This window comes from Pongo pygmaeus, chromosome 3 (genome assembly GCF_028885625.2).
Source record: "Pongo pygmaeus isolate AG05252 chromosome 3, NHGRI_mPonPyg2-v2.0_pri, whole genome shotgun sequence".
Classification (NCBI taxonomy): Eukaryota; Metazoa; Chordata; class Mammalia; order Primates; family Hominidae; genus Pongo; species Pongo pygmaeus.
The window spans coordinates 176171115-176315293 of record NC_072376.2 but is presented as its reverse complement, the minus strand read 5'-3'; the positions used below and the strand labels follow the sequence as shown (position 1 = coordinate 176315293).

Below are 144179 nucleotides of genomic sequence, written 5' to 3'. Positions count from 1 at the left end.
ATATATATTTATATAAATGTATATATATATTTATACAAATGTGTATATATATTTATACAAATGTGTGTATATATGTATATATATGTATATGTGTATATATATGTGTATATATATATATATATACTTGTTGGGAGATCACACAGATGTATCAGACAGGCACTGTCATCTTAAGGGACTTATCTGTAAGTGTTATAAACAGCCTGATCATTTCTAAGTAAAAGTATAAATACACACACATATCTATATACACACATGCATACACATATGTATATAAACATACATATCTATAAAGGTAATTTGTACATATTTACTTGCATATGTATAAAATATTTCTGTAAAGATAGAGAAGAAAATGAAACTCTATTGCTTGCAGAGAAGAGAATTGAGGTCTAAGACACAGAAGTAATATTCTACCTCTTATAGCTATATTTTTCTTGTATTCACTTTTATAGCATTTGAATTTTGAAAAATATATATTATTGACTCAAAACATAAGTAAATATAACTAAATATTTTTGAAATAACAAACAAGAGAGAGATTTAAAGTAAGACCATAACAAGAAAATAATGAGGAAAGAAAATAAATTTCATCTGAGGAATGTGAGCCCTTTCAAATTATTAGGCCCAGAGACTCATTAAAATGAAACAGTTATCACACAATACTCCCCACTTTGAGCTATGCGTTCACCTTCCAAAGGGCTTGCTATTGCTACAAGTACCTGTAAAGTAACCTAATAATGCCACACTGGGATACTATAACCCACACCCTGCAACTTAACAATGGATAGCCAATCACTAATCAATGTTATTCCTATAAATCAATGAGAATTTTTGACAAAGAATTTTGTATCAGCCCACTACTCATCCCCTCCTTTTGTTTGCTTTTAAAAATCTACTTGTAACTGCTACTAACCAGAGTGTATATTAAGGGCAACTTAAATCTATGCTTCCAAGTTGTGATCCTTAGCCTTGGCCCAAATAAACACTATACTATTAATTTTGCCTTGGCTTCTTCCTTTTAGGTAAACAACAACAATTACTTAGAAAAAATATTTGTCATTCATACAAAGAAAGACTTATAGATTGTAAAATGGTCTCACAGGAAAATAAAAACTTTTAACATGTTTACATGGAAAGTATAATAAATACAAGCATTTCTTCCTTTTATGGTTATAGATTTATTTTCTCCTTCTTGTTCTACAGTAGGAACAATCTTCATATTTTAATGTAATAAACATCTTTGGGAATGGTCATATACTTCATTATTACTATACAATTCTTAAATAGTTTATTGTTATATTTAAATGACATTAACATTTTACTAGTGAAAGTTGACACGCTGTCTACACGTAAGGATTTTTTCTTAAACATCTCCATTCTTTCTGTACCATATAATTAAGAATGACATGATTTTAAGGTATTTATGAATAAGAAATAAATTATTATACAGCCCAATGTCAGAGTTCATTCAGAAATCACCACTTTATGTTTTCTTTATTATGTACTGTGCACCTACAAGTGGTTGTTTAAAGATAATTTTCAGGACTATATTACTGAGTAATTTTTAAAGTATAAGTCAGCTTTTGTTTTTATTTTAGTATAAGCTGGAGCCACATAGCATGAATGGCTGGCTTAAGGAATCATGAGTGTATACTTGAGGCTTGTTAGAGAATTGAGAATAAAATTTCTCTATATAGCCTAGATTTTTAAAATTCTAATAAGAAAATGTTCCATTTTTCTTATAGCCAACATTAGTCTTAAAATGGAGTCCTTATATGTTAGGACTGAGAAGTGGTGTCACTTATCAAAAATGAATGGAGAAAACAAGCTCAGTATAATTAATAAAATGTTCTTTAGTTATGAGTTTCTTTGTGAAAGAGGAAACTGTTTTTCATACACATCAAAGACTTTGCACTAATTTATTAAAAATTGAGTGTATTAAATTAATCATTTATATGTAGGAAACACTTTACTTGTACCTGAAAGCAGTTTAATCAATTTGGTGTTGATTTAACTCTAAAAACATGATGGAGTAACAACTGGGTATCTACCCAGAGGAAAAGAAGTCATTATATGAAAAAGATACTTGTACACACATGGTTATAGCAGCACAATTCGCAATTGAAAAAATATGGAACCAGCCCAAGTGCCCATTCAATCAAGAAGTAGATAAAAAAATTACCATGGAATACTACTCAGCCATGAAAAGGAACAAAAATAATGGCATTTGCAGCAACCTGGATGGAACTGGAGATTATTATCCTAAGTGAAATGATTCAGGAATGGAAAACCAAACATCGTATGTTCTCACTCATAAATAGGAGCTAAGTTATGAGGACATAAATGCATAAGAATGATACAATGGACTTTGGGGACTTTGTAGGGGGAGGCGTGGGGGAGAGGGGTAGATAAAAGGCTACAAATCGGGTACAGTGTATACTGCTTGGGTGATGGGTGCACCAAATCTTATAAATCAACACTAAAGAACTTACTTATGTAACCAAACACCACCTGTTCCCCAAAAACCTATGGAAATAAAAAATAAAAATAAAAATAAGAGATTGGAGGAAACATTAAAAATAATAATAAAAGCATTACAAGGTAGAAAAAGATTTCTTAGGCAAGATACAGTATACCCCAAAGGGCAAATATTTTTACATTTGACTGTATCAAATTAAAAACTTTCTGTATTAAAAAGTGTGCTAAAATCAAAAATTAAAATATAAAAGCATGTTGATTCTCATGAAGCCCTCAGAACCATGTCTGACAAATAATAAAGACTCAACATCTATTGATATTATTAGATGTATTTTTGGCAATGGAATCAGAAATATAAACTCATACGAGAGCAAAACTATCTTTTTTCAACAATATTTTATTGAACTATACATGCAGGTAAATACCCAGATCCTAAGTGAAGAGCTTAATGAATTTCCACAAAGTGAGCACACCTGCCTAGATCAACAAATAAAGCATTGTCAGATTTTAGAAGCCTCCTTATGGCCCTACCCAATTTTTACTCTCTTCCTACTTGCCAGCAGTAGTCACTACCTTAACATCTAACAATACAGCTCAATTTTGCCTAGATTCAACTTCTATACAAATGAAATCATACAGTATGTATTATTCTGTGTAGAAATTTACCACAAACTTAGCAGCTTTTTTACTTTACATTTTCCATGGGTCAGAAGTCCTGTGTGGCATGACTGGATTCCCTGCCCAGGGTCTCGAAAGACTGAAATCTGTCTAGAATCATAGGTTCTGATGACGACCTCTGTCAAGATTAAAGAACTTCTCCATAGAGCTTTGCCAGAAATAAGGGCATTCATTTTAGGTCAAATTTATCATAAGGTAGAGCAGTATTTTTTTAGAACAGTATTAGAATAACCTTTTTATAGACCATAAAATGTATATAAATTATATATATAATTTATAGTTATACATATTTTATATGCATATTATACATAATTTATATGTATACTATATACATTAATTATATGTATATATTTATAATTATATATATAGTGTGTGTGTGTGTGTGTGTGTATGTATATATATATATATATAGTTGGAGAAAAAAGTTCCGAAAGACTTTGAAATTGACAAAAAATATTTCTCCCTAGCATAGCCTTTCAGGTTTTCTCATGCTTTCATTGTGTTTTTGATATTTTACAACCCTATACATGTGGGTAACTAATAACAATGCAAAGATTCTTTCCCATAGAAACATAAATTAACTGTGATAGGTAAAATGGAATTGATTATAGCTTGTGAATAGACCCATTGTTCCTCTATTTGTAAATTTGAGCATTTCTTCTTTGCCTATATATGTTTAAAACTGGTTGTAGCATCTTACTAATTTCATCATCAGTTAATGGGTTAAAATATTTGACATGTGTTACATTTGTATGAGAGTCATAATTTTATCTTTTAAAAAATCTGTTTTTTCTTCTTTCTCTCTTTCTGTCTCCTTCCTTCCTTCCTCCCTCCCCCCTCCCTCTCTTTCTTTCTCTCAGAATCTCCTCTGTTACTCAGGTGAGAGTGCAGTGACACGATCTCAGCTCACTGCAACCCCCGCCTCCCAGGTTCAAGTGATTCTCCTGCCTCAGTCTCCCAAGTAGCTGGGTCTACAGGCGTGCACCACCATGCCGGGCTAATCGTATTTTTAGTAGAGATGGAGTTTCACCATGTTGGCCAGGCTAGTCTTGAATTCCTGACCTTAGGTGATCCGCCTGCCTTGGCCTCCGAAACTTCTGGGATTAAAGGTGTGAGCCACAGTGCCTGGCCTAAAAATCTATTCTTTTATGTAATTTGTAATACCTTGATCATTGTGTATCATATACATGCTTATTTTATAGAAACTGGAACAAATTTACTACTAAAACAAATTCAAAGATTTATGGGCATTCCAATTTTAGTTAAAGATACAGTTTTAGTCATTTCTATGAGTCCTTGCTCAGGAATGGAATTAATCTTTATGTTAATACTCTGATGGATCTCCTTTATAAGACCCATCCATACATAACGTGGCAAAAATAATCATTTAATTATATCCCTCGATTCCTTAACTCTTTTTTGTAGTTTCCCACTACTTTTTTTAATAGAACCCGGGTTTTAGCCCCATTTTTCCTCTTCTGAAAGTTTACCACACTTCAGAAATGGTGCTCTTTTTTCAGTTTCACTAACACAACATGTATATTCCTGAACTCAGATATTTTCAGGGGTTATTGGTTCCACCTGGAAAGCCTTTCTTTACTACCTAAAACTCTCTATTTTGGCTGGGCATGGTGGCTCACACCTAGCACTTTGGGAGGCTGAGGCAGGTGGATCATTTGAACTCAAGAGTTCGAGACCAGCCTGGGCAACATGGCAAAACCCTGTCTCTACAAAATGCAAAAAATTAGCCAGGTGTGGTTAAACTGTAAATTTAAAGACAGAGGTTAAAGCTGCTTTTTATCAGCCCTGAGGTGATATTTTTCATGTTGAATTGCAAATTCAAAGGAGCAGCTTCAATCCTGCTGGAGCTTCTTGCCAGTGGCATTTCCCTGTAGTTCCAGATAGTCTGGAGGCTGAGGAAGGAGGATCACCTGAGCCTGAGAGGTTGAGGCTGCAGTGAGCTGTGATCACACCATTGCACTCCAGCCTGGGCAACAGAGTGAGACTCTGGCTCAATACATAAATAAATAAATAAATAAATAAATAAATAAATAAATAAACAAACTCTTCTTTTTATTCCTTACTATCTCCCTTACTTTTTTTTTAAACTAAACTTCCTTTCTCTTCCTTTCCCTTCCCTTTCTTTCCTTTCCATCCTCTCTATCCTCTCCTTTATTCATTCTTATTCAACCTTCAGGTTTCAACTCAAGTTTCTCCCCCTCAGGCAAATTTTCTTAATCTCATCCCGAGAATCAATCAGATCCCTTTGCAAACTCTGTTTCAGCTTCTCTTGCTTCTTAGCATTTAGTTCAGTGTATTAGTCTCTTCTCACACCTGCTATAAAGAACTACCTGAGACTGGGTAATTTACAAAGAAAAGAGGTTTAATTGGCTCACAGTTCCACCAGCTACACAGGAAGCATGGCTGGGGAGGCCTCAGAAAACTTACAGTCATGGTGGAAGGTGAAGGGGAAGCTGGCACATCTTACATGACTGGACCAAGAGAAAGACAGAGAGTGAAGGGGGAAGTGCTACACTTTCAAACAACCAGATCTCATAAGAACTCACTATCATGAGAACAACTAGGGGGAAATCTGACCTCATGATCCAATCACCTCCCATGAGGCCACTCCTCCAACACTGGGAATTATAATTCAGCATGAGATTTGGGTGGGGACACAGAGACAAACCATATCATTCAGTTTGTAATTAGGCATTCAATTTTTTGCTAATTTAGTTGATTTTTTTGGTAAGATCCAAGACTTTTTATTCACTCGTGTATTTGCAACTTCTAGTTTAAAAAAGCCTGATGGTTGGGCGCCATGGCTCACGCCTGTAATCCCAGCACTTCGGGAGGCCAAGGTGGGCGGATTGCCCAAGGGCAGGAAATGGAGACCATCCTGACTAACACAGTAAAACCCCGTCTCTAATAAAAATACAAAAAATTAGCCGGGCGTGGTGGCGGGCGCCTGTAGTCCCAGCTACTCAGGAGGCTGAGGCAGGAGAATGGAGTGAACCCAGGAGGCGGAGCTTGCAGTGAGCCGAGATCGCGCCACTGCACTCCAGCCTGGGCGACAGAGCAAGACTCTGTCTCAAAAAAAAAAAAAAAAAAAAGAACTCTGACATGTGATATGTGCTCAATAAATACTCAACTACATTGGCATCATACTACTTTTCTTTGCTATGAGGTCAAACATGAAATTACCACTATTCAGCCATTTTTATATCATAATAATGACAATTTATAAAGTTTGAATCAAATAAGATCTTTCTAGACATAGTTCTCTGAGGTAGTTTCCAGATGAATCTAAGAAGCTATTTCTCCATGTAAGTTGATGACAAGAAAACCACACTGTGACAAAATATTTTTAAAAAAGAAAGAATTTGACCAAGGGGCAGAAGGCAGAAGGAGAGACCAAGGTACGTTTTCAGGCAGGAGTGAAAGTTTATTCAAAAGTTTTAGAGCAGAAATGAAAGGAAATAAAGCACAATTGGAAGGGGGCCAAGCAGAGGACTGGAGAGGTTCAAGTGTGTGGTTTCACCTTTGACTTTAGGTTTTATATGTTGGCATGCATCTAGGGGGTTACATCTCTTCTGTCCTGATTCTTCCCTTGGGGTTTACTGTCTGCATACACTGTGGCCTGCCAACACTTAAGAGGGGCCACATGGACAGTATGTTTACTGAAGTTGTACACATACTCACTTCCAGTCTCTTTCCCTTACTAGTTGAGTGTTCCCAGAAGAAGGTTATGTACCAGTTAAACTCCACCATTTTGCATCTTACTGTGCATGCTTAAGCCCACTCGCTGTACTTCTCAGATCTTATTGGAAAACTGCTGATCACCAGTTTTGGGTGTTTTCTATCTATTGGGAGACTGCCTTTCCCTGGTGCTGGCTGTGATCAATTATTATTTTAGAGAGAGTTTAACAATTGCCTGACCATCACCTGATGGTCACCTGACATTCCTGGTGGATGCGGGGGAGCCCTCTTCCTGCCCTGCTCATGTCTGATTATTTACTTACTGTGCAATGCCATGCTAGAGTCAGGTCATAAAGTAAGCCACAATATACTGAGTCAAAAAGACCCGTTTAGCAAAAATGTTATGGCTTGTAGGCATGACCTTCCCAGGACCCCTTAAGAAAGAATTTGAGCAAGAAAAATGGTGCATTCTCAGAGTATTATGCCTCACTGAATAAGAATGACCTGGAACCTGGGTTTAAATTTGGTCCCTGTGTGTCCACGTGTGGTATAATCTAGAAAAACAAGTTTTAAAATATCTGTGTATCTTCTCTTTATAATTTATTAAATGGGAACAATATAAGTGCTTTCTTGCAGGGTAGTTACAAGGATTAAATAGATTAATACATTTAAAGTAGTAAATATATTTAAACTGTGCTTAGCTCAGAGTAATGTTAGCTATTAATATTATTTTAAGGTACTTTAGTGGTCTGATTTAATAAGAAATTTACAATATTAAAAAAAGAAGGAAACTCCTGTTTTCTAAAAGACAGTAAATATTCATTATCCTTAAGATTGGCACTGACAGCCTTAAGTGACTAGTCAATGCAAATCTTTTCTTTTGGAGGAAACAAATTTGACAATATTGCAACACACATTCATAACTGGTTATATCAGTAACAGCCCTATTTTACACAATAGGAGGAAAAGGAAAATAAACTAACTTTCTGTTGTAATTTATATATTATGGCTGATAAACCTGTAAGCAAATATGAACCTGCAAGAGCCAATCCTTCAAGAAGGATTTCAAGTGGCTAACTAGATCTAAATTTAAAATAGAGGCTGGACTTGGTGGTGACTCATGCCTGTAATCCTAGAGGATTGAGAAGTCGAGGCAGGAGGATTGCTTGAGGCCAACAGTTTGAGACTAGCATGGGCAGCATAACAAGACTCTGTCTCTACAAAAAATGTAAAATTAGCTGGGGTTGGTGGAGTGTGCCTTTATTCCTAGCTACTCCAGAGGCTGAGGTGGGAAGATACCTTGAGCTCAGGTGTTTAAGGCTGCAGTGAGCTACATTCTCACCATTGCACTGTGGCCTGGATGACAGAACAAGACCTTGTCTCAAAAAATAAATAAAATAAAATAGTAAAGTAAAATTTCCAGAAAATAAAATAGTAAAATAGAGCCGACAGGCCATTTTCTTACGAGGGCTCACACAGTCTGCATTCCCCCAAAACCCACATCTCTTGTTTAACTTTGGGACTTTCAGAGCTCACAGGAACCAACCAATCAGAGCTCATCTGCTCTGGCCAATCAGGGGTCAGTTATATCAACCAGTCAATGCTTAGTTCTTAGCTACAACAATCAATCAGGGATCAACTGTATTGAGTAATCAGAACTCAACTGTGTCAACCAACTAGAAATGGGACCTTTGAATTTTTCATTTTTCAATCTGATTGGAAAGCTGGGTGGGAACTTTCTCTATAAAAGCCGAAACTTCCTTTTGTTTTCTGGATTTCACTATTCTTTATTTTTATTTTTTTTATTTTTATATTTCAATAAGTTTTGGGGGAACAGGTGGTGTTTGGTTACATAAGTTATGTAGTGGTGATTTCTGACATTTTGGTGCATGCATCACCCAAGTAGTGTACACTGTATCCAATGTTAGTCTTTTATCCCTCACTCTGCCCACAATTCCCTCTGAGTCCTCAAAGTCCATTGTATCATTCTTATTCCCTTGAGTCCCCAAAGCTTAGTTCCCACTTATAAGTGAGCACATATGATGTTTGGTTTTCCATTCCTGAATTAGTTCACTAGGAATAATGGTCTCCAACTCTATCCAGGTTGCTGTGAATGCCATTACTTCATTTTTTTATGAATGAATAGTATTCCATGGTATGTATATCACATTTTCTTTATCCACTCATTGATTGATGGGCATTGGGCTGGTTCCATATTTTTGCAATTGCTGCTGCTATAAACATGTATGTGTTAGTGTCTTTTTCATACAATTAGTTATTTTCCTCTGGATAGATACCCAGTAGTGAGTTTGCTGGATCAAATGGTAAATCTACTTTTAGTTCTGTAAGGAATCTCCACACTGCTTTCCATAGTGGTTGTACTAGTTTACATTTTCACCAACAGTGTAAAAGTGTTCCCTTTTCACCACCTCCACAGCAATATCTATTTTTTTTAATTTTTAAATTATGGCCATTCCTGCAGGAGTAAAGTGGTATCACAATGTTGTTTTGATTTGCATTTCTCCGATCATTAGTGATGTCGAGCATTTTTTCACGTTTGTTGGTCATTTGTATATTTTCTTTTGAGAATTGTCTATTCATTTCCTCAGCCCACTTTTTGATAGGACTGTTTGTTTTTTACTTACTGACTTGTTTGAGTTCACTGTAGATTCTGGATATTAGTCCTTTGTCAGATGCATAGTTGGCAAAGATTTTCTCCCACTCTGTGGGTCATCTGTTTATTCTGCTGCTTTTTTCTTTTGCTATGCAGAAGCTTTTTAGTTGAATTAAGTCCCATCTATTTATCTTTGTTTTTGTTACATTTGCTTTTGGGTTCTTAGTCAATCTTTGCCTAAGCCAATGTCTAGACAGATTTTTCTAATGTTATCTTCTAGAATTTTTATAGATTCAGACATTAGATGTAAGTCTAATCTGTCTTCAGTTGATTTTCATATAAGGTTAGAGATGAGGATCCAGTTTCATTCTTCTACATGTGGCTTGCCAATTATCCTAGTACCATTTGCTGAACAGGGCATTCTTTCCCCACTTTCTGTTTTTGTTTGTTTTGTTGAAGATCAGTTGGCTGTAAGTATTTAGGTTTATTTCTGGGTTCTCTATTCTGTTCCATTGATCTATGTGTCTGTTTTTATGCCAGTACCATGCTGTTTTGAGCATACAAGGTGACCATAGCCTGGTAGTATAGTTTGAAGTTGAGTAATGTGATGCCTCCAGATTTGCTCTTTTTGTTTAGTCTTGCTTTGGCTATGTGGGCTCTTTTTTGGTTTCATATGAATTTTAGGATTTTGTTTTCTAGTTCTGTGAAGAATGATGGTGGTATTTTGTTGGGAATTGTATTGAATTTGTAGATGGCTTTTGGCAGTATGGTCATTTTCACAATATCGATTCTACCCATCCATGAGCATGGGATGTATTTCCATTTGTTTGTGTCGTCTATGATTTCTTTCAGCAGTGTTTTGTAGTTTTCCTTTTAGAGGTCTTTCATCTCTTTGTTTAGGTATATTCCTATGTATTTCATTTATTTATTTTTTGCAGTTATTGTAAAAGAGATTGAGTTCTTGATTTAATTCTCAGCTTGGTCATTATTGGTGTATAGCAATGCTACTCATTTGTGTACTTTGTATCTTGAAACTTTACTGAATTCACCTATCAGTTCTAGGAGCTTTTTGGATAAGTAGTTAGGGTTTTCTAGGTATACGATCATATCACTGGCAAACAGAGACAGTTCAACTTCCTCTTTACTGATTTGGATGTCCTGTATTTTCTCTTGTCTGATTGCTCTGGCTTGGACTTCCAGGGACTGCACTATTCTTTTTCACTGATGGCTCCATCTTCCTGGCTTGTAAGCTGTTCACTGGAATAATGTCTCTTTTCTTCAAATTCCATTTCAGAGAATTTTTGTCCACAAACCATAGACACAAGACACCTTCCTGCAGCTTTTTTATCTGGAATCTGAATGGTCTTGGATTGGGTTTGGTTCTTTATGTTTTTGGTTTTTTTTTTTTTTTTTGTAGTTGTTTTTTGTTTGTTTGTTTGTTTGTTTTGAGATGGAGTCTTGCTCTGTCTCCCAGGCTGAAGTGCAGTGGCATGATCTGGGCTCACTGCAACCTCCACCTCCTGGGTTCAGTTGATTCTCCTGCCTCAGCCTCTCTAGTAGCTGGGATTACAGGTGCACACCATTATACCAGGCTAATTTTTGTATTTTTAGTAGAGACGAGGTCTCACCATGCTGGCCAGGCTGGTCTCGAACTCCTGACCTCATGATTCACCCACCTCGGCCTCCCAAAGTGTTGGGATTACAGGTGTGAGCCACTGCACCCAGCCCTTTATGATATCTTCGAGGAACATTTGAATGGTGGAGTCATGAGGAACCTATGAACAAGCTTCATAAACTAACAGTTTCCTTATTCTCCGATCGCTAACAATACTAGTTGTGCCAGAAAAACAAAATATCTATAGTCAAATAACTTTAAAAAGTGTTATATACCCTCTTATCAATTCACACTAAGCATTTTTATATTAAAGGCTCTAAGAAGTTCTCTAGCAAATAAACATATTTTACTTTATTTAACTCAATGACTTCCAAATTTATTCTACTGTAATAATTTTTTTTGAAACATTGTTTGAGAAACCAGTGTTCCATTAAACATTTGGGAAATTCTGGTTTAGCCTTTTAAATAATCCCAACTTATAATCCAATTTGAAAGAAAAATTCACATAATAGTCAAATAAGTGTATTTTATGAAAATAATCATAAAGCTATAATATATTTTTTGCAAGCTACACGTTACCAAAACATCTTGGGTTTGGTCTATGTCCTGCTGCTCACGGCACAGAAAGCTAGTCACTGAGATGATGCATATTGCCGTAGAAGAAGACTATAGTAGGATGCTGCAGCTGAGGAGATAGGAGATAAGTTTCAAATCCATCTCCTTGACCTACCAGAATTAGGAGTTTATAGCAGAAAGGTAACTACATGCAGGAAAATGAGAATTAGGGAGGAGTAAGAAAGAGGAGCTGGTCAACAGGAAGCAGACGGCAATCATGATGGGTGAGGGGTCTGACGTCTCATTGTCCAGTTTGTGGTGATCGAGTAAGTTTCAATTCCTTGATAATATCTGAGAGACCTGATGGTTGGTTTCATGAGAAGGTAACTCAGATAAGACAAATGAAATTTCTCAAGTTTCAAGCCTGGAAAAGTCAATTTCTATGTTTATTCAACTGAAACTATAAATGTCAGTTTTATGGAAAAATTGGGTCAGTTTCACCCAGACACACAAATATACCCCTTTAAATTCAAGTTTATGATAAATACTTTCAAAGTAAAGTTCCAAACTTCAAATTCAAAAAATAGTTGCCCCAATTACATATAATTTTATTTATAGTCAATATTATGGGCTAGGGAATGGCATTTAAGGCAGAAAACTAACTTTAAACTAGGGGAAATAGTATATTCCAAAGCAGGCATATACAATTAAAGAAAAATATATTTAGTATATTTTTTAAAAGCAATATAGATAAGAAAATTTTTCTTACATGATTTTTAGTTATGGTTCTGAATGATGATGCAACCTGGGACTCATTGCTACTCATTTTCATAGTTTGAAAGATTTCTCTAAAAATAAAACTGCAAAGATTATGCATATTTCACAGTTGGCTATGTTGTCATGGCTTACTCTATAATTATAACACAAATTTATTAAGAATTGTTCATACCTATATGCCTTTCTCTCTGTAAACTTTTATACTGAAATGTAGTAAAAAGTTTTTAATACTTTGATAGTGATTGAGGCTGGACAAAATTAGTAATTTTTAAAGTGAGAAAATGAGGAGGCCTTTTGAAAAAAAATTTACCAGCCTTGAAACAGCATTTGTCTTACTGAATGCAAGCACCATGAGCTCTCAGGTGGCTTGCATTATGTTTGAAATGTTTGCTAATGACATGTGGCAAAGACCTCTAAGTCTGCTACATATTCTTGGTCAAGACATTAACTGCTCACTAAATACTCTCCCTCTCCTTCTATCACGAGATGTTGCTAGTAAGTAGCTGCCCACTCAGAGATTTCATTTCTTAACCACTGTTTCATCTAGGTGAGATCATATAATTAGTTCTGACCAATGGAATGTACAATACGGTGGTATGTGTCACTTCCAGGTCAAGTGTCTTTCTTTTTCTGGCACCCCATGTAGCCTCATAGGGCATTTTTTTTTTTACCTTGTAAGCTGTGTATATTTATTTATGACATAGATATCCATGTTGCTTTCTAATGTTTGCTCTCTATAATTATTTGTTGGACCATTATATGTGTCAAAGATAATTTTCCAGAAAAAGGCAAAATTATGACTCTCATACAGATATAAAGTTGAACTATTGGTAAATAGTTTATTACACTTATTCAATGGAGGAACTGTGCAGTCAATGGGGGAACTGTGCAGATGTTATAATCAATTCAAATAAAACATCCAAAAAGCACAAGGTATATGAAGTAAAAGGAAATTGAAAATGACAGTAAAAATGTTTTCTGTGGGAGAGGAGGGAGGCTGTAAAAGTCAATTAAATGTCTAGGACAGATTTTACACATGTTTATCAGTTACTGTAACTTAAGAATTATAAAATAACTGAAAAACAATGAAAGGCTAGAATCAGATAACGTGGAAGGATTTTTCATATGTAGGCAGTATACAGTTTTCCACAAATTGTTTCCTATATGTGGAAAGAGATGAAACAGAAGCCAACCTGCTGTTTAATGCTCTTATCTAAGCCAAGTAAGAAAAACTTACATGAATATATTGAAAAGAAATTTACTTTAACTTGCCTTTTTAAAAAGTATTTTGTTTTATTAGATGTAGTAATAAAGTAGCAAATACATTACATTATGCATTTTTAAATATGCTTATAGTCATATTTCTATATCATTTATTTTTCTATTTTATCTTCTGTGTTTTACTTTATATATTTTCTTAAATTCTGAGAACAAGTTGATAGGATTCTATAGACTACCAAAGTGGTTCATGGGAAAAAAAAAAGTTAAGAACCTCTGCTCTAGGGGAATATAATTGGAAAAGCATGTTGGCAATTTTAGTTGATTATTAATTGTGGTGTTTAGCAGGGTAGTAAAAGAAAGAGATATGCTTAGATGAAAAATGACCATTTTGCAAGCAAAACTAAATGTGAGCAGGAGAAAATTAGGACCTTTCTGGATTGGGGAAACAAACAAACAAACAAACAAAAAACCACCACTGCTGCAGACACCGAACAGTCTTATGATTGATAAATCTTGAGCAATGGAGGTTCATTAATGATATGGATTTGCTATTGAATCATATTTTTTCAGATTGCCTCAAAGTAGTCACTATCAAGTTAGAGAGAAGCAATGGGCAGGAAAAGATTTTAAAAAGCTGACCTGAGAACTACTGTCTTAAAAAGAAATTTGGATGGTGTTATAGTACATGGAAATGGAAACAAATAGATGAGAAGCCCACAAAGTGTTGAGAAATTATATTGCTAAGGAAACTAGTAGCCTATCTTTGAGCCTTCAAAGAGTCACTGTGCTCTCAAACTTGCACAAACAGGAAAAAAGACTGTGAAAGTACACCCCAAGTAGGGGAACATATTCTAAAATCCACTTCAGATGTGGCCATCAATATAATAGACAAGACAGAACATCCCAGAAGATAGTTCTGATCCATGGAGACAGTGGCCAAATAGAACAATGAACAAATGAGTTCCTCCTGGAAGGTAGAATCAGAGACTAATTAAGAAATTCTCCCCTTACCTGATTAAACAATCTCACAGTGCCTACCCTTCAAGTTTTCATCGTTACTGTGGACCAGTGACTGTCATATGTCCCTTGCTTTTCTTTTTAGAATGTGAGCTTTTATTGTACTTCTTTGTCCCCGCTCTACCCCTGTGTGTTGGATGTTGGTGGTGGAGGGTGGAGTAGACAGACAACTTTTCTTTTAGTTCATATATTTTCAGAGCACAGGGAGCCATATTCACTGCTGCTAGAGTGAATCATTCATCACCTAGAGATCCTGACTCTTCACTGGATGCAGCAGCTGTATGACACTTATGGTTGTTTCACTCAAAAAGCAGGAGATTGAATTTTGTGTAGAACAAGAAAGAGTTTGGATGTCTACTGGGTGGCAAGAAAGGCAGTGTGACAGAGATGGCTAGGTGTCCATCAAAGATTCATATTCCCCTTAGTAGAGTATAGCTACTGCTGGTGAGCAGTTTTTCAGCCAGAGACAATATTTCCCAGCTTGCACTGCATCCCTATGGGGCCATATGACTATTTCTCACCAAAGGAAAAATGGAGAACATGTTGTGTATCATTCCAGGCAGAGGAGACAGAGATATGCACATGCTTTATGCACCTTGATTGTCCATCAACTGAATGCAGAATATCCTCAGGCCCTAGATAGTGGAGAAAACATAAGAAAGATGTGTGGGACATACCTCACCACCATGAAGAAGGACACATTTGGAACCCTCCCCCCCCCAAAAAAGTCATTGTTTCTGTAAATGAGAAATGAACTTTTATTATCATATTAAGCCACGGAAATTTGGAAGGTTCATTTGTTAAAGCAGCTAATGTCACCCCAAATAATACATTGCACAAGAGGAGATTCCAGCCAGGCAGTTAGATATGAGCCTAGAGCTCAGAGGACAGGTCAAGTGGAGAGATATAAATGTTGAAGTTAAAATAGAAAATGTTTTTAAAGGCATGCAACTAGACTTTCCTGAAAAAGAATGAGTATTTAGAGATGAGAACTGAAATCAAAGTTTAGCTTTGAGAACTTCAGTATTAGAGGTTAAAGAAGTTGAAATCTGTAAAGAATCTTGAGACCGCCTGTGAAATAAAAAACAGAAAGAAATTAGAAAGACAGTTGTGTTCTAGAAACAGAGAATAAATTATTTCAAGAAGCAGAGAGTGCTCAATGATATCCAATACTGCTGAGAGCCCATTCAAGATGGGACTAATGAATAGCCCATTGAATTTAATAACTGAAAACTGCTGGAGACCTTGACAAAACAATGTCAGTAAATTTTATGGGAACAGAAGCCCAATTTGAGTAGGGTTAATAACAGATTGGAAGGGAAGAAATGAAAAAGATCAAGCAAAAGGGAGCAGACAAACAGGATGGAAGACAAAGAAGGATGTGGAAAGTGTGGCAGAGATGGCTAGTTGAAAAGAAAAGATAACGTTGAGGTAGCATACATGTGCTGAAGAGAATAAGAAGGATCCAGTAGACAGGAAGAAGTTGCTTCAGGAGAAGGAGGGAAAGGAAGACGAGACAGAATCCAGAGCATTATGAAGGGTTACCCTATTTCAGGGAACAGAAACACTTATTTCTTTTGAGGCAGGAAGAAAGACACATACCCTGTGAATATGGATGGATGGGGCTGGGTTGATTTATTTTGTCTGGTTTTAAGTATTCTTATGATAAAAACTGAAGAGAGATTATCACTAAAGGAAGTGAAGAAAGGATTATGAGAAGTTTGAAGAGAGAAGTTATGAAATAGTCATCTCAGAAAGTGAAAGCAGCACTTCTAACCAAACATGAAAGGATTTCTGGGCATGTTTGAATACTAGTTTGAAGGCTTTAGTCGTAGTTTTTGTAACATATTAAATCATCCAATCACAAAATATGTGAGTATATATATTTTTCTTCTGTAATTATGTGATGCAAATGTAGTGAAGATAGCTGGGTTCAACAAAGAATGGACTTTTTTTCTAGTGTATATATAAAAGAGAGAAAGCAAAATATTTAAAAGTGATATGATGGCCATTGGCCATGAGTAAAGAGGAAACTGAAGAAAGGAGGGAGCAGTGATTTTGAAAGGTAGATTGGCTGAGATCAAATAATTGAGGCAGATTGAGTTAAATACAGTGATTGAACTGATGGAAGCTACTAGAACTAAGTTAATAGGTCAGAGTGTAAGATGCTTGAAACAGAAATTTCTGTGATGGTGCAGGTACTGGTTATTATAGGGTGTAGGATAGAGTGGAACCCTAAAAATGGCTGGCAAGATCTGGGAGAAAATTGCAACTAATGAGATAAAAGAACCGAAAGGCCAACACATTCACACTGTAAATGATCTCTGTGAAAGAAAAGAATTTCAAGTCTTCTGTTTAGCTTAAAAGAGAATGACCTAGAAAATGGTTTATGACAGAAATGAAGAAATTTGGTGGATGGTATACTAAAACAGACATGTTTCCGAGAAGCTATGGTTTTAGAAGAAGGAAGGTAGCAGTAAGAAGAAAGTTCACTCACCCCTATATCCTAATCTTAAGGGACATGCACAAAATGTTTTGCATTTTCATTACTGTCCCTCATAAACTTGTGTTTCAAAACTAAACAGGGTGGGATAAAATCTGAATATTGACCAAATAATTCTCCTCTGAAAATTCCTTGTATTGTATCCTGTGCCCCTTCCTGACAGTCTAGGCTGTTAGCAGAGCACATCTTACCTCAAAAAATGGTTGCTATCATAGAAACAGAAAACAGGAATTCTTTAGCATTACAGTATATTGGTAAAACTTAAGTATGTAAATTATCTTCAAAGAAAAAACTTCTTTGATTTGAAAAAACTGAGCATCTCAGACCACCACCACCAAGAAGACTGGAAACTGGTATTGTAATGTGAGGGTTTAATTTCTGTCTTAGACTTGGTAAAGATTTTCATAAGCAGAGACTTTTATTTCTGGCAATAAAGAGTTTAAATGTTCAGAGAAACCTTTTCACTATAGCACATATAAACTGCTGGATATATTTTTGAAACATTCTTTTTAGAAAAAAAAAGAAAAATTCTCATAGAATAAAAACAGTAACAAAGCAAAAATTCATAGAGCACATGAGAGTTAAAGCTGCCAATTGCCTTGGGTATATCTTGCCAATTCCTTCCCTCTCTCTCCTTCCTCCCTCTCTCGTCCCTCCCTCTCTCCTCTCTCCTTCTCTCCTCCCTCCCTTCCTTTCTTCCTTCCTTCCTTCTTTTCCTTCCTTCCTTCCTTTCTCCCATATATTTCTTCTGAAACTTCTGATTTTTGCAGATTGGATTTCTCATTTTTTTTCCTAAGGCTCTCAGTTTCTTTTGTAACTTGTCTTCCACCTAGGTAGTTAATTTGTGCTCTGTCTTTGCTGCCTGTGACTCCTCAGCATCAATGATGCTTTACTATTCTGGGTCAACCAAGCCCTATTAAAATTCCCATTGAATTTGTTTTGTTCCTTCACAATTTTTAAAATAGTTCCATTTCCAGTACTATAATAAATCCCTTTTTGCAGTTATTCTTTAAAATTTTTTTGAAGTGCCTACTTTTGAACTCCTCTTATCTGAAGATATTAGATAATGATGAAATGTTCACCACTGGTAATAGCTGCTCCAATACTCTGCCACTTTAGTCTATACTTTTGTTTTGCTGCATATATTCAGTGGACTCGAGGTTTTTGTTTTATTCATGCTCTTTTGGATGTGCATCTCACTGTATTCATCTTTAATTCAGGAGTTTCTTCTATGCATAGGTTTTATATTTGTATGTTTAGGAAGCAGAAACCATTATGCCTTATTATTTATGTGAGTATATTCTTGAAAATGCCTTCATCTTATTATCTATGATATATTTCACTATCAAAAAATAAAGTGATTAAAAGCAATATGCTTAGATTTATATTCTGATTTTCTACTCTTCTAATACCTATTATATTAATCAATTTCAAAATAGTAAAATTTCAGACTATAATTGCAAACATCCTAAAGCCCAAGAGCAGATTTCTACATTTGATGGAACCTAGCTAAAATTGCCTATCGAAATAGACATTTCCTGCATCTTAAATGCAATAAGAACTATCTGTTGTTGAGAGAGGAGGGAAAAAGTCAACTATCTTATATAAACTTTTTTCAAGTTCTAAAATATATGATAGACTATTGCAAGCTGAGTTTATAAAGAAAGGACCCAGCTGCTTTTCAGATTTCATTTAAAGATTCATTAAGATCAAAATAAGAAGGTACAGAAGCCCAAGGATGACATTTTTGCAGCATGAGCTGAAAGCACAGAAGAGAATTATCGTTGATTTAAAAGCATTTTCTAGTTAGACACTGAGATCAATTAGACTAAATATTTATTCCTTAACCTCCTACCTCCCTGCCCCTTAATGTTAGCATTCTCCAGGTGACTCATTTGGGTCCTTGGAATGTGGGTGAAAGTGACCGTGAATATGTTTTATTCCAGATCTTAAGATCTTAAATGTCATTGTCTATTTCCACTTATTCCTCTGGAAGTTTTGGATATCTTCCAAAGTTGCCACTACTCCTGGTTTCTAAGTTCCAGAATGAACATTCATGGAGTGGAGCCACCTCAGAAGTAGAGCCATAGAAGCTGACCCACATGATCTTAGTGTGAGAATAAATACTTACATTTAATATGGTGATTGTAAAGTTGTTTCATGTGCAGCCAAAACTGACTAATACCAATACCTGGTGACTGTAGGAACTAATGAGAATGCTCAGTGTTCAATCCTCACACCCATGATCCTTGAACACTTCTTCAGCTATAACTTCCCCTCCGATACTAGGATTAAATAGACACTAACTTATTCTTAAGATTTATTTTTCTCCTTAACAGCTGCCCCCCTTTGGTTCCCCAATTCTGGTTTCCTTAGACCCTTAACTGTTCACTTTACATGCTCCCTCTTTCAAGCTATGTTTTACATTTGCTAAAGTTATATATTTCTGAGAATATGTGTATTTTAGTGAAGGGATCCTGCTAAGATAACTTAAATCATGTATATTTAGAGCAAATGACTGACCTAAATGAGAGAAAAAGGAATTCAGAATAAACAAAATGAATACTTAACAAATAGCAAAATGATAGATTTAAATCCATACATATCAGTTATTAACTAAACATGAACCAACTTCTCAACAACAACAACAAAGCCAACTGTATAGTGCTTATAAGAGATTCATATAAAATATAATACTCAAAATGTAAGGAAAAAAGGATCAAAAAGAATACCATGAAACATTACCTAAAAGAAAGTTTGTGTAGCTATATTAAAATCAATCAGACTAGTAGGGACTAGGCACAGTGACTCAGACTTGTAATCCCAGCACTTTGAGAGGCTGAGGCAGGAGGATCACTTAAGGCAAGGACTTCAAGACCAGCCTGGGCAACATAGTGAGATCCTTTCTCCACAACACTAAAAAATTAGCTGCGTGTGGTGGTGCACACCTATAGTCCCAGCTACTCAGGAGGCTGAGGTGGAAGGATGCCTTGAGCTCTGGAGATGGAGGCTGCAGTGAGCTGTTATCACGTCACAGCACTCCAACCTGGTTGACAGGGCAAGACTCCATCTCCAAACAAAACAAACAAAACATCGAACTAGTAGACTTTTAGGTAAAAACCCACAAAACAATAGTTCAAATAAAAATACATATGTATATGTATATATATATATATAGAGAGAGAGAGAGAGAGAAATATATGTAAACATATCATCTCTGTATAACACATATATGTATGTATCATATATAAATGTATACGTGTATATATATCTTTATGTATGTATATTATGGGTATTATATGGATATAATATATATTATATAGATATCTATCCATACATATATATGCATATATACAGATATATGTAGAGACAGATATGTATCTATATAGCTATGTGTATTATATGTATTATATATAGATCACACATATTTATCAATAACTTTTATAAATCTAGAATAATTAATATAATGTGGTGTTGGTATAACAATATACATATGGAAATGGAACTGAATAACAAATACAAAATGAGATCCACACAAATATGAATACCTCACTTATTATTTGAGTGGCACTCTTTAAGAAGAGAATCAAATACGGATTTTGACCGATTATAGAAAAGAAATAAGGCTGGGTGTGGTGGCGCATGCCTGTAACCCCAGCACTTTGGGAGGCTGAGGCGGGTGGATCACAAGATCAGGAGTTTGAGACCAGTCTGGCCAACACAGTGAAACCCCATCTCTACTAAAAAATACAAAAAATTAGCCGGGTGTGGTGGTGTGCACCTGTAATCCCAGCTACTCAGGAGGCTGAGACAGGAGAATCACAAGAACCCAGGAGACGGAGGTTGCGGTGAGCTGAGATTGCGCCATTGCACTCCATCCCAGGTGACAGCGTGAGACTCTGTCCCCAAAAAAAAAAAAGAGATGTAACTATATGATAACATATTAATTTTCTAATAACAATGTGAATAAATAATTTATTTTTAAAAATGCAGTTTGAAATCTTAATATACAATTTCTAAACCTAATTAAAAAAATAAATTTTTCTCTAAATAAAACCTTAACTAAAACTATTTTTTCCGTAAAATCCTAAACTTCCCTGGCAGCAGCCAAGAGAAGTTCAGCTGGGTTTCAGGAAAGTGATGGTTGGATATGCAGGCCAGTAGTCCATCCAGTATTAGAGGTCTAGTAGCAAGATGAGGGTCATAAGGCTGAGGTTCTGGGATAATTCGTAGGATTCAGGTTGGGCCAACATATACAGTAGTACAGTTTGTGAACAATACCAATGGGTCCAACAAAAGGAGTCAATATAGGCTAAATTCCAATCCTGTGAGTCTTAACCCCTAGCTGTTTCTTCCTAGAGAGGATATATATTTTTTATAATCCACAAAAAGTATTATATATAGTAGTGATCGCTGTGCAATCAGGACAACTAGCAATAATGAGACCTGGTTACCAATCTTGGTAAATATATGGGTAGAGCTTTGAGCTAGATTATAGGAAGAAGGCAACAGCCAGATTACTAAATTTAGGGCATAAGGCCAGGAAGGAGAAGCAGAAAGATTGACCTGATTTTTGAGTCCTTTGGGATCTCAGATCTTCCTTCTTAATTACTTTTGACTATAGACAGATTCACTTCCAAGTCCTGAGGCAAGGGAAAGACTGTAGGCAGGAGTCAAATGGCTCCAAAACAAGTGTTAAAAGAATGGAGGCAGTAGGCGGTCAGTTATGTTAATGTTCTAACTTTTATCCATTCCAAAATTCTAGATTAATGGACAGGAAAACATTTTGTCATTTGTCTGTTAAAACAGCCAATAACTGATTTTTCTAAATCTGATGTTGCCTACATCAAATCTATCTTCCAAAACAGTGCCACACTGGATCTGCCTAAGCTCCTCTTACTTACTAAAAACCCTTTGCTGCCTCCCCATTGTATGCAGAATAAATCTTAAGGTGGCTTACAAATAATTTTATGACACAATAAATTCCTATTTCTTAAACTTTATTTTGTTCATCTCTCCACATCTCAATTTATACTCTGTTACCCCAAACCAATTATTTCCAGAATTTTCTAAGCAATTGTGTCTTCCTGGCTTGCCAACTTGTTGCCCACTTCTTCAGATAGCATCAACATCAGCAAATCTTAACTGATGTCCCTTCCCTTTGTGCTCTCATACCACTGATCCACATCTTCCTCATTGTTTTCATATTTACTTAGTCATCCAAAAATTATTTCTATAATGTCCATTATGTCATGGTCACTCTGTGGAAACTTGGAGATGACAGAGAAAGACAAAATAGACAAGGCCCTTATCCTAGGGCTCCTCTTAGTCCAGTGGGGAAAGCTGACAATGAAATTACAATCATGTGTGATGACTGCTGCAACTGCACAGCTATTGCTGCTATTTGCTTTTTGGTTTTTCTCGCACTAAACCCTGAATTCTGACTGTGTTTTATTGACTTCTGTGTCTCTAATACCTAGCATACTATAAGTAAACACATTGTAATTGAAAAATGCTTGTTGAATTACTTTCTTCTTCAATCACATCTAAATTTAACTGCTCTGCCTCCATTAAAGTGCTTCTGTTATATTTTCTCTATGAAGTCCTTTATTTCTGGTTGGGCCAGTCTTCTCCCTGCCTGCTTAGTCACCTTCTGTTCATGTTGTTTCCTGCTCACAACTCTCCAAAGGCTTTCAGTTGCTTAGAATAAAATATAAATTGCTTAAATTGGCTATAAAAGCTCTTCATTTTCTCCATCCTGATGATCTTACAACCTCATTTCCTTCCACTGTCCTCTGTTGTTTTAATCACAGTTGCCTCATCAATTCCTCAAACAGGCCAAGCACATTCCCATTTCAGGGTCTTTGTGTTCTACTCCTCTTTCTGGAATGTTCTTCTCCCTACATCTTTGGATCTCTGCCTCCCTCAGACTTCTTTTCAAATGTCGCATCATTTGGAGAGAGACCTTCCCTGACTACCCTATCTAAAGTAGTTATCTGTCTCAACCTTTCTCTGTCCCCTTATTCCTACTATTTTCTTCTTACCAGTTATCTCTACCTGGTATTCTTTTTTTTTTTTTTTAAATTATACTTTAAGTTTTAGGGTACATGTGCACAACGTGCAGGTTTGTTACATATGTATACATGTGCCATGTTGGTGTGCTACACCCATTAACTCTTCATTTAACATTAGGTATATCTCCTAATGCTATCCCTCCCCCCTCCCCCACCCCACAACAGGCCCCGGTGAGTGATGTTCCCCTTCCTGTGTCCATGTGTTCTCATTGTTCAATTCCCACCTATGAGTGAGAACATTTTTTGTCCTTGCAACAGTTTGCTGAGAATGATGAATATCTGCCATACTGCAGGCATTATTCTAGGTGATGGGGATACAAAACAGACAAAATTATTCTTCTTGGAGCTTACATTTTACAGGAGGGAAGCCAGCATTAATTCTTTTTTAAAATAGGTATTATGTGAAATGATTGTAAGTGCTATGTAGAAAAACAAAGCAGTGTAGAAAAAGTGTATAGGGAGTGCTAGAATCAGAGGGAGAAATTTAAAATGAGGAGGTTACAGAAGGTGTTCTGAGTGTCAGTATGACATTTAGAAAGCAGGGTTGAACAGAACCCCTACCCCAGTCCCTGAGTCTCAGGGGTCCTCATATTTTGGATCTCCTTTCTCCAAATATTCTAAATCCTACTTTAGTGTTTGAGACTGCCTAAGGCCAGGTATGCCATAAGGCGACTGGAGTCCTTGTTCAATTTCTCTTCTTTGTGGCATTCTCTGACCTTCTTCCTTATGCTTGGAGTTGACTGGATGCCATGAAGAACTCTGGGACTCATCCCTTTGGGGTCATACTGGGGTCCTTTGGCTAGACCCCAGATCCCCAGAAAGATGGCATCACTTCTGCTGGCCATCACATTATTTCTTTCTTGGGATTTTGAGAGATTGAACCACCAGAAGAGTACTGACTGCTGATTTGATGTAACTCTAGTACAGGTCAGACACAGGACTAAGAATCTTCGTGTGCATTGATTGGACAATAAACAAAATATTTTGCAAATACATCTCTTTTCTTCACATGGGTCCATGACTTTTATAATATTAAATATATATTTTTTATCAGATAGTTTATATAGACAAGGGCCTCACAGTAAATATTTGCCTAGGGCCCCACATATTCTACTGGCAGCCCTGCTAGTTATCTATAACTGTATAAAAAATGACCCCAACATAGTAGTATAAAACAACCATTTGTTATCTCAAGGATCTCTGAGTCAAAAATTTAGATAAGGCATGGTGGGGACAGCTTGTCTCTGTTCCACAATGTCTGAGGCTTCAGCTGGAAGACTTAAAGGCTGGGGCTACCATCATCTGAAGGCTTGCTCACACAGAAATATGGCAGTTAATGATGAAACACTTACAAACAGCACAGCCATTCCTCATGGCTTGGGCTTCCTCACAAAATAGTAGCTGAGTTCTATGGACTTGAGTTCCCAGAGAGAGAAAAATCCAAGCAGAAGCACTTTGTGGTGTAATCTCAAAAATCATGCAGTGCTGTGCTGCTTTCTATGTGTTCAGGTAGTTACAAAGGCATACATAGTTTCAAGGGTTGGGAAATAGGTTCTACCTCTTCACCTGGGAGTAGCAAGGCTCTGGGAGAGCATGTGGGACTGGAAATATTATTGTGCCATTTTGGAAAATAGATAATCTGTCATAGAAAGTCTCACTGAAGACAAAGAATTGTGAGGTCAGATTTGAAAGGGGACAGATTGTGTAAAGTCTTATAGGCCTATGTAAGTACTCTGGCTTTACACTGAGTGAGATGGAAAATAGGCAGAGCATTTTGAACAGAGAAATAACATATTCTGACTTAAATTTTAAAGGAATATTTTTTCTGTCTTCTATTCAAGAATAAGCTCTAGGAGGTCCAGGCAAAAGCATCCTCTAATTGTGGGGTGATAACAACAATCCTGCCAGAGACTGCATGAGAAATAGTGAGATTCTGGATATATTTTGAAGGTAGAGAAATAGAATTTGCTGATGAATTGGCTGCAAGATATGAGGGAATGAAAATGACATGAGAGATTCCAAGGCTTTGGGCCAACGAAATTGCAGAGTCTCGTTGTCATTTATGAAGAGAGAAAGATGGCAAGAGGACACATTTTGAAGGAGAAATTAAGAGTGTGCTTTCTGGATATGCTAAGTTTGAGATGCCTATTAGACATCTGATGTCTAATAGAGTTCATGGAGGAGATTCAAAGTTTGAGAAATCAATCTGAGTAGTAAGTACACACAGATGATATTTAAATGTGAGCCTGGATTAGATCGCCAAAAGAGTGAATATAGATAGACGGGTAAAATAACTGAGCCCTGGGCTGCAGTACTCAAAAGTTAGAGTTCTATGAGACTAGAAAGAGTCATCCAGACAGAAAAATTCATCATTATGATAGAAGGTGAACAATGTGAGTCTGGCCTCATAGAAAGCAGGGAGGAAAGTGGGAGGGGGTAGTGAACTCTGTCAAATGCTACTTTACGTAGGCTAATTACTTGATTTTTACTAGAATAAAGCTCTTTGAAGGCAAAGACTTGGTCTCACCACCGTATTCCTAGTTTTTAGAATCTTCCTGGCACCCAATAGATACTCAAAAAGTATTCATTGAATAAATAAAAACCTAAATGGCATTCCTTCGTATTGAATGTTCTTCCCTTTTCCACTAATTATGAAAATTTTATCTATCCTTCCAGGCTCAGCTGAAGTGCCACATTCAGCTTAATTTAAATTTAACTCAATTTAATGTTCACTTCTACCTTTTTTGAATTGCTACATGACCTATTATGGCTATTATGTGCTTCAACACTGCACTACACATTGTTATCTTCTATTATGTAGAATCATGGCCTGTTTTTGCTGACAGGTTGATTGGTTTTGTTTGTTGTTTATTTGTTTTAGTAATCCAAATGGTGGTTTCAGATACATATATAGATTTTTAAACTTCAGGATATTGATTTCAGGAGAGATGAAATTTACCTAGAAAATAATGAGCAGATCAATGATATTTTAGAGAACAAAGTTGGGGGGCTCATTATATTTCCACTGTTGGACTAGAAAAAGACAAAGTGGAATAAAATGAAAATCTGGAGTGAATAACTGTTTCCTATTAATGATTTTACTTCTTTTCATGTACTAACTTTCAGTTTATCACATATTCTAAGTTTTTATGAAAAGTATTTTAACTTTTGGAATTTCATAAGCTCTAACACTCTCCAACTACTGCTAAGAGAAGTGACAAACATAAAATAATTCTGAACAAGAAATTGAATTTTATTTTAAGCAATTTCTTATAATTTGTACCAAAGGGAAATCTAAATGCATTGGAGCAACTTTTATCAAATAACTACGCCTTTGAGTATGTGTCTTTATTTGAGTATGTGTCTTTGCTTGAGAAAAAACTTGTCTGAATTATATTTTACTTTCTGGTTTCCCTCTTCCCTCTTCTTATTTTTCTTTTCTCCTTTTTTTGTCTAGTATATAATCTAAGTTATCAACCAGGTAAAAGCATCTTCTGGTTCTAGAAATAATTTATGCAATGCACAAATTTGTGATTGCTGGAGCTAAACAAATAATGGAAAAAAGAATGGTCTGCTGATTACATAAATACATGATAGCATATGGTTATAGAGGTGGATCCTATTTGTGACTCAGAATATGTTAATGATACAATAATACAAAGGAAATAAACTCACAACTCTCTTTTTAAATGTACTCCCAAGCCAAGGTACAACAAAGACACTGTTAAATTAGCTATTATTATTCTTTTGTAAGTATTATGATCTGACAGTATATGATCTCAGGGAACTAAACATACCCTCAAATGCCGTATCTCTTTCCAAAAATTTATTTGAGTACATATTTTTCTAGCAAATTGTCGTGCAATTAGTTACTGAAAGAGTTATTGAGGTGGAAGAGGGGTAAGAGTAGTCATATTCATCTTTTTGAATTATCACTCCCTTTTTCTATTGGGTATATGAATAACTACACATTGTCCCAGGGCATATTTTTTAACTTCCCTTATTTTATTTGTAACTTGCCACACTCTCCTCTTATCTCTCTCTATTTTGACCTTCACTCCTCTTCTCCTTAACTGTAGCTGGAGCAAGTAGTTTAGAATATGATGAGAACTGACAAGAGCTTGATAATAGAGAAAGAATCTGTGAAAAAAGCTAGCAATATCACTAAGTCACTGAGAATTTTTAAATAATGTGCTTGTTTTCTTACTTTAATATATATTATCCAATATAAAAGTTGTTTAGAGTGAAACTAATTAGTTTCCTAATCTTAAAATCTAAATACAAGTTTACATGCAAAAACACCATGCCATTTTTTTGACCAGTATGGTTGCTGGGTATCAGGTTTTGAATAGGGTAGCCTGGTATTTGAACTTTTCCTATGAAGGACCCTTGGCAATTTTGCTGTTTCCAAGTCATGTTGGTGTGAGAGACTCTGCTCAGGGTGGGATCCCCTGTGCTTTAAATCAAACCTTTCTTGGTACACTGTGGAGCTATTCCCTCTGAAGGCCCTGTCACTTCCCCATTCCAACTACCCATAAACACATATGACTTTTTTACCCTCTAGTCTTAAAGAAAGCTTTTCCAGCTCCAGCATCTTCCTTTTTCTGGCTCCTAGAAGCAGTTTAGGTCTTGGAGTGGGAGTAGGAGAAATAACTGTGATTCTGCTTTAGAGAGTTAATGTTCTGTCTGCACTTTAAATGGAATAAGCTTGTCAGTTTATGATATCACTTGCATGCACCCAGCAGTGCAATTTCATGTACAATATAGATTTTTATTTGGTTTCTGTATTATGTCATTTCAAAAAGTGGTCAGCAAATTTTAATCAAGCATGTCTGGTATTTTTCTTAAAGTCACACAAGTCAATTGTCAAAATTTAAAAATGCATATAAAATATTGGCATTTACTCTTTTTGTTGAATTTGTGCATGGAAAATTTTTGATGTTTCTCATATAAGTTTCCATTGGTGGAAGCAGGTATTTCTCATTTCAATGAAATTGACCAGATCAAGTTTAAAATCTGTTACTGTAATTTTTATGTTTAAATTGGCAAAATTTCTTAATCTTTTGTTTATACGAATCTAACATAATTACCTGTGGGAGCTATTAGCATTTTAAACATATTCCAAGTATCATTTTCTAAAGGTAATAGATTTTCTCAGGAAAAATATCTATTAATACATCTTCAAGCAATATTTATATTTCGTGCATTCAAAAAGAAAAGTATATGTTTTTGAAGGTAGAATAATTTTATAAATGTAATTATATTTTGTAATTATATTTTAATGTAATTATATTAGACAAAGCCTGTGAAATATCTGAAAGTCTATCAGGTAACGTTTTAAATATCCATAAGAGTTTAGAGGTCCTGAAAAATACGGACAAGTTTCTTTAGCATGAAAAAGGAAAACTTTACATATTTTAAAAGTTAAAGACATACAAATTTCTTTCAAGTATCTGCTGTAGAGTTACAGACTTTTGTGAGTGAAAAGAAAATTAGGTAAGGTGAGCTGTGAGGTCAATCCCTACACAAATTTTGTAGTCAGTGATCTAGCAACCAAAAATGAAGGTTCAGATGAGAATAGAACCAACTTTTCTCAATGTTTGCAGATCCGGATCTTCCGACCTACTCAAATCTGCAATTGTAAGTCACCTCAGTTCCCTGTTGACCCTATTTAAAATTGTGTTGGGCCCCTTTCCAAGTTTTTTTTTTCTCCATAGCATGAATTACCTTTTAGCATACTATAAATTGTAATTATTTGTCTTATTTATTATTTGTCCTCCTCCTCAAAAAGTTAAGCTCCATGACAGCCACGCTTTTTTTCCTGCTTTGTTCACTGTGTTTTACACACAGTGCCTAGAACAATGCCTGGCACATGATAGGTATTCAGGAAATATATGTTGAATGAATGAATATGTGAGTGAATGAGTGAATCGGGATAGTTTTTTTTTTAGGTATGCATCTTTTAACCACAAGAATATAATAAATTAAGAATTTAAAGGTTTATGATTTAATTAATCTAAGCAGAATATTAGTATATTTTTGTATTTGGAAGAAAAGTACATATTAAAATCTTAAATATTAGTCATTTAACAAGAATTTGGTTAATTAGAATGAAAGTCTTGTTAATGTGTAAAGTTGGATAATTAATTTAGACTTGTGATTTTTAATCAAAAATATTACTGTTTTCATAGCGTTAGGACATCTGAGAGAAGTTTAGGTTTAGCATGTTTAGTAATTTAATTTATTACATTTATAAGAGGTTTTGTTTTTTGTTTTTTGTTTGTTTGTTTGTTTTTTGAGACAGAATCTTGTCCTGTTACCCAGGCTGGAGTGCACTGGTGGGATCCTAGCTCACTATAGCCTTGAACTCCTGAGCTCAAGCCATCCTCCTGCCTCAGCCTCCTGAGGAGCTGGGACTACAGGCACATGCCACAATGACCAGCTAATTTTTAAAATTTTTTTCATAGAGATGGCGGTCTTACTTTGTTAGTCAGGCTGGTCTCAAACTCCTGGGCTCAAGCAATCCTCCAGCCTTGGGCTCCCAAAGTGCTAGGAATATAGGTGTGAGCTACTGTGCCTGGTCTTAGGTTTATAAGAGTTACTTTAGTAATCAGGAAGGATTTATTTGAAGATAATTGAAGTACTCAAGAAGGAAATCAAGTACATTAGACTTATAAATGCAACTTGAAATGGTGATGGTGTTTAACTGTTTGAACAGTTCCAAATATTATCCAAAGGTCTCTTAAAAGTGGTTAAAGCTTACCAATCTTAGAAGTAACTAATAAGATTATGATATTAACTGAAACGCTTAAGAAAATATCCGGGTTTTAAAATTGTAAATTTAATAGATTGGACATACACAAGAAAACTTCTAAAGTTTCTTTTCTACACATTAGACTTCCTGAGAGGACAATGAAAGATCCCACGTGATGTCATATATTGTGCTTTTAAAGATGTTGTTTAAGAAAACTACACTTTTTTTTTTTTACATTAAATGTTCTATGTTCAAGGAAATATCTAATTGAGGAATTTCTTTTTGGGGGATAGAACCACCATTTGTTGTACTAAAAAGAGGACTATTTATAATATTTTCTATATATTTAATCTAATTGCTATTGAATACAATAAAACAAGAAAAACTGCTTTAAGATAAATACCATTAAGTTTAAATAAAAAGAAACAATCAGCCACTCTAAGTATCATCTATTGAACAGTCAAAGATACACATTCTTCTTTAATCATTTATTATTACTTTCATCACTATAAAGAGAGCTTTAAAGAGTAGGTAGAATGTAATAAATAAATTGGTAGAGAATTGATACCATGTTGGTTAATGAATAACTTTATTACATTGAAGAAGGATCAAGTTGCAAGTCATTAAGTGCTTTCCAAATTTCTATTTTTCCCAGTTTAGTCAGGTTTATTAGTGTATCTTTGGATTTTCCGTATATGTATTGTAGAGGAAGATGACATCAGCATTATCATATTCTAGCAAATAGAGTCCTATTAAAATAATATAATTTATTAATTATGAGAATATGAATAGATTTAAGCTATATAAACCTTTTGGAAGTTATTTTAAGTCCTAAAGGCAAATAACGGCCTCAACCACAGGCAATCCAGTTCTTTTTTTAACTGAGTGATGGTATTACTCACATTTTTGATACTATTCTTTTAAATATTTTTCTCCAGTTGAAATTTTCCAGAATTTCAGAGGTAATTTCTTCGCCTACTGGATGTTGATAAGAACACAGATGGAATATTATGCTCAGTTTGAGGTTTCATATTTTCAAAAGAACATTGAAAATATGGAAAATGCCTTTTGTTTTTATTCATTCATTGACTCATGCATACATCAAATACTTATTGAGCATTTGTGTGGTCCAGGGAACATAAAGGCACTGGTTAAGGTGGGGAGGCATCTTTTCTAGGAGCTTAGAATTTATTTAAAGTAACTTTGAAAAGCTTGCTCATTTTCTTTTAAGATGTCTCTAAAATATGTAAAATTATGGTTATTGCCTAAGTTTCCATAATCATGAAATTGAACAAACCAGCTATAGGGTCTTAAAGAGAAAACTATTACCTATGGAGCTTGCTTAACCACAGAATATCCAAATAGCTATAGTTAATTTCACAGGCTCCTTTGCAGTTGTTATATGCCATAAAATTTTGCTGCCTTATCCAGAACTAGTGTTTCCAAGGACAACTGCAAAAAGAAACTTTGTATATATGAGATCAACTAGGGATTTCTAGGGAAAATTTTTAAAATACAGTATAAAAACTAGCTGATTTAGAGCCCTCATATTTTGCCAAAACCAAAGCATGTTATCCCATTTCTCTGCCAGACCTTATTGGATACTTCAATTGCTATGGGACTGAAATTTTAGATCACTAAGATACAGAGACTAAACAAATATTTTTACTCTCTATGGTCCTATTAAAAAAAAGTATTCTCAGTAATTCTAATTCTAACTTAAGACTAAAAGTTATAGACAAAAATAAATTAAAATAAATCCCTAGGAAAGCCGCCAAATGGTAGATTTGCAAGACCAAGTTCCCAGAGAGAACGGAAGTTCATAGAGGTGAACCCAGGATAAGCCAATTCCAAAGTAACTTCTGAGGCTGGAAAGCTAAATAGAGACTTGAGAGAAGTTCAGGTAATAAAAAATTGGATTTTAGGGACTACAAGGAGGAAGTGAGCCTATTAACACTGCAAGTTTTATGCTAAGACCCTAAAGGGACCCACCCTAGGAATCAAGAGTGAAACAGAAGCAAATCTCAAATTAGAATCATCTCAATTGCTGATTAGAATGAGATGATCTGAGGTGTCTAGCACTTTAGGAAAAGAAGTAGTAGTACAATTTATCTGTGGGAAAATAGCATCATCTAAAGATTCAAGTCATCTATAATTTTCCACATATAATTTCTGACATTAAAAGAAAAATCACTAGGCATCATGGAAAACAATACGTGACCAAACACTGAGAGAATAATAATCAAAAGATTAAGATTATGTAATTATTGGACATGAATTTTGAAATAACTAGGCTTAATATGGTCAAGGAATTAAAAGACAGTGTAGCTATTTTGGCAGAGAATAGTAAACTGAAAGCAAGAGTCAAATGAAAATTTTGCACTGAAAAATACAACAACTAAGATAAGGAACTAAATGAGTGGGTTTAACAACAGGTAAAGTCCAGCTGAAAAAAAAAAGAATGAAATTAGAATATAGGACAGAAAGAAAATGTCCAGACTGAAGTATGAAGACAAAAGAAAAATAGAAATCACACAAAAGAGCACAGGAAATATGTGTGCATAGTAAAATGATCTATTACATATGAAATTAAAGCCCTAGAAATAGAGGAGGAAGGCTGTGGGATATAAGCAGTATTTAAAGTAATAATTCCTGAGATTTTTTAAAACTTTCGTGATGAAGAGTTGAGAAAGATTCCCTTGTGACTCTATCAGGGAAAAGCGTAGAGTAACAATCGTGGAAAAAATGCCCAGAGCCCCCTACATAACAAACATATACTCTCCAGGTGAAAAAACTTTAGCAGAGCCTTATAACAAAGAGGGAAATGACCTTTCACTCTAGTCCCTTCTAGGTTTTGTTTTACATGAAGAAGAAAAAAATCTAAGAAACACTTGGGAAAATAACAAGCCAAAAACAAATGTCTACTAAAAGACTGAAATTTATTCATAAAATTATAGAATGATTCCCTTCTGCCACACCTACTACTACGTACACTGCTCCCCTATAGGAACAGTGAGTTACTGCTGAAAGAGTTGTGAGATGCAAACTCTTTCTAAGAAGTAGTAATACAGGAGATAGAAAAGAGTCATTTAGGTAGATCATTAGGGTGAAGACAGTCCCAGGCGGAAACTTTCCTTCTAACAAAACGCAGCTCAGAAATTTCTCCCTTTGTAACCACATGCAGTTGAAAGAAATCATTTCTCTTCTAACAAAGAGCAGCCTGGAAGAACAGGCTGTAAAACACAGATAAGCAACTCAGGCACAGAGCCAGGAGTTTCCTGGGTAATCACCAAACTTCACATACATATGATGATCCCCGGTAAAAACAGTGGGCCTTCATAAGCACATTCTTTTCCCTTTCTTTAGTCAAATTAAGATAGGAAAGCTGGAAGCACGCAAGGGATAGATAACTGCAGCTGCAAGAAGGTGTCTGGGAACAGGCACAGAAACTCTCCCTCCCGTTTTTAGCACATGCAGATAAGCAGCACGGAGGAGCATAAACTAAGAGTCTGCCTCCAAGGTCAAAGAATGGAGTGGGGGCTGATAGAGACTCTGCTCTATGCAGATAGCACACCCGGTCCTAACCATTTCTTTGGGCCCTACAGAGATAAGACACCCCCTCCTTACTAGCCCATTTATAAAAACCTTGACATTTTTACTACAATTTGGAAACTTATTTGGGACCTGTCTCTGTGACAGAGAGATGTTCTTTCCTTTTGCCTATTAAACTCCTGCTCTAATCTCTCTGTGTGTTCATCCACATCCTTGATTTCCTTGGCTATGAGACCAAGAACTTCGGTATTTACCCCAGACGACAAGGCTGTTTTATACCTGGGGGATCATCCAGGATTTGAAGGTAAATTCATCAGAAGGGTGAGTATAGGAGAAAACTCTATACTTTCACTTCCAAGGCTTCTTGTCCTCATTTTTTATTCTCTCAAAGAACTATCAAAAACCCAGGCATCTGACAGCTGATTAAGGAGCCACCAGAAGAAGTTGCTGGTCTTGAAGACTCAGAGGAGAGGCTTGCTGTGGAGGACTTAGTCAATCCTCCAGCGTCCTCAGGGTGCTGGGAATGTTGGCTCTGTTCTAAACTAGTTTCTTTTCACAGAGAAACTTGCTGTTGCATGGGGCTGGAAAACGTCCTGGAGCAACTGAGTATTTCTGGCCAGGGCTACACCCTGGCATTATCCAAAAGCTTCTGGACTGACCCCAGCTTCCAACTGCCCAACGGGGTGTTGGCCACAGCATCTACAAGCTTTCCTATTGCAAATCTTACTTTCCTCTTTTCCTTTCCGCATTCACAATGTCTCCCATCCCCTCTCTGTATGTGTTGCTACAGGAGTTTTTACAGCCCTGGAAAATAATTCAATTAGCCAGGCTTAGCAACCACCTTAGAAACCAGGAATGCTGATCAAGGGATTGCTGTTTTTGTTACTTCCTACAGACAGGCAGATTTTCCAGTTCTTCTCCCTTTTGCATCCCTCTGCTAGAGACCAAACTTTATTCCCCCTCTGCGAGCAGGAGAACTCTGCTATCAGCAGTGAACAGAAAAATGTCCTCCAAAACCAAATTTTAGTCTCAATACTCTCTCCATTAGCAGGAGCGTCACCATTTGACCCTTATGTTCTCTTGAGACACCTATTCTGCCTACAACTAGGATGTCATTTAAATAGAAAGTGGATACTATGTCTGGAAGTTAACAGAAACTACCATTTAAGAATGAATTCTCTAGTCTGGGCCATAATAGCAGAATATGGAACTCAGTCCAGTACACTTCCTCTATTAAGAGGCATTGCTGAAATGCAACTGTTGCATAGTCTCTCCTGAGACCTATCCCTCAAGGAGTCACACAGGTCACAGAAGTTTAGGAAGTCAAAAGGGAATCACAAGCAGATAACTAAGACTGTGTGGGTAAATTGTGACTAAATCCCATCACTTAGTTCATCTGTTTCCATGGCTTGGGGACTCACACCCACAACCATGGGTAACACATTTAACACAGTGCCAGGACCCTAGGGAACCAAGGAGGGAAAACTGTTGGGGGGGACACTCCCACTATCTTCCTCTCCACTCTGGGTCATTCTGAAAGAAGAGGGAGACTGAGGAATGCCTCTTCTCTGGTTTCTTTTTCTAGATTAGTAACAGACCAACTTCAGCTTACACCCCTCTGGAGTGCACTCTGAAATAATCGAACTTCTTTGAACCCAGGAACTTGAAGAGAGAAGTGAGTCATTTTATTTGGCACAAAAGCATGGCATTTTTACTAAACCTTTGCAAGCATTCTAAGATCAACCCAGCTTTTTTAACAGTCATATCAGGCAAGCCTATCGAGAATAATTCCCCAGAATTAGAAAAGCAACTTCTGGGGGAACCATCGGAGAATTCTCCTTATTTGAGGTCATCTCAAGTTCCCTTCTCATTACAGGACCTTAGGCAAGTAAAGGAAGACTTAGGTTGATTTTCTGTTGACCCTGATAGATATATAGAAGCTTTCCAAAATTTAACTAGGGTGTTTCACCTCACATGAACAGATGTTATGCTGCTTCTAAGCCAAACCCTCACTTCAGCCAAAAAACAGGCAGCTCTGCAGGCAGCAGAGAATTTCAGAGATGAGCAACTTATCTCCTATAATACACCAAAAAGGAAAAGCGGAGATAAGGAAGGTGAGAAAAAAATTGAACAATCATTCCCAATAAGAAGGGAAGCAGCTCCTCTTAACAACACTGATTGGAACCCCAATAGCTCTGCAGATGAATGGAAAAGAAAACACTTATTAATGTGCATTTTAGAGGGCCTATGAAGAACTAGGGTCAAACCTCTTAATTACTCTAAACTGTCCATGATAAACCAAAAACCAAATGAGAATCCCGCAGCCTTTATGGAAAGGCGGAGGGGCACTAATAAAGCACACTTCCTTATCTCCTGATTCAGTTGAGGGACAGCTCATTCTAAAGAACAAGTTTATTACACAGGCAGCTCCCAATATTCAAAGGAAACTACAAAAGCAAGCTATAGGACCAAATAGCACCTTAAAGAACCTCCTGAAGGTGGCCACTTAGGCCTTTTATAATAGGGACCACGAGGAGACCCGAGAGAGAGAGACAGCATAAAAGAAAGACTGATGCTCCAGTACCTGCTTTGCAGGCTTGCAAAGTCCAGGATCCCTGAGGTGCATCTGCTCATTGCTATCGGTGTGGCAAGCCAGGGCACTTTAAAAAGGAGTTCCAAAACAGCAAAAAGAAGCCATCTCAACCCTGTCCAGCCTGTGGTGGAGATCACTGGAGATCAAACTGCCCCCAAAGACAGAGGTCACTGGGTTCAGAAGCAGTCTCACAAATGGTCCAACAGGACTAATGGGTCCTGGCGCTCAAACCCGAGGCTCCAGCAGCTTAAACTGCCATTATAGCACAAGAGCCTCACATGATTCTAGGAATTGAAAGAAGGAAGATAGACCTCCTTCTAAAGACTGCAGCCAGTATCTCTCTTCTCTCTAATCCAGGCCTCCCTTCTTCCCAAGGCACGACCATAAGTGGCATCTCAGGAAAAATTCTAATCCAGTATCTTTCTCAACCCCTTAGTTGCAGTTAGGAGAACCTATTATTTACACATGTCTCCAAGCCACTGCCACAGTGGCTCTACTAGTCAAAGAAGCCTCCAAATTAACCGTGGAAAATAACTGTTTATACCCCACATAATGTGGCAGAATTACTGTCCTCTAGAGGGAGCCTTTAGCTAACAAACAGCCAGTAAAGCAAGAGATACATAACGCAGGATAAGCAGTGGTCACTCTAAATTACATCTCTCCCCAGACACAAGCACTCAAATTAGCTGAACTAATAGCTTTTACAAGAGTACTTGAATTAAGCAAGAGAAATGTAGGCAACATTTACATTGACTCCAAGTATGCTTTCTTAGTTCTCCATGCTCATGCTGCCATTTAAAAGGAAAGATATTTCTTACTACTAGTGGATCTACTACAAAATATCACCAGGAAGTTAACAGGTTATTATCCTCAGTTTTCCCTCCACAAGAAGCAGCAGTGATGCATTGTAAGGAACATCAAAAGGAAACACATAAAATAGCTGAAGGGAATAAGTTAGCTGATCAGGAAGCCAAGACAGCAGCAAGAAAGCCTCAGGGCCTCAACACACTTAAAGCCCCTCTAGTCTGGGAAGGCTCCATAAAAACAATTAAGCCTCAGTAATCCCCTGCAGAAATGGAGTGGGCCACTTCTTGGGGGTACACTTTCTAGCCTTCAGGACAGCTACAATCAGAGAATGGCAAACTCCACTTGCCAGCCTCTAGACGATGGAAAGTCCTTAAAATCCTTCACCAACATTTTCACCTGGGAAAGGATAAAACTTATCAGTGTGCCGAGAAATTGTTTTCAGGAGATTATTTGATTAAAAAAAAAAAAAGCCAAATAGGTTATTAATGCTTGAAAAGTCTGTCTTAAGAATAATTTCCTCAACAAACGGACCTTTCCTCCTCAAACCCAAAGAATAGAAAGCTATCCAGGGAAGACTGGCAAATGGACTTCACCCACATGCCAAAGACAAAAGGCATTCAATACCTCCTGGTGTAGGTTATTTCACTAACTGGAGAGAAGCATTTCAATGCTGTACAGAAAAAGCCTGTGAGGTAATAAAAGTGTTAGTTAATGGAATAACCCCTGGCTCTGGTCTACCTAAGTATCTCCAAAGTGACAATGGCCCCTTATTCAAAGCAGCTGTCAACCAGGGAGTCTCAAAGGCACTAGGCTTATAGTATCATCCCCATTGTGCTTGGAGGTCCCAGTCCTCAGGGAAGGTACAGAAAACAAATGACATTACCAAAATACACGTCAGAAAACTTCCAGGAAACTCACCTTCCTTGGGTCACTCTTTTTCCCTTACTACTACGGCCTTACTACAGAAAAAAAAAAAATACCCCTTGAAAATTAAGCCTGAGCCCTTGAGAAATGCTGTATGGATGGCCTTTCATTACAAATGACTTCCTATTAGATCAGAAAACTTCTAAATTAGTTAAGCATGTAACCTCTCTAGCTCATTTCCAACAGGAATCAACACAACTAGCAGAGGCCCAATACCGAGAAAAAGGACCACCTGTTTTTTAACCCAGGAGATTTGGTTTTAGTAAAAACTCGCTCTTCCTCGCTCTCCTTCCCTAAGCCCAAGCTGGGAAGGGCCCTACACTGTTCTTTCAATGCTCTCTCCCACTTGGCAATAAAAGTTACAGGTATCAACTTCTGAATACATCACACTCAAGTAAAAGCCTGAAAATCAGAGGGAGCAAGCCCTGACAGCCCAGAGAAACCCTGAATATCAATGTGAAGAAATAGAAGATACTAAGCTGAAAATCATAAAAGATAAGTAACTGAGGGCTACTCGCCTTACTCAGTCCTATCTTTACCTCACCAAATCCTTTTTGTTGTTTCTACCTTCCCTCTCAAAATTCACCACCAAATATTAGAACTTCTTTTTAAGAGATATTTGCAAGGAAATTTTAATTACTCATAGACTTGCATTTATAACTTCACAGGACCCCAGAGGGAATATATATCTTGGCAAGTAAAATTTTAAATGGAAATTATCTATCACGCCACTCTTGCAAGAATTGTTATACTCACTCTACTATTTGCAATAGAACTATACATTGTGGCACCCACAATATGGAATTCTGGTTGTCAAATTCTAAAGGCTATAATATTTTGCCTAATTATCATCTTTATTACAGGATTAATAATTGCAGGAAAGATTTAGTCAAGGTTGTTTTACTTAATTATTATCCTTATAGCAGGGGCAATAGTTACAGACAAAAAAAAGGTTACTATCACTAAGCTTGATATGACTTTTTATTGAAAATTGTTAATATGATGCACTCTAAGTATGAAAAGAAGGTTATAAAGAAAGAGATTATATATAAGGAAGAATCTTGTATGGCAAATTCTTGTCCTAAAAGGAAATGACTGCTTGTTTAAAGGAAGAATGCTTAGGACAAGTCAGAAAGTTTAAGGATGTTGTAAAATGGTCTGTGGAAGTCATAAAAGAATTTAATCATTAAAGGGATTGCCAAGATTAACACTAAAATTATTTTATCTTCCCAATGATGTATTTCTCCCAATCATATCGGAAATTATAAAAAATGGCCTAAACCTAAAATTATTCCCTAGTAACAAGTCCAAAGGAAAATGTATGTTTTCTCAAAGAAAAATGTTACTTTTATATTAATGTTTCTGGTACAGTAACATCTAGTTGAGGCAACCTATATTATCACCCACTTAAAACAATACCACCCATCTAAATGGCTCACTGGTATCAAACAAACTCTGCTGTCATGGTTATGGCCTATAGTGCCCGCACTGATAACGGTAGTCTTAATACTCATATTTGAACCCTATCTTCTAAACCTCCTTGTATAGTTTATCTCTTCTCACCTAGAAACCATCAAGCTTCACATGGTGTCGCAAATGGAGCCCGAAATGAAGATGCCTTTTTACCAGGGACCCTTAGGTCAACTCCAGGAGTAGCCCTGGCTGCTGTTCCAATATAACACCCCTCTCCAGCAGGAAGTAGCCAGAAGTCGTAGCCCAACTACCCCTAACAGCAGTTAGGGATTCCATTCTTGAGGGAGGAAATATGATATAGGATATGAGATAGAAAGAAATAATTTAGGTAGATAGGGTGAAGAGAGTCTCAAGCAGAAAAGTTCCCTTCTAACAAAAAGCAGCTCAGAAATTGCTCCCTTTCTAACTACACGCAGTTCAAAGAAATCACTTCTCATTTTTTTTTTTTTTTTAATGGAGTCTCTCTTTGTCGCCCAGGCTGGAGTGCAGTGGTGTGATCTCGGCTCACTGCAAGCCCCGCCTCCCGGGTTCACGCCATTCTCCTGCCTCAGCCTCCTGAGTAGCTGGGACTACACGCGCCTGCCACCACGCCTGGCTAATTTTTTGTATTTTTAGTAGAGACAGGGTTTCACCATGTGAAATCAAGGCCAGGATGGTCTTGATCTCTTGACCTTGAGAAATCACTTCTCTTCTAACAAAGAGCAGCCTGGAAGATCAGGCTATAAAACACAGATAAGCAATTCAGGCACAGAGCGGGGAGTTTCCTGGGTAATCACCAAACTTCACATACATATGATGGGCCCCAGTAAAAACAGTGGAACTTCATAAGCACATCCCTTTCCCTTTCTGTAGGCACACTAAGATAGGAAAGGTGGAAGCATGCATGGGGTAGATAACTGCAGCTGCAAGAAAGTGCCTGGGAATAGGCACAGAAACTCTCCCTCCCTTTTTAGCACATGTAGATAAGCAGTGCAGAGCAGCATAAACTAAGAGTCTGCCTACATGATCAAAGAATGGGGTGGGGGCTGATAGAGACTCTATGCAGATAGCACACCTGGCCCTAACCAGTTCTTCGGCCCTAGGATGATAAGGCACCCCCTCCTCACTAGCCCATTTATAAAAACCCTGACATTTTTAGAACAACTTGGCAACCCATTCAGGACCCCTGTCTGTGACAGCTGTTCTTTCCTTTTGCCTATTAAACGACTGCTCCAATCTCACTGTATGTGTGCATCCACATCCTTGATTTTCTTGGCCATGAGACCAAGAACCTTGGTATTTACCCCAGATAATGAGGCCATTTTGGTCGTACCCTTACAGAGCCCCAAAGCCAACATTGGAAACAAAAAAGAGGATACGAGAGTAATGTGAAGGCTCTAGTGCTTACAGCTACAGAAGACATTAAACACAGCCAAATTCCTAATCAAATTAACATAAAACTTCACCCTGAAGACTTATTTACTTGTTTTACTATGTATCAGATAATGTGTCAAATAGTAAGACAGGAAAATAGGTCTTCTTTAGGTCTATCTGGTTTTTAACAACAACAGCAGCAACAAATTACAAGGCATGCTAAAAGTCAAGAAAAAAAAAAGTCTGAAAAAACAAAGCAAGCATCAGACTAGATTTAGAGATTACAAAGAAGATTACAAAGTTGTTGAAAGTATGAGACAGGGAATTTAAAGTACTATGATTAACATATTAAATGCTCTAGTGGAAAAAGTAGGCAACATGCAAGAACAGATGGTAATGTAAAAAGAAAGATGGAAAATCAAAGAATATAAAAGATGCTAGAAATAAAAAACACTGTAACAGAAATGAAAAGTATTTGATAGGCTTATCAGTAGACTAGATATTAGAAGAAAAGTAAATAAGCTGAAGAGCTATTGATAGAAATTTCCACAAATAAAATGCAAAGTGGAGAAAGAAAGAAAAAAAAATCCCACACAAAAAAGGAGTAGAGTATTCAAGAATTGTGGAACAATTTCAAAAGGTATACTATATGTGTAATTGGAATATCAGATGAAGAAGAAAGAAAGAATAAAGTAGAAGAAATAGTTGAAGTAATAATGGCCAAGAACTTTCCAAAAATACTGATAGCAAATTGCAGATACAGAGCAGAAAGCTCAGAGAACACAAACACTTCGGGTATGTTCATCCAAATAAACACAACCATTCAGTGACAAGCCACTGAGTAAGAAGAAATTTTAGAACTTCCATTTATATTTATATTTATATTTTAATTAGGATTTTTTTGGAGGAGGGAAGATTTACTAACATTAAATATATGGATTGACTCTGTACCCTGATTCTGCCGTTAGGTTCGTTAAGGCTTTCCTATAGTAAGAGAGGTATTCTAGGGGGAAGAATGATGGTTCCACAGCACAGAGGACACAGAAGTATATTGCAACACACTAAAGTTTAAGGGTGACTCAAGTGGATTTAAGGCTTTGACAACCTGGTTTTAACTAAAGTAGTTCTCACAATATGTCCAAATAGCTTTAAAAGATTACTCCAAAGAAACCAAGGTTTGACAGTGATACCAGCAAAGCAAGCAGGCAACAAGACAGCTTAGCTGAACATCTCTGTTTCCATCTCTGTTTCTTTTGACAGCTGTACTGCATGATGAAAATAATCTAATCCTTTGCTTGCAATATTCTAGGCTGGGTGTGGTGGCTTACGCCTGTAATCACAGCACTTTGGGAGGCAGTGGCGGGCAAATCACCTGAGGTCGTGAGTTCACAACAAGCCTGACCAACATGGAGAAACCCCGTCTCTACTAACAACACAAAATTAGCCAGGCATGGTGGCACATGCCTGTAATCCCAGCTACTAGGGAGGCTGAAGCAGGAGAATTGCTTTAACCTGGGAGGTGGAGGTTGCATGAGCCAAGATTGCACCATTGCACTCCAACCTGGGCAACGAGCGAAAATTTGTCTCAGAAAAAAAGAAAGAAATATTCTAGTATGGTTTTAAATTCACCAACTCAGGAAAAAGCTGGCTACATAGTTGAATTGTGCCGCTTTCAATAAACAAAAAAATCAGCAATTCTTCCTTAAATTGACACTTCCCAGGAGACAGGTAAAGAATGGATAGAGGTAGCAGGACCTCCATTTTTATCTGTAGATAGGATTCATTCAACAAATTCAGATTTGTTGTTGTTGCTGGAAAGTGAGTTAATCATATGATCCCTGAAAAATACTGAAATGCTCTTGTTTAATTCCATCAGAGCACCTGATTGTCTTTGACAAAAAGACTCCCGGCCAATGAGGCCAAAGCACCTTGCTCACTCTAGCAATCAAGTATTACATTTCCAGTGATACAAGCAATAAATAATCCACTGATTACCATCATCATTTAATTCAGAGAATTGAACTAGGAATGACCTTGATATCTTTGAAATTGGAATCTAGAGGAAAATAAAGTACTTCCTATAAGTGCTTTCCCTCAATCATTACTCTTAACAAAGCAGTGTAAAAATAATTTTCTCTGATCCAGCAAACAAACCACAAAACATCTGTTTTCATTGCTTCTTTCACAAATTGGAAATGATGACAGCCATTACATTCTAACTGGTTATTTCATAAAACCACTCAATTATTGGTTGACCTTTGTTTAACTTTCATATTGCTTTATTAAAAATAATATATTTTTCTTGGAAAAGGAAAATCAATTTTAGTAACTTCAAGATTGAATTATAGCCAACAAATAGAAAGGCCACTGAAAGCTGGCCTGTAAGCTATAATTTAGAAAAAGGGGAACATAAACGCTGGCTTCGGACAGAACTGAAAATAAACAAAATTCAAGTGAGGAAAATGTGTTGAATGCATTACCTTTGCATCCACCCTATGTTACAGCAGTTCCAAAAATGCTCACGTTTCTTGAAGCTGTCTTCTCTTACGTCTCTCTGCCTGTCATGCCTGCCTGACTCAGCTCAGATCTTGTCCTTGAGGCATAGGTGAGAAAAGTGTGTGACAGCCCCGATGATAGGAATGCATCCCTGGGTTATAGGTTATTTGAGAGTAAGTAGAGATTCTGAAGCAGTATTAGCCACGGTAGTTCTGAGATCCGTAGGTGGGATGAAAAGACAACATTTAATAGGGCCAAAAGTGTAAATAGATACATAATGATTGCAAAATCTGATGAGATTGGATTGGAAAATTACTACAAAGAGGTTACCAGAAGAATAAAGAGTTAAGCAAAGATGGCTGCAAAGATTATTTGAATCTAGCAGTTTAACACATCACACAGACCCCTTTTAACCTAGAGCCCAGAGGCTCCAGGAGACTGGCTTGCCAGGAAGGACACAATAATACAATCACTCTCTTGTCCTTACTCTCTCCACCATAATGTGACTGATCTTGAGTGTGTCTGAGGAGGGAAGCAGGCCCTTGCCATGATCCTCAAGCCCATAATCTAGCCAGGCCCTGAAGCTGTGTGTCTGTTACAGAACATATGAGCTGGTATCCAAAACAGGATAACAGTGAAGAAAAACAAGGTTAACATACAAAGTGGGTGAATTTAGGCAAGAAAGTGATGAGATCAATAATACCATACATTTGGTGTGAACCTAGTCTTCTGCTGTGTAGCACTTTGTGCCTTCGCTTGAATTATCTTCTGCTCTCAGAGAAGCATGTTTTTTGTGAGGCTTTATTGGATGCTGGGTTTTGCCCAGAGTATGCAGCAGCAGAGAACTTGGCAAGGTCTTGACAGGATGGCGGCTGGGAAAGCCTGGGGACTATGACTATGTAACTGGTACTTTGAATATGAAGGATTCGTACCATATAATCTAAAAAACAGCTTTACTTTGGTCTTCTGCTGTCCTATTAAACCAGCCCAGTGGGAGTAATCCTACCCCTGTCTGTAGAAATTTAATCCCTCTGACTTATCTGGTTATGTGTTTTTTTCTCTTTTGGCATGTAAAACATATTGCTGTTTTGAAAACAAAATTAAAGCCAGTGAAATATTAAAAGGAAAAGATAAATTGATTCGGCCATTGTTTCCAATGAATTTGCCATTTTGTAAATTCACCTGCTTCCACAAGACATATGCCCAAAACAGACTGACTATAAAATTTGTTGTCCAACATGAGATACTCTTGAGAATGAAAGGCAGAGCAATCCTTGATTGCACTGAGACCACAGACATAGCAATCGTAGACCACAGGATTGTACACAGCAAACTCTGAAGGGCACTTACCTTAACAGAAACCTCTGACAGTGTTTGGATGAAACCCAGCTTTCATGACACCATCTGTCTGGTTACTCTTCTGTAAGAAAAAGTCCTCAGATCTTTTACCTTATTTTATTTTTAAGTTTTAGAACTTTAATTTTCTTTTCTTTTTTTCTATTTAAAAATATGTTTTTCTTTTATAGAGATGGGGTCTCACTATGTTGACCAGGCGGGCCTCAAACTCCTGAGCTCAAATGATCCTCCCATCTCAGCCTCTCAAAGTGCTAAGATTACAGGCATGAGCCACTGCGCCTGGGCAGTTCTCTGACTTTTTAAAGTAGCAAAGTCTTAAGCCAGAAATGTAATATGCCCTAGATAATAATCTCAGCTCTAAATTTGACTTCAACATAGAATCATCTCACCTCCGTCAGTAGAAGCCCTCATCTAGCTGGCTGCTGATGGAGGGAAGGGGAATGTGGTTTTCCTTTTCCTTTGCCCTGTTGTTTCCTTCTTTTCCATCTTGTTATCATTCTGGGGTTTTCAGTCCTTCCTGTGTGCAGGGAAGATGGCAGAGAAAGAGGTAAGGGGGATTGAGGGTAGATGTGCAGGTCACCACAATCCACCAAATTGTCTCCCAAGACCTTCTTCACAAAATCCTCTGACTCTCCACTCTTCTACTTGTTCATAACCCTGATGTGAATGTGGGAGTTTGAGGTTTTTATAAATGAGTTTTGGCTGTTTTCTATGAAATTCTGTATATGGTCTAGAACTTCCTTCACTGTAGCACCTCATGTATTCTGTTGCTTCATTCAAAAGTTTCCATTTCATATCCTGTTACAACCATGTTCATGGGATGTTCGTTGTATATAAATTCTGGCCCCAGAGAAAGAAGTAATTCTGTAATCCTCCCTGGAGGATTTGTTTTCGTGGACGCATTCTTCAAGGATCTGGTTCATATGATCTATCTGGTTTTTGCTGTAGTAACTGTGGGCAGTGGAAAAATAAATCCGCCCTAAAAGAGCATTGAAGACTCCCTGAAAGACTGACACCAACTGGCTGGCAGTTTAATTCAGATTCGATGTGGCTAGAGGCTCCTTAAAATACCTGCCATAAAAACAGGGTTCTACCTGTGGGAACAGAGGATGATCTAAAACAATGGGTAGATCATAATGTTTAAGGGTCAGCAATAATGTACATGGAGTCTTCCGGGCATTTTAAGATAAAGTCTATGACTCTACCTCTCAAGAGCCCACAGTATTAGATAACATACCACATATTTGTTTTTTAACAAAATCCCACAGTATTAGATAATATCCCACATATATATATTTTAACATATCTGAGAACAGTATGTTGAATGTAGAAATCACAAAATTTCCAGCCCCAAAGAAGACAAATTAGCCCAACATTTTCCTGCTCTATCCTTTGCTTAAAATCATCTCTAACACAGAGATGAGAGACAGAAAAAAATATGAGGAGGGTCTCTGAGAAGGCACAAAAATGAAATCCATAGCACAGCTGAAGAATTAGATTTAGACTAGAAAAGACCCCTTGGTTTTTGAGATCAAAGTGATGGTAGTAAAAATGGGTATGAATGAGGTTTATCAATCTCTAGGCAAAAAGATGAGGGAATTCATAATCTAATGTGTATTTGATGAGAGTAAAAGGATTATCAAAAGCAGTTTGAGAAGTATGATGAAGGTATGAAATGGCGCTGTTCAATATAGTAGCACTACAGCAAAATGAACTTTTGGGTCTAGACAGACTTGTTCATCCAGTCACTGTATTAGCAGTTATCTTCAGGCCCCTTCAGGAGGAACATTCAAATTTAAATTAATTAACATTGAATTGAAGTAAAAATTAGTTTCTTAATTGCCTTAACAACATTTTATGTGCTCAATAGCTAAACGTGGCTAGTGGCTGCTGCATTAGACAGCGCAGATGTAGAACGTGTCTATCACTGCAGATATTTCAATAGGACATCACTGGTTTAAAATGTCCTTTTCGGAAAGTGCAACATTTGCGTAGGTCTTTTGTTTCTGGAGGGGTGAGGTGTTGCTACTCAGCATTGAAAACTCATTTTCTATGTGTGTTGTTCTTCCTGAGCTCTGGCCTCTAAATGTTAGACTTGGGTGGTCAATAAGCCTGACTTATTGTGGCTCTGTACTTCTGAGTGTAGAGCAATTTAGAAATAAGACTCAAGAGACAATTATTTGGAAAATAACAATATTGCTTTAATTAGTGATAAAACCGATTAGACAACATATTAATAGTTTTAGATCTACAGCAAAATGGACTTTTAAAATGAGACAGACTTGATTACCCAGTCACTATGTTAGCTGGAATCTTCAGCCCTCCCCTGAAGGAGCATTCAGAAACATTTATCAACTGTTGGACCTCAGAGAATTCACTAAATCTCTTTTAGCCTCAGTTTCCTTATCTGTAAAATGGGAATAATTATATCTCAAGGTTTTGTGGAAGGAAGTAAATTTATTTATATGGTGCTTAGAACAGTCCCTGGGACACAGTAAATTCTATTTATATGTTTGGATTTATCATTATTACTGCATAATGGAAAATAGCTTAAAATGCATCCTCTCTGCTGATAGGTAGAGCTTAAGGAGAACCAAAATAAAATGGCTTTGTTGTCTGGGATAAATACCAAGGTTCTTGGTCTCACGGCTGAGGAAATCAAGGAAGTGGATGCACACACATGTTGAGATTGGAGCGGGAGTTTAATAGGCAAAAGGAAAGAACAGCTATCTGTCACAGAGAAGGGTCCTGAATGGGTTGCCAAGTTGCAGTAAACGAATGTGCTTATTAAGGCCCACTCTTTTTATTGGGGCCCATTGTACGTATGTGAATTTTGGTGATTACCCAGAAAACCCTGCTCTGTGCCCGAATTGCTTATCTGTGTTTTACAGCCTGACATTCTAGGCTGCTCTTTGTTAGAAGAGAAGTGATTTCTTTGAACTGCTTGAGGTTAGAAAGGGAGCTATTTCTGACCTGCTTTTTGTTAGAAGGAAAGTTTTCTGCTGGGAACTCTCTCTACCCTAATTTATCTACCTAAATAATTTCTTTCTATCTCCTATAACATATTTCCCCCCCTCAGGAATGAAATCCCTAACTGCTGTTAGGGGGAATTGGGCAACGACTTCTTCTGGCTACTTCCTGCTGGAGAGGGGCATTGTATCGGAACAGCAGCCAGGGTTCCTTCTGGGTGGATCTAAGGGTTCCTAGTAGAAGGGTGGTTTCATTTTCAGCTCCATTTGTAGCACGAACTGAAACTCCTCTAGGCGAGGAGAGACAAACTTTACAAGGAGGTTTAGAAGATAGGGTCCGAATATGAGTATTAAGACCACCATTATCGGTGGGGTCACTATAGGCCATAACCATGACAGCAGAGTTTGTTTGATACCTGTGGGCCATTTAGATGGGTTGTACTGCTGCAAGTGGGTGATAATATTGGTTGCCTCAACTAGATGTTGCTGTACTTTACCAGAAGCATTAATATAGAAGCAACACTCTTTCTTAAGAAAAACACATACTCCTCCCTGACTTGCCACGTGGAGGTCCAGTCCTCTTCAGTTTTGCAAGGTGACACCTGTGAGTGAGTCTATTTGTCGTTGTTGTTTCTGAGTGGCAGCTATAATTTCAGCTAGGGCCTGGGTTTGCTGAGAGGATAAATGTAGAGAGATGGACCCAAGGGTAGTTCCCAGGAGTCCAGTTACAACAGATGCTAAAGGGAGTAGAATTACATGAGCTGCCCTTTTTGCTACAGCGTGGGTATGTTTTATAAGGAATGGGAGTTGTGTAGAGGCATTGGCATAGGATACTTTTGGAAGTATTGCTGCAACACCACAGGCTCCCTCCATTGACTTGGCAGGCTCACATACCCCGTGTTTCTTCATATGAAGTACAGTTCCTGTTTGGGATCTAAAGACACTTGATATCCCCAGAAGTCCAGCTCTAATTTCGGGAGGTGGGGTGAGGGGGTGTCCCATGCACTTAGGTAGTTTCCAGTGAGGTCCTCCCATATTGAGACAAATTCTGCCCAAATGTTGGGGATGAATACGTGATTGGGGTGGAATTTTAAGAACATTCTTTGTATTCCCCAGGCTAACGTTTGGGCTAGGGGTAAAGGTGAGTTATCTTTCAACACTGAGTACCAACCCGTAGAAATGCAGGAAGTGTTGGTGTTACTAGTTAACTGAGGTCGCCTTGAATTTGGATATTTAAGGAGAAGGAACTGGTGTTGCTTTCTTACTTTAAGATACCATTTGCCTCTCTTTTCTGAAGAGTTGTATTACCTTTCCTGAGTTGTCCAACTAAGAAAGACTTCATATGAGCAGTTGGACAAGGTTCCCAGGTAAGTTCCCTTCGTTCTTAAGGATGTGAAACAAATGGATAATGTGCTCCTTGGAAGTACAGTGCAAAAGACTCTTACAAGAGGTGAAGTTTCTGTAAAATTCAGATCTGGGCCATCCTCTATAACTTGTGACATGATTGGGAGAAATACATTTTTTACTTGCTCATCAGGATAAGTTGCATTGTACTGAGTGAGTAGGATAACTTTAGTGTTAACATTGGCTAAATCTTCCAATGATAGTGGTAATACTTCAGCTGATGGCGAATCTGAAATACAGATATAACATGAAGTTAGATTGACTGCCAAGGCTAGGCACTGGATCTGTTGGGCTATCAGGTTCAGGAGATTAACCTGCACTATTAAGAGGAGGAAGAAAAGTTTTAGCAACAAGGCCCTCATATTTGTCTTTTTCCTGTAATTATTAGGCCTGCTATAAAGGTGATAATCAGGCACAATATTAGAGCAACTAGAATTATTTGTCCAGAATATTCCACTGTGCAGGTGCCACAGTATATAGTCCCACTGCAAACAGTGGAGTGAGCATAGCAGTTCCTCCAATTGTAATGCAGTAAATTATTTAAAATTTTATTCACCAGGATATAGAATTCCCCCCTGTGAGTCTATGAAGCTACAAATGTAACCCCACAGATAGTCAAAGTCTCCCTGCAAGTATGTGTCAAAGAGGGGTTCTAATATCTGGTGGCAAATCTCAAAGGGAAAGGTGGAAATAACTGAGAGTATCCAGTAGGACGAAGGTGGGACCAAGTAGAATGAGTAGTCCTCACTCATTTACTTATTTTTGGTGATTCTCAGCTTGAGATCCCCCATTTCTTCACAGCGATATTGAGGGTGTTCTGAGCTGTCAGGGACTTCTCCTTCAGTTCTTCAAGCCTTAACTCGATTGTGATGTATCCAGGAGTTGATTCCTGTAACTTTTACTGCCGAGGGGGTGGAGAAAAGAACAGTGTAAGGTCCCTCCCAACTTGGGCTTAAAGATGGAGAGAGAGAGGAATGAGCCTTCACCAGTACTAAATATCCTGGGTTAAATAAAGGTGGTCCTGTTTCCTGGTGTTGGGCCACCTCCACTAGTTGGTTAATTCCTGTTGGAAGTGAGCTAGGGAGGTTACATGCTTAACCAATTCAGAGGTTTCTTGGTCTAATAGGAAGTCATTTGTAAGGAAAGGCTGTCCACACAGCATTTCGAAAGGACTCAAGCCTGACTTTGAAGGGATATTTCCTACCTGTAGTAAAGCTATGGGAAGAAGAGTGACTCAAGGAAGGTGAGTTTCCCTGGACAGTTTTATGAGGTGTCTTTTGATAATGTTGTTTTTTTCTCTACCTTCCCTGAGGACTGGGGCATCCAAGCACAATGGAGATGATACTGTATGCCTCGAGCCTTTGGCCCCTCTGGGTGACAGCTGTTTTAAATGAGGGGCCGTTGTCAGTTTTGAGATGCTTAGGTAGGCCAAAGCAGGGAGTTATTTCATTAACTAGAACTTTTATTACCTCAGAGGCTTTTTCTGTACAGCATGGAAATGCTTCTACCCATTAGTGAAAGAAGTCCCACCTTTGCCTTTGGCATGTGGGTGAAGTCTATTTACCAGTCCTGCCCTGGATAGCTCTCTATTCTTTGGGTTTGAGGAGGAAGGAGCCGTTTCTTGAGGGAGTTATTTTTAAGCCACACTATTTGACTGTTTTTAGTAAGTTATCTCCTGAAAACAATCTCTGGGCACACTGATAAGTTTTATCCTTTCCCAAGTGAAAAGTTTGGTGAAGAATTTTAAGGACTTTCCATTGTCTAGGAGGTGACAAGTGGAGTTTGCCATTCTCTGGCTGTAGCCATCCTGAAGGCTGGAAAATGTACCTCCAAGTGGCCCACTCTATCTCTTCAGAGGAGTACTGAAGCTTAATTGCTGTTACGGAGCCTTCCCAGACTAGAGGGGCTTTAAGTGTGTTGATGCCCTGAGGCTTTCTTGCTGCTGACTTGGCTGTCTGATCAGCTAACTTGTTTCCTTCGGCTGTTTCATCTGTTTCCTTCTAATGGCCTTTACAATGCATCACTGCTACCTCTCAAGAAAGGAAAACAGAGGATAATAACCTGTTAACTTCCTGATGGTATTTTATAGGGTACCTATTAGCAGTTAGAAAGTGCCTCTCCTTCCAGATGGCAGCATGAGCATGGAGAACTAAGAAAGGATACTTAGAATCAGTGTAAATGTTAGTTATGTTTCCCTTGCTTAATTCAAGTGCTCTTGTAAGAGCTGTCAGCTCAGCTAGTTGAGCCCTTGTGGCTGGAGAGAGGTGCACTTTCAATAACATTATTCAGAGTGACTACTGCGTATCCTGCCTACTCACTCCTTGTTCCACAAAGAAACTCTCATCCATGAAGAGGGTCCAGTCCGGATTTTCTGGGGCAGTCTCCTTGAGATCCTCCCTGGCTGCATAGGTCTGTACCACAATTTGTTCACCGTCATGCTCAGATTCCCCAGTTTCCTCGGGGAGGAAAATGGCTGGATTTGGGTGAGAGCAAGTTCTTAGCTGAACTGCTGACCCTGCTAACAGCAGAGCCTGATATTTAAGGAGCCGGCTGTCTGTTAGCCAAAGGCTTCCCCTAGAGGACAGCAATCCTTCTACATTATGTGGAGTGTAAACAGTTAAGCCATTTCCCAGGGTTAATTTGGTGGCTTCTGCTACCAGTAGGGCCACTGCTGTGACTGCTAGAAGACATGCTGGCCATCCCTTGGCTATCAAATCAAGCTCCTTACTCAGGTAGCCCACTGGCTGTTGAGAGGGTCCCTGGGCTTGAGTTAAATCTCCCAGGGCCATTCCCTTCCTCTCTGATACATAAAGATCGAGGGCCCTCCTCAGGGAAGGCTGAGGGCTGGTGCCTTAAGTAGGGCTTGCTTTAACTGGTTAAAGCCCTTTGGGGCTTCAGTTTCTCAGGTCAGGAAGTGAGTTTTAGCTGCTTGAGTTTCTTTCATGAGATGACATAGAGGTCGGGCTATCTCACCATACCCGGGTATCCATAGTCTGCAATATCATGTAATGCCTAAAAATCCTCTTAGTTGCCTCAGGGTCTTGGGGAGGGGGAAGGAAGAAATGGGCTTAACCCTTTCTTTCTCTAATGCTCTGGTTTCCTCAGACAGCAGTAAACTCAGTTACTTTACTAAAGTCTGGCAAAGCTGGGTCTTAGATTTTGAAACCTTGTATCCTCTGTCAGCTAAGAAATTATGGAGAGCTTCAATGCCTTCCTGGGAATCTTCCTCACTTGGGGCACAGAACAGAAGATCATCTACATATTGCAAGACCTGGTCTGAGGATGGGACAGTGCCTGTCCAAACAAGTGAGGACTGTCTCGAAATCCCTGAGGCAGCACCATCCAGGTTCACTGGGAAGTTTGGCCAGAGGGATCCTCAAAGGCAAATAGGTATTGAGGGTCAAGACGTAACAGTGTGCAGAAAAAGGCATCCTTTAAATCTAGGACTGTAAACAATTTTGTTCCCTCTGGTATTTAGGTTACCAAGGTGCATGGATTAGGAATTATCAGATGAATTGGGACTATGGCTTCATTAATGAGGCAGAGGTCCTGAACTAGTAGTCTCCATTCCCCATTGGATTTTTGCACTCTTAGTGTCGGGGTATTTCAAGGACTGTTACAGGGTTTGAGGAGGCTTTGCGTTTTCAGGTTATTATTATGGTTTCTAGCCCTTTCCTAGCCTCTGGCTTTAGGGGATATTGTCTCTGGTTAGGAAAAGAAGCGGGATTTTTAAGGTGGATCTAAACTGGCCTATCAGTTTTAGCTCGATGTATTCTTTCTTGAGCTGCCTACACTTCTGGATTAATATTGGCTTCCATTAGGGGAAGACAAAAAGTCTGTCCCAGGGCCATGAGGATGCTAGTCACTATGCAGGCTAAAATGTCTCTACCTAATAAAGGAATGTGACTTTCAGGCATGATCAAGAAGCCATGTGTAAATAACAAGTCCCCCTGACTACAACTAAGCGGTTGAAAGAAAAATCGTGTTAGAGTCTTTCCTGTAACACCCACCATGATTGTGCTATGGGAAGAAGGGAGGCCTGGATTGGAGAGGAGAACAGAAAGACTGGCTCCAGTGTCCGGGAGGAGGCCCACCCTCCTCCTTTCAATTTCCAGAATCACCCAGGGCTTCTGAGCAGTAATGGCAGTTTCTGTAGTTTTCTTCTAATATCAGGAGCTGCCTGGATAATAAACTTGTCCTTTAGAATGAGCTATCCCTCAACTGAATCAGGGGACAAAGAGGTGTGTTTTACTAGTGCCTCTCTCAGCCTTTCCATGAGGGCTGAGGGATTCTCATCTGGCTTGTGGTCTATTGTGGACAACTTAGAGTAATTAAGTGGTTTGGCCCTAGTTCTTCTAAGGCCCTCTAATATGCACATTAAAAGGCGTTTCCTTTTCCATTAATCTTGGGGTCACAGGGAGTCCAATCAGGATTGTCAAGAGGTATAGCCTCTCTTCATATTGGGAATGGTTATTCTGTTATTTCCTCATCTTCTATATCTCCCCTTTTCCTTTTTGGCCTGCTATAAGAGATACGTTTTTCATCTCTGAACTTCTCTGTTGCCTGCAGAGTGCCTCTTTTTCAGCTGCAGTGAGGGTTTGGCTTAGAAACAGCATAACATCCTTCCATATGAGGTCAAACACTTGAGTTAAATTTTGGAAGGCCTCTATATTCCTATCAGGGTCATCAGAAAATTGGCCCAAGTCTCCCTTTATTTGCCTAAGGTCTCGTAATGAGAAGGGAACTTGCACCCTAGTGGTGCCCCTTCCATCTGGCATTTTTTGTAGGGGTCAGAGTGAAGATGGGGCAGTGGAGAGCTTTGGAGATGGGGGAGCTGGAGGAGCCAGAGGAGCCAATGGCACAGTCACAGGGCACCCCGGATAAGGGGGACAGGAAGAACTGGTGGGGCACTTAGAAGTTGCCTCCAATGGCTCTTTAAAAACTTGCTTTTCTGACTTAGGGGAACTACTCTCTACAGACTTGCCCAATACAGCCACCAAGAGGGCTTAGTCGATTGTGCAATGCTTGCAAAGGTCTGAGTTGTCTCGCAAGGCAAAGAAAGCCTGTACATAGAGGAGCTTGGGCCACTTGCCCTCCCATCTACAAACAAGGTCTAATTGTTGGGTAAGATTAAAACCAAGGCTCCTTCTGCTGGCCAGGTCTGTTCATTTCCAAGATGGTAAGAAGGCCACGCCCTTGTGCAAAGGAAAATGAGCCACTTTTTCTTCAAAGTCTCAAGGTCAAAGGAGTTCCAGTGCTTCAGAATGTACTCCAGAGGAGTGCAGGCCAAAGATGGGATGGCTTGTTACCCATTTAGAAAAGAGACAAGAGGCATCCCTCAGTCTCCTTGTTCTTTTCAGTGTGACCCAGGGTGGAGGGGAAAGACAGTGGGAGCATCACCCCAACTGTTCTCCCTCTTTGGTTCCTGGGTCCTGGCACTGTACTGCCACCCATGGCTGCAGGTATGACCCTCAAACCATGGTACCAGAGGAACTAAGCAATGGGGCTAGTCACGCTACTATCCCATGTGACCTGAGTCCTCTGCTTGGTGATTACCCTGTGACCTCCTAGACTTGTGCGGTCTGCATGACTCCTTGATGGATGGGTCTCGAGAGAGACTATGTAACAAATGCATTTGGGCAATACCCCTTAATGGAGGGAGTATACTGGATTGAGCTTTATAATCTGCTGTTATGGACCAGAGTAGAGAATTTATTCTTAGGTAGTGGTTCCAGTTAACTTCGAGGCACAAAATCCCCTTTCTATTTAGATGCCATTCTAGTTGTAGGCAGAATAGGTGTCTTAAGAGAACATAAGGGTCAAATGGTGGCCTTCCTGCTAATGGAGAGAGTATTGAGATTAAAATGTGGTTTTGGAGGACATTTTTCTCCTCACTGCTGAAAGCAGAGTTCTCCCGCTTGCAGAGGGGGCAAAAAGTTTGGTCTCTAGCAGAGAGACGCAAAACAGAGAAGAACTGGAAAATCTCCCTGTCTGTAGAAAATCACAAAAACAGCAATCCTTTGATCTGCATTCCTGGTTTCTAAGGTGGTTGCTAAGCCTGCCTAACTGAATTTTTTCCAGGGCTGTAAAAACTCCTGCTGCATTGCATACACAGAGGAAATGGGACACATGGTGACAGTGGAAAGGAAAGGAGGAAAGTATAATTTGCAGTAGGAAAGCTTGGAGATCCTGTAGCCGACACCTGATTGGGCAGTTGGGGGCTGGGGACAGTCCAGAAGCCTTTAGATAGCACCAGGGTATAGCCCTGACCAGACAGAAATTTTCAGCTGCTCCAGGACCTCTCCCAGACCCACAGGATGGCCAGGTTCTCCATGAAAGGAAACTGGTTTGGAACAGGGCCAACATTCCCAGCACCCCGAGGACACTGGGAGATTGACTAAGTCCTCCCCAGCAGGCCTCTCCTCTGAGTCTTCAACAGCAGCAACTTGCCCTGGTGGCTCCTTAATCAGCCGTCAAATGCCTGGGTTTTTGATAGTTGAGAGAATAAAAACTGAGGATGAGAAGCCTCGGAAATCAAAGTATAGAGTCCGCTCCTATACTCACCCTGCCGATAAATTTACCTTCAAATCCCGGACGGGTCCCCAAGTATAAAAGGGCCTCATTGTCTGGGGTAAATACCAAGGTTCTTGGTCTCACAGCTGAGGAAATCAAGAACATGAACGCATACACACAGAGAGTGAGACTGGAACAGGAGTTTATTAGGCAAAAGCAAAGAACAGCTCTCGGTCACAGAGAGGGGTCCCAAACGGGTTGCCAAGTTGTAGTAAAAAATGTCAGTGTTTTATAAATGGGCTAGTAAGGAGGGTGTGACTTATCTTCCTAGCCCGAAGAAATGGTTAGGACCAGGTGTGCTATCTGCATAGAGCAGGGTCTCTATCAGCCCCCACCCCATTCTTTGATCATGTGGGTACACTCTTAGTTTATGCTGCTCTGTGCTGTTTGTCTGTGTGTGCTAAAAGGGAGGGAAGAGTGTCTGTGCCTATTCCCAGGCACCTTCTTGCAGCTGCAAGTATCTCACCTGTGCATACTTCCAGCTTCCCTGTCTTAGTATGCCTAAAGAAAGGGAAAGAGATGTGCTTATGAAGGCCCACTGTTTTTACTGGGACCCATTGTATGTATGTGAAGTTTGGTGATTATCCGGGAAACTCCCCACTCCGTGCCTGAGTTGCTTATATGTGTTTTACAGCCTGATCTTCCAGGCTGCTCTTTGTTAGAAAGGAAGTGATTTCTTTGAACTGATTGAGGTTAAAAAGGGAGCTATTTCTGAGCTGCTTTTTGTTAGAAGGAAAGTTTTCTGCCAGGGACTCACCCTAACTCTCTACCTAAATCATTTCTATCTCCTATAACACAAAGATACTGGACCAAGTATGCTCAGTTCCTTTTCCCAAGATCACCAGTCAGATGTCACTCTCTTATCTGATAAGTCACTCTCTTACAAGCTGAGTGTGAGAGGAGACTAGGTGGCAAGAGATGCCTAGTCTCTAATCTATAATTTCTGTCCATACTCTCAAATGAGTCCAGTACAATGTCAGTCCATTTTGAGTTAAAATAGCACTTACACCTCTCTTTTCCCTACTACATTAGTTTGCAATGCAAACATATGACCTTGACTTAAATTAGTGCTACAATATATAAATAGGAATAGCAACTCACCCAAACAGTCACATAACCTGCTTTTAATCATTTTGTGATATATATTAGAAAATCTCATCATTTTTATCTAGCAAGTGCATTGTAGGTTTCTGGAAATGTAAATGTGTCTATTCATGTATTTTTAAACATTGAAATAGACTAAGATCAATCAGTGACATTTATAGAAATAATTTAAGTTTTACGTGCTCCCTTTGAAATGTAATACGCCATTTAAATTGTAATTTAATTCAAGGTAAATTCTCTCATAATGTTAATAGTGACCCTGTAAGCTACACAGTCTTCCAAGGAGTTTTTTTGGATTTAGTCTTAGGTTAAAGACTTCAGGCTAAGTTTAGCAACTGTTAGAAATAATGCGGTTGAGAGGAAGGCTGTGGAAGTAGGTAAATTCAGGACATTCTGAAACAAGCACTTAGAAAAATTACCATTTGTGAAACACTGACCTACTTCAAAGCTAGGCGTAGGTACCACTTTCATTATGTTGAAACACAAGAAACATTTCCACCACACAAACAAAAGATTTTTATTTAAAAACAGTAGCCTTTCTTAGATATCATCAGATTAATTTAAATTGAAAGAATAACAGATATTATCTGTTAAGTCATATTCCTTACTCTGATTGTCCCATTGAGCTTTATTCTTTCTTTCATTCATCCATTCAAAAATCCTTATAGGATTTATTATGTTTCCAGGCACTTATAGAAACAGCTGTGAATTAGACAAAGATCCTGGGCACCTGAGACTTAATTTTATGAAAAAACAGACAATAAAGAAGTAAATAAATATAATTTCACGTGAAGATAAATACTATTTAAATAAAAACAGTGAGCAATAAGCTAGGAAGTGATTGGTGTTGAAGGGTGAGCTTAGATTGGGTGGTCTGGAAAGCTCTCTCTTAGGTGTAGTGTTTGAGTAGAAACATAAATGAGTAAAAAGGACACGTCAATATGAAGAGAAGAGAGAACAGAGGAGTGAAAATGTCACACATGAAGAATTAACTTGGTGAGTTGAAGGGAGATCAAGACCAGTGATCACGTGAAACAAGGGTGGGGAAGACGGTAGGAGATAGAAACTGGAGAGGTAAGTAGCGGCCAGATCAGGTAGACTGTTGAAAGCCAAAGCAGGGAGTCTGAATTTTATTCTAAGTGTGCTTACAAATATTTAGAGTTTATAAATAATTAAGCAGGAAATTACAATGATCTTATTTATTATCCCCTGCGAAGGTCTCCTATTTTCTCAGATTAACAAATTCATGGTTCTCTTTAAAAGTCCAGCTCAAGTATCACACGCATTGTAAAGCCTTTTGTCATTGTCAGTGAGGCAGTGGTTGGGTGGTCCTGTTTAACCAGCTTTCCTAGACGTGACTTCTCCCATTCAGTTCTATTCAAGTCAAAGATGAGTCTTAGAGACTGTCTGATGCTTTAGTAGTCTATTCTGGCATCACTCTTAAAAGATAGTGGGAAGAGGCTGGGGGCATAGACCAGATAGTCAGGACTCAGATGATCAAGAGAGTCTCCAACCAGAGACTGTTCTCAGTGTTGGGGGTTTCTTCCCCCTTTTTAAAACCTGTATTCAGCTTGGTCAGTTATCAGATGTTTCTCTCATAAATGGAGTCGAAGCTATTCTTACAAGGGTAAGCTTTAGGGTTCATGAAAGTTGCATCTGTGCTGAAGTGGCCTGGTCTCCTGGAAATCACTGGGCCAGGGGTGGAAATCTCCAGGGCCAGTTTGTATTATATTGATAAATACATTTAGTATCAGCCCCTCAAGACACTTGAGTGAGCCTTATGGCTATAATTAATCTTATAGCCATGATATATCTCTTACAGTGTATTTTCCTTAATTTTCCAAGTATCTTCTCTGTCTTTAGTTTTCCCATTTCATACATTCTTGCATTTACATGGTACATTTCTCTACTATAGTACCTTCTGCTTGTTTTCAACTTGTCTTTTCTACTGAACTGTTAACTCCATAAGGGTAGGGACTGTGTTTATCTTCCTGTATGCATAGTTTATAATGCAGTGCACAGCATATCATAATGTTAAGAAAATGATTATTGAATGAACAAATGAGTATTTCAATTATCCCATAACTTATGCTTCTGGTCTTAACATTTCTGTCAAATTCCAGTTTCTTATTTTTAAATGCCTATTGACATTTTTAATTGTCTAGTTTTTCTTCAGACTCAACTTCACATACCCACATCTCTTTCCAACTTCTCCATTTAATTAATTAATTAATTAATTTGAGAGGGAGTTTCCCTCTTGTTGCCTAGGCTGGAGTGCAATGGTGCAATCTCGGCTCACTGCAGCCTTTGCCTCCTGAGTTCAAGCGATTCTCCTGCCTCAGCCTCCCAAGTAGCTGGGATTACAGGTGCCCGCCACCATGCCCAGCTAAGTTTTTGTATTTTTAGAACAGATGGGTTTTCGCCATGTTGGCCAGGCTGGTCTCAAACTCCTGGCCTCAGGTGATCTGCCTACCTCAGCCTCCCAAAGTGCTGGAATTACAGGCGTGAGGCCCTGCACCCGGCCAACTTCTCCGTTTTTATTGGTAATACCAACTTCTTTCTAATTTCCTTGACCAGAAATTTTAGAGTACTTTTATTCTTCCCCTGATACTGGGGATTTCCTTTACTCTATTTCATTGACTGTAACCCTAGTTCAGACTTTTATCACCTAATTCCTGGAAAAATGCAACAAAGTGGCTGGCTAGGGAATAATTCTGGCTCAAATGTCTTCCCTTCTCAAATCTGTACTGCATGTCTTCGCAAGATCATTGTTAATGAAATATTTTATTCATGAGTTCATGCATTGCTCCATTTTCCAAGTATTTTTGCACACTGAATGTATGACATGCCACTCCCTTATATAAAACCTTACTTAGTGCTCACATGAACTAAATGAGATAGTATTTTTATCTCCATTTTACAGACAAGGAAATTAGGATTTAGATTAACTGCCCGAAGTCAGTTACACCAATCACAAAATGGTAGAGATGAGACCTGAACACAGGTCTTTCTAGTTGAAAACTCTGAGCTCTGCTTAATCATTGTGCTAGTAAGTTAGTACCCCAAGTTTAAAGTCCTTCTTCACTTTGGAGGATTTCCATGATATAGCCTACCAATCCTACTTCCCATTTCTGCTGCACTTGGATTTTCTATTTCATATTTCAAATATTTTTCTAGTTATCTCCTGTGCATTGCCCTTCTCTACTTCAAGTAGATTGTAAGCTTCTTAAAACCTTACTCTTACTACACTTGCCTTGCATTTCTATGAAAATCTACTGTTGCAGATGACACACTAAATTCTCGGTGAATAATTTATAAAATCTTTAGCACAGTCCTTGGCACATATGCATGTTTAACAAATGGTACCAATGATTATTATTATTACACAGAGACTGATGCATCAAATTGAAGACCTAATAGGAAACCAGAAAATTCTGATCTCTTCCTCAGTCCTAAGAACTCTGCTTGCTCTCTCCACAATTTAGACTAGTGGTTTCCAATAATAAGTGAGTACATTTCAGTCTCATAGTCTCATCTTTCTACTACGAAACAGTGCCAAGTATGATATAGACATCACCATAACGTGAACAACACAGCAAAATTCTGTCCATTACTGCTCTCTTTGAGGGTACTTTGGAGAAAGGAAAATGGAATAGTTGTAGTTACATTTTTGAAAAAATGGTTAATGCCCTATCTATCGACAGATGGATCTATTGATGGATAAACTTCATTTAACTTTCATGAAGTTACTAGTGTCTTGTCAAGGCTTCCTGGCTCAAGTTTCTGATGCACAGAACTTAGCATTCTTTAGGCACCCCCCTGTTGTATAATCCCTGCTTCATTTTGGCGCTTCAAGCAGAATTGGTTCACATGCAGCAATAGGAAAATCCGACATTCAGGCCTTGAATGGTTCACATGACGCAGTGAAAACGGTCTATTTAGGACCTCCCCAGTTCTGATTTTTTTTTTTTTTTGAGACGGAGTCTCGCTTTGTCGCCAGGCTGGAGTGCAGTGGCGCGGTCTTGGCTCACTGCAACCTCCGCCTGCTGGGTTCAAGCGATTCTCCTGCCTCAGGCTCCCAAGTAGCGGGGATTACAGGCACGCGCCACCATGCCCAGCTAATTTTTGTATTTTTAGTAGAGATGGCGTTTCACCATGTTGGCCAGGCTGGTCTGTGAACTCCTGACCTTGTGATCCGCCCACCTTGGTCTCCCAAAGTGCTGGGACGACAAGCTTGAGCCACTGCGCCCGACCCCCAGTCTTGCTTTTCAAAGGTATGACGCATGTGTCCTGCCCCCGCGAGCGCCGTCGCGCCGTCGCGCCACATACGTCACACGCTCTTCGGAAAGCGTTGCTGCGTAAATGGCGGGGGCGTGTCTTTTGGCTCCTCCGCGTGTAGTTACCTGAGAAACGCGGGAAGTTGGGCCCAGGCACTGTTGCTCCGGTTGCCTAAGTTGTTTTATTATTTCTGGAGAGAGCCGTGAGCTTGTCTAGGGGCCCCAGTCCTGAGGCCGACCCGGTTTCTGGCGCGGTGCGATGGAGGTAGTGGAGGCCGCCGTCGCTCAGCTGGAAACTCTGAAATTCAATGGCACCGACTTTGGAGTTGGGGAAGGTCCGGCGGCTCCGTCTCCGGGCTCTGCCCCTGCGCCAGGGACACAGCCGCCGCTACAGTCGTTTGAGGGGTCCCCGGACGCTGGGCAGACCGTGGAGGTTAAGCCTGCCGTGGAGCAGCCTCTGCAGCCCGTTCTGAACGCCGTTGCGGCCGGGACCCCAGCGCCGCAGCCACAGCCGCCAACTGAATCGCCGGCCTGCGGAGACTGCGTCACCTCTCCAGGAGCCGCAGAGCCTGCGCGGCCGCCGGACTCCTTGGAGACCTCTGACTCGGATTCCGACTCGGACAGGTCGGGTGCCTAAGGGACCCGGAGCTGTGGGGAGAGGTCTTGTATGACGGGCGGGGGTGGCCGGGGCCTAGGAGCCTAGAGGTTCCCGTGTGGGCCCTGGAGGGTGGGCAGGTCGCTGGTGCTCCGGGCTCACGTGTTGAAGTATTGGCTCCGACTGCCCCTTATTTGCTGCCTCTCACAGCTGGTCGCGTTGTGAGTCTGAGCTTAGTACTCACTTATTTCCTAAATTTGGTGGCCTGAAGGGTTCTATGTATAGATCGTATAATTTTTTGTTAGACTTTAGAAAACCCGAGGATCTTAGGTTATTTCCGTAACTACTCAGTTTAGGCTGTACTTTTGTGGTTATACTTGAGTTTTGTGTCAGATCTGATTTTTTTTTTTCCATCACATCTAGGCTTTGTTCTTTGAACCACACACATTGAGGATCAGGAAAAGTATTATTTTGTGTGTTTCAAAGCTGGCTCTTGACGATTACGTTAATTTATAGAATCCTTGTAGGGAACACGTGTTTATGAAAGTAGCTAAACAGTGTTATTTAGTAGTATTGTATGCTTCTTACGTTTTGTGAGAGCCTTTCTCCCTTGCCCCCACATCTGTCTTTTAAATATGAAACCTCTGGGCTGGAGAGGACTCCGGCATGTGGGATGTTACTAAACCACACTGAACATTGTTTACAAATAGTTGAGTGTGTTGAGTGGGGTACTGAACAGGTTAACAAGATAGACACGTGTTGAGGAGGTGAGAAGTTTAGTTTTCAGGGAAGTCATCAGCGGAGAGTGTGAGTGAAGAAGGCTGAAGGATTTGAGTAGAAGGAGAGGATATGAAATGGACTGGGAGGGGGAAGTAACAACTATAAACAAGGTTGGATTTCTTGGCAGTACTAAGATTGCAGTAAAATCATCTTGTGGGATTTCAGAGCTCATTTTACTAGCAAAGAAAAGTAAATGGTAGATGATTTGGGGATACGTTTTGAAAGCAGAAGGGATATGGCGTCATAATAGGCCAACTTAGTGTCAGGATACTACTTCTGACTCTGTGGGTGATGGCAGAGGATACCAAATATTTGAAGAAGTCAAAAGGGGTACAACTTTTTGCCAGTTAACAGCAGTGAAATCAAATGGAAACTGAAGGGGAGAAGCAGGTTTAGTTAGTATAGTGCACTTTTTCTTGTTTTAACTTTCTGTGAGTGTGGGTGTATAGGCCATTCGTACAAAGGTGGCCAATATGCCGTCAGAGATTGGACATGGAGTTTAGAGATGTCATAGCCGAAGATTTAGGCGTTAATGTCACATGGATGATGACTGAAATCATTAATGTGTATGGGATTATCCATGAAAGTAGTACAGAAAGAAGAGAAAGTGAGGATGGAACCTTTAAAAATAGTATATAAAAGGGCTTGAAGTGGGGAGCCAACAAACAAAATTTAAACGGAGACAGTGGTTGCTGTTAACGATAATTCCTGTGGAAGATAAGGACCAAGTGAGTTTTCAGAAAGTAGAATGGTCTACATACTTTCGTAGAAACTCATTAAGCGATCTGGCAATTAAGCGATCTGGTTATTGGTGACTAAGAGAGGTGCCATGCCCGGAATTCCCTTTTTTAGTGATTTGTCACATGCTTGCTTATACTCAGACAGGTGTATGATATGTGAGAGTATTGTAATAAGAGGATCTGGGTTATAGCAAAGGTTTGAAAATGTTATTGGTAAACTAAAGACTACTTTCCCAATACCATATCAGTTTTGAAGGGCTAGTTTTGAATTAGAACAGCAGTAGTAAACGTAGTAAAGTTGATATTTCTTAATTGCATAATCTTATTTTAATATTAGAATAACCAATAGTAAACATGTATTAAAGTTGATATTTCTTAATTGAATAATCTTATTTTAATATTATTATAATAATACTGGACTATTTTTTTAACTGTTTTCTTCCCTACAGTGAAACAGATTCAGATAGTTCAAGCTCATCGTCTTCCTCTTCATCTTCCTCATCGTCTTCTTCTTCCTCTTGTATATCACTTCCTCCAGTGCTGTCAGATGGAGATGATGATTTACAAGTTGAAAAGGAAAATAAGAATTTTCCTCTTAAAACAAAAGATGAATTACTTCTTAATGTAAGTACTTAGATTTATTAAGTTTAGTTTGCATGTTTTAAAACGTATTCTGGTACCAATATTGATCTAATTTTGCCTATATCTGCTCCATAAATTTGAAATTTATTCTCAGCCTAATGGGCATGCTTTTGGCATGCCTTGGCTTTCTTATGTAAAAGAGAGTAGTGATCTGGATAATTTCTTAGGTTGCTTCTAACTCTGCTGACCTTTGATAATTGTTCCGATTATGGCATCAGCTTCAGCTTTGAACTTTACATTTTTTACATTCCCTAGAAGAAGAAATTTCTTATGTAGATTTGCTTTTTTTTTTTTGGTCTGCACGTCAGAAAATTTTGCTCAATAGCAATTGAAATTTCAGTAGCAATTGAAATCAATTTTTTTTGGTCTGCACGTCAGAAGATTTTGCTCAATAGCAATTGACTTTTTAATTGACTGCATTTAGAGAAGTAGAAGATGAAATTCAAAGGGTTGAGCTTGTTAGGATTCCTATTGAAGTTTTTGGAGTGTTTTTATTATTACAGTTGGAGAAAACTTGTTAATTGTAGAATGGTATTTATTGGCACTTGATAGGTTTGGTTTGCAAAGTTAACTCTTGCAAGGTTATTTCTTCTTATGCTGTAAACATCCTTAGGAGGATGATGTTAGTCTGATTAAAACCTATAACCCAAGAGGAAAGTCTTCTCAGAATTTCAGAATGTAGGCCATATCACATTGTTTTTTTTCCACCCCTGCATGTACTTTTAATTATTAATGCTTTAAAAATATTTAATGGTCACTAATCATAATTCTGATATAACACTTAAATTGATGAGATAGTTTAATGCAAGATTTGAAAAAATAAAGCCTACAGGCACTCAGGAGCCTTTTTCATGAATGGATTCTACCAGTCTTAATTATTTATCTTTTTCTCTACTCATAATAACAAATTCTCGTCTCGCTTATGCTTTATACATTGAAAACCTTTGGATTTGTATGCAGTTTCATCAGTGGCTCATATTTTCATGCTACAGATATGTTAATATTTCTTAGTGGTCTTTGTACACAAAGGCTCCCAGCGTAACTATTTTCTGAAAGTGGGAGACTTGTTTGGTCTTTCTTGCTTGTCTCTTGAACATTTTTCTACATAATTTCCTTATTAGAATATAATAACTAACAAAGAAAAGACCACAGTACTTCTGTAAATGCATACATATCATTGTCTTACTAGATTTGGAATTCTTACTTTGGGAATTTCTTCCATTTTAATGCAAAGTCTTAGCATATTTGTTTAGGTATTTTTCTGAACAGAATGTCCGTGTTTTCATCAGAAGATCAAAAAGGATTTGTGGCCACAAGGAGTCCAGGAACAAGTTCTTTGAGGACTGAGTTCATATGTGATCCTTGTAATTCCCATAGTGCCCAGTGGAGTGCTTTACAGATAATGGATTCTCAGGCCAAAGTAATACATGATTATAGAATGAGTGTGTGAATAGGCATTTTATATTTATTAATTCTTTAAGAAATTATTATAGCACACCTGCTATTTGCCAGGTGCTGTAAACAAGACCAGTCCAGTTTCTGCTCTCATAGTGTCTGATGGAGGGACACAGACAGTAAATAAAGTGGAGACAAATAAATTTAATTGCTAAAAGTGCTATTGAATTGTGTAAGTGTAGGTTTGCCTCAGAAGACAAAATTCTATTTGAATGTTATTAGATTTTCAAACTTGGAATGATGGGTTGGTCTGTGCCTCTCTGTGACCGTTTCAGTGGATCTTTGGGAATGATGGAAGAGGCAATTATAGTCTTTATTTGGGAAACTTATTAGAAGTCCTTCAGACCACTGTGCTGCTAGAGATAGGTGGAGGAATTGATGAGTTTCCCAGTCCACCCTAAATCTCTGGCTTACAGGTCTGAAGGAAGATATAAGGACTTCTTTGGGGTTTCAAATCTTAAGTTTGGGGGAAAAGAATGGCTTTGTCCTGAGTACTAAGGGTAGTGTATAGTTACAGGTATGTAGTGTGTTTAGGAGTCTGCCTCGTTGTCCGTTTCTCAGGGCTGGCAGTTTGACCACTGATAGACTCTTGCATGAAAGTCTTGGAGATGACTTTTGCTGGCCTATGGTCTGTTACACAGCCTTGAACAGATCATTGAGGCTAGCGGAATGGGTATTCAGATTGCTTGGCTGTGAGTCACATAGTCACTCCTGTTTGTGTAGGCGAGTGTGTAGGAGAGAGTGAGGAGAGCATGTGTAGGAAAATGAACACTTGAAAGAGCACATGGGCTAGTGCGAGAGGGTGGGAGTGCGTAACAGCCAGTTGAAAGAGAGTGTGAATGTGTATGTATTGTGAGGAGGGTGGGATGTTGGGTGTAATATCAGCCCTATATAAACCACATGGAATGGTTTATCTTTCACAGGAAAGGGAGCTTGTATCCATTCCAAAAGGGGATGCTGGGCAGACAGTAATAATGGGTTATACTCTATAGAGGGAAAGGGAAATACTTAGAAGTGGTTATCATGTATGACTTATGTTGGACTCATTGTTATGAGGAACAGAGACTCATATAACCTCAGGAGAACTGGAGGTTTATTCGAAAGCAGCTGGGAACTAAGGCAGCTGTGAAGGCTAGTCACAGTTTCTTTTACATGCCTCTGGATAGTCTCACAGTTCTCTGTCATTTTATTCTTTCATTATTGGCTGGCTTCCTCTGTTTATCTGTAGATTTGTTTTTTGCTGTTTTTTTTTTTTTTTTTTTTTTTTTGGTTGGGGGGCGTACAGAGTTTTGCTCTTGTCGCCCAGGCTGGAGCCCAGTGGCCGATCTCGACTCACTGTAACCTCCACCTCCTGGGCTCAAGCGATTCTTCTGCCTCAGCCTCCCAGGTAACGAATTACAAGCGCCCACCACCACGCCTTGCTAATTTTTTTATTTTTGGTAGAGACAGGGTTTTGCCATGTTGGCCAGGCTTGTCTCGAACTCCTGACCTCAGGTGATCCACCCGCCTCGGCCTCCCAAAGTGCTGGGATTACAGGCGTGAGCCACCGTGCCTGGAGAGATTTATCTTTTTAATTCTAGCTTATACATGGATTTCAGTATCTCTGGCTCTAAAAATGGCATCTTTTTCTTTCAATGTCCCATGAACTGGCTAATTAGTGTTGTATTTCCTTGCTTACTTTTGGGACAATTCTGTTATTTAGCTTAGATTTTTTTTTTTTGGAAAATGACAATCCATTCTTTCTGGGAAGCATCTCCTCTCCACAACTAGTCCTAGCTGGTGTGGTATGTGCCATTTTGTTCAGGCCTCTTGATATGTCACTTAGACTTTTAGGCAGCAGAGGTTGTGTATCTTAGCTAGATGGAGCTTCAAGCTCTATGTGGTCTATTAACTATCTAATGAAATTCTGAAGAAAATTAATGAACTTTTCTGCTAAAAGGTATACACAAATTAAAATGTGCCAAACAGTTAAAACCAATTTTAGAATTTGTGCTGGACCTTCAGGGATCTGGACATAGACATGCCCAATTTAGCCCAGTTTAACCCAATTTTATGTCCAACCATTTTCTAAAGTGTTTTCTAGCAGTTTCTTATTGTCACTCAGGCATGCTTAGCTTAATTTTTACCTCCATTTAGTCTGTGCCTCAAGCAGGAATGTCGCCTCTCTGGATCTATCCCTTTAAATCTTTCCATTGTGGGTTGTTCGATCTCTGTGATCTAACTATGTACAGTGCAGATCTTTAGGTATATGAGAACTACAGTGAAATAACTTTATGATTGTTCTTAAACTTTAGAAAGATAATTTTTAAAATTAGGTTATAACCACATCTTGCCATCCCAAGATGTGGTTATAACCCAGTGTTTTTTTTTTTTTTTTTTTTTAATGTGAGGGTACGGTAAGGGGGAAGAGAATAAAAGAGGAATTAGTGAGCTATAGTGGCAATGAAAAAGGAGAGTCTTAAGTGGCTGTCTTCATAATGTCACAATTAATAAGTTTAACTAGATAAAATTATTCTTTTAAACATAAATTCTTTTTTAATGCTCAGAAGGTTTATATATAACCTACACAGTCACTGTAAGCAGCATACATATTACAGCTTTGGAACTACGTTGAGCCACATAGGATATATTTAGTGTTTTGATGAATTGGAAAATTGAGGTTCTTTTAAAACAATTTTATCAGCAGTTGATGCTCTGAACTCTTCATTCAAATGTATCAAGTGTAATTAAAAATGTAGGGTTATAAAAATACTTGGGATTATAGTTTTTAAAGTCTTAATCAGAAATGAGTTTTATAAATTAGTGCCCATTGTTTTCTGAAAACCTGAAAGGCTTCACATAACTTTTAAAAATTATTAGCACAATGTTTATGGAGGTAAGAAATGGATAATACTTCAATAGGGATAATAATGTGTCTTTAGGCATATAATGTAGCATGACCAAGAAAAAAATTAATGCTTATTGTCAATATTGGGGGAAATTTAGCTGTCATACTTTGGTGACTGCTTATTTTATAAAATAAGTACATTTGGTACTTAGGTTGAGTACACTCTATTCTCCTGATTGTGGCAGTGTGAACACATTCTAAAATGTCCTAACGTGAATGTATGGAAATATCTGGACCACTCAAGTGGTTGGAAGTTGCAGTAGAATATTTCATGCCTATTTGATCTCCCGTCATAAATGAAATTGTATTGCATCTTGGTCTACACTTAGTAATTATCAATTGAATATATTGTTTTCTAGGCATAAGTTGGTTTGTAAGTTTTGTCTTGAATACAGGCCTCTTTTAACTTAGGCTTTTATTACTATATGTATATTTGGAACTGTTAAATTCTATTTTAGAATACACTTTGATAGCACTTATTAACATTCTTCCCAAAGTGCTTGTTATTTAAGCAATGGTTTATATACTTAAAGAAGATCATTTTTCATTAATATTCAATAGTGTTCTTCAAAAATAATTAATACTCAGGGTTTTTTTAATTAAAATTTTATATCTTACAGAATATTTCAATAAAGCTTACATGAGGCATGAATGATTCCATAAACATGAAATAAATACTGTTTTATTCAGTAGAGTATCCATTTATGTCCTATGTATATACATATATAATTATTATTACACAGAAACATTCAATTGTTTAGATTCCCCCATTCCTCAGTAGTTTCTAATAAGTGAATTCTGCTGATTGCTTTAGAAGATAAAGACAAATATCTGTTAAAGAGCAATGGAACTAGAGAGTGAGCATATACACTTTAGCTGAAAGCAAAGTAACACCAGAGAGTTAATGGCTGAATGTCAGATGAATGGTGTACTGCACATAGGAAGTGATAGGATTGAGTGGAAGGGGAGGTAATAAGGATTTCTGAAAAATTTGGGCTAATACTCTGTGGCATTTTACAATTATTTGGCAGTCTTTTTATCTTAGTGATATATAAAATCAGTGTCTTAAAGTTGATGAAATATGCACTCAATTAACATAAAAGATAGGCTTAAAGTTATATTCATTGTTGGAGGTTTCTTATTGAGATGGACTATAGTTTTATATTTAAGCAAATTAAATTTTGAAGGTATTCTTATGAACTTTGTTTCTCTTAACAGTAATTTTAGAGAAAAACAGGATAATAATGTATTCATTTAAAAAAGAAAAAATATCAAGACACTTCAAAGAAATGTTGACCCTCATTTTTTAATTGACTTGTCTGAGTCTTAAATTTAGTGTCATACACAATAGAGTAATTAATGAGGGGACTAATGCTTACTGGTGATAAATAGCTGAGTTCCATGGAAACTTGTAAAATTACTTCCCCTGAAGAAGTTAATGAATTAGAATACATGTTAAGTATGGTCATAGTTGACACAAAGTGTACAGACCTAATCCATTCTTTTTCAATATGTTTTACCAGCTATAGAGAAAAAAAAAATCAGTCATGGCTCTCAGTACTCCAGGGATTGGATCCTACTTTCCAACCATATCTGAAAAGTGAAGGCTCACCTAATAGCATCAGGTAATTGGCTGCCACGTGCATGTCCTGTGTTGGGTAATATGAGAAAAGTGGTTAGATAATTTCGTCCCACCTTCCTCACTTTTCTCAATTCTCCCCAAACTGACACCAAAAAGGTTTAGTTTTCATTTGGAATGTTTGATTCCTTCTCCCACCAACCTCTGCTGTCCTTTTTCCATATTTGTGAGTGAAAATCCTACTGAAGATTCTTTATATAATTTTACTTTAGAAAGTCATCAATTTACTGATACTCTTTTTTGCTCAGTAAGCCTTCACAAATGCTTGAAAAGTCAACAGTGTTGTAAATTATAAATATTACCTTTTCAGAGGGCCTCTTTTGACATATTAGCTTCTTCCATTTTTGCATTGAAAGTTTTAGGCACCCATTTTTTGACTGGTATGTCTATAACTTCATTTTTAATAGGATGGATTTTTAATGTTATGTGGTACTCTTTTGAATATTTTGCTTAAATGAATAACCTTGTAGACCATACAGATGTTAGAAAATTAAAATATAATAATCTTACAAAACAGACAATAATTGCTCTTTCATGGATATTCCAGAAGTGTGGTTAGGATCTTGCATTTTTTTAATGCCATCGTTACGAGTATCTGTTATCACAGAAGCACAGTAATTTTTTTGTTCGGATCTAGTATATAATTTCTGTATTAATGTGTTGTCTTTTTGATTACATGCAGTTGGACATTTAAATTGTTGTTAGCCATTTGTGTAACTGTTTAGAACTTTTGCTCAGTTTCCTTACTATTCGTAGGTAAGAAAAATGAAACCAGAAAGAAAGAGACTTGTCTGAAGTCATATTAGTGGGGCGGAGCAGATCTGAACTAGTAATAGATACATTCCAAACTGCTGTGTTTTTAGTATTTGTGGAGACCTGCATAGCAACGTTGGAATCTGGTCATTTGGACTTTCTCATTATTTGGTTTCTGAATAATAATCATGTAGCATATTTTCTCAAAGTGAAGGATGAATGTATCATCTAATGTAAGCTTTTTAAAATTGTATTTGCTTGGATTGTATTGCCTCTCAATAAAGCCTTTGACTTGGAACTGTGTAGTGTGTGAGAAATAAATGGTGGAGCTTCTTTAGTATGTTGAATTTTAGTAGTTCATTTGCCAAATGCTGTGGTGTTTGGGGATGTTTATTTCCATGCAGGCTTTTCATTTGCTAATGATGTGAATGAAATAGTTTTCTTCCTTTCCTTTCCTACTCTTTGTTATGTGTAGAAGTATTGAATAAATGGGTCCAGAAAAACTTTTTCCTTTTCTTTGATTTTTTGTTAGTAAACATTTATAATAATTTTATTTGTATGATAAAATAGTTATTTCTAATCGCAGATAATGTACATCCAGAACAGGTTTTTAGTTGCATTTTAATTTTGGGAAACAATGAAATTAAAATATAGATTTATCCCAAATCTTCATTTCCCAAGTAGAGTATTCAGGTTAGCATTAAGACTTCATTAGTAATATGGTGCATGCTGTTAAAATGTGGTCTTAAAATTATACCTGTGTTAATGGTCAGAAATAAATTGGTATTGTTAATGCTTGGGAATATATTTTGTAATGGAGGGCTTTTTTGATGTGTGAGAATGTAAAGCAGTGCTGTGTAATAGAGCTTTCTATTGTCCATATTGTGCTGTCTTACTTGAAATGTGGCTAGTGTGACTGAAGACCAAATTTTAAATTTTATTTAATTTTAATTAAATTTAAATTTGTATCTAATATTGAGTAAATAAAACAAAAAGTCTTTCCTATCTACTCATCATTCTTTTAACAGGAGTTGTTGGTAGCCAGGCTGATACTTTAATCTTTCTAATCTGTACTAAATCGCCTTGTCTTTTATTTTTAGTACCCTTGATTGTTGCTTATGTGTGATGAAGAAGGTCTTTCTATCCCAGGCCTCTCCTATCACCTCTACCTTCAATTTTTTTAGTTTATTAGTATGCCTTTTACATCTAATTCTTTATATCTTCTGTGCACTGCCAAAATGGTAATGTCCCACAGTATGTTTTCTGGCCATATTTTCCCCTTTATTGGAGTGCGTCTGTGTTTCTCTTCTCAGTCACACATATACACCCTTCTCTGAAATGTGGAAAAGCAAAGTGATTGATTTTTATTTCCTTAAAGGAGATTTTATATCTGAGGAGATTTATTCATTATCTTAGGAGGGGCAGCAGCTGTGTTATCAGGGAGCCAAATGTTAATCTAATAATTGTAATAATGTTTGCTGCTGCAACCCAGAGGTACCTATGCATCAATCCTAGGCAGTTAAGCTTCCTTGGAAGCCTGGCTTTTAAATTTTATTTTTGAGAAGATTAGGTTCAAGTCTTTTTCATTCTTTGAGGATTCTATATCGGGTTATATTTTCATTATCTGATTTCTGCTCAGACTAAGACTGACTTTTGAGATTGTTGCTAAGCTTGGACTGAAGAGGTAGGTTAGTTCATTTAATAGATATATATTAATACTAAATACCTACTATGCGCTAGCCATCTTTTTGGGTGTTAATAGCAATGAGCAAGACTGGGTCCTCGTTATGATTGGGGCTAAAAATGTCCTAGTTATGGTTGGATTTATTGTGTAGTTAGAGAAATAGACATTAAGTAAATACAGAAATGTTGGACAACTGTGTTTAGAAAAAAGCAAAGCAGCAGGATAGTTTGATAAAGAATGACTAGGCTTGGTAGTGATACAGTAGATTGAATTTCTAGTTGAGAAAGAGACGGTGACATTTGGCATTCATACATCAAAACAAAATCTTATATTACCTTGTCTGACATGGCTGCCAAAGGAAATTGCTTTTTGTACCTTTCAGAGATCTATCCCCTTCGAACCTTCTAAAGTTCGCTCTGAACCTGCCAAAAAATTTTCATGGAAAGCACATCTCTTGGGTGCCTTCTGGTTGGCGTTTGGGTTATTTTTTCCTCTTTGTCCTCCTCTCTTGCTCTCTCTCTCTTTTTTTTTTTTTTTTGAGATGGAGTCTTTTCGCTCTGTCGCCCAGGCTGGAGTGCAATGGTGTGATCTCTGCTCACTGCAACCTCTGCCTCCCAGGTTCAAGTGATTCTCCTGCCTTAGCCTCCTGAGTAGCTGGGATTACAGGTGCCTGCCACCATGCCCGGCTAATTTTTGTATTTTTAGTAGAGATGGGGTTTCATCATGTTGGCCAGGCTGGTCTCAGACTCCTGACCTCAGGATCCGCCTGCCTTGGCCTCCCAAAGTGCTGGGATTACAGGCGTGAGCCACTGTGCCCGGCCTGTCCTCCTCCCTTAGCATGCTCATATAAAAGAAACAAATAGATCTGTTTTCCCTTAATTCAGACCTCCACATATGTGCCTTTTTCAAAATTAATATATACTGCTTCATTTAACTGTACTTTCAAAGGCAGACTCTATAACAGGCTCTTAACCTGGAATTGTAGAAGGATGGTTTCACTTATCTCTTACATATTTTGTATATACTATTTAGTTTTTATATACCTTTTATGTTTTGTGGAGTATTTGGGGTGAGACTTCATGTGCATCACTTTTATAGGTAGATTTGTTACTATCAAGAGGCAACTTAATGCCATCACTGGCCTTTTTTAGGAATGCACAGGAAACTGTACGTTCCTATATTACAGAGTACTGGTATTGGAAATATGGTGGTGATTTCAGATAACTGTCTGTGTCTGTTTTCCCCAAAGCTTGGTTCTACACAAAATCAGAGAACCTTCACCTTTGTGGGCAAAACTTTTCATTCTTCTAGTACATACGTTGGAAACATGGAACAGCAACAGGAACTAAGAGGGCCTGCCAGACACTGTTTTTGACCAAAATTGTGAGACCCTGACTCACTACAAATAATTTGGCTTTATATATTTTCCCTTATCTTCGTCATACTGGATGTCTCCTAGTACTCTTTAGAGCAGAACATCAGGACTTCATCAGACCCTGTAGACTGAACTGCTCAACTTACAGAAAATTACATTATAATGATCTCAAAACGATGAAAGAATATTTGATGAAACTCAACACTTATTTCTGATTTTAAAAATTTTATTAAAATTGGAATAGATGGATACTTTCTTAACCCATTAAAAAGAAATTCCAATAAAAATGCATCATTATGCTTAGGATTTGGAACATTCCTATTAGCAATGTCCACTGTCATCACAATTGTTTCATATTTGAGATTCTGGAATTGTCAACCAGTATCATCTGAAAAATGAAAGCCATGTTGTACTAATATTGAAAAGAAGGACAACTTACTCTTTGAGAATATGGTTGTATAATAAATATACAAGAAAATTACTAAAAGTAAATTTCAGCATGATGCTTTCTTATGTTCAAGCAATACCCTATAAAGGGTCTATTTGTAATAGCAATAAGGTATATTAAATAGGAATTTATAATAGCAAGTAATATATAAAATAGCTTGGAATAAGCCTAAGCATTTGTATAGGACCCTTTATGAAGACAACTGTAATTAAATGTGATCTCAGTCAATACTGATAACACTAATACGACAAAATAGTTCTGAAGTGTAGTGAGATAAATATGTGAGAACAGTTAAAAAAAATTCCAAGGGGAAAAATATTTATGGAGTGGGTAAAGGTACTAGCCCATCATCTCAAATATTGAAATGTTTTATGAAAACCACAGTTGTTAAAATAGTTTAGTACTGACACTGAACTAGATCAGTGAAATTAAATGGAGATTCAGTAAAAAACCCAAATATATAAGTGTACTTAGTATATGTTAAAGTTTGTTTTTCAAATCAGCGAGAGAAAAGATGGATTATTCTACAGCATGTCAGGATAACTGGCTAGTAGTTTGGATAAAGATAAAGCCAATCACTGCTGCACTTTTATACAAGAATAAAATTGTGAATGGACCAAATACACAAATATTAAAAAAAAGAAACTAGAGAAATAAAGAAAACAATAGTGAATTTTCAGTGATTTTGGGATAGGGAGGACCTTTCTAAATGTGACAAAAGTTTCAAAAGCCAAATATATATATATATATATATATACACACTTGACTACATAAAAATTAAAATGCTAAAGGTTAACTAAACAACTGAAATTGTTTAGTTTAAGTTCTTTAGCTAAAAAACATGCTGGGGGGCAAGGGAGTGGATATTTGCTACATATTTGATAAAAGACAAATGTCCTTGAAAATCCAAAGGCTTTTTTTAAATAAATTAATAAAAAATAAGCTCTTAAAAAATATGTAAAGTTACACAAGAAACAATTCATAACATAAATAAAAATGGCCAGGATACATGCAAGGATGTTCACTCTTCCTTATGAATGAAGAAATTCAAATTAAAGCAAGATACTATTTTATATTCATAAGACTGGCAAAGATTTAAAATTTACTTATCAGTAATGGCAAGGGTGTGGGGAAATCTCTCATACATTGTGGAAATGTGAATTGATGTGACTTTTTAAGAAGAAATTTAGCAGTAACTGTCAATTTTAAATATGCATGTGTTTTAGTCTATCAGGACCACTCAAAATAATTTATCACAGGGGTTACACAAAGATATATGTAAAAGAATGTTGTATCATTGTGTGTAGTGGCAAAAGTTTTGAAAGGGCAGATATATGTTGTGTCAGGCAGCTAGTGTATTATAGTACCACTGATAAAGTGGAATATCCTAAGTGTTTAAATAAAATTAGATATATGTTTTTGTTTGTTATAGAAAGATGTGCAGGGTATGATCAGTAAAAAGGGTACCTTGTATTAAAATATGGATATTTTATTTAAAAAATATTTTGAAGTTAGAATTAAAGTTTATATCTGCATAGTAAATGTATTTGAAAGATACATGTTAACATTAGCTATCTATGGGGCTTGGCATTGAGTGGTTGAAAGGAATAAAGTAGGGGAATTTTTGCTTTTTACTTTGTATCCTTCCATACTGCTTGAGTTTTTCCTTTTGTAAAAATAGGAACATGTTTTATTTTTATACTTTAAACAAACAACAAAAGCAAAACAGTATCAGTTTAGATTTATATCAAAGCATAACTATTATATTACATGGGCCTTTATTTCTCATAATAGAAAATACAAAACCAGGAGCCTTTCATGCTGGTTAAATAGCACTTATTTATTTGAGAATATTTAACCAGTAGGCTTTATCCCAATCCAAAAGTACTGAAATTTTTGTTTTAGATCTTATAATTTGGCTAGGTAATGGGACAGATTTTATCACTGTACTTCTGGATTAGCAAATGACATTTGTCACTTACAAGAGGAGCCACTCGCAGAACCAGAGTTAATGTGAAACTCCCCTCACAATTGCCCTCTGAAATATCATTAAAGCCCTCTTCTCTGCAGTCTCCCAAAATTATAGTTATCCAGTATTATATTTAACAAGGTTTGAGATTGCTTTAGCTAAGAACTTCTGTAAAAAGGCTATTTAACGTCACAGTTTGTTCTAACAACTAAACTCCCTTCTCCATTCTGATACACTAATGAACCACTTTCAAACCATGGTCTTCCCAAGATAAGGCTTTCCACATTTAATATGAGGAAAGGGCAAGTGGTTATTCTGTCTTTAAAAGTACTCGTAAGAATTCTGATGGATAAAACAAAATAATTTCCTCTAACACCAGGCAGACTAACCATACAAAGGCATGTTGCTGACTTCCTTCTGCATCAGTTGGTTGAGACCCGTAATGTTGCTCTCCATAAGTAATCCTTTATCAGAAAATAGCATATCCCAGAAACAAAGTGTATTTTAGATGTCTGCTTATCAACTCTGGTTGAATGATTTTAAGAACCTAGTTTAAGTTTCTGTAGGGGTAATATGATTACTCAAGATGCATTCATCTGCAGTATACTTCATGTTAAGTAGGTTTTCCCATCTTTTCCAACATTTCTCCAAAAGTTATCCTTCTCCCAGTTTAACTCCTAAAATACCATTGGTAGGGTCTTTGCACTTCAAGCCATCTTGAGGAAAAGCTTCCTTCTGAGAGTTATATCATTTGGCAAGGGTCAGGAACAGAAAGCTGTGTTTTTAATCTAAAGGCTAAGGTCAGATTTATTCTTAGATTTCTCTTCAGATTCATCTGTACTTCAATATCTAGTTTCCATAGCAACTGAGATGCGGTTTGCAGCTGGGTAAAAAAAGAGAAGTCTTTAGGTGTAAAGAAACTTATTTTTTAACCTAGAGAGAGAAGGTATCAGGCAACACCTTCATAGTTTTTATAGGCTAAAGCCTACATTCTTTTTTCAGGACTTCAATATTTCACTGAGGTGTCCTTTCCTTTTTCCTGAAGAGGCCATTCAACTCTTTTCGACACAGTCCCAGAAAAGATTGCTGCTTCTGTGTTCTATTTAATCACAGTCAAACTAATTAATTAACCAATTTAACAAGACAGCTAAAAGAACTTATGTGGAGAAATTATAGTTACCAGTAGAATTATTTCTTTTCAAATGGAATGTCTCTGGCTGATAATAGCCTTTTTTACGGGAAGTAGGTAGTCTCTTGTTCAAGTGTGACTGAAAGAATCTAGAATAGTACTTACGTCTGTGTTCTTAGTCTAACTGAATTTGGGGTGTATACTTGAGACCTGTTGAGTCACTTAGGTGGAGAAATGTTGGAGGGAGAGAAGTGCTATCACAAGTCTGCACCCACTAAAAGGATAACATTAAAGAGATGCTCTAAGCACTTAATGTTACATTTTCAGAGATGTTACATTTTCAGCACTTTAAATGGAAAATTTATTTTTTTTAAGTTGTTGAAGCTGGAGGAAGTTTAACGTTTTGTTTTGTTTTGTTTTAAATTATAGGAACTGCCTTCTGTTGAAGAACTCACTATTATTCTGCCTGAAGATATTGAGTTAAAGCCTCTTGGAATGGTTTCAAGTATTATTGAACAACTAGGTATGTTAAGAATTTTATTAATAAAAATTATTTCCAAACACACACTAATAATTGAATCAATGACTTTTATGACTAGTAAATTTTCTTTGACATACGTAATTAACACTTTATTTTATAGTCATTAAGTTTGAAGGGATAAAATTCAGTTTTCATATACTAAAATTATGTATAAATACAGTTTCTTTATAGAAATTTAAATGTCTGCTTTTATTGACATACTTCCTCCAGAATTTCCTTTGATTTGGTTTATTAGTTTTCTAATGTTGCTATACCAAATTACTGCAAACTTAGTGACTTACAGCAGCACAGTTTTATCATACAGTTCTCATGTGGGTCTCAGTGGGCTTAAAATCAAAGGTGTTAACAGGGCTGAGTTATTTTCTGTAGGTACTAGGGGAGAATCTTATTTCCTTGCTCTTTTTGAGTTCTAGAGCCTGCCCACATTCCTTGACTTTTGGCTCTCTTTCTTCATCCTGAAGGGCAGTAATGTAACGTCTGTCTCTGAGCCTTCTTCCATTATCTCACCTCACTCTAACCACATGTGGAAAGGTTCTCTGCTTTTAAAAAGGCTTTTTAGATTGAGTTTACCTGCATAATCCAGGATAATCTCCCCTATCTCATGGTCCTTAACTTTAATCACATCTGTAAAGGCTCTTAAAAATGTAATGTATTTACAGATTCAGGTATTAGAGTGTGGATATCTCTTGGGGAGCCATTCTGCTCACCACCTTTGATTTTGTCTTAAAAACACGTGAGAAAGTTGTGTGATTTAATACTGTTATTAATGGCATGAAATATGAAGCTACTGAGTTATAAGAGAACTTAATATTTTAGACTTCTTTAGCCCCAACATGTGAGGTTGTTCTGTGAGATTCTTGTTAATGTAGGTACTATTAATTCATAGTAGGATATGCCGGAGAATAGAACTCAGCACTGACAAAGTAATAGGATTTTGGAACTGTGAAGAGGACCAAGATTGCCCACCAGCCTCCACAGGACCTAAGGAAACAGAAAAATTCACGTCAGTTGCTCTTAGGACCAGTTGTATAGTGAGTCAGTGGTAGAAATAGGACCTTTTTCTTTTGACTTTTTTCTAACAGTGTCTATATCGATATTTTTAAAAATTAATACTTACATAATTTTGTACTTTTTCAGTTTGTTAATAAAAATGTAGATTAAAATGAACCTTCTTTTCAAAAATAATAATTAAAATTCTTTCCATGATTCTGGAATCATTACATTTACTAGTTTTAAGAGTTATCTTGCTGTATTTAATAATATATATAGATAAATCAAACAGGCAACTAATTTCTTGATTATGTGGTATGATTTAAACATTAGACTTGATGTATACAGAAAAATTTTAGGTCATAATGTTGATCCTCAAAAAAATAAATGTAAACTCTCTGACATACATGGAATAATGCATGTCATTTTTGCATTTTTAACAATGCTATTTTGACTAACATAGACTAAAAAAATTCTGAACCTAATGGGAATAAAGAGTAAATGAGTCAAAATCAGCACATGCTACTGTTGCAGATTTTTAATAGAGATTTTTAATAGAGATGAGGTCTTGCTATGTTGCCCAGGCTGGTCTCAAACTCCTGGGCTCAAGCCATCCTTCCTCGTCAGCCTCCCAAAGTGCTGCAGGCATGAGCCACCGTGCCCAGCCTGAAGTACCCACTGTTAAAATTAATTGAGATACAAAAGAAATTGTTTGAATTAATTTTAATAATCCGAGGTAATATATTTTATTCCCTTAGTGGACATGGTATTATCTATGTAATGTAACAAAGTGTTCTTACTTGTGGCTCTGATGTTCTAAAAACTTACTGAGTGTGTTTGTGTGTGTGTGTGTTTTCTCTTTGTTATGGTAGATCAGTTCTTTAACATTTGTGTCATTTAAAAGAACTGGAGATTTGGAGATTATGCTTTTGCTTTTTGAGGAGGGAATTTTCATGTAATGATAAAAATTACTGTGAGCTCTAGCACTTTTACTTCTTCTGTTCATAGGAAGATGCTTTTGTGAAGCCTTTTATTTAACTTTTTCATATACCAGTAACTAAACAGTGCTGTGTAGAAAAGAATTTTTAAGAGTGAGAAAGAAGACTGATTTCTTCTAAAACAGTTTTACAACTAAATGTGATTACACTATTTTTGGTAAAAATTACTTGAGAATATGTGCATAGCTTGAATTTGTTGACTCTTTAATGGATGATTCAGATTTTCTGTGGGATTTGCATTTTAATTTTTTTCCCTTAGAATTGTAGCTTTTTGTATTAAAAATAGGTATAAAACATTTCCCAGTGCTATTTGGTAATAAGTAGACTTTGTTTACTGAAGAGAAAATGGTTAATGAGGTAATAATCCCACCTTCAATTTTTTTTTAAATTATGTTGGAATTAAAGCTTAGATTTTCATTAAAATTCTACATTCTCTTATAAGTAAATCTTGAAGTAATCTATTTTATTTTTCAGTAATAATTGAATCTATGACTAACCTACCTCCAGTTAATGAGGAGACTGTAATTTTTAAAAGTGATCGACAAGCAGCAGGAAAGGTTTGTAAAACATTTCAAATCTTACAAATTATTCTATTTATTTATTGTTTTTTTCTGACTTTCCCAATCACTTCTCAGAAGAGTTTATTTTAATTGATGGACAATCTAGAGCTCTCTAATTTCAGTACATTCTTGATTTCCTTCAGTACTTCATATTTGTCTGTAAATTGGTTTAATACTGATTATTACTCTTTGCCGCATGAGTTATTAAAGACACATGTATAGAATTCTTTCCTAGTGTTTGTCAGATAACTTGCTAGGCAGTGAGTCTACGTAATGCATAACACATCGTTTCCTACCCTCCAGGTACTCAGCTGAGTGAAGAAGACTTCCCATAGTATAGTAGCTCTTAAGCATTTTTGTCTTGTGAGCTCCTTTGAATAGTGGCTCTCAGACTTTTCAGACTTTGACTTCCTCAGGTGGAAGCTCGGTGTGGAATCTTTTCCAAGTGGAAAAATATTTCACTGACAGCAGTGAATTGTCACTGTAGGCACATCCTGGGGAATTACAAATATGTGCATTCAAGTAATTACTATAAGATTTGGTCCCTTTTAACATCTTTCTAATGGAACAACCCTGCGTGTCCACCTTAATATAGAAAACTGTGCACTTTACCCAGCAAGTAGGCAATTCTGACTGGTCGGCAGAAGACATAAAACATTCTAAAATCAAGAATGTAAATACTAAGTAAGTATTTATTTCCTGGCAATAGGGACCGTTTTATTCACCTTGATATTCCCCATTATATCTAGTACAGTTCTTTGTAAATTATTTGTGCCAAGTAAATGTGTATTGAGTTGAATACAAACAAATAAGAAAGGAGCTATTTGTGATTTTCATGACAGTTGTCTTTTTTTTAGTATCTAACTTAGACAATTTTAATCTGAAAATACTCAACACTTTGCTAAATTAAAACCTCTAAACAGACTTTTTTTTTGTATTTCAACAGACTTTTTTTTTGTATTTCCCACTACATTTGAATTTCTAGACCTGTAAATGTGACTAATATTAATATTCAGCTGTCATTTAGCTTTGAAAGGAGTCAGATAAAATATAACATTTACACCTCTAACTTTAGTTATATGGCATAAGCCTGTTGGCAAAAATTAAATCTATTTCTAAATTTTACATAGAATGCTTTATAAATGCTTTTGAAAGACTTTGTGACGAGTCTTTCAAAAGTACTTGATTATAAATCTAAGTGCCTTGAAATGATTCCCCAAAATAGTAGTGGGAGTAGAGATTAGAAAGTATTTGTTAAACAAACCAATAACCAGAATATGAAACTGAGTACCTTTTAGATTATTAGCATGTCTTATCTAAATACTAAATTAGTTTTACCTTCAGTAGCAAGCCATCAAACATCTTTTCCCTCTTTTCTTCAGTAGCACAATAGTAATCAGCTACAGTGATATTTATGTTATCTTTTTAAGTTCACTGAAACCCTGCAAGGAAGTAAAATTACCTCTATTTTAAAACTTGAGAAACTTTGCTAAAAAGTCACAAAGCTGAAATGGATGAGATTACAGCCCAGGTTCATTTCCCTTGCACCTCCCTTTGCCTTCCCCACTGATTAAGGGAGGACAGTCTCAGATTTTTATTCCTACCTTTGCCCTTTAATCCTAAGAATTGCTAGTTCTCTTGATTAACTAGTGAAATCTGTTTCCTTCTCATATGTCAGTGGGTAGGAAATTTTTACTGATGCCTTTTTAAACGATTATATTACTGTCTTGTTTGGTGGGATATGATGATTTTCTAGAGGACTCTGTATTATATTGATGGAGTGTTGTTCCCCACCCCCTCAGTTCTCATGACATATTTCAAGGTAACTTATGATACAGTAATACACACAGTGATTGAAATGATCAGTTTACCTAATAGATTAAAATACTCTATTCGTCTGTATTTTCTTCATTTTTGTTGATGGGAATTGAAAAAAGCACAAAGTGATTGATAAAAGACAATGTTGAATAGTTGTTCATTTCCTCATTTCCTTTCTCCTTTGGCAGTTTAGCCCAAAGCTGGCTCACCTAGAGAGACATTGTTTGAAGGCTGTTCCCAGGTGGCAGCATGCAGATCTTGGCCCTTCACAGGCACAGCCTGCCAGCATTGTTCCTAGGCCTGGAGATTCCTTGATGTATTTATTGTTACTTAGAGAAACTGGGATTTACCTAGTCCCCTCCTAGATAACAGAAAAACTGGGAGTTACCTAGCCCCCTCTAGATAACTTATAAATTTGTGACATGGTATGTGTGTGGGGAGGGGGAGGAGAGTACAGCTCATTCTCCCTTTTGCAGTATTGTCTGTGCATGTCCAGCCTGCTGGCTCAAACAGGCCTTCTACGCCGCTGGAACTTTTGCCATGGTGCACACAGAACATTTAAGCCCAGCCTATGCTGGGATGGAATTTGGGGAACTGCATGCACTCTGTATCTTCTCTGCTTGTCAGTTATTTTTCCCAGCAGACCCTACATTATAGCTGTACCACGTTGTTGTTAACGGTGTGTGTTAACCTCTGTGTGTGATAGGAATCCTTGGAGATCTTGTAACAAAAATATAATGCCTTTGAGTAAAAAATGGTGAGTATTATCAGCTAGAGCCAAGTGAAAGGATACCTAGAAAACCACTTCTCAATGACAGGGCAAGTATAAAGCATCAGTTGGACTAAATTTTTATATGAACACCTACAGAATATATACTGTGTTTAAAGATACAAAGAAAGCTGCTTGCCCACCTCATAGTAAAGGTCTCAGCTGCTACTTTTCCAAATTCAGTTTCTTATACTCTCCTTACAATCTATTACTTCCTTTGCTTTTATCTTGAATCAGGTAGTATGGAAGTTACAAAATCCCCTAAGTTGGGTGGAATGACCAAGAAGGGATATGGGTGCCTCCTGTGGAGCTGTATGAGGAGAAGTGGGCTGGCCTGAGCCTTGCTGTGTCTTAAGTTGCTCTTTACAGTTTAGCTCTCAGGTATTAGTCAATCCAAACTACACTCAGAGGCTAATGGTTATTTAAAATATTGTTAAATTCCTCTTTTCTGCTGTGGATTAGCTAAATTGCTTATGTGAACTTGGTCAAGTTTTCCTGTAACATACCTATTAGTATTGGCTCATGCCACATACTGTCTATTGTATGGCTTCCTGTTATCTACTGCCTGTGATGTTGTTTTACTTAAAACTTCATAATGATTTCATTATAGTTGTGGCTCATAAACACTTCAGAACCTGGGAACAGTCAACTAAAATACTGTGCTTTGCTTTTGTCCAAGAATTTTGAATGTCACTTATATTTTAGTTCAAACCGTACTGCACAGACCTGAAGTTTGCAAGGAATTTTTCCATTGAAATTGTTTTTCACACTTAGGAAATGGATTCATGCTATCTAGGAAACAAATCCCTGGGAAACAGTCTGTGTACCAGGTTGCAAACGATGATTATTTTACCTTGTATTAATGGATACACAGGAAACTTAAAACGTATTTTTTAATCTCTGCCCAAACGAAGAATTGGGTTTGCCTATATGTGAGAGAGTTAAACTTGTGAATTGTTTTTAAGACAATTTTAAGTGAAAGTAAAACTACAATAATATATGTCATGTAGGCCAGTAAGAGTGGTGCTGAGTGCACCTCTTCTGTCCTTCACAGTTCTTACTGGACGAGGTCTTCTGGATTTATCTAAACCTTTTCAAAGCAGATGTCTTGCTATTTTCTTAAAGTTTTTTGCTTTTACACTTTTATAAAGCTTTAAATTTGTGATGCTATTAGTGTTATTTCATAATGCATTGGCATTTTAATAGTTTTTAATGTCATAGAGTACACATATCTTCAGAATGGTGGTACCCTGATAGGTGAGCTGTTTTACGCCTTAATGAAAACTAATGAAAGATTCAGTGCTGTACTAAAATCATAAAATGTGAAGAGCATTTACTATCAAAAATCAAGAACTGAGGATGTGATAAAACAGCCGTGTTCAATGCAGTTGGTATAAATTGGTCCAAGCTATTTAAAAAGCTATTTAGTAATTTCCATTAAAACTTTTATGCCTTAGTGTTAATTATCGTACCTTCAGCTTCAGTACCTCCACTCCTTACAAATCAATTTTTAGGAAGTCTGAAGTATAGAGATTTATATATAAGATGTTTATCATGGCATCATGTATTATGTTGAACAAATTGGAAGCTGCCTAAATGTCCTACAATAAGAAAGAAGTTAAATAAGTTGTCCTGAGTCTGTAAAGGGGTGTTTTATGATTCCTAAAATTATGCTTACAAAGAATATAACATGGAACAACTTTAGGTTTTTAAAAGAGGGCAGTATACAAAACTACAGTATGGTCTTAAAGAAAAAAATAACGTATTATAGAAAAAAAACTGGAAAAATCTATACTGGCATTGGTCATGGTCTTATCTCTATAATATACATATATTATCTCGCTTTTGTCCCCCAGGCTGTAGTGCGATGGCACAATCTCGGTTCACTGCAACCTCTGCCTCCTGGGTTGAAGCGATTCTCTTGCCTCAGCCCTCTGAGTGGCTGGGATTACAGGTGCCTGCCACCACACCCGGGTAATTTTTGTATTTTCAGTAGAGACGGAATTTCACTATGTTGGCCAGGCTGGTCTTGAACCCCTGACCTCAGGTGATCCGCCCGCCTCACCTCCTAAAGTGCTGGGATTACAGGCGTGAGCCACAGCGCCCAGCCAGAAAATATGTTTTTTAATTCACGTATTTTGAGAAGAAAATACAATTTGAAACCAAGAAGTTTCTTTCATTATTCTTAAAATGTTTTCAGAAGTAAAATTATGTGGTTCTGCTAAAAGCAGTTCTTTTAGTTAAATGTTAAAGGCTGCACCATCTTTGTGTTTTTTAAACGTAAATAACTTCTACTTCATTAGTTGTTAAATTAGAAAAAGTCTGTAATTTTACAAAATTCCTAACTGTGGAAACAGCAAAAGTGATTTAACACTTATTGAAGTCAGAAGCTTGCTTTTATATTTCCCATCTGATGATTCCAAATGTATATAGCATGTTATTTCTCAAAAGTTACCAATTATAATCCTTTTCTTTGTACCTTACAAGTTAAATGAGCAATAATTTTAAAAAATGATAATTTGCATCTAGTTGGTACCACCAAAATGATTTGAATTTGGTGAGGAACAAACTTGTTACTGTTGTTTCACATTCATAGAAGGGAAATCTGGAATGAGCGAGTGCATTTTAATCAATATATTAAGACTGAGTATGTAAAAATGACATAACTAAAAAATTACTTTATTGCCCTAACATTGACAAAATTACCTTGTTCTGGCAATTATCAGTGGGATTTTTAAAATAAAACACTGCTGACTTTTCAAATAGTTATTTTACATGTTAAAAGAGGCCTTTATGTTTCTATTACAGATATTTGAGATATTTGGACCTGTTGCACATCCATTTTATGTGTTACGGTTTAATTCTTCAGATCACATTGAGAGTAAAGGTATTAAAATAAAGGAGACTATGTATTTTGCTCCATCAATGAAAGATTTCACTCAGTATATATTCACAGAAAAACTTAAACAGTAAGTACTTTACTGGCATGTTGTTCTTCACTTACCTAACGTTTATAAGAATAATTCTCAGTGATGTAATTTCTTATAGTTACATTGTGTCTGTCTTGCAAAGAGTTCATTTATCTTCCTAATAATATCTTTGAAGCCTGCAATTTATTTTCAGATTTTGTACGTAGAACTCATCTTTTGTAAAAAATGAGATGATCAGCCATTAAGAGCACATTTGAGCCATGTACACGTTCTGATTCTAGTTCAGTGTTTTTTTCCATTATATACTTTCTTTAATGTACTTGCTATTTTAGTATTAGTACTAATATTATTATCATTTCTTAATAACATTTTTTTTCAGTTAAGTAAAATTCTCTTTGGATTCTGTTTAGGGGCCTTGCTCTTCAATAAAACTTTAAAATAGTTTTCAAGAGAAAAAAAAATGAGAGTATCTCTTTATTTTGCTTATAAATTGTAAGTTTGTAGAAGAGACAACTAACACGTGTCCCTGAAAAATTGTGTAGAAAGTCATGGTGTATGGAGTTGACCTAACCAACAAACCAGTGCTCTCCATTTTGTCTATAAATAATGCTAAGTGATTTCTGTGGCATGTGACCAGCAATATTTTTTTATATTCGTGCTCCTATTGTTTGAATATTTTTCAAATGTTAGCTGTTGCCAGCTGTTAGTTGTAGAGCTGTTTGTATCAGTTGAACTTGTTATAATTATGTTATTTAATTTTTTATATCAGCAAATAGCATATGAATTTAAGATTTTTTTTAATAAAAATAACTTGAATGCTTTCGAATGATGTAATGAATATGAGCCACTAAAAATATTTTCAAATTGGGAGTGGAAGAAAAGACTGCCAAAGATTGGGGGAAGGTTAAATCCAGAAAGACTTTGCACTCAGTTTGACACAGAAGTTCCTTTTAGTTCTAGCTCTTCTTTTATTGGAACCTTAAAACCTAGGCGATACATTTTTATAGATGTTGTTTTTGCAGGAAACAAAGGGACTTTGGTCACTGAGTAGCTTTGGTATTATGTCAAAGGTACCAACCCCAGTTGCATGGCATAAGAAGATTACTTATACCACTTACATATTAAATCAAGTCTCAAGTCACCAAATTTCATTTATTTCAGAGATGAAAATTTTGATCCTGGTAATTGATTTAACTCATGTTTAGGAATCTACATAAAGATCTGGAGGAATATTTTGCCTAAGTTATTCTTCAGATTGCATAAGGTTATTTTCCTAAATAACACTGACAAGAAAGATGAATTAAATACACATAAAGTCTTCAAGATATTAATATGTTCTAAAATGCTTTAAATATTTAGCATTTCATCCTGCTTTGAATATAAAGATACTGCTGTGGGTATGCCATGTATTTAGCTTTTTAACAAATAGAATATTTTAGCTTAAAACAGATAAACTTGAAGAGGTTTTCTGAAGATGGTTTTTAAATAGATTTTAAATAATAGACTCAGTCTTTGGTTTTGATTTGCAGTTCTTCTATTAAGAAGTAGTAGTAAATCAATGAATTGGGAAATTAGACCTATATTGCAGAAACCTCCCTCTCCCAGGAAAACTGTTGTATTCTAGACCTCATTTTGGCATCTGTCATGGGAATTTGGTGGAGTACTTTGTCTTTGAGGTAGAGAAGTTCAGCTCCTTTCCAGCTTACTGTTCTCTAATGAGGCTATTTTGATCTTAGTTTCTCATGTACTTACTGTCTTGTTAAAAGTGCCTTTTGAAATGTTACTTGATCTTTCCTTTAGTAGATTTTGATTTTTTGTAATAGACGCACTAGTTGGGGAATTTTTCCCATTTATGTCTGTGATTCCAGGCTAACAGCAGTCCAGGTCATGAGATGTCATGTATGCAGAAAGGAATACCAGAGCTGTATTTAAGGCCCATGTGTGAAATGACAATTGAGGAAATGCTTTTTTCTTTTAAGTGATGGAAAAAGCCATTGATAATGGCTCATATATAATGTCAAAGTTCTGAATCAAAAATTTAAAACAAACTTAATAACTTTCATGTTGTGCCAGCAAACTGACATCTGTACATTGATTTTAATGGCTTTAATTCCTGGGAATCTCATTTGTTTTTGAGATCTAGTTTAAAACAATAAGGACATCTAGTCCTAATACTTTGTAATATTTTACTTTGTGATATTTTAACATAATGGAATAACAAAATAGTACCTGAAACTGAAATTAACAAAATTAAAAAGATTAAAAATGAGCTTTCACAAATTATACTGCTCATAATAGATATCTGTACTTTTGTTGGATGTAAAGTGTAAAACTCTCCACCAAAAGTTGTTGATTTTCAGCTGCAATTACACATTTCACACATGCCAGTCATTATATTGTCCTTCAGAATCTTTAAAGCAGCTCCTCTTCCTCTTCCATTTCCTCAAACTATTCATAGTTAGCCTTTGTTTGACCCTCACTGCTTTGAGAATCAGTGTTGGAATAAGCCTTGGTTACTCATAGAGGATTGCTGACATTCCTCAGGTAAACTGAGGAGAAAATAATTCATATTGATATCTCTGCCATTAAACCTGTAAAATCTTTGAAAAGGGAATGCCTCATAGTCATTTTTATGTACTTCGCACATGGAACAACTTCTGATCTACAGTTGGCGTGAAATAAGCATTGTTTTTAAACTGAGTTTTGTGAAAACTGCAAATATTATGAAAACAAAAATCAAAAGAGCTGTCCATCTGCTTTCCACTGCACACCATAGCCTTGGCTTCTTATTCCAGTTCCCTAATCCTAATATTTCTATTTGCTCAACTTTTGTGTTTTTCTTAGGAGCTTCCCACATCTTTTGAAATAAGGTAAAAGACACAAGTGTATTGCAAAATTAAAGGTTGAACTCGTGTCCTTTACTTTATTATTTTCTGTACTTTTAAGTTATGAGCACTTAATAGAATTGTGATAAATACTTTTTTGACTCCCATCCCCACCCCACTCAGGGATAAGGGATCAGATGCATCATGGAAGAATGATCAGGAACCACCACCAGAGGTAAGTATAAGTCTTCTTATGCAACATTTTATAAAGTAGGGCAGGACTTAATCTTATAAATTTTCTCATTCTTGCTGTTAGGGAAGTCATTAATACTGCCTTCTCCTGTCCTAGCGCATGTATTCTGTCACCATCCTAGATGACTATTTCATACCTTTCAATGAAAGGTTTTGATTGATCATTTAGGAACAAAACTTTTTTCAGTTACATTTAGTTGTATTTTAATAATTATCACCTTATCATTTACATTGTAATTTACTATTTTTGTCAACTTTGTTGATGTCTGATAAAGGCAGGCTGTCATTATTTTAAAAAAATTTAATTCAGTTTAGTAAATACACCATATGGGACATGAAGACATGGTGCTTTTAATAGTAAGCTGCCCTTCTTTTGGAAGTACAGAATCATTGGAAGCTACCTACCTCTCTACTTCTTACGATATAACTACTTTTCTAAAAAGAGACCTTGATTTTCTGTTTGTATCTATGTCAGCAAAACAATAGTTTTATGCCCCAAGGTGACTTGATAATCTAGTCTTCCTAGAGATGTGAAGTAAATTTAGGAATAATATGTAAATAAGTTAATAATTTAATAGGATTACTTGGTTAACATTCCGTGAAAGTATTTAAGCAGATTATCTTGAGGGTTTTTTTTTTGAATTACAACAATGAATATATTCATTTCTCAAAAATAGCATGTATTTATACAGTATAAAATAAAAATGTATATAAATATTTTTATAAGTAAAAATTACACATGAGAGTTTTTAAAACTTGCTCAGCAGTTCTTATGAAGTTTTCTCAGTATTATTACAGTTTTTTTTTTTTTTTTAACAAATATAGACATGGGGGTCTCAGTGTGTTGCCCAGGCTGGTCTCAAGTTCTTGGCCTCAAGTGATTCTCCAGCCCTCAAGCAGTCTTCTGCCTTGGCTCCCCAAAGTGCTAGGATTACAGGCATGAGCCCCTTGCCCAGCCAGTATTACAGATTTTTGATACTTACAGATTTAACCTTGGTCATTTTAGATGTTTAAAGCAATCGTAAATCATGATCTGTGTTTCTAATTTTACTGAGGTATGAATCAGGTTTATGCCCACTTAGAGGGTTCTATACAGGTATGAATCACTTAACCAGTGAATGATCCTTGCTTAGTATCTGAATTGAAATGTATTTCTATTTAATTTTCTAATTAATGTTATGTATTTATGTGATTTCAGTTAAGGCTCTGAATATTCACTTAGTGTTCTGAATTAAGTTTAGAGTATCTATAGCATCTTATTACTGGAATTACATGTTTTAAAAGTGTTTAGAGATTCATAAACATCTCAAATCATATTTCTTATAAAATCCAGATGTTCTTTTTTTCTTTTTTTGGGTGGGGGATGGAGTTTTGCTCTTTCTGCCCAGGCTGCAATGCAGTGGCGCACAGTCTCAGCTCACCGCAAACTCTACCTCTGGGTTCAAGCGATTCTCCTGCCTCAGCCTCCTGAGTAGCTGAGATTACAGGCACATGCCACCACGCCCAGCTAATTTTGTATTTTTATTAGAGACGGGGTTTCACATTGTTGTCCAGGCTAGTCTTGAACTCCTGACCTCCAGTAATCCACCCCTCTCTGCCTCTCAAAGTGCTGAGATTTCAGGCGTGAGCCAACACACCAGGCCAAAATCCAGATATTCTAATGAATCCCTGTTGTTTCGGACCTAAGCATTGAAGTTACCAATTACAACAATGTGAGTTATTTGTAAAATTGGTTTGACTAGGTTAATTGCAAAATTACATCTCACCTAGTTCATGGTGTTTGTTTTTTCCAGGTAGCTTGAACTGGATCATTAAGTATCTTGGGATTTAATTTTGTAATATTTGTTGATGAAACTTTGTAGTCTAGAATTATTGCCTGGTATTGATCATAGACTAAAATTAGAAATTTGTGAGGTTTAAACTTAAAAAGAGAAAAAAGGGAAACATCACGTGATGTGAAAATAGAAAGCTTACATAAAGGAAAATAAGAGAAATTATGTGCTATGAAATGTTGGGCTGCATAAAGGACCTAAAAATTACCTACGGTTGTATCATAGTCATCTTCATAGCCATTTTTAATATGCCACCGTATACTTTATGGTTGAATAAATGTATTTGATGAATGGAAATTTGAATTAATTTGCATATAAGAAACATGAATTTTTCTCTGACTTTAGGAGTGATAGCAAAATACTACCAGAGTAATCTCTCTGAAATAAACTATTCCCAATTAAAATCCTTACTTCCTCCCTCCTGCTCTTAAGATGATGTTCAATTATTTAAAATGGCACAATAAAGTTCCTTATAAGCTTCTCCAATTTTATCTTTTCTGGTTTTGCCATGTAAGAAGCAGCAGCAGCTTTCACTTTGCCTTTCAGAACCATTTTTCTTTTTTGTATATACTGTCTGTCATGTCTCTGTGTGTATTGTTCCCATTTTCTGAAAATTCACTTTGTTTTCATAGCTAACGCATTCAGGTATTTCTGTTGGGTTATCCATACCAAGAAGTCTTCCTTTTCCTTTTTTCTCTTTATCCAGCACTATAATAACGTAGCATTAAGTCATAGCACTCGTTCATTGTACATTTAATCTGTTTTCTCAGAAAAAGGAGTCTTCTATCTGATCTCCATACTTTCTAGTATCTTTCAGATACCAGATTTAATCTGAGTTTTAAAATCTTATCGTATTAAGATCAGTAGTAAGAAATTATGCGTTGGAAGGCATACAATTAGTTCATGTTTTCAAATTATATTTCAGAATCTGAAGTGTATGGATTCCTGGTTCATGGAGGATTTGATCTAAAATGTATTCCAGTGAAGCCATACTGAAAATTACATACAAAGACTTTCATATACATTTTATTTCTTCTTTTTAAATTTGTATCCATCCATATATGGTGGGCCTGCTTTCATATATTTTTTGTATGAAACATAATAGAAGTTTTCTGGCATTAATAGAATAATAAAATGCCTAAACTATAGATACCATGGCAGTCATAATATATATAGCTCATAAATCTTGGTTTTCTTGGTGGACTATAACAATGAATCCTAATAATTAGTTAATGTGAGTTTTACCACCTTTAATTTTTAAATAATTTCCTCTTAGGAGTTGGATCATTCATGTATCTGCTTATAAAAGCCTTTGCCATGTTTATCAGGCTGGCCTCAAACTAAAAATACAAAAATTAGCTGGGCATGGTGGCGTGCGCCTGTAATCCCAGCTACTCAGGAGGCTGAGGCAGGAGAATCACTTGAACTTGGGAGGCAGATGTTGCAGTGAGCTGAGATTGCATCACTGCACAAAAAAAAAACAACCTTTGCCTATGGTTCTATCTAAATAGCTTCCCCATGATTTGTATACCCTTATTTTGCCTTATTTATTTATAACTCTTGCTGTATACCTAAAATTATATTTTAAAAATAAGATGGTAAACCTGTAAAGAATGAACCTGTGAAATGTTTAGAACAGTGCTTGGGTGTGTATTTTGAATGAATGAATTATGGAACATTGTCTTCTATTTTTTATTGGCTCTGATAATGTATATGATTTGCTTAGTCCTTGATACTCTTACCTTTGGCACCTGATACTATGATGAATTTTAAGTCTAAACTGGAAGTCAGACTCATATCTGAAGGCTGATTACTGGCCTGTGTTAATTAAAGAGTCATTAAGCATTTATCAAAAAATGCTTTATTTTTCTACCATGACTAATTCAGATATAGAAAATATTAAGTATCAAAAAGGCAACTTTTTTTAGAGTCAGTGATGAATAATAGGCTTATTTTCTTCACCTCCAAGTATGTACTATTGAATTGGCAAATCCATGTAACATAAACCTATTATATACTTTTCTCTGCAAGGCCTTAGATTTTAGTGATGATGAAAAAGAGAAAGAAGCCAAACAGAGGAAAAAATCTCAGATTCAAGGCCGGAAAAAACTCAAATCTGAATTTAATGAGCCAGGTGAGTGAATACAATATATATAGTCGTTCTTTATCTTCATTTACATCTATATAAGTTTATCAATAATAAAACTGAAGGAGACATCTGGGTTCTCTCTGTTTACCTCCTAGCATCCTGCTAACATTTAGAGCCGTTACATAGCAGGAGGTGTGGTAGTTTTATGAGCTTAAGCAGTAAAAATGGCTTCCTGGGGTAACAGAGAGACTAAACCTTGTTACTCATGCTTGTCAGCACTTTTTTCTTAAGATACCTATTTGCTTCCATTTTTAGAATTTTATGATCAAGTACTTGATGAACCCCTAAATCACAGTATCTTATTTTTAAACATGCGTTCCCTTTACCTTTTTTAAGAATTAAACTTTCTGAGATAACCGTAGATTCACATACAGTTGTAAAAATAATAGGAGAGGTGCTGTATGCCCTTTATTCAGTTTCCCCCAGTTGGAACATCTTGCATAAGTATATATGGAACACTGTCCCAGCCAGGATATTGACAGTTATACAATGAAGCTATACAACATTTCCATCACCAGAGAGCTACCCAGTTGCCTTTTTATAGTCACAGCTACGTCCTTACCTCTCAGCCCCTCCTTCACTCATGGCAACCATTAATGTGTTCTCCATTTTCATATATTTTGTCATATCCAGAAAATTATATAAGTGAAGTTATACACTATTGTACGATTAGGGAAAGGCTTTTGCCACTGAGCGTAGTATCTGTGCATCCACCCACATTATTGCATGTGTCAATAATAGTTTGTTCCTCTTCATTACAAAGTAACATTTCATGGCATGAATTTACCAGATTACCTAACCATTCATCCGTTGAAGGACATCTAGGTTGTTTCCACTTTGGGATTATTAGGAATAAAGCAGCTATAAATGTTTATATACAGGTTTTTTGTGAAAAGAGATTTTTATTTTTCTGGAATAAATGCCCAAGAGTATAATTGCTTGGTTGTATAATAGTTGCATTACGTGTTTAGTTTCCTGAGAAACTACCATACTGTTTTTCAGCATGGCTGTACCATTTTACGTTTTTATCAGCAATGTATGAGTGACAATTTCTTTGCATTTTCTCCAGCATTTGGTGTTATCACTGTTTTTAATTTTGGCCATTCTGCTAGGTTTGTAGTGCTAATATAATTGTGGTTTTAATTTGCATTTTCCTAATGGCTAATGGCATTGAACATCTTTCCATGTGCTCATTTACTATCTGTATCTTCAGTGATATGTCAGTTCATTATCTTTTGCCAACTTTTAAATTGTATTTCTGGATTTTTACTGTCGAGTTACGAGAATTTAAAAATGTATATTTTAGATACTAGCTTTCTGTCAGATATGTGGTTCATTCATGATTTGTTCTAGTCTGTAGTCTTTTCCTTCTTTTAAGACGGCCTTTTGCAATACTAAAGTTTTTAGTTTTGAGGAAAACTAATTTATCAATTTTGTTTATGAAATCTGAGAACTTCCTGCTTAGCTTTAGATCCTAATGATTTTCTTCTATTTTTTCCTAAAAGTTTTGTAGTCTTCTGTTTTAAATTGTACACTTGTGATTCATTTTGAGTCAAATTTTGTATAGAATGTGAGGTTAGTCTTAAAATTGCGTGGAGTGATAACTCCTACTTTATTTCTCTTTTTCAAAATTATAATCGGTATTCTAGGTCCTTTACCTTTCAGTATAAATTTTAGAATCTTCTCTACGTCAAGAAATGTCTTGCTGAAGTTTTTTTGTGTTTTTTTTTTTTTTTTTTTTGTCTGTTTTTTGAGATATTCTTGCTCTGTTGCCCAGGCTAGAATGCAGTGGTACAGTCATAGCTCACTGTAACCTTGAACTTCTGAGCTTTTTTCTTTCATTCTCCTGATAGTTTCTTTCGTGGAGCAGAAATTTTTAAGTTTAATGAAATTCAGCATATCGATTATTTCTTTCATGGGTCATGCCTTTGATGTCCTCTAAGAAGTCATTATCTAAAAAGTCATTATTGGCCGAGCGCAGTGGCCCAATGCCTGTAATCCCAGCACTTTGGGAGGCTGAGGCAGGCAGATCAGGAAGTCAGGAGTTCAAGACCAGCCTGGCCAACATGGTGAAACCCCATCTCTACTAAAAATACAAAAATTTAGCTGGGCATGGTGGCGCATTCCTACTTGGGAGGCTGAGGCAGGAGAATTGTGTCAGCTGGGACACGGGCAGCGGAGGTTGCAGTGAGCTGAGATCGTGCCACTGCACTCCAGCCAGGGCTACAGAGCGAGACTCCATCTCTAAAAAAAGAGTCATTATCAACCCAAGGTCGTCTAAATTTTCTTCTATGTTATCTTTTAGGAATTTTGTAATTCTGCATTTTACATTGAGGTCTGTGATCCATTTTGAATTAATTCTTGTGAACGGTATAAGGTTATTGTCTAGATTTATTCTTTTTGCATATGAATGTCCAGGTGTTCCAGCCCCATTTGTTGAAAACACTACTTATGCTCTGTTGTATTGCTTTTGCTCCTTCGTTAAATATCAGTTTATTATGTTTATGTGGGTCTATTTTTATACCTTCTATTTTGTCCCATTGATTTATTTGTGTGTTCTTTCACCAGTACCACACTGCTGTGATTACTTAAACTTTATAATACGTCTTGAAGTTGGGTAGTTTCCGTCCTCCAGCTTTGTTCTTCTCCTTCAATATTGTTCCACTGAGTTTTTAATTTTGGTCATTGTAATGTTCAGTTCTAAAATTGCAATTTGTTCTTTATTTTATATCTTCCTTTTTTTCCTAAAACTTTGTAATTTTAATTTTTTAGAATGTTCATAATATTTTGTTGAAGCATTTTTATGACTGCTTTAATACCTTTCATAATTCTAACATCTTTGTGACACCCTTGCTTGATTTATTTTTTTCATTGAATTTGAAGTTTTCCTGGTTCTTTTTGTGATGAGCAATTTTCTTTTATTGAAACCTGGGTATATTGAGTATTATATTACAAGACCATGGATCTTATGTAAATCTTCTGATTTAGCTGGGTTTGTTGTGATTGTTTCTTTGTCTTTTTAAAAATGCTACTCTGGCAGCGAAAGGAACAGGGTAGATTGAAGTCTAGGTATTCCTCTTAGCCTCTGTTGACACCTTTGGCCAAGGGGTGCCTTGTTACTGCTGGATAAGGGTAGAAGTTCTGACACCCCATAAGGTCTTTTCTTATGCCTGGTAGGGACAGGAGTACTTTGTCACTCCTCCCCATATGGTATGCATTGACACCAGTGGAGGATGGCCTTGTTAACACTGGTTGGGGACAAAAATCCTAACTCTACTCCATCTTCTCTGACATTGCCCCAATGTAAAAGAGGGAAGAACACTGTGTTGCTGCCAGTGGAGGTGGAAGTTCAGGTTCCCCATGTGATATTCATTGTTTGCGGGGAGGCTTGTTACTGGCACCCTGTTCAGCCTGTTCCTGATGCTACTGTGGTGGAAGGGTTGGAGTACCTCATTACTACCTGTCAAGGATAGAAGTCTAGGATCCATACTCAGCCTTTGAGAGAGTGTAGGGATGGTGCCACATTTTCTTCTGTGGTGTTTGGCTAGAGTAGAATGGTTATCATCTAAGTGTTTTCTGACTTGCTAGGTTCTCTTTCTTTGGCATTAAGTTTTGTCTTTTCAATTCATTTAAAATTTACCATTTTATGTCTTACACTTTTTTAACTGCCATAAGATATACTGGATAGTAAAAATCATAATTGAAATTTCAAACAGTGCTTTTTGATATATTAAACTTATTTTCCTTTTTATGTTTTCCCTCCCCTCACTCAAAGGTGAAGATTTTACTGAAGTACATCAGAATTGGAATGCTCATAGCTCTGCTTCAGAGCATGCAAAAGGATATCGTAACAGAGAATTCACACGAGGATTTTCCAGGGCCAGATACCCTCGATCTTGCCATGGCAGGCCTCCACCTCAGCATTTCTATAACTCAGAACATATGGTATCTCAGGAGACTTCAGGATTTCCTTCTCAGAGACAAGAAAATCCCATTATGCCACAATACCCCTTTCCTCTTCCAATGTTTGACATACATAATTTTCCACTCCGCCCTCCACCCCCACCACCACCCCCACCTGTAAACATGGGTTGGGCTACACCAAACATGGCTGCTCATCCATTACTTAACTTACCATACTCCCTACCCCCACCCCCTCCCCCTCCACCGCTGCCTCCTCCACCCTCTTCTGGAGATAGTAATTCTCATTTTGGACCTTACTATTAGGTGACTATGCATTTCCAGAGAAATGTGGACTTTTCATATTATGTGGTAAGGATTTTTTTTTTTTCAAGAGTGATTATGGAGCTAGATTTTTAAAAACACTGTAAAGTACTAAATGATTCCTTCTGTTGTAAGTTGATATATATTTGTAACCTTTGTGAAGTTGTATTCATATGAAAATGTCAGCTCAGATTCTTGGGAGAACATTAAATTATGTAATATTTAATTAAAATTTTGAATTCATGCCTTCTACCTCCCAACCCCACCCAGTTAAACTATATATATATATATAGTAATGGATATGGGACAAGTTTCATCATGGGTAAAATATATGGAGCACGTTGATTTTCTTGCTATAATCTGAATATAAGATGAAGTCCTTTTGAGAGTCTTTAAGCTATTTTTATAAATTTATACTTTGGAAATCAATTTTAATTATAAATGTAATTTGTGAGTAAGTTTAAATGACCATAATTTTTCTTTTTAAAGCAGATGAGGGATATAGAGGAGAAAATACTTATATATTGGTAGAAGCTCTGATTATAGCTAAAGTAAAAAATATTTATTATGCATAGGCAAGCTTCCATTATCTGTGCAAAATATTTCCTTTATTTGGGCACTGTTTAGAAGGCTTTACTATTTAACCTCCTAAAAGGGATGCAAAGATTATTCACAGTAAGATCTATTTAGGGATTTTGTCTTCCATATTTGTTTTCCAGATCCTCACATGCAGACTAGGTTCAATAAATAACAAATATTTTTGAATATCTGAATTTAGAGTTTAAATGAGTAATGACTACTGCTTTATATTATGAGGTGTCAATGTAAGGGAAATCATGAGTTTTAGAACTAGAAGAGACCATTGAAATACTCCAGTTTTCATTTAGTAAATGAGGAGGCTAAGTGTTCCAAAGAGGTTAAAATAATTTAACTAAGATCACTCAGCTAGTGAGTTGACAAGGAGTTGAACCTAGTTCTTCTGGTTTTCTGATTAGCAGTTTCCACTAATTAGATGTTTCCCAATCTTACATTCCTTTACACACTTAGGAAACAGTATTTGTATGGCACATTGGAGTAATCTGGAGACCACTTAGCACAAGCCCATGCACTCTGGTTGCACTGAGGCCCCACTTTTCTTCCCCATGAGCTGAGGGGACTCTTTGCAGCATTCCTAGCACACAAGTTGAGAGGCTCTGCCTTGGTATATATTAACTTTATCATATGAGTACTTTCTTCATTATTTTTAAAAATATTTTTGCAACTTCTCTTTAGAAGTTACCTTCACAGGTTATAGCACAGTCTTTTTATGATTGTTAGAATATTGTAAGAGTTTATGAGATTATATCTAAAAGCACTGAAAGAAAAACCCAAACCCTTTTCCACAAGAATGGGAACAGTAACATGTTATTATTAGTCATCAAGCTGTTCTGATCATCATGGCATTTAAAAACCTGTCCATTTCGGCCGGGTGCAGTGGCTCATGCCTGTAATCCCAGAACTTTGGGAGGCTGAGGTGGGTGGATCACCTGAGGTCAGGAGTTCGAGACCAGCCTGGCCAACATGACGAAACCCTGCCTCTAGTAAAAATACAAAAATTAGCCGAGCTTGGTGGCACGTGCCTGTAATCCCAGCTACTTGGGAGGCTGAGGCAGGAGAATTATTTGAACCTGGGAGGCAGAGGTTGCAATGAGCCGAGATCGCACCATTGCACTCCAGCCTGGGTGGCAGAGCAAGACTCCATCTCAAAGTAAAATCTGTCCATTTCTTTACCTCAGGTACAGGTATCTCTCACAGATATTGTGGCCTCGGATCCAGACCATTGCAGTCAAGTGAGTCACACAAAGTTTCTGGTTTCCAAATGCATATAAAAGTTACGTTTACATGCTACTTTAGTTTATTAAGTATGCAATAGCATTGTGTTTAAAAAAACCAATGTGCATATCTCAATTGAAGAATACTTTACTGTTCAAAAAATAATAATGACCCTTTGAGCCTGCAGTGAGTTACAATCTTTTAGCTGTTGGAGGGTCTGGCCTCAAGTGTTGTTGGCCGCTGAGTGATCAGGGTAGTGGTTGCTAAAAGTGGCAGTTTCTCCTAATAGATAGCAGTGAAGTGTGCTACATTAATTGGCTCTTCCTTTCACCAAAGATTTCTGTGTAGCATGTGATGCTACTTGATAGCATTTTATTCTCTGTAAAACTTTGAAATTTGGGATCAAGTCGTCTCAAACCCTGCCACTGCCTTATGAACTAAGAAGGTTATGTAGCATTCTAAGTCCTTTGTTATCATTTCAGTAGTGTTCATAGCGTCTTCACCACGAGTAGCTTTTACTTGAGAAAGCTCATTTTTGCTTATGCATAAGAAGTAACTCCTCATCTGTTCAAGTTTTTTCATGAGATTGCAGCAATTCAGTCACGTCTTTAGGTTCCACTTCTAATTCTAGTTCTCTTCCTATTTCTACCACATATTCAGTTATTTCCTCCAGTGAAGTCTTAAAGACCTCAAAATTATTCGTGAGGGTTGGAATCAACTTCTCCCAAACTCCTGTTAATATTGGTATTTTGACCCCCTCTCATGAATCATCAATGTTCTTAATGACATCTTAAATGGTGAATCCTTTCCCGAAGGTTTCCAATTTACTTTGCCCAAATCCATCAGAGGAATCACTATGACAGCTGTAGCCTTGCAAAAAATATTCTTATATAATAAGACTTGAAAGTCAAAACCATTCCTTGATCCATGGGCTGTGGAATGGATGTGTTAGCAGGCATTAAAAAAATTCAACTCCTTGTACATCTCCATTGGAGTTCTTGGGTAACCAGGTGCATTGTTAATGATCAGTAGCATTTCCGAAAGAAATCTTTTACTGAATGGTGGACTTAAAATCTTTAGTAAACCATGATTTTAAAAGATGTGCTGTCATCCAGGCATAGTTTTTCTATCTATAGAGTCTATAGAGCACAGGCAGAGTAGATTTAGCGAAATTCTTAAGGACCCTAGGATTTTTGGAATTGTAAATGAGCATTGGCTTCAACTTAAAAGTCACCAGCTGCAGTACCCCTAACAAGATTGCCTTTCCTTTGAAGTTTGGAAGCCAGGCATTGATTCCCGTTCTGCAGCTGTGAAAATCCTAGATGGCATCTTCTTTGAATATAAGGCTATTTTATGTACACAGAAAATCTGTTGTTTAGTGTTTAGTGTATCCACCTTATCTAGATCTTCTGGATAACTTGAAGCTTCGTCTTGTACTTTTATGTTATGGAGATGGCTTCTTTCCTTAAACCTCATGAGCCAACCTCTGCTAGCTTCCCACTGGGAGATAAACTGCAGTTTCTCTTAGCCTTCATAGAATCGAAGAGAGTTAGGGCCCGCTCTGGATTAGGCTTTGGCTTAAGGGAATGTTGTAACTGGTTTGATCTTTTATCCAGACCATTTAAACTTATTCCATATCTGCTGTAAAGCTGTTTTGCTTTCTTATTCCTGTGTTCACTGGAGTAATACTTTTAGTTTCTTTTAAGAACTTTGTCTTTGCATTCACAACTTGGCTGTTTGGCACAAGAGGCCTAGCTTTTAGTTTGCCTCAGCTTTCAACATGCTGTCCTCACTAAGCTTACTCATTTCTAACTTTTGATGTAAAGTGAGAGATGTACAACTCTTCCTTTCACTTGAACACTTAGAGGTCATTATACGGCTAGTGATTGGTTTAATTTCAGTGTTGTTGTTTCACGAAATAGGAAGGTCTGAGGAGAGAGAAAAGGAAACAGCAGATGTGTGGAGCAGTCAGAACATACACATGTATCCATTAAGTTCACTATATTATATGGGCATAGTTCATGGTGCCTCCAAAACAATAGTAACATCAGAGATCACTGATTGAGATCACTATGACACAAATAACAATTAAGAAAAAGTTCAGAATATTGGGAGAATTACCAGAATGTGACAGAATACATGAAGTGAGCATATGCTGTTGGGAAAATGGAGTTGATGTACTTGCTAGGTGTGGGATTGCTACAAACCTTCGATTTGTTAAAAATGCAATATATATGAAGTATAGTACAATGAAGTACAATAAAACGGTGTATGCCTGTAGTATTATCTGACAGTGAATATTTACTATCTACAGAAACGTCTGAATTATACCATTTGATCTTTGCTTTAAATTAAGTTGGTATCTTAACCACTTAGGTCTGGTTGCCTTCCTCTCTACACAAATCGGCCCTCTATGTCTGTGGGTTCTGCATCTGTGGGTTCAACCAATTGTGGATCGAAAACATATAGAAAAAATAAAATGTATGGTTGCACCTGTACTGAACATGGTAGACTTTTTTTTTCTTGTAATTATTCCCTAAACAATAGAGTATAACTATTTATATAAGGTTTACGTTGTATTAGGCATTATAAATAATCTAGAGAAATTGTTTAAAGTATTGGGAAGTGATTAAGTCATGAGGGCTCTGCACTTATGTATGGATTAGTACCTTATAAAAGGGGCTGGAAGGAACTGGCTTAGATCCATTTTGCTCTTCAGTCTCATCCACCATGTGAAGAAGACTCAGTATTCCTCCCTCCGGAGGATGTGGCAACAGGGTGCCATCTTGTAAGCAGAGAGCAACCATCACCGGACACTAAACCTGCTAATGCCTTCATCTTGACTTCCCAGCATCCAGAACTGTAAGGCGTACTTATTTATTTTAGAGACAGGGTCTTGCTATGTTGTCTTAGCTGGTCCCTCGGACACCTGGCCTCAAGCAATCCCTTTGTCTCAGCCTTTTGAGTAGCTGAGATTACAGGTGCAAGCCACCATGCCCAGCATAAATTTCTATTGTTTTTATAAATTACTCAGCCTGTGGTATTTTGTTAAAGCAGCACAAAAGGACTAAGTCACCAACTGTCTCTTACTGGGGAGAGAGAAACAATGCAGTTGTCATTATCCTCACCTTAATCTTACAGGGCTTCTTTAAAATTGTCCCTAGATCTTTAAACTGATGTAAAGGCAAATACTTAAAATGTTCCACTCACACAGTTTCTCACTTTCTATGGAGAATTCTTTATATTAGCCTTTTATTATATAATAAGGTAGGCTGACATTCACATGATTGTGTATGGATAACCCCTTTGCATGTCTACAGTTGCAAATATAGAATGAAATTAAAATCATTGCCTAAGCTAATATATTTGTTTTATTAAGGTGAGTAGCTGTAGGCCGGATAGGGTGGCTCATGCCTGTAATCCCAACACTTTGGGAGGCTGAGGCAGGAGGATTGCTAGAGCCCAGGAGTTCAAGACCACCAACCTGGGCAACATGGTGAAACCTTGTCTACAAAAAATACAAAAAGTAGCCGAGCATGGTTACGCATGCCTGTAGTCTCAGCTACTCAAGTGGCTGAGGCAGGAAGAACACTTGAACCCAGGAGGTTGAGGCTCCAGTGAGCTATGATCACACCATGGTAATTGGGTGACTTGTTTACTTATTAGAAATAGATAATTGAAATAACTGGGTTGAGACTGTGCTATAGTTTGGACCTTTGTCCCCTCCAGATCTTGTGTTGAAATGTGATCCTGGTGGAGGTGTTTCGGTCATAGGATGGAACTCTTATGAATGGTTTGGTGCTGTCCCCATGGTAATGTGTGAGTTCTCACTCTGTTAGTTCACACAAGAGCTGCTATTTAAAAGAGCATGGCACCTCTCTTGCTCACACTCACCATGTGACATAACTGCTCCCACTTCACCTTCCCTGTAATTGAAAGCTTCCTGAGGTTCTAACCAGAAGCAGATGTCGGTGTCATGTTCCTTTTACAACCTGTAGAACTGTGAGCTAAATAAACCTCTTTTCTTAATAAATTACTCAGCTTCAGGCATTTCTTTATAGCAATATAAAAGACGATTATAGACTGTCTAGGGGAAACCTGGAATAGAGTGCAGTTTCATAACTTACCAAAGGACATGTTCTGTTTTGTGCTGTTTTAACAGAATATCACAGACTGGGTAATGTATAATGAATAGAAATTTATTGGCTCACAATTCTGGAGTCTGGGAAGTCCAGTATCAGGGCATGGCATCTTGTGAGGGCCTTCTTGCTATGTCATCACATGATGAAGGCAGGAGGGTAAGAGAGGACAAGAGTGGCTGAACTCACCCTTATAATGGCAGAAGTCCCCTAGTGAGGGTGGAGCCCTCATGGTCTACTCACCTGTTAAAGGTCCCGTCTCTTCATGCTGTTACAGTGGCGACTAAATTGCAACATGAGTTTTGGAGGGGACAGAGAGTCAAACTATAGTAGGATACTTCTTAAAAGCCATGTAGTTAAGTCATATAAATTCCAAAATGTATCAATTTCTTCTGTGTAGGTAAGTGACTAGTAATAGAAACTAAATTATTAATATGTACTAGTGGGACATAGGGAAGATATAAGTAATTACCATGGTGCCTGTGTACAGGTCTCCATTGTTTTGGGGCAGTGAATATCGAATGCTTTCTCATTCTTTTCCTCTTTTCCCACCAAATTGTGATTTGTCACTCCTCTCTACTTCTTTTTGTTCTACATTTTTTGTTGATTGTTTAGAGCTGGTGAACAGCAACTATATTTAAAAAAAATTGAGGCCAATTTGATAAAGAAGAAATGAGAATCTGAATTCCAGTTTGCTATAATTTTAAACTATTTATTAAATATAAAGAAGTGGTATTTAAAATTCTCAGGTACTGAAAATCTTACTGTATGTTTTAGGGAACAGTTTCTTAAGGTCCCAATCATTGAACTGGGGAGACATAGAGTCTCAAATATAATGTGTCATTTGTATGTATTTTCTTTCAACGATAATGTTTGGCATTTGGATTTGATTTTATTAACTTAAAAGTTTTTAGGCAGTATGTTAAACTGGTTCAATGCTTCGTACTAGTTCTTTTACACAACTTGCCATTATTGAGTTATTTTCTGTTGCAGAAAAGGCAATCTCTTTCACCTCTGGATGACTCAAATCAGGAAATATAAGCAAAAGAAGATAAACAATTCTTTCTGTGTCTTTACTTCTCAGTCTTTCCCAATCTGGCTGAGGCACATAAAGCAGACTTGAGGAAATTCTTTACTTAGTACACTATCTTAACCTGCTCAGGGTATTTAGAATTTTTTGAAATAAGTAGTCATGTACTTCTATAATTAAGTGCTAAGGAAAGTAAATTAGTGTATTATTAAATATTAGATCTTAAAAAAAGAATTAACTAATTTGTAGAATGAATTCATGTTCACACAATATGCATTCATAAAATATTCAGTCTGACGTTTCATGTTTAACACCAATAATCTCTGAGGTCTAAATGTTTAAAAAATAGGTAATTTTAGTAATGCAAGCTGGAAAATATAAAAAATAAAGAACAGTATTATTCACAAGAATTCATTTTCAGGTAATATTGCAGCTACACTGTTTATGATTTAGTGCATTCAGGATACAAAAGAAAAAAACGCATGTATTTGTGTCCTTTTCTGCAGATAAATTGCCAATATTTCAAAAGTTTTTTTTTACTTCTCATTTTGTAACCCAGTCTAATCCTAAATTTATATGGATATAAATTAGGATATGGATAATATCCTGTATGGAAATGGATTACATGCAATTATGTTCCAGAAACCAAGGGACTATTTTCTATAGCATGGCTGAAATTAAAGTTGAGAAATATTCCCTTAATATTACCTATCAGGCTGGGCGGGGTGGCTCACGCCTGTAATCCCAACACTTTGAAGGCTGAGGCGGGCAGATCACTTGAGGTCAGGAGTTTGAGACCAGCCTGGCCAACATGGTGAAATCCCATCTCTACTAAAACACAAAAATTGGCTGGGTGTGGTGGTGCATCCCTGTAATTCCAGCTACTCGGGAGTCTGAGGCAGGAGAATTGCTTGAACCCGAGAGGCGGAGGTTGCAGTGAGCCTAGATCGCTCCACTACACTCTAGCCTGGTTGACAAAGCGAGACTCTGTCTCAAAAAAAATAAATAAATCAGACCAAAGTACTTGTTTTGAGCTACTAGCAGCAATAAAATTACATCTCATTTTTGACTCTGTGCAATGATAAATTGCTGTCATATGCAATTACCTGAAAACAAAGTACAGATTCATGTATCAAATGGTAAAATACTTAATAATGAAAATAAGCCATGAAGAAAAACACCAAATATTTTCTTCTGTGCATTCTATAGAAAACATACATTTACACTGTTATCTGTATAAATACACACGTATTTATTTGAAGGCTAGTACAGAAAGCCTAATTGTTACGCATATTTTAGTTGAGTACCCTTTCATTTCTACTCATATAAAGGTGAAATGGGAATAAATTTTACATTGCATATCTTACAGTTAGTTCCATTACTGCATCTTTCAAACAGAACAAACTGACCTTGTTTATGTGGTAAAAGCTTTTTATTTATATTGAGGATAGATGGGCCAAACATTGTTTCTAACAAGAGATATGACCCAAATAGTAAAATAGAGCAGATGCAAAGGGATAAAATATTAGCACAGAATTCCTATTAAAACATAATAGATAGATTATGGTGGTGTGTAGTGTTTGGATGATAGAGATGAACTTCTAAAATGTTCTCAGTGTCAGTAGCTACTACAGTGTGCAAAACCTATTATTGCAGCTCTTTAAACCTTTTATTATTGCAGCTCTTCAAGTGTTTTATTGTGTGCTCCCATGACATACAGGAGTGCTGGGAAACATTTGCACTCTCCCCCAACCCACAGCTCTTGCAAATGTCTGTTTGATTATGTGTCATGCAGCGTTTCATCTCAGACATGATTTGGCACTGTCAGACTCAATTATATAAGCTTTCTTAATAGTTGATTTATTCAAAGCAAATGATTAATTTTCTTTAACATCAGTTTGGTTTTTGTTTTTGATTAGGTGTAATTGTTCGTATATTTGTTGGCAACAACATAAGTTCAGATGAATTCTTTTTAGCAAGAGTATGGGCAGAAAAATATTTACCGGCAGAAGAAAGTAGCTGTGGGCATTAATTTTATTCATTCAAATCCTGTTAAACTATATCAAATTGCTGTTGTGTAGGCGATCTAATATATGACTGTGGAATATATTACTTTCCATATTTATTTTTATTAGTCCGATCTAATATACGGACTGTGGAATATATTACTTTCCATATTTTTCTTCATAGAACATCACCCTGTACCATTATTCCACAGAACACACTGGGAAATGCTGTCATAGAAGATAGCTGGAAGACATTGTTGGCAGTGCACGTTTCTTGGAGATGTGTTTAGTCTTGCTAAGAAGACAATTATTAGAAGATCATGGGAGCCAGAAGAAATCTCAAATCTCTCGCATTAGGTTAGGAAACTGCTGTTCATTAGTGTGGGCTCTGGTTCCTGGTGTTCCATAACTGACTGAAAGTCTGTAAGATGTACATTTTTCTCAGGGGGAGATTCCATGGCTTTCATCTTGTTTTCAAAGTAGTATCTGAAGACAGAAAAAGAGGCTGGAGACAGAGAGTCCGTCATTTAGGATATAAATAGAAAATCATTCTTACATTAAAAGAAGGGGCACTATATTCAGCTTAACAAATTTAATGGTCTGTCCCTATTTTATGAAGCTGATTCCAGGCATATTGTTATAAACAGTGAAATCTAAGCAAGTCCACACAAATTCTAAGAACATTCTACAAATAGTTAAAAAATGCCCATATGCAACAACAACAGAAAAGGATAAGATACAAATGGAATATAGAAAATCATTCAGAGAAGTTTCTGGGAAGGAGAGAAATGAAGACCAGAATGAGACCATTCTCATAGGCCTAATAGGCTAAGGTGTCTCTCCATTTACTTAGAGGACCTGAAAGTTTATATATAAGTCTTATAATTGCATAATTTGTTTTTGTTATAGAAAAGCAAAATATATAAATTGCCATTATTAAAAAGTAGATTGAATCATGCTAGTTAATATTTTGAACTAAATAGTTAATTCTGTTCAAAATTTTAGTTTGAATTTAGTTCAAAATTAACTATGGGTCAAAGGACCCATCCAGGCACTTTTTCACATAGCTGGCTGGACTGGGATAGATATGTCATGACAGTTCCTAATGTGGGCAAGTAGCAATGACCCTTACAAATGCTCATATAAAATAAGTTTTATTTCTTTTTTTTTTTTCTTTTTTTGAGACAGCGTCTCTCTCTGTCGCCCAGACTGGAGTGCAATGGTGCGATATTGGCTCACTGCAGCCTCTACCTCCTGGGTTTAAGTGATTCTTGTGCTTCATCCTCCCAAGTAGCTGGGACTACAGGCATGTGCCACCACGCCCGGCTAATTTTTGTGTTTTTAGTAGAGACGGGGTTTCGCCATGTTGGCCAGGCTGGTCTGAAACTCCTGACCTCGGGTGATCCACCTGCCTTGGCCTCCCAAAGTGCTGGGATTACAGGCGTGAGCCACCGTGCCTGGCCAAAAATAGGTTTTATTTCTGTCTGTGAATGTAACATGAGATATGAGAATAGACTTTAGTTCTCATACAGTGCTCTACTTGTCATAATACTCATGACATTTTATTGTAATTGATTGCTTAAATCATCTTTTCTGTTAAAGTATTATCTGAGGGCCAGCACTGTTTTATTACACCTATCCCTACTCTAGTACAGAGAAGCTACTTGAGAGACAGTAACTGAAACCTTGTTTCTAGATACCACTCTCTGATTCATCACCCCTGGGATTCTCCTTTGTGTTTCTAGAGTATAGTGGTTTATATGTGTGGATTCAAGATAATTGCGACAAGCATTCGTGAGGATTCTTTTTTTTTAATGACTTGAAAGTATTTCACAAGGTATCATAAACCTATTTTAGCACAGATTTCCAGGTCAGTTGTTCATCAAAAATGGCCCTGAAAGATAAATGGAACATGAATTCTCTTTTTTTTGGAACTGGTTTCGAGAGGACCCTATCACCTCTGATTTGGAAATCATGGCATTTTAGAAAAATTATTTTTTCCCTAGGATAATAAAATTTGCTTAAAAAAATTCAACTTTAGATGACACCAAAATTTGGCTACCAAATGATTAAGGCTAATCAATCTGCTGCAAGGTTTTTGGGTTGATCTCTATATGGTCATTCAGTAAGAGTGTATCCATGCTGTTCTATCCGTAAACATACCAGAGTGCTGACTTTTACAGATAGCAACGAATAATGGATGATGTATTCATGCGTGCGTGTGTGTGTGTGTGTGTGTGTGTATTGCTTCTAGGGAGTTTAAAAATAAAGAATAAGAGAAGACTTAGTATCCTAGGAGACATTTGCTTTCCCTTCCTGGTTTTCTCTACTTTGTAAAATAGTTCAGGATGAGAAAGCCATCTGAGGCCATGTACTTAGATTTACTTGAAAGTATGAAAAAAAAAAAAATTAGAAGCACAAACCTGTAAATCTCTTGGAGCAACAAGTGGGGAAGTACATATAAGTTGCTGTTAATATTTCCGTTAATGAACCAACCTAGTGAAATTAGGTTTAGAGAGCCATTGAAATTTAATATATTCATTTATTCAATGAACGTTTGTTTTGTGCTTATTATTGGTCAGTCATTTGATGCTGGGAATGCAATCCTAAGTGCAATAGTAGAAAATGGATAAATAAAGACACTAGGTGCTATAATACAAGTATATGTTTGTACAAGGTATGGTGAGAACATAGAGGTGAGAAAAGTCTATTCCACCTTGGGTACAGATGGGAAGAGGAGGAAGGTAGAGAATAATTCACAGAGAACATGATCTTAGGGCTGAATCTTAAAAAATAAAAGATAAACCTGAGAAAAGCCATAGAACTGTAAAACAGCTCAGCATGTTTTGAAACCAGCAGATAGATAGGTATGACGGGTATGAAGAGTGTACAAGGATGGAATAGAAGAAAACAATTCCTAGAGCTAGAAAGTAACTGTAAGTCAGGTGACAGGAGACCTTTGGGGCCTTACTAAGGAGTTTAGATTTTATCCTGGAAGTAATGGGACATGAATTGACAGGACTCGCAATGTTAGGGATTGTGCTGCAGAAGGAAGGTGTCTGGAATGACTCTTGGCTTTATTTATGGTTTGAATGGCTAGGTAGGGTGGTAGTCCCTGAAAAAGGGATATATTTTGCATCTTTTATGTGTTTACATCTTCACAACAATTTTGTGAGGTAGTAAACATTAACATTTTATAAGGAAGAAAAGTGAAGACTTGTATAGTTTAAAGATTTTGTTTGATTTCTTGCAGCTAGTACTTGATGAAATCATATGGAACATAAGAGTTGTCTGATCCCAGGATCTGAGCTTGTAGCCACCATTGTAGGATTCCTCAAAGGCACTAGTAAACCACAAGATTTTCAAAAGTTGGAATTGAGGAAGAGAAGAAGAAATATTATAACAAAGACTAAGGAAAAAAACTGTTAAATTTATATTTAAGGAGACATTAGTGCTAAGAAATTCTGCTAGAAACTAACTGCATATATCTAATACCCACATATGCCTTAATACATCTCTCTCTCTCACACACACACAGACATACACAGACATACACACACGCACGAACAAAAATAATTCAAGGTTAACTCAGTGATACACTTTTCTATTCATCCAATTATGATTTTCTCAAAATTCCATAATAAGGACACTTGTGGTAGCAGTTACATAATTAAACTACACATTTTCAAGGGTTTCACTTATGTATACACCACTGGGTTAAAACTTCATAACATTTTTGGACCTATTAATTAGTTGGAAACTGGATTGTTGTTTATTAGCATTAACTCAATATCAATCAAAAACTGATGATGTGTCAGATTGCCATATTGTGTCAGTTTTAGGAATTTATTTAGAATAAGTTTAGCAAGAACTTAGACTTCTAAAATCTGTTGAATGCATCTGTTGCATCTTTATTGATTTATTAAATAAATCAATTTTGCTTCAAGAGGCAATTTAGTGTCGATGATATTAGTATACATGATAATTTGGCAAACATGTAGTTTTTTGTTTACTTTGAAAATTGTGCATAGAAATAGATATCTACAAATAAAACTGATAGGGAAGAATTATGCAAAATAGCTGCAAGATTTTGTTGCATTTGTACACATTATAAAGGGTACAACTTGTATTTTCAGTAGTAATTTCCTATTAGTAACACTGGTCAGTGGTCATATTGAAAGAACTTGACTTTTTTTCTGTTTGTAGATTTTGCCTGTTTAATCATTTAAATCAAAATGTAACCCACAGGATGTGTCAGCCCAGTCACAAAAAAAAACTACCAATAAAAATTTGCAAAAATACTGCCCAACCTTCTGAATAAATTTAATTAAAGAAATAAAAATAAAATTAAGAATACTATTTTGAGTGTATCAGATTGGCAAAAAATAAATAGAAACATGATTATCATATTGAGTATGGCAACGGCTTCAAAAAAATTATTGTCCTGGCTGGGCGCAGTGGCTCACGCCTGTACTCCCAGCACTTTGGGAGGCCGAGGCGGGTGGATCATGAACGAGGTCAGGAGATCGAGAGCATGGTGAAACCCCGTCTCTACTAAAAATATAAAAAATTAGCTGGCCGCGGTGGTGGGCGCCTATAGTCCCAGCTACTCAGGAGGCTGAGGCAGGAGAATGGCGTGAACCCGGGAGGTGGAGCTTGCAGTGAGCCGAGATTGCACCACTGCACTCCAGCCTGGGTGACAAAGCGAGACTCTGTCTCAAAAAAAAAAAAAAAAAAAAAAAAAAAAATTATTGTCCTATACCAATAGTATCAAACTTTATTGAGAATAACAGAAAAAATATACAGAGTCTTTCATGCCTGTGGTCCTAATGATCCTATGTTTTGAAATTTGTTTATGATGACATTATGAAGAAAGTCTAGTTGACTGTCACATTTTTATAGTTAAGATAACCGTCATAGGAAATAGGATATTATGAATAACTTTATGCCAATAAAATGTAAAAATGTAAGTGAAATAGTCAAATTTCTAGAAAAACAAACTTATGAAAATGGATACAAAAAGGAATAAATTATCAGAGTAGTCCTCTATTAAGTAGAAGCCATATGGAAAAATAAAAGAATTTTCCCACAGCAAATACCCCAGGTCCAGATATCTTTACCAGTGAATAAATATTTTAGGACAAAATATGTAATTTTACATAAACTTTACCAGAAAGTAGAAAAATAAGAGACAATGTCACCCATTTGTGAGGACAACATAAACTTGATGCCAAAATCTGACAAGGACATTATAAAGAAGAAAAATTGCAAGCAGATCTCACAAATGTAGATATAAAAATACTACTCACAGAGTGAATTAACAACATGGAAACAGCAAATATAAAAAGAAGATACACTACCAAGTAGGACTTATTCCAGGAATACGAGATTGGTTTAACACGTGATTATTCATCATTATTCATCACATGAACAGAATGTTCTGAATTTATCAACTTGGCATTCCCACTCCTGTGTAAGCCTTGAAAATAAATTTTCTGGAATCCTGCGTTCAGCACAATTCTGGATTCGAGTTGATCAAGGAAGGCACAAGATTGGACAGGTAGAAGCAAAGGAGGGGTAAATACCAGGAGGAAGCTCCTGGTCCCAGACTTAGTGACAGACACAGGTAGCTCTAGCTTCTAGCTCTGCCCAGCTCCTGGACCTGCTGACTACTAAGTGCTTTATTGCCATTTCCTCAGAGGTGGTAGATTGCATAGACCTCTCCACAAATCCCCTCTGTGGTTCTACTTTAGTGGCCAGATACATGCAGTTTCCTGAATTTTACCTCATGCTCCTACATACCCACAACTGTCATATTAGTGATGCTGTTATTTCTCCATTCTCTTCCAGTCTTTCCTTTTCCAGTTTCCCACACATTGGTGTATGCCCTAATTCCTGTGGTAAACCTCCTTTTCACATGATATTTTTAGTGGCTTTATTTTTCTGACTGCATCTTGGCTAATACAGTTTTTGGTAATAGAAGTGAATTAGAGTAGAAGCAATAGAATTTTAAGGATGAGAATCCTACTAGATTTAAAGGCATTAGTGACCTCATTGCCATGGTAAATAAAACACAAGTAGTCCATGGCATGTAATAACTAAACAGGTAGCTAGGGTCTAGAGAAGATAACTTTAAGTGATCAAGTAGTTGCTGCAATAAACATTATTGTGGGAATAAAGAATAAAGGCTTTTGCATTGATTTGATTTCTACTAAGTGTACTGGAGGATACGGAAGAAGGAAAAGATGAGTTCATGGCTTTAAATCCTAATCCACAACCTGGGTAGGGATCCAGGAAACTTCTGTAATTGTCCTGGAAAACACAGACACACAGAGAAATAGCTCCTGTAGCTGCAGGGTTAAAATTTCTGAAAACCAAGCTTGAAGTCTGATCCTGTGGGTGGCTGAACTTACAAATGCAACAATGTGGATGCATCTCAAAAACATGATGGAGAGCAAAACTTCCAGGTACAAAAAGGATATGTGGTCTAATTGCATTTTTGAAAAGATGAAAACATTAAAATTAACCTTACGAGTTTTGATGGCATAACTATTAAAAAAAAGGGGGGATTACCATAAATGGTAGGAGAGGAATTATGAAAGTGGAGAAGTGAATAATAATTGGGAGAGGACCAGAGGGGACCATTTCCTTGCTGGCCATACTCTCTTCCTTGGATTGACCAAGGTAACAAGGGTGATCGCTTTGTGATAGTTTTTTGAGCTGTACACTTATATTCTGTGGAACTATCTATATATGTATTATTTCTCAAAACCAAAAGGATTAAAAGGAACCCTGAAGTGCTTGCCATCTAACTGGGAAACAAAAGACAAGATTCTTAAATAGCTGACAAGTCTCTAAATAATCTGGCCTCCTACTAATGGTTTGATATCTCAATTTTTCTTCTTGTCTCCCTGTGCTCCTGCATCTACACATACAGAGTTGAACGTGATCGGAGAAAACCCAACACTCATGCTGTCTGGTATCACTTGAGATTCATAACTACCAAACCTAAAAGGGAGCCTTAAAGCTGCAATATTTTTTTCCTAGTCCATTCACTTGTCACTCACCAAGGTGACAATTTCATAACTCTCCTCTGCAACCTTCAAGCCCTCTGTTCCCTGATTTCATTATCCCTCCTCAGTAGCAGTTTTGTTTTCCTCTTTGTACTGAGAAAATGGAAACAGTTTTATTGGGTGGACACAGAGCTGTATCATCCACATCCCTCTTCACAAAAAGAGCCTTATACCCCAGCTGCTGGGGTTAGCAGGTATCTTTCAGCATTCAGCAACCATAAAGTCCATCTCACTTGTGGAGAGCCCAAAGTGCACCTTTCTAGGGGGAGCCCAAATCCAGTGTCCATTTCCAGAAGGAGTGGTTGAGGCAGCATAAAGGCTGGAGGAACAAATCCAGAGCTTTCTTTGGGTTGGTTAAGCTTTGCCAAGCATGTACTGTAGTTTGAATTTCTCCTCCATCCATTTGTTTCCTCTCTCTCCCTTCCCTAGGTGTTGATCCCTAACACATATTCAGTATTCCAAATTCCATCTCAGTATTTGCTTCCAGTGAATCCAACCTGTGATACCTCAAACACATTCAGATTTCCATCACCATGTTCACCTACCAACCTGCTTTTTTCCTCAATATTCTATGACTGCCTTCTTTACAGAGTGCTTTTACTTAAAGCTAATCACTTCATTTGTGTACTGTCTTTGCTTACTGAGAGAGATAACTCTAGCAATTCTTTCTCCCCCGCCCCATCATTTTTTCCATTTTGTAAAATTGCTGTTACCTCTCTCATCTTTTTTTTTTTATCCTTGCCTTGGCCCATTTCACCAGCTACTGAGCTGTTCTGCTTTCTTTTGCAAAATTATTAATAATCTCAGACTCCCAATTCCTCTTCTCTCATTTCCTCTGTAGCTTATTCTAATCAGGCTTCCCCCTCCATTAGTGGAAACTGCCCTTTTCAAAGTCATCAATGGCTTTTACAGTGCAAACTATGATGGTCTGACCTCAGTCTTCATCATACTTAACGTTTTTTGCGTGATTGATAAAATTTTCTACTCCTTAAAATGTTGCCCACTTGGCTTCCAGGACATCAAACTCTTTTACTTTTTTCTCCTCCTAGTTCAAGGCTCACTCTCAGATGGGCCACCTAGTGCACAATTCCAAGAAATGCCGTTTACCTAGAACAAAACACTAGCAGTGGCTCTACTTCTCAGTCCCCTTTTCTAATTGATTCTCTTTTCCCTGTCTCTTAAGGTAGGAGGGTCACAGAGTTCATGCTTGGTCCATTTATGTTTTTTATGTACACATCTCTCTTCCAGACACTTGGACTCAGAAATGCACAAACTCCCTGACATCTTTATTTAAATGACTAATAGATATGTTAACATGTCCAAAATGAATTCTAAATTCACCCCAAACTTGTGCCACTGGACATTTCTGCTCCGTCAGTTTATGACAACTCCATCCTTCCAGTTGCTCAAGCTCATTCTATTTCATTTTATTTTGTGTTTCAAAACAAAACAAAATAGAAGAACAATAAAGATTGTATATTACTTTTACTTTATGCTCAGAGATGGGGAGGGAATAATGGTGGTTAAAGAATTAACCTACTTTCCAATTTTCTAGGGATAGCACTCTGAATTTAAATGTTTCAAATGGGTTGACAACCACCAAAGACATTTTCCCACTACTTCCTCCCTCTCCTCTGGTATTCAATTACTTTCTAACTTGACTCATATTCACCTATTTTTTAAACACCAAATCAGTCCTTCAGCTTTATATCTAGAAGTATATATTCAACACTTGTCACTTCTGAAAAAAGCAAAAGGTAGTTATGCAATAGCTGAAGTTATGTCCAGAAATCTACAAAAAAAAAAAGAGATTTTTTTGCCAGATATAAATTAATAAGGAGTTTTCTGAGGAAGCTTCAAAAAGCAATTTTTGGGGTTTACCTTTTTAAAAATGTTTCCAGTGTTTAATATGTGAAAAGGAATACAATTTCTAGTTATTATAGAGGGAGAAACAAAACTCAAGCAGCTCTATCTCAGTTTTTATGTAGGCCTTTAATCCATTTTTTAAACTATAAATAAATCCCTAGAGATTACGGTTCCAGGTTCCTAAGACTAAATATGTAAATAACTACGCTACAAAGTGCTAGAGCTCATCAATTTTGAGTTACAAAAATCCATAGTAGAGTTTAACTTGATGGAAACAAAAATGGGAAAACCAAAAACAAAACTGAAAGCTTAAAATCTGTCTCTAGTTCCTTTCCTCTTTCAGTGAAAATGTGTTGAAGCAAATAAACATCACTTTTACTTGACCTTAGATTTCCAGATCAGTAAGAGAATATGCAAAATTCATTTACAAGTTAACTTTCAAGGTTAAGATGATGATACAGTAGTTCCCCCTGAGCCTTGGGGGGATATGTTCCAAGACCCTTCAGTGGATGCCTGAAATCACAAATAGTAGCGAACCCTATATATACCATGATTTTTCCTATACTTACATACCTATGATAAAGTTTAATTTAGGAAATAGGCACAGTAAGAGATTAACAACAACTAATAATAAAATAGGACAATTATGACAGTATTTTGTAGTAAGAGTTACGTGAATGTATTCTTTCTCTCTCTCTCAAAATATCTGATTTTACCTCACCTATTTTCAGACCATGATTGACTGAAGGTAACTGAAACCACGAAAAGTGAAACCACAGATGAGGGGAGAGTACTGTGTCCTCAAATGATGCTGTGGCTGGTGATGGTAACAGCAAGTCTACCAGCCTAGTCAAGCGTTCTTATCCATAGAAGAGTTGCCATGGGAACCTCATGGCAACCCACAGATTTCAAGTACTGTATGTTCTGCCTAAATAAATAATGAAAAGCTATCTTATTGAATGTTCTCCATATCTGCATACTTAATAGGGCAGGATGCTACCTCACATATCATTTGCAGTAAACAAAGGTAAAAATGAGAGACATACAAAAGTAAGATAAGGATTACATCTCTGCATTTTAAAAGCATATTTTGTGTTAACTAATTATGATCATTCTGGATCAGAAGATCAGACACATATCATTGCTTATTCAGACCTCACCTGATCCTATTTATAGGCCCCTCTCAAACTCACTGAAGATGGCAGTAATCTCTATATCTATGCAGAGTGTGAGGTAATTCTAGGAGACACCTTTCTGTGCAAAATGTCAGGTGTTAGCTCCCCATGGAGGAACTCTCTCCTTGCCACTTGAGGACCTCACAGAAACAAGTTATAGCATTCTTTTTTTAGGCTGTGAGGTAGGGTTAGATCATCCTCACTTTCCTGTTACCACTTGTGTTCTTTCTATATATGCTTTTTAAATTCACTAACTAATAGAAAAATGCTTTGAATACATTATTAACCCCACAATAAGAGGATTTTTTTTCTTTCTAGACATATTGAAATATTTTAGACACTAGAAAATAAAGGATTTTTAATAAATGGAGTGTAACTACTCAAAACTGTTTTCTTCTTTCCCCAAAGTGAATAAATAACAATTGTAGGCTAATGTTTCAGATTAGCATAGGTAGATAATATTAGTTTTTTAATCACGAAATTATTTTAAGTGCATCATTTGAGAGAATTTATGGTATAAATTCTCTATAAATTTTATATTTGATAAGAAATGTGAAGATAGAAGCTAATGAAGAGGGAGAAGAACTAAGTATTCTTGAGTTGTTTGTGAAAGTAGTAATTTAATCTAAGTTGTATTCACTTAGCCCCTCCAAGATTAAGTTTCTATGTGGAAAAAAAAAAAAAGGGTGAAAAGGAGAGCACCAAAACCTTACATGACTGGAGTTGATTTAATAAAAAGCTTGTTTCTGCTCCTCACTGAAATGCCTTGGAATGTGATAAGTACAGTCAGAAAGTTTTTAATATTTACTCTCAACATACAGTAAAGATTTAGGAAGAGAAAGGAGGGAATAGGGAACGCAGTCTTCCTAAGCCTAATTTCATTAAGAAACTTAACAAAGGGAAAAGACACTAAGCCCTTTTCTTGTAAGAAACTCACCTGAAAAGGGAAGGGATCCAAATATGAACAAGAACAGTGACTTAGCACTGGCTTCTCAAGAAGATATGTTTTCCTCTGGTGCATAATGCCTGGCACATAGTAGGCCCACGGAGGGTATTCACTGAATGAGGGAATGCATGACAGAATACATTAGAGAGTATAGTTTTGCCTGCGTTAACTTTAATTGAATACATTTTAAGAATAATATGTTACTCTTTGAAAACCCATATTTCTTTTATTAGTTTTATAAAGCATAATGGAAGAAAATATCAGTGAAGCACCTTTTATTGTAAAGATTTCTTGATTTATCAACTAATATGGAGGAAATTTTTGACTAAGTGAAAAAACAGGTTAGTGTAAATCTTAGCAATTATTACTTTAATCTGTGACTGGCTTTCTCTTATTGAATTCAGTGCTTAACATTTGAATATTATTTTCTTTTCATAATTGAAGTTGGGGAGTAATAGATGTTCTCCAGGTGTCAACTATTGTTTTAGGAGGCTTCAAAAGAAACATGAGCAAGCTATTGGCTAATGGGCTTGAATTAATGGTTATTGGAAAGTTAAAAATGTACCATATGCCATGATCTAGGTATCTACAGCCATTTCTCTGTTCTTTCTCCATATCCTTGTCTCTCATTCTTCCACAATCCTTCCCTGCCTATAAGCAATTACAGTGAAAAATGCTGGAGTAGAATGACATAGGATCTTTAAGGTCAAGGGCCAGGTGATTTCAGATACTATGACTTTTCAGAAAGCCCAAATAAGTTATTTCCTTACTTACATCGCTATTGATGTATGCAAATTATGATGCATGCAGGAAGAAAAAAAAAATTTCTTAATTTCCACACTCTAGCAAGCTAAATGCTTTGAAATATACTTGACAATGTTCTGCAATATTGAAAGTAGTATCTATTTCTGATGTTTCAATTCCTGTATGTCAAACATTATCAAAGAGGGCAATATCGCCCCCAAGGGGATAAAACTTCATTATTGGAAGGTGGAAAGTTCTTATCTTTTTAATGTACAATATTAAGCACAGACGTACATACAGTAATTACAGATACAGCATATCTGGGGTATTATAATTTCATAATGGGGGATTAGGGAAAAAATGTCTAAAAAGGCTCCTTGGCAAACAGGGCGGAGGGGATAACCAAAAAAGCTTAAGAAACACTATTGTACATTGTGCTTTCCATTTATTAAAAAAATCTTATTCTCCCCCAGGTTCAGGCTAATGGAACAAATAATAGAGAACTAATAGTCCTATGGGAACCATTTTTTTTAAATAGTCGAGCAATGTAGGACTCTCAGGTAAAAGCTTCTTTACAGACTGTGCTTAGATCTGGGACTGAAGTGAGGTCCTTATTGTTTGAATTGTAGTCAAGTCATTCCTACAAGACGATCTAAACCTGAAACAGAAAGAGGGAAAGCTCTGTCCTGGAGAGAAAATTGCACAGTGAGAGCACAGTGTACCTGGACACAGAGTGAAAGAGCAGGCTGAAGGAGCCTGCTGTATCTGAGCACAGGCTAGTCTCAGCAAGTACACATAGAGACCTGCTTCTGAGCCCAGTGATCCCCTCTACTAGCAAAATGACATAGTAAGTAGCAAGAGTCTCAAAGTGCTGGGCGCGGTGGCTCATGCCTGTAATCCCAACCCTTTGGGAGGCCAAGGCGGGCGGATCACTTGAAGTCCAGAGCTTAAGACCAGCCTGGCCAACACGGTGAAACCCCGCCTCTACTAAAAGTACAAAAATTAGCTGGGTGTGGTGGCGGGTGCCTGTAATCCCAGCTACTCGGGAGGCTAAGGCAGGAGAATCGCTTGAACCCAGGAGGCGGAGGTTGCAGTGAGCAGAGATTGCACCACTGCACTCCAGCCTGGCCGACAGAGCGAAACTCCATCTCAAAAAAAGCCTCAAATTAGCCACTTTTTCTAAGAAAGGTAGGTGTGGAGAAATAACCCTGAAATGTATAATTCTTTGAAAATATGAGAAAAGAATGGAGGAGTCACTCAAATGTGTGGTACTACAAATTGAAATGAATTTTGTCTACTAGTTTTGCCTAATTCGCCACTGATAAATAGATCTTTATTTTAGATTTCTATGTATAAGTTAATATTCATCTAACACTCAGGTGTTTTTTTCTATATTCTGTAAATACCTCAGAAAACATAAGATTAACTCTTGATTGTTTTTCTGAATTATTTATTAATTAAAATAAATTATTTTTTCCATTTTTAGGCTGAAATCTTATTGGATGATTCTGTATCAATATAAGAAACAAATGGGCAGAGAAAAAATACAGGAATTAAAAAAAGACTATTTACTATTCATATTATTTCAGTAGTTCTTTTTCACTTTAGTTTTCATTACAATAGAAAATGGAAACGTTAGACTAGTGTTGTCCAGTGAAATACCCTGCTGTGATGGACAGGAACTGTATAGGCGCTTTCTAATATGAAAGTGCTAGCTATTTGGGATTAAGTTCTTGAAGTGTAGCAGTGGGACTGAAGTATTAAATTTAAATCTCATTTAATTTTAATTAAATTTAGCATATAGTCACTTGGGGCTAGTGCCTTACCATATTGGTTAGTGCAACACTTAGATTCTGAGGATGTTTGGCATACTTTAATTTACAAAATTAAATTCCTTAGTTTGAAATAATGTAATAAGAACACTGGCAAACTATTGTGAGTTTTCCTCACTACACATATTTGGGGCTCCTAGGTTAATATTACGTCTTTGTTTGGGATGACTGTCAATAGTGGTCTCCTGGTTCAAATCCAAAGAAGGAGGCCTCCCACAGGTGTGGTTAATGAAAATGCATTGATTAATTGTGTGTTTCTTACACAAAAAAACTAAAGTCCTTTAAACGATTAGACTAATATTAAAGAATATTAGTATTGACATGTTTAAATGAAATATGCAACTTAGAACAAAATGTTTAGAAGTAAACATTTTTCAAGATATAATTGGCAACTTGCTCATAATTTTCCTTATTCTCAGTCATAACTTAAGCCTAATTCTCAGCAGAAGTTGAATTAGAGCTTGCATTCAGTGACAAAACCTAGCAGACACTTATTGAACACTGCAAAAATAAACATGTTTTCCACATCTGCTAAAAGATTTAAGACAGATACAAGCCAGGCAAGTCCAAATAATTTACTTATAAAATGCAATATACTTGTTTAGCCAAAAGGAAGTATATCAAATTTACTTGAGTTAAATAGGTATTTTATTTTGTAGGGTTGAAATTTTGCTTTCAATGCACTCAGTTTATGATCTTAAGAAATTATTTCCAACAGATTTTTATGCAATAATAAAAGACTGTCTTCTAAAGTATAGAGACAGCATGAGATAGGATATTCATATTAATTGGTTTAATATTAAACAGCTGACACATTTTTAGTTAAGGGTCACAGATAACAGCTTCAAAAGTGATAAGTTTCAGCTTGTGATTATTCTGTTTGCCTCCAGTTTTTACTTTAGGAACTATTTACAGGTAACATTTATTCAGCATTTTTAACTATACACCAGGCACTATGTTAAGTGGTAATTTGATAGATGTTATCTTACTTAATGTTTATAATAATGCTATTATATCAGAGCTGTTATTATCTGAATTATTATCATGAAGTAAACTGCAGTTCACAGTGATTAACTTATCAAAGCTCACACAGCCAGCAAATTGCAGAGCTGAGATTTGCATCAGGCTCTGCCTCAGTCCAGAGCCCATGGCTCACATCTTAACCTCTGCACCAACTGCATCTTAAGAATTTTCCAGCATATAACAATACACGCCAGGAACAACAATAGGGACTTCAAACTAATGATTAAATAGCAGAGGGCTGCTGATCCCTTGGTATATACTGCAAGAATAACACTTTTAATAAAGGGTGAAGAAAGATTTGTACTGAGTCAAAGAAAATTTCAACGACTGTTTTTGTTTTGGTTTGGTTTCCTGAAACATAATTTCCCAATGCACAAAAAAGCACTGAGCAAATTGTTGAGTTATGGATATAATTAAGTTAGGTTTCTCTTATGCACAAATAATAGCTTTCCTAGTTATTTATACTAAAAATCTCCACGAATTTCACAAGATCTAAGTAATCAACATTGAAAGTGGAAAGATTGCTTTGCCAGGATTCTTATGGAACCTCTTGCTCTGCTGTTATTCAGAAAGTAAAGTGTATCACTTATATTGCATTGTAAATTGTTCCTTAGTGATCTTTCTTTCTGATCGGCTAGTTAGCGAGTTCAGTGTCTGGGATGGGTGAGTCTTCTTAAATATAAATATCTATTCTTGATACTTTACTATAGCTGAGTAATTTCAGAAATACAAACAACATCTTTGGGTGTCCAAGGTTGGTTATATTCAGTGAAACTAGAAACAAAATGAGATCACAGGTATGAAATATATCAGAATCCAGTATTAACCCAACATTAACCGTATTTTTATAGCCATTTTTACAATAGTATCTTTTTTCACTGAGTATGTATGTTCAAATTTATTGAAAACCTATTTTTATGGATTGCTAAGTAAACCAAATATGGCATTAATAGAACTACAGCCTTAACTACATGCTTATTGTCAGGCCTCTGAGCCCAAGCTAAGCCATCATAATCCCCTGTGACCTGCACGTGTGCATCCAGATGGCCTGAAGCAAGTGAAGAATCACAAAAGAAGTGAAAATGGCCGGTTCCTGCTTAAACTGATGACATTCCACCATTGTGATTTGTTTCTGCCCCACCTTAACTGAGCGATTAACCTTGTGAAATTCCTTCTCCTGGCTCAGAAGCTCCCCTACTGAGCACCTTGTGACCTCCGCCCCTGCCCACAAGAGATCAAGCCCCTTTGACTGTAATTTTCCATTACCCACCCAAATCCTATAAAACGGCCCCATCCCTATCTCCCTTCTCTGATTCTCTTTTTGGACTCAGCCCGCCTGCACCCTGGTGAAATAAACAGCTTTATTGTTCACACGTAGCCTGTTTGATGGTCTCCTCACACGGACGCGTGTGACATTTGGTGCGGAAGCCCGCCTGCACCCAGGTGATTAAAAAGCTTTATTGCTTACACAAAGCCTGTTTGGTGGTCTCTTCACATGGATGCGCATGACATTGGTGCCGTGACTCGGATCGGGGGACCTCCCTTGGGAGATCAATCATCTGCTTCCCTGACTATTCCTAGGCTACAGCCACACCTCATTGCCGCCCTTTTCCCTAGTACAAAGCCTCCTTCGCATCCTCCCCTTGTATCTCCCCACCTTAATCCACAGGTATGGGAAACCTCTATTCCCTCCTTGACCGATCATGCACCCCTTACCATCCCATTAAAACCTAATCACCCTTACCCCGCTCAACGACAATATCCCATCCCACAGCACACTTTAAAAGGATTAAAGCCTGTTATCACTCGCTTGTTACAGCGTGGCCTTTTAAAGCCTATAAACCTCTCCTTACAATTCCCCCATTTTACCTGTCCAAAAACCAGACAAGTCTTACAAGTTAGTTCAGGATCTGTGCCTTATCAACCAAATTGTTTTGCCTATCCACCCCGTGGTGCCAAACCCATATACTCTCCTATCCTCAATACCTCCCTCCACAACCCCTCCACAGCCCATTATTCTGTTCTGGATCTCAAACATGCTTTCTTTACTATTCCTTTGCACCCTTCATCCCAGCCTCTCTTCGCTTTCACTTGGACTGACCCTGACACCCATCAGCCTCAGCAACTTACCTTGGCTGTACTGCCGCAAGGCTTCACAGACAGCCCCCATTACTTCAGTCAAGCCCAAATTTCTTCCTCATCCATTACCTATCGCGGCATAATTCTTCATGAAAACGTGCTCTCCCTGCCAATCATGTCCAACTGATCTCTCAAACCCCAACCCTTTCTACAAAACAACAACTCCTTTTCTTCCTGGGCATGGTTGGATACTTTCACCTTTGGATACCTGGTTTTGCCATCCTTACAAAACCATTATATAAATTCACACACACAAAGAAAACCTAGCTGACCCCATAAATCCTAAATCCTTTCCCCACTCCCCTTTCCATTCCTTAAAAAATAGCCCTAAAAGCTGCTCCCACACTAGCTCTCCCTAAGTCATCCCAACCCTTTTTTGATTTCACACAGCCGAATTGCAGGGCTGTGCAGTCAAAATTCTTGCACAAGAGCCAGAGCACACTCTGTAGCCTTTTTGTCCAAACAACTTCACCTTACTGTTTTAGGCTGGCCATCATGTCTCTGTGTGGTGGCTGCCGCCGCCCTAATACTTTTAGAGGCCCTCAAAATCACAAACTATGCTCAACTCACTCTCTACAGTTCTCATAACTTGCAAGATCTATTTTCTTCCTCATACCTGATGCATATACTTTCTGCCCCCCTGCACTATCTCTCACCAAGCTGAACTCATTGCCTTAACTCAAGCCCTCACTGTTGCAAAAGGACTACGTGTCAATATTTATAATGACTCTAAATGTGCCTTCCATATCCTACACCACCATGCTGTTATATAGGCAAAAAGAGGTTTCCTCACTATGCAAGGGTCCTCCATCATTAAGGCCTCTTTAATAAAAACTCTTCTCAAGGCTGCTTTACTTCCAAAGGAAGCTGGAGTCATTCACTGCAAGGGCCATCAAAAGGTGTCAGATCCCATTGTTCAGGGCAACGCTTATGCTGATAAGGTAACTAAAGAAGCAGCTAGCATTCCAGCTTCTGTCCTCATGGCTGGTTTTTCTCCTTCTCATTGGTCACTCCCACCTACTCCCCGACTGAAACTTCCACCTATCAGTCTCTTCCCACACAAGGCAAATGGTTCTTAGACCAAGGAAAATATCTCCTTCCAGCCTCACAGGCCCATTCTATTCTGTCATCATTTCATAGCCTCTTCCATGTAGGTTACAAGCCGCTAGCCCATCTCTTAGAACCTCTCATTTCCTTTCCATCATGGAAATCTCTCCTCAAGGAAATCACTTCTCAGTGTTCCATCTGCTATTCTACTCCTCCTCAGGGAATGTTCAGGCCCCCTCCCTTCCCTACACATCAAGCCTGGGGATTTGGCCCTGCACAGGACTGGCAAATTAATTTTACTCACATGCCCTGAGTCAGGAAACTAAAATACCTCTTGGTCTGGGTAGACACTTTCACTGGATGGGTAGAGGCCTTTCCCACAGGGTCTTGAGAAGGCCACCATGGTCATTTCTTCCCTTCTGTCAGACATAATTCCTCGGTTCGGCCTTCCCACCTCTATACAGTCCGAAAACAGGCCTTTGCTAAATCAAATCACTCAAGCAGTTTCTCAGGCTCTTGGTATTCAGACCCCTTACCATCCTCAATCTTCAGGAAAGGTAAAACGGACTAATGGTCCTTTAAAAACACACCTCACCAAGTTCAGCCTTCAACTTAAAAAGGACTGGACAATACTTCTACCACTTGCCTTTCTAACAATTTGAGCCTATCCTCGGGATGCTACAGGGTACAGCCCATTTGAGCTCCTGTATGGATGCTCCTTTTTATTAGGCCCCAGTCTCATTCGAGACACTAGCCCAACTTGGACTGCACCCCAAAAACTTGTCATCCCTACTATCTTCTGTCTAGTCATACTCCTATTCACTGTTCTCAACTATTCATAAATGTCCTGCTCTTGTTTACATTGCCAGTTTACACTGTTTCTCCAAGCCATCACAGCTGATATTTCCTGGCGCTATCCCCAAACTGCCACTCTTAACTCCCTCTTAGAGTGGATAGATGATCTTTGTTGACAGGGTACACTCCAATGCTTTCACCCTGATGAGGTCCTATTCTTTGCTTTTATACTCACTCTTATTCTTGTTCGCATTCTTATGCCACCCTCTACCTCTGTCCCCAGCTATCTCCACGCTATCAATCTCACTCACTCTCTCCTAGCGGTTTCTAATCCTTTAACAAACAATTGCTGGCTTTGTATTTCTCTTTCCTCCAAAATCGCTGAAGCCTCAACTTACTCACTGCTAAAAAAAAAAAAAAAAAAAGGGACTGTATATTTTTAAATGAAAAGTGTTGTTTTTACCTAAATCAATCTGGCCTAGTATATGACAACATAAAAGAAACTCAAGGATAGAGCCTAAACTTGCCAACCAAGAAGTAATTACACTGAACCCCCTTGGGCACTCTCTAATTGGATGTCCTGGGTCCTCCCAATTCTTAGTCCTTTAATCTGTTTTTCTCCTTCTCTTATTCAGACCTTATGTCTTCCATTTAGTTTCTCAATCCATCCAAAACCATATCCAGGCCATCACCAATCATTCTATATGACAAATGCTCCTTCTAACAACCCCACAATATCACTCCTTACCACAAAATCTTCCTTCAACTTTATCTCTCCCACTCTAGGTTCCCACGCTGCCCCTAATCCCGCTTGAAGCAGCCCTGAGAAACATTGCCCATTATCTCTCCATACCACCCCCAAAAGATTTTCGCTGCCCCAACAAGTAAACACTATTTTATGTTATTTTTCTTATTAATATAAGAAGACAGGAATGTCAGGCCTCTGAGCCCAAGCTAAGCTATCGTATCACCTGTGACCTGCACGTATACATCTAGATAGCCTGAAGCAAGTGAAGAATCACAAAAGAAGTGAAAATGGCCGGTTCTTGCCTTAACTGATGACATTCCACCATTGTGATTTGTTTCTGTCCCACCTTAACTGAGCGATTAACCTTGTGAACTTCATTCTCCTGGCTCAGAAACTCCCCTACTGAGCACCTTGTGACCTCCACCCCTGCCCGCAAGAGAACACGCCCCTTTGCTGTAATTTTCTACTACCCACCCAAATCCTATAAAACGGCCCCACCCCTATCTCCCTTCTCTGACTCTCTTTTTGGACTCAGCCCACCTGCACCCAGGTGAAATAAACAGCCTTGTTGCTCACACAAAGCCTGTTTGGTGGTCTCTTCACACGGATGCACGTGACGCACATATATATATGCCTAAGGAGCTCTTGAAATTACCCAATGCAGACCCTGTACTGTAGTAAACAGAGTAGTTTGAACAAGCAAGTAGAAGATATATTCCCTGTCTGCAACAAGTTTACAATTTAGTTGTAAATGAACAGCTAAGAACAAAGAAAAATTTCCAGTCCATACATAAAAACTCTACCAATGACAATTTGCGTGCTCAATAAAAATGTATCAGTTCTGTTGTCATTGTTTTAATAATAAATAGTCAACAAAGACTCAAGTGAGCAGGAGTATAGAATAAAAGAAAAAATGTAAACTCCCTGTGAGTTTGTCATTTTACATTATAGGAGATTACGCTTGGACTTTTTTTTGACTTTTCAGTGTTGAAACACAGACATGTAGCCTCTTTTTTTCTCCTTACCTTCAGCCCTATTTCTGTTCATATGTTGAAGATAAAAACAGGGAGAAACAATCAGAAAAAACGGGCTGTTTTCTTTTTTCTTTTGGTAGTTCACCCTGTGATAGATGAAAGAGGAAGAAACTGAATTTGAAGTCAGAGCCTGCAGCAAAAAGAAAGTCCTTAGTTGTTTACTCCAAAAGAAATCTCTGAGAGCAGTACTGTTCAAGTCCTGATATCTCAGAACTGAAGCATCTGAAAGAAATTAAGAGTGTTTCTCTGAAGCTAGAAAGAGAAGTGATGAATAATAGAACCATAAACAAAAGTTAAGTGATAAGCGCATTGATTTTGATTTAGGTTTTTGTTTAACTTGAAAGACTTCTTCTATAAGAAACTAAACTGTTGAACGTTTAAGTTGCCCTTAGTAAAGGTTTAGTTTTGAAAAATGAAGAAAGCCTGCTTAACTTTCACTCAAACAAACCATTACAGTAGAATAAATAGGCATTGCCCTACTCCTGGGGCTGGGACCAACGTACCTCTGTCAGCTGATGGGTGGCACACGATGGTTGTACCAAAATTTTTCCAAGTTCCAAATTTTTCTTGGCAAAACCTCTTGAAAGATGGTACAGAATGACTGAAGAAAGCTCAACTTCAGGCTGCCAGGTTTATTCTGCAGGGGCTGTGCCCCGGTAGGTGGGTAGGGGGCAGCTGGGGAGCTGCTTCCTCCTGCAGCCCCCAGCCCACCCTGCCTTGGTCTTATCTCATAAAGTATCTAAGTATCTTTCTCTCACTCCCCACCCCTCGTCCCCCAAAACACACACAGAGCCTAGAGAACCTAAAATTAATTTGCACACATTCGACCATGTACCACCTCTCTCTCTTTCTCTCTCTTCTTTGTTCTCTCTCCCTCTTCCCCATAACACCCAGTAGGAGGATTTTCTCTACATCGTATCTTCTGACTTGCTCTTCTTCTCCTTCTGACTCTAGCTACATTTTAATGATTCTTTCTCTACACTATAAAAATTTCTATGAACGAAGTACTTCAAAATCATTAATTTTTAAAATTTTATCTCAAGTGTGTCAGTGTGGCTATTGTCTTGCTGCATAATCTTATTTGTGAATAATAAATTTAACTTTCCTAGATGAATAAAAATAACATATTTATGTGATTTACTTTTCACATGTGAATAAAAAAAGGAATCGCAAGATGTAATAACATGTTGTATGTATAGAAAGCAAAGTAGAACTTGGAATGAAAGTCATTCTGTTTTACTGTAACAGATAAATATTTTTCATTTAGGTCCTTGACTTCCTATATTAGGTAAGTGAGAGGATCGATCATCATACATTGATGCAGGGAATAGTTAAGCCAATAAGAGCAATTTGAATGAACTACAGGAAAACTCTTAAAGGGCTGTTTTAAAAGAAACATATATATATATATATATATATATATATATAAAATTATCTTTGATCACCAGTAAGTCTTAGAATGATCGAAAGGAAAAGGAGGCAAGTATTGTTAGCACATTTATGTATTTTGTTATGAAACTGTTGAAGCTCACTAGAAGGTCCTGGATCTGATGCTCAGCTCATATGAATCCATAAAAGGGAAATTATTTTCTTCTTCCTGAGTTCTCACTAAGTGTACAGAAGCCATTAGTATTCCTGACATTTTGATACTGGCATCGATTTTCAAATTTCATGAGCTCTCTATCTATGAGACGTTCTGGTTATTGGAATTTCCCCCCAATCTGGCCCTTTAAAGGATGATATCCCTTAAGATAAGCTCCCTTTAACTGCCTTATCATTTCTGGTTCAAGTTGATGAATCAGAAGCATAAGAAAAAGACTTATATTTTTCTTTATTTACTCTATAAGTATTTATTGAGCACCCATGATCAGGACATTGTTTTAAGTTTTGGAGACATACAAATGACTAAACTCAGAACTATACTCTTAAGGATCTGATAGTTTATCAGGGATGACAAAGAAAAAAATGAATAATTTCCCTTCAATGATATAGGTTCCTTCGTATAAATAATTATGGGGCACAGTAGATACTAAAGGAGAGAACAGGGAAAGGGCAACGCAGAGGAGGTGACACTTATGCTATAGCTTAAAGAATAAGTAGGAGTCTTCCAGGCTGACAAAAAGAAAAAAAAAAGCACTCAGAATAGGCTACATTATGTACTAAAACAGAGAGTAGTGTAAAAGCATGACTATGAAATCACACCATTATTTTGGTTATAGTCAGCTTGATTCTAGGAAAACTCACAATCATTACATCTTTAGTAAATATTTTTCAATTAATCTTTAAAAATGGAAACTGGTAGCGTATTTATACATTTGTATACATGGGCCTTATACTTTAAGGGTGAAGTTCATCCTTAAATTCACAATGAACTTCAGTTTCAGCCAAATATTTTACCATTTGTTTTCCTCTCACCCTGTTAAAAACAAAGATAAACTGTAGTAAATAGAAATGAAAGTAATGCATCAATGAGAAGAGAAGTTTCTGTAGTTATGCCTTTGTAATGACACCCACTTTGATCTGTCAGGAAAGAGACTGGGTGCAGTGGTTCACACCTGTAATCCCAGCACTTTGGGAGGTTGAGGTGGGAGGATTGCTTGCGTCCAGGAGTTTGAGACCAGCCTAGGCAACATAGCGAGACCTCGTCTCTACAAAAATAAAAATTTAGCAAGACATAGTATGTGCCTGTAGTCCCAGCTATTCAGGAGGCTGAGGTGGGAGGACGGCTTGAGTCCAGAAGGTCAAGGCTGCAGTGAGCTGTGATGGCATCACTGTATTATAGCCTGGGTGACTGAGACTCTGTCTCCAAAAAAAAAAAAAAAAAAAGCGAGAGAGAGAAAAAAGAAAAGAGACCATTTCAGGGACCTGTATTCTAGTCTAAGCTAGTGTGGCTGTTCTCTTAGGTCATGGTTAAGTGGTGTAGGAGGAAGACATTTCTGCTCCATCCTTCCCACTCACCTCCTAGCACTCAGCTAAGAAAGAGGAGCTGCCGCCCTGGTATATCTGTCAGCATCCAAGACATTGAGGCTTACTTTACTTCTTTCACCAGGCGTGACATTGCTTTATGATAAAAATGCCATGTTAATCTTGAAATAGTCTCTTCTTTCTTTTTTATATGTTTTGTGGCTGGATTCTAGAGAATTTACCAACAAATTCAGTCAACTTCCTGTCTCCTCCATTTTTTTTTACCTAATAGATCTATGTGATGCTCAGATCCTCCCAAGATATAGCTTTGAGTGGGGCCTGGGGTGATATGGGTATTTTTAGCCAAAGCCACAAAGCCTGTGCCAGAAATATGCTTCTGTGGTCATTGGTCACTGACTCCACTGTTACTAAAGTGATGCTCTATTTTCCATTTTTTGCCATGTTTCCTTTTAGAGAGCTAACTTAGGAAATTTGTGGAAATTAGGGAGAGGGAGGAATGATTGACAGTCTTTAGGCATTTTTATATTTTTAGATATAAAAGCACAAAATACCATGAAAAGTTTGCTCTCAATTTGTGACATTTGGCATAGCCTTAGCAGGCTGGAGAGTGAGCTAATGCACGGGAACTAGCATTTGTGAATTAAAAGTGCTCATCAAGAAATCAGGACAGTGCTGAATCAGCAGATACTGGGCCGTGATTGGAAAACATTCATTTTGAGGCTAGGGAAAATATGTATTTGCTGAGGATTTAGGAAATAAGAACTCATGTACTATTGTGGGTATGTTAGTTTATGCAATATTTGAAGTGCGTAGTGAACTACTAAAAATCAGATACACAAATCCATTAACCCAGAAATTCCAATCTGAGGAATTTATTCTTCAAATGCACTGCACAAGTACTTAAATATTTATATACAATCATCCTCATTGCAGTACTGTTTACAAAATTGGAAGCAACCCAAATGACCATCTTTATGACCATCTTTATGATGGTTATCTAGGTTGCAATGAGGGTCATTTATTTGATATATTCATTTATAGCAAATAAATTGTGCAGATCTAGTTACCTACTTTTCTTTGAAGTATTTTCTTTACTTGTCTTCTGTAACATCTCTCTTCTGTTTTTTTTTTTTTTTCTTCCCTTAAGTTTATGGTCATTCTAGCTTCCTTCCTGTTTTTGCCTACTCTTTCATCCATTTCTAAAGATTTCTACTGGACCTATTATTGTCCTCTCACTGTGCAGATTTTCTCATGATAACCTTTTGTGCCCCACTCTCTCTTGTTTCACTTACCATCTTTTTACTGGACTCTCAGATCTATTTCTCAGTACAAAATCATTTTCTGTGTCTTGGATCAATAAATCTAATTACCTTCAAAAATTGTACCTCCCACTTGACATGCAAAAACCAAAACTCTATCCTGTTACTCTCAAACGATCCTATGCTTTTTCAATATTTCTTTTCTCCGTAAATGTCACCAGTCGAAGACCACCAGGAGACATCTGTAGTCAGACAAAGTTGGGTTATTATTCACTGCAGCAAGGGAGACTCTACACACAGAGAATGTGGGACATTTCAGTAAGAGGATGCTAGGAAGGGATTGCTAGATGAGCTTGGGTTTGATATTTTGGAGAGCATTCATGGAAGTGAGGATTGGCTCCAGATTGGGTGTATTCATTTAGGGACAATTCTGTAATTAGTTATCTTAATACTTGTTACCTAGGAGGCGGAAGGGATGGAGCAGGGCTAGTGCTATAGTCGGTAGAGAAGTGGCATCACTCCTAATTGCTTGAAGAAGAAAATGTTTGGTCCTTTTTGAAGTTTGCATGGTGTTCTTATTTTGTTTATGCTTGTTATAATTACAGAGGGCCTTGTTTTTGTCTCACACTAGCATGATAACAGAAGGAACTTGTCTAATGGTGATGTTCCATGCAACTGTCTGTGTTTAGCAGGAGAATGGCATGACCAGCGACCAGCCAACAGTATCAGGTCTGCTAATTTGTTGCTTAAAACCACAGACTTAGTTGCCCAGGCCCAAAAATGGTATCATCCTTGAATCCTTTGTCTTTACCCACTGCATTTGGCAAATTACCAGATCTCTTGATTATCCAAAATAACTCTAAAATCTATCAACTTATTTTTTTTCTGCACTCCCACCACAATCATTTGTCACTTCTACTGTATTAAAATCCTAATTGGTCTCAGTGCTCCCATTGTGCTCTTTTCTTGCTGATTTTGTTGATGTCTTTCAGAATGTCATTCCCTTTTTAACATATTATTCTTTTAAAATGGTACTTTGCAACCTTGGCTGCAAATTAGGATCACTAGTAGAGGCTTCAAAAAATTATGACATCATTCTCTTTCTCTTTTTCCTAAGGGGAAAGAAAAATACCCAGAGTTCTCATGCAACCCCTACCCCACAGACAACTTCCCCACTATACCTAGCTCTCACTGGAGTGATACATTTATTGCAACTGATGAACTACATTGATCTATGTTTGTATTACTCAAAGTGTGTAATTTGCATTAGGGTTCTCTTTTGGTATTGGACGTTCTGTTGGTGCTATGGTCTGAATGTTTGTGTCCCTTCAAAATTCGTATGTTGAAACTCAGTTCTCTCTGTAGTGGTATTGGGAAGTGGGACATCTGGGAGGTAGTTAGGTCATGGGGGTGGAGCTGTCATACATGGAATTAGTGCCCTTATAAAAGAGGCCTGAAGGCATGTGTATCCTTTCCATCATTTGAGGATGCGGAAAGAAAGTGCCATCTACGAAGCTTACAGAGCCCTCACTAGACACTGAAGCTGCCAGTGCCTTCATCTTGGACTTCCCAGCCTCTAGAACTGTGAGAAACAAATATCTGTTTTTCATAATTCATCCTGTTTATGATAGTGGTGTTACAGCAGCCCAAACAGACTAAGAAATGGGTTTGAACAAATGTATAATAACACATGTCCACCTTTAGAGTATCATACAGAGTATTTTCACCATCGTAAAAATCCTCTGTGCTTCATCTATTCATCCCTTCCTCCCCACCAACTCCTGAGAGGAGTGTATTTTTTTTTTTTTGACTGTCACCAGAGTTTTTCCTTTTCCAGAATGTCATAGAAGTTATGTGTCATTTAACAATGGGGATACAATCTGAGAAATGCATCTTTAGGCAATTTTGTTGTTGTGCAAACATCAAGAATGTAGAGACACAAATCTAGTTGTTATAGCCTGTTACACCCTTAGGCTATATGGCATAGCCTATTGCTCCTAGGCTACAAACTTGTATCGCATGTTACTATACTGAATATTATAGGCAATTGTAACATAGTAGTAAGTATTTGTGTATCTAAACATGTCTAAGTCTACATAAGCTACAGTAAGAATATGAGATAAAATATTTAAAAATGGTACTTCTGTAGAGGGCGCTTCCCAAGGATGGAGCTTGCTGGACTGGACCTTAGCTTACTGTAATTTTTTACTTTATAAATTTTTTAAACTTTTTTCCTCTTTTGTAATAACACTTAGCTTAAAACACAAACACATTGTACAGCCAGCCATTCAAAAATATTTTATCTCTATTTATCTTTATTCTATAAGCATTTTTCTATTAATTTTTTTATTTTAAATGTTTTGTCCTGTGTAGTATTTTCTGAAGTACTTGCTTGAAGCTGTTTTATAGTTAACTTTTTAAAAATATATAAGTAGAATGAGTACACTCTAAAATACAATAAAAAATTTAGTATAGTAAAAACATAAACCAGTGACATAGTTATTAATATTATCATCACCAAGTATGATGTGCTGTATACAATTGTATGAGCTATACTTTTATTACTGGCAACACAGTCATAGCTTTGTTTACACCAGCATCACCACAAACACTTGAGTAATGTGTTGCTCTGTGGCGTTGCAAAGCTTTCAATGGCACTTAGGTGATAGGAATTTTTTAGCTCCATTATAATCTTATGGGACCACCATTGCATATGCTGTCTGTTGTTTACTGAAACTTCAGTATGAAGTGCATGACTATAGTTGGAATGGTACAGTATGTAGCTTTTCAGCTTGACTTCTTTCACTTAATAATATGAATTTAAGGCTCTACCTTGTCATTTAATGGCCTGACACCTCATTTATTTTTAGCATTGAATAATATTCTATTATCTGCAGGAACCACAGTTCATTTATCTATTCACCTCTGAAGGACATCTTGATTGCTTCCAAGTTGTGGCAATGATAAAGTTCCTATAAAGATTTTTGTCTGGATATTTTTGTGCCCCTTTTTGTGTGGATATAAGTTTTAAACTCTTTTGACCTGTAGCAGTTTGTCCACCCTGACCTAGACTTTTGCCATATTCATGGTTCCCTTTTCCCTCTCACAATAATTTTCTTCTCCCATTGACTTTTCTCATTTCATACCCCCTCCATTTGCCCTCTGTCACCAAGTCATCATGAATCTGTCACCTAAATATCTCTCCTGACTGCTACTCCAATTCCCACTACCATTGATTCCATAACCCTCTATTCTTGTCAAGAATCGCTTCTTTGGCTCCACACTGGGTGAATACGGACTCATCCTGTAAGACTGTGTGGTGGGCTCTCCTCCTCTGGGAGGCCTTTCTCCCCCTGCAGCGCTCAGCCTCTCCTGCTGTGCTCTGAGGCTCTGCACCTCCTTCACTGTCCTGTTTCTATTCATGGGGGCCTCATGTTTTTCCTCCCCAGACTGTGAGCTCTTTGAGCTTTGCTTTACTCATTTTTGTGTCTTCATTGTAATGTCTGACACACAAAAGAAGTGTGGTAAATGTCTTTTAAGAAGAATGGAAGAAGACAAAGAGCATCTTTTTTATTTCTTCATGTGTGTTACGCTTTTTCAATTATCACAGTGAAAGAATAAAGGGTATGAGAATTGTGACAGAATGAGTGCCAAACAAATTAATTGTCTGAAAAAACTGTGTTAAATTTCATTTCGATGACAACAGCCATAGTCTCTCATTCTAAGTTGATTTCTACCCTTGGCTCTGCATCTAACACAAAGGGGAGGCTACGTGCTTCTCAAATGTAATATGGCATTATCACCTATTATCAAGCATGTGGAAAGTGGGGAGAAAAAATAAGGAGAATAATTTAAATTTTGCTAGACATGAAAAAAATATATTCCAAGTGAGACTCAATAGAGTCTTCTTAGTTTTAGGAATGCACTTACACATCAGTCATTTAGTTATTTATTTATTTAACAAGTACTATTAAACATTTATTATGTGCTCAAAACTGCCTGAAGGATTTAACGGTGAAGGGAGCTGGGCAAGGTTCTTTCTTTCTGTAATTTACCTGTTTCACAGAACTCAAAATATCAGTCTATTTTTGCCTTGTAATTTGCAGGAGCCATCAAAGACAAATGAATATGCCTGAAGTGTGCTCCAAATATCAAAACAAACTCATAGATCACCTCTTTTATCTGTCTTTCCTATGGCAATGGCTTCCTTGTGGCATAAAGAGTTTTTTAAAAGTAGGAGCAAAATTTTAGGGTCTTTGTAGAAAGAAATGGATAGTAAAAAAAAAACAAACTCAGAGATAAATTTTACTTAGAAGCTTATGCTTTTATCATTGGAAAATTAACTACATAGTGGCTGTCTCCTCAACACCTCCCATTATGTGAAAAGGATAGTAAAAATAACCTATGGCTGCTCGTTTTTTTAAAAAAAATAGGGACCTGGCTTGGTGGCTTGTGCCTGTAAACCAGCACTTTGGGAGGCCAACATGGGAAAATCACTGGAAATGAGGAGTTCAAGATCAGCCAGGACACACAGTGAGACCCCATCTACGAAAAAAAAAATTTTTTTTTTTTTTTGGGACGTACGTAGTCTCACTGTGTCACCCAGGCTGGAGTGCACTGGCATGATCCCTACTCACTGCAACCTCTGCCTCCCAAGTTCAAGCAATTCTCCTGCCTCAGCCTTTTTTAAAATTAGGCAGGTGTGGCGGCAGCCACCTGTAGTCCCAGCTACTTCAGAGGCTGAGTTGGGAGCATTGGTTGAGCCCAGGAGGTCAAGGCTGCAGTGAGCTATGCTCATGCCCCTGCACTCTACTCTGGGGGACAGAAGGAGACCCTGAATTAAAGACAAAAACCATGGAGTATAAAGATGCCTTTGAATTAATTAGGATAAAAACAAAATGCATTTCTGTATGTTTTGGCTATTTTGCCTTAATGAACTTGCTAATTTTTTTATCATTCAGCTTTTGGACTGGTTTAGAAAACAAAGAGACCCAAGATAAGTAGGCCTTGGGACTATACTCATATATTACTTTCCTACTAAGAAACTGCTACAGTCACAGGTAAGGTTACCTAGAAGCTAACTGAGAGGCAGTGATGGGTGCTTCCAGAAGGAAGTGCTCTCAGGATCAGAATGGATCTTGAGAACAGAAACCAGGTTTGGACTTAGGGAACCACAGTAGATGCATTAGCCAATCCTACAGGGAGCTCTAGGGATAAAATAATTTTTCAAAGTTACCCTGAATTCCATCAGGAGGGCTGGGTCTTTCTGCTCCTTCCCCTGTACTCACTGACCAATCATGGGCTGACGGCTGCCCTGAGAAGGAAGTGTAACCTTGGGCAAGGCAGTTGCCTTAGGCTGAGGGTAGTCATCTGGTACGGAGATCCTGTGACCTGACAGCTGTCAGCAATCTAGAAGCTGGGGGAAGAGTGCTCCAATCTTGAAAGAAGGAGGTATGGTTGGGGCAACTCTGTGTTCACTGCAGCAGCTGAAGGAGGAAATGACCGAAGACACCCAGTGTACTGGGACTCATACAACCTTGAAATTTTGTAGATGACATCATAGACATCAGGTTTAAAAATGAGGGACCTGAAGATTTGTGATGCTAGACAATTTGATATACTGGTGGATACTGTGTTTGTGCATGTGTATCTACACAACTGTCATGCCATGCAGTCTTTCCCTAGCTAGCTAGCTGATTTGTTTGTTCATTCATTCATTCATCTTCACAGTATTCTGTGATCATCTCTGAGAACAGATTTTGGGAAATTCCTTCTGAGAGAGCCTTAAATTTGGCATTTTTAGACCATTTTAAATGCTATTTTAAAGATTTCAGATTATATATAGTTAATCTCTTGCTAAAAAGCGGATGGAAGTGTTTACTACATAAAATGATAGAACCTCAGGTTTGAAGGAGACTTTCAAGCCACTGAGTCTTTAAGGATAAAGTGGAAAGCAGATTTTTTTTTGGATTCGTGAAAACAGAAGAAATTCTGTCCTCTGAATATACAAGGGCTGTGCCTCCTTTTCCTGTTTTGTACTCTGGTAGAAAGGGAGACTGAAGCCTGTGAGGAATCCTTCAGCAGTGAACAGAGCAGTCGGGGGACGAACAGCCCTGCCCACCATGCTCCTGGATGAGAACTGATAGAGGCAAAAACAGGATCTTCACATTAGGATTTTTTGAAGCCCTGGAAACACACACACAGGCACACACACACACAAACTCATGCACACATACAGGTTTTGATCATGAGCTGCAAATTAACAGCCCTCTAATCAACATCAATGTAACCTACATTGATTAAGACTCAAGAGTGCATCCCTGTTAACAAATCAGGAGAGCAGCAAATTTACTGAGTGCCTTTCTTGGTGTACTTTTCAAGTGTGAGCTGCTTTATTAAGAAACTGGTATAAAAGGTTGCAGTGTGTCAGAGTATTAATCTGTTCTTGCCCCATATTTTGTTTTTCAGTTTTCGGATTGTTCACTCAATTCCCTCCTGTTCATTATCAGCAATCCACCCATTCGTCCTGAATTGATAAATGGTTTGTGTGGTTTCGGGCATCTGTTTTTAGGCTGCCTTTTTCTCTATTCTCATTTCATGGTATGTCTCTAGAGGGAAATGATACTATATAGTTTGGTGGATTTTTATTTATTGTTGTTGTAATTTTATTGACTAAAATCCATGCTAAGAGTTCCCATTTTAAAGTTTTTCCTAGTTTGTGTCCTTATGCAGAGAAATTGTTTTTCTTTTAATTAATTAATTAATTTATTTATTTTATTATTATTATTATACTTTAGGTTTTATAGTACATGTGCACAATGTGCAGGTAAGTTACCTATGTATACATGTGCCATGCTGGTGCGCTGCACCCACTAACTCGCCATCTAGCATTAGGTATATCTCCCAATGCTATCCCTCCCCCCTCCCCCCACCCCACAACAGTCCCCGAAGTGTGATGTTCCCCTTCCTGTGTCCATGTGTTCTCATTGTTCAATTCCCACCTATGAGTGAGAATATGCGGTGTTTGGTTTTTTGTTCTTGCGATAGTTTACTGAGAATGATGATTTCCAATTTCATCCATGTCCCTACAAAGGACATGAACTCATCATTTTTTATGGCTGCATAGTATTCCATGGTGTATATGTGCCACATTTTCTTAATCCAGTCTATCATTGTTGGACATTTGGGTTGGTTCCAAGTCTTTGCTATTGTGAATAATGCCTCAATAAACATATGTGTGCATGTGTCTTTATAGCAGCATGATTTATAGTCCTTTGGGTATATACCCAGTAATGGGATGGCTGGGTCAAATGGAATTTCTAGTTCTAGATCCCTGAGGAATCGCCACACTGACTTCCACAAGGGTTGAACTAGTTTACAGTCCCACCAACAGTGTAAAAGTGTTCCTATTTCTCCACATCCTCTCCAGCATCTGTTGTTTCCTGACTTTTTAATGATTGCCATTCTAACTGGTGTGAGATGGTATCTCATTGTGGTTTTGATTTGCATTTCTCTGATGGCCAGTGATGGTGAGCATTTTTTCATGTGTTTTTTGCCTGCATAAATGTCTTCTTTTGAGAAGTGTCTGTTCATGTCCTTTGCCCACTTTTTGATGGGGTTGTTTGTTTTTTTCTTGTAAATTTGTTGGAGTTAATTGTAGATTCTGGATATTAGCCCTTTGTCAGATGAGTAGGTTGTGAAAATTTTCTCCCATTTTGTAGGTTGCCTGTTCACTCTGATGGTAGTTTCCTTTGCTGTGCAGAAGCTCTTTAGTTTAATTAGATCCCATTTGTCAATTTTGGCTTTTGTTGCCATTGCTTTTGGTGTTTTAGACATGAAGTCCTTGCCCATGCCTATGTCCTGAATGGTAATGCCTAGGTTTTCTTCTAGGGTTTTTATGGTTTTAGGTCTAACATTTAAGTCTTTAATCCATCTTGAATTAATTTTTGTATAAGGTGTAAGGAAGGGATCCAGTTTCAGCTTTCTACATATGGCTAGCCAGTTTTCCCAGCACCATTTATTAAATAGGGAATCCTTTCCCCATTTCTTGTTTTTCTCAGGTTTGTCAAAGATCAGATAGTTGTAGATATGTGGCATTATTTCTGATGGCTCTGTTCTGTTCCATTGATCTATATCTCTGTTTTGGTACCAGTACCATGCTGTTTTGGTTATTGTAGCCTTGTAGTATAGTTTGAAGTCAGGTAGTGTGATGCCTCCATCTTTTTTCTTTTGGCTTAGGATTGACTTGGCGATGCGGGCTCTTTTTTGGTTCCATATGAACTTTAAAGTAGTTTTTTCCAATTCTGTGAAGAAAGTCATTGGTAGCTTGATGGGGATGGCATTGAATCTGTAAATTACCTTGGGAAGGATGGCCATTTTCACGATACTGATTCTTCCTACCCATGAGCATGGAATGTTCTTCCATTTGTTTGTATCCTCTTTTATTTCCTTGAGCAGTGGTTTGTAGTTCTCCTTGAAGAGGTCCTTCACAACCCTTGTAAGTTGGATTCCTAGGTATTTTATTCTCTTTGAAGCAATAGTGAATGGGAGTTCACTCATGATTTGGCTCTCTGTTTGTCTGTTATTGATGTATAAGAATGCTTGTGATTTTTGTACATTGATTTTGTATCCTGAGACTTTGCTGAAGTTGCTTATCAGCTTAAGGAGATTTTGGGCTGAGACAATGGGGTTTTCTAGATATACAATCATGTCATCTGCAAACAGGGACAATTTGACTTCCTCTTTTCCTAATTGAATACCCTTTATTTCCTTCTCCTGCCTAATTGCCCTGGCCAGAACTTCCAACACTATGTTGAATAGAAGTGGTGAGAGAGGGCATCCCTGTCTTGTGCCAGTTTTCAAAGGGAATGCTTCCAGTTTTTGCCCATTCAGTATGATATTGGCTGTGGGTTTGTCATAGATAGCTCTTATTATTTTGAGATATGTCCCATCAATACCTAATTTATTGAGAGTTTTTAGCATGAAGCGTTGTTGAATTTTGTCAAAGGCCTTTTCTGCATCTATTGAGATAATCATGTGGTTTTTGTCTTTGGTTCTGTTTATATGCTGGATTATATTTATTGATTTGCGTATATTGAACCAGCCTTGCATCCCAGGGATGAAGCCCACTTGATCATGGTGGATAAGCTTTTTGATGTGCTGCTGGATTCTGTTTGCCAGTATTTTATTGAGGATTTTTGCATCAATGTTCATCAAGGTTATTGGTCTAAAATTCTCTTTTTTTGTTGTGTCTCTGCCAGGCTTTGGTATCAGGATGATGCTGGCCTCATAAAATGAGTTAGGGAGGATTCCCTCTTTTTCTATTGATTGGAATAGTTTCAGAAGGAATGGTACCAGCTCCTCCTTGTACCTCTGGTAGAATTCGGCTGTGAACCCATCTGGTCCTGGACTTTTTTTGGTTGGTAAGCTATTGATTATTGCCACAATTTCAGCTCCTGTTATTGGTCTATTCAGAGATTCAACTTCTTCCTGGTTTAGTCTTGGGAGGGTGTATGTGTTGAGGAATTTATCCATTTCTTCTAGATTTTCTAGTTTATTTGTGTAGAGGTGTTTGTAATATTCTCTGATGGTAGTTTGTATTTCTGTGGGATCGGTGGTGATATCCCCTTTATCATTTTTTATTGCATCTATTTGATTCTTCTCTCTTTTTTTCTTTATTAATCTTGCTAGCAGTCTATCAATTTTGTTGATCCTTTCAAAAAACCAGCTCCTGGATTCATAAATTTTTTGAAGGGTTTTTTGTGTCTCTATTTCCTTCAGTTCTGCTCTGATTTTAGTTATTTCTTGCCTTCTGCTAGCTTTTGAATGTATTTGCTCTTGCTTTTCTAGTTCTTTTAATTGTGATGTTAGGGTGTCAATTTTGGATCTTTCCTGCTTTCTCTTGTGGGCATTTAGTGCTATAAATTTCCCTCTACACACTGCTTTGAATGCATCCCAGAGATTCTGGTATGTTGTGTCTTGGTTCTCGTTGGTTTCAAAGAACATCTTTATTTCTGCCTTCATTTCGTTATGTACCCAGTAGTCATTCAGGAGCAGGTTGTTCAGTTTCCATGTAGTTGAGCGGTTTGGAGTGAGATTCTTAATCCTGAGTTCTAGCTTGATTGCACTGTGATCTGAGAGATAGTTTGTTATAATTTCTGTTCTTTTACATTTATTGAGGAGAGCTTTACTTCCAAGTATATGGTCAATTTTGGAATAGGTGTGGTGTGGTGCTGAAAAAAATGTATATTCTGTTGATTTGGGGTGGAGAGTTCTGTAGATGTCTATTAGGTCTGCTTGGTGCAGAGCTGAGTTCAATTCCTGGGTATCCTTGTTGACTTTCTGTCTCATTGATCTGTCTAATGTTGACAGTGGGGTGTTAAAGTCTCCCATTATTAATGTGTGGGAGTCTAAGTCTCTTTTTAGGTCACTCAGGACTTGCTTTATGAATCTGGGTGCTCCTGTATTGGGTGCATATATATTTAGGATAGTTAGCTCTTCTTGTTGAATTAATCCCTTTACCATTATGTAATGGCTTTCTTTGTCTCTTTTGATCTTTGTTGGTTTAAAGTCTGTTTTATCAGAGACTAGGATTGCAACCCCTGCCTTTTTTTGTTTTCCATTTGCTTGGTAGGTCTTCCTCCATCCTTTTATTTTGAGCCTATGTGTGTCTCTGCATGTGAGATGGGTTTCCTGAATACAGCATACTGATGGGTCTTGAGTCTTTATCCAATTTACCAGTCTGTGTCTTTTAATTGGAGCATTTAGTCCATTTACATTTAAAGTTAATATTGTTATGTGTGAATTTGATCCTGTTATTATGATGTTAGCTGGTTATTTTGCTCGTTAGTTGATGCAGTCTCTTCCTAGTCTCGATGGTCTTTACATTTTGGCATGATTTTGCAGTGGCTGGTACCAGTTGTGCCTTTCCATGTTTAGCGCTTCCTTCAGGAGCTCTTTTAGGGCAGGCCTGGTGGTGACAAAATCTCTCAGCATTTGCTTGTCTGTAAAGTATTTTATTTCTCCTTCACTTATGAAGCTTAGTTTGGCTGGATATGAAATTCTAGGTTGAAAATTCTTTTCTTTAAGAATGTTGAATATTGGCCCCCACTCTCTTCTGGCTTGTAGAGTTTCTGCCAAGAGATCCGCTGTTAGTCTGATGGGCTTCCCTTTGATGGTAACCCGACCTTTCTCTCTGGCTGCCCTTAACATTTTTTCCTTCATTTCAACTCTGGTGAATCTGACAATTATGTGTCTTGGAGTTGCTCTTCTCGAGGAGTTTCTTTGTGGTGTTCTCTGTATTTCCTGAATCTGAATGTTGGCCTGCCTTGCTAGATTGGGGAAGTTCTCCTAGGTAATATCCTGCAGAGTGTTTTCCAACTTGTTTCCATTCTCCCCGTCACTTTCAGGTACACCAATCAGACGTAGATTTGGTCTTTTCACATAGTCCCATATTTCTTGGAGGCTTTGCTCATTTCTTTTTATTCTTTTTTCTCTAAACTTCCCTTCTTGCTTCATTTCATTCATTTCATCTTCCAGGGCTGACACCCTTTCTTCCATTTGATCGCATCGGCTCCTGAGGCTTCTGCATTCTTCACGTAGTTTTCAAGCCTTGGTTTTCAGCTCCATCAGCCCCTTTAAGCACTTCTCTGTATTGGTTATTCTAGTTATACATTCTTCTAAATTTTTTTCAAAGTTTTCAGCTTCTTTGCCTTTGGTTTGAATATCCTCTCGTAGCTCAGAGTAATTTGATCATCTGAACCCTTCTTCTCTCAGCGCGTCAAAGTCATTCTCCATTCAGCTTTGTTCCGTTGCTGGTGAGGAACTGCGTTCCTTTGGAGGAGGAGAGGTACTCTGCTTTTTAGAGTTTCCAGTTTTTCTGCTCTGTTTTTTCCCCATCTTTGTGGTTTTATCTACTTTTGGTCTTTGATGATGGTGATGTACAGATGGGTTTTTGTTGTGGATGTCCTTTCTGTTAGTTTTCCTTCTAACAGACAGGACCTTCATCAGCAGGTCTGTTGGAGTACCTGGCTGGCCATGTGAGGTGTCAGTCTGCCCCTGCCGGGGGGTGCCTCCCAGTTAGGCTGCTCGGGGGTCAGGGGTCAGGGACCCACTTGAGGAGGCAGTCTGCCCGTTCTCAGATCTCCAGCTGCGTGCTGGGAGAACCACTGCTCTCCTCAAAGCTGTCAGACAGGGACATTTAAGTCTGCAGAGGTTACTGCTGTCTTTTTGTTTGTCTGTGCCCTGCCCCCAGAGGTGGAGCCTACAGAGGCAGGCAGGCCTCCTTGAGCTGTGGTGGGCTCCACCCAGTTCAAGCTTCCTGGCTGCTTTGTTTACCTAAGTGAGCCTGGGCAATGGCGGGCACCCCTCCCCCAGCCTCGCTGCCGACTTGCTGTTTGATCTCAGACTGCTGTGCTAGCAATCAGCGAGACTCCGTGGGCGTAGGACCCTCTGAGCCAGGTGCGGGCTATAATCTCCTGGTGCACCGTTTCCTAAGCCCGTTGGAAAAGCACAGTATTCGGGTGGGAGTGGCCCGATTTTCCAGGTGCCGTCTGTCACCCCTGGAAAGGGAACTCCCTGACCCCTTGTGCTTCCCGAGTGAGGCAATGCCTCGCCCCTGCTTCGGCTGGCGCACGGTGCACTCACCCACTGACCTGCACCCACTGTCTGGCACTCCCTAGTGAGATGAACATGGTAACTCAGATGGAAATGCAGAAATCACCCATCTTCTGTGTAGCTCATGCTGGGAGCTGTAGACCGGAGCTGTTCCTATTTGGCCATCTTGGCTCCTCCTGAGAAATTGTTTTTCAAGTCACGGTTGAATCCAGATGGACATTTAGCCACATACAAGCTCTGGCTGGAACTGTCTCTCCCTAGGAACAGTCAGACCCGGACATGGAGCCTGCACCCTCCTCCCAGCTCTGCCACTGCCCTCTTGATAAGTCCCTTTTGCAGAGACCTTTGTGTCCTTTCCTATCAGCAGACAATCCTAATGCATTAGTCTCTAATAATGTTGCAACTGAAAAGCAAGAGGGCAAGATGCCTGATCCTGTTTCTAGGAGAAGACTCCTCAGCTCTCTCATAATTCTGCATTCCATGGGCTGTAGTGAGAAGCTGCTTTAGTCTCACCATCGAATGTAGTGTTTTGCACTTTTCACAGGGTGATAGAGTGCTACCCTTTAAACATTTATATGAAGAAGGGGAGTTTTTCAAATGAGTGCTCTAAGGTGACTTGCTTTCATCCACCCACAGGAAGAAGCAGTTATACCCCTTGGAGGAAGAAAAAAAGGTTCTCATCAGTTACCTTGAAACAATTTTTTGCTATTTAAACTAGTTATTTTTAATAAACTTTAGTTTTTTATCACCTCGCCTATATTACCATACCTAATTATGAAAAGCCTAGCCTCGAAAACCTTTAAGTATTAACGTGGTGACAGATATCACCACGCTTTAAACATTGTTACATTTTTCAAAAAGGCATTATTTGAATATATAATCATGTGTTGGTTTGTATTGGTGTACACCAAATTACTATAAACCTGGTGGCATAAAACCACACCCAATTATTGGTTCATGATTCTGTAGGTCGAGTTCTGGGCGAGCTCTCCTGGTTTTCTGCTTATAGTTTCACAGCTCCCAAATCAAAGCACATCTGGACTGGTCTTGCATCTGGAGGCTCTGAGGAACAATCTCCTTTCAAGCTCATTCACATTGTTGGCAGAATTCATTTGTAAGGC

At 37.4% G+C, this 144179-nt stretch overlaps 1 protein-coding gene across 8 annotated transcripts; it reads left to right on the top strand.

Annotated features, from left to right (window-relative positions):
- The first annotated feature begins 57698 nt into the window (after positions 1-57698).
- Positions 57699-121966, top strand: NAF1 (nuclear assembly factor 1 ribonucleoprotein). Of its 8 annotated transcripts, XR_008502114.2 has the most exons (13): positions 57699-61490; positions 63431-63605; positions 77392-77485; positions 79966-80048; positions 85447-85607; positions 88577-88628; positions 92509-92611; positions 96402-96898; positions 98626-98679; positions 106050-106194; positions 115508-115693; positions 117131-117238; positions 121482-121871. XR_008502114.2 is itself a non-coding variant. In XM_054485223.2 (9 exons), the coding sequence occupies exons 1-8, from the start codon at positions 61126-61128 to the stop codon at positions 96851-96853; spliced, it is 1485 nt and encodes a 494-aa protein (XP_054341198.1). In that variant the 5' UTR covers positions 57699-61125; the 3' UTR covers positions 96854-96898; positions 98626-101160. The 8 variants fall into 8 exon arrangements, 3 of the variants coding, with proteins under 3 accessions (XP_054341198.1, XP_054341199.1, XP_054341197.1); XR_008502110.2 differs by lacking the exons at positions 117131-117238; positions 121482-121871 and having other exon boundaries at positions 115508-115724; XR_008502111.2 differs by lacking the exons at positions 115508-115693; positions 117131-117238; positions 121482-121871 and adding an exon at positions 109091-110242.
- The last annotated feature ends 22213 nt before the right edge of the window (positions 121967-144179 follow it).

Excerpts from the sequence above, each read along its gene's own strand:
- NAF1 (XM_054485223.2), top strand. The coding sequence starts at position 61,126 with ATGGAGGTAGTGGAGGCCGCCGTCGCTCAGCTGGAAACTCTGAAATTC. Across the intron at positions 85,608-88,576 it reads TTCACAGAAAAACTTAAACA|GGATAAGGGATCAGATGCAT; the intron begins GTAAGTACTTTA and ends CACCCCACTCAG. Across the intron at positions 88,629-92,508 it reads ATCAGGAACCACCACCAGAG|GCCTTAGATTTTAGTGATGA; the intron begins GTAAGTATAAGT and ends TTTCTCTGCAAG.